At 50.7% G+C, this 125,038-nt stretch overlaps 9 protein-coding genes and 2 pseudogenes across 23 annotated transcripts; 6 read left to right on the top strand and 5 right to left on the bottom strand.

The window, feature by feature from the left end:
- Positions 1 to 9,744: 9,744 nt before the first annotated feature.
- CLDN9 (claudin 9) lies at positions 9,745 to 11,293 on the top strand. The gene has a single exon (XM_080679195.1). It carries the CDS (start codon positions 10,146 to 10,148, stop codon positions 10,797 to 10,799), a length of 654 nt encoding a protein of 217 aa, XP_080535321.1. The 5' UTR covers positions 9,745 to 10,145; the 3' UTR covers positions 10,800 to 11,293.
- An 866-nt stretch (positions 11,294 to 12,159) lies between these two features.
- CLDN6 (claudin 6) lies at positions 12,160 to 14,800 on the bottom strand (the record flags this gene model as incomplete). 2 transcript variants are annotated; one of them, XM_080680362.1, is made up of 2 exons in its annotated part: positions 14,474 to 14,800; positions 12,160 to 12,853 (listed from the first exon to the last, which is right to left on the bottom strand). In XM_080680362.1, the coding sequence occupies exon 2, from the start codon at positions 12,823 to 12,825 to the stop codon at positions 12,160 to 12,162; it is 666 nt and encodes a 221-aa protein (XP_080536488.1). In that variant the 5' UTR covers positions 12,826 to 12,853; positions 14,474 to 14,800. The 2 variants fall into 2 exon arrangements, with proteins under 2 accessions (XP_080536488.1, XP_080536489.1); XM_080680363.1 differs by lacking the exon at positions 14,474 to 14,800 and adding an exon at positions 14,091 to 14,179.
- A 625-nt stretch (positions 14,801 to 15,425) lies between these two features.
- On the top strand, positions 15,426 to 17,438 carry TNFRSF12A (TNF receptor superfamily member 12A). The gene is made up of 4 exons (XM_080680364.1): positions 15,426 to 15,572; positions 16,279 to 16,383; positions 16,609 to 16,743; positions 16,825 to 17,438. Exons 1-4 carry the CDS (start codon positions 15,479 to 15,481, stop codon positions 16,878 to 16,880), a joined length of 390 nt encoding a protein of 129 aa, XP_080536490.1. The 5' UTR covers positions 15,426 to 15,478; the 3' UTR covers positions 16,881 to 17,438.
- Positions 17,439 to 17,666: 228 nt separating this feature from the next.
- HCFC1R1 (host cell factor C1 regulator 1) lies at positions 17,667 to 19,232 on the bottom strand. Of its 2 annotated transcripts, XM_080680370.1 has the most exons (4): positions 18,766 to 19,229; positions 18,432 to 18,488; positions 18,190 to 18,318; positions 17,667 to 17,956 (listed from the first exon to the last, which is right to left on the bottom strand). In XM_080680370.1, exons 1-4 carry the CDS (start codon positions 18,846 to 18,848, stop codon positions 17,821 to 17,823), a joined length of 405 nt encoding a protein of 134 aa, XP_080536496.1. In that variant the 5' UTR covers positions 18,849 to 19,229; the 3' UTR covers positions 17,667 to 17,820. The 2 variants fall into 2 exon arrangements, with proteins under 2 accessions (XP_080536496.1, XP_080536497.1); XM_080680371.1 differs by lacking the exon at positions 18,432 to 18,488 and having other exon boundaries at positions 17,671 to 17,956; positions 18,766 to 19,232.
- THOC6 (THO complex subunit 6) lies at positions 18,914 to 22,673 on the top strand. Of its 3 annotated transcripts, none has more exons than XM_080680368.1 (13): positions 18,918 to 19,304; positions 20,543 to 20,658; positions 20,764 to 20,828; positions 20,911 to 21,014; positions 21,105 to 21,142; positions 21,226 to 21,274; positions 21,396 to 21,467; positions 21,547 to 21,649; positions 21,734 to 21,783; positions 21,874 to 21,936; positions 22,035 to 22,145; positions 22,234 to 22,368; positions 22,447 to 22,673. In XM_080680368.1, the coding sequence occupies exons 1-13, from the start codon at positions 19,266 to 19,268 to the stop codon at positions 22,525 to 22,527; spliced, it is 1,026 nt and encodes a 341-aa protein (XP_080536494.1). In that variant the 5' UTR covers positions 18,918 to 19,265; the 3' UTR covers positions 22,528 to 22,673. The 3 variants fall into 3 exon arrangements, with proteins under 3 accessions (XP_080536493.1, XP_080536494.1, XP_080536495.1); XM_080680369.1 differs by lacking the exon at positions 18,918 to 19,304 and adding an exon at positions 19,355 to 19,653; XM_080680367.1 differs by having other exon boundaries at positions 18,914 to 19,304; positions 22,234 to 22,673.
- Position 22,674: 1 nt separating this feature from the next.
- On the bottom strand, positions 22,675 to 30,392 carry BICDL2 (BICD family like cargo adaptor 2). 2 transcript variants are annotated; one of them, XM_080680365.1, is made up of 10 exons: positions 30,339 to 30,392; positions 28,799 to 29,094; positions 26,282 to 26,497; positions 26,036 to 26,152; positions 25,783 to 25,929; positions 24,727 to 24,918; positions 24,473 to 24,622; positions 23,653 to 23,780; positions 23,300 to 23,420; positions 22,675 to 23,210 (listed from the first exon to the last, which is right to left on the bottom strand). In XM_080680365.1, the coding sequence occupies exons 2-10, from the start codon at positions 29,078 to 29,080 to the stop codon at positions 23,049 to 23,051; spliced, it is 1,515 nt and encodes a 504-aa protein (XP_080536491.1). In that variant the 5' UTR covers positions 29,081 to 29,094; positions 30,339 to 30,392; the 3' UTR covers positions 22,675 to 23,048. The 2 variants fall into 2 exon arrangements, with proteins under 2 accessions (XP_080536491.1, XP_080536492.1); XM_080680366.1 differs by lacking the exons at positions 28,799 to 29,094; positions 30,339 to 30,392 and adding an exon at positions 26,753 to 26,873.
- A 4,202-nt stretch (positions 30,393 to 34,594) lies between these two features.
- On the bottom strand, positions 34,595 to 34,954 carry LOC308252682 (small ribosomal subunit protein uS10-like; annotated as a pseudogene). Its single transcript has one exon. The product of its transcript is annotated as a small ribosomal subunit protein uS10-like (transcript).
- Positions 34,955 to 44,143: 9,189 nt separating this feature from the next.
- On the bottom strand, positions 44,144 to 44,596 carry LOC308252683 (migration and invasion enhancer 1-like; annotated as a pseudogene). Its single transcript has 2 exons — positions 44,242 to 44,596; positions 44,144 to 44,151 (listed from the first exon to the last, which is right to left on the bottom strand). The product of its transcript is annotated as a migration and invasion enhancer 1-like (transcript).
- A 4,711-nt stretch (positions 44,597 to 49,307) lies between these two features.
- MMP25 (matrix metallopeptidase 25) lies at positions 49,308 to 61,090 on the top strand. The gene is made up of 11 exons (XM_080681313.1): positions 49,308 to 49,634; positions 50,014 to 50,146; positions 51,646 to 51,784; positions 51,868 to 52,160; positions 57,264 to 57,440; positions 57,529 to 57,613; positions 57,779 to 57,861; positions 58,408 to 58,560; positions 58,635 to 58,892; positions 59,035 to 59,401; positions 60,150 to 61,090. The coding sequence occupies exons 1-10, from the start codon at positions 49,533 to 49,535 to the stop codon at positions 59,319 to 59,321; spliced, it is 1,710 nt and encodes a 569-aa protein (XP_080537439.1). The 5' UTR covers positions 49,308 to 49,532; the 3' UTR covers positions 59,322 to 59,401; positions 60,150 to 61,090.
- A 1,580-nt stretch (positions 61,091 to 62,670) lies between these two features.
- On the top strand, positions 62,671 to 69,396 carry IL32 (interleukin 32; the record flags this gene model as incomplete). The annotated part of the gene is made up of 5 exons (XM_080677444.1): positions 62,671 to 62,685; positions 64,065 to 64,118; positions 64,675 to 64,701; positions 64,857 to 64,916; positions 68,706 to 69,396. 5 exons carry the CDS (start codon positions 62,671 to 62,673, stop codon positions 69,036 to 69,038), a joined length of 489 nt encoding a protein of 162 aa, XP_080533570.1. The 3' UTR covers positions 69,039 to 69,396.
- A 19,381-nt stretch (positions 69,397 to 88,777) lies between these two features.
- ZNF205 (zinc finger protein 205) lies at positions 88,778 to 119,325 on the top strand. 8 transcript variants are annotated; one of them, XM_080681302.1, is made up of 8 exons: positions 88,828 to 89,172; positions 107,174 to 107,277; positions 110,639 to 110,773; positions 114,246 to 114,459; positions 114,765 to 114,856; positions 115,223 to 115,343; positions 117,744 to 117,842; positions 118,097 to 119,325. In XM_080681302.1, the coding sequence occupies exons 3-8, from the start codon at positions 110,717 to 110,719 to the stop codon at positions 119,134 to 119,136; spliced, it is 1,623 nt and encodes a 540-aa protein (XP_080537428.1). In that variant the 5' UTR covers positions 88,828 to 89,172; positions 107,174 to 107,277; positions 110,639 to 110,716; the 3' UTR covers positions 119,137 to 119,325. The 8 variants fall into 8 exon arrangements, with proteins under 8 accessions (XP_080537429.1, XP_080537428.1, XP_080537425.1 ...); XM_080681301.1 differs by lacking the exon at positions 88,828 to 89,172 and adding an exon at positions 106,634 to 106,737 and having other exon boundaries at positions 107,151 to 107,277; XM_080681303.1 differs by lacking the exon at positions 107,174 to 107,277 and having other exon boundaries at positions 88,778 to 89,172.
- Positions 119,326 to 125,038: the final 5,713 nt, after the last annotated feature.

Raw genomic sequence — 125,038 nt, forward strand, 5'->3', positions numbered from 1 at the left:
AGGGCGTGTGGGTAGACGTCCCTCCCTGGACACAGGGCTGTGCTCCTCGCCGCCTTCCCCACGGGCAGATTCAGAATGCGTGGGTCAGCGCCCTGGCTGGAGAAGAGGGGAGTGCCAGGGGAGAAGCCCAGGTTTGGGGGGAGAAACCAGCATGTCTGAAAATAAAGTCATTTTTTCCATTTTCTCTTCCTACTCCATAGCAAGCCTCTTGCCTGGTTATTTGAGAATGTAACTCATTCCCTGTGCTGATAAGCTGGCTGGGAATCAGGGCGAGTGGGGCTCGGGGCCCACAGCACATGGTTTGAGGAATGAAACAAAAGTTTAAAATGCTTTAGTAAGGTACCCAAAATGTCTCCTTTTCTTTTCTTTCTTTTTAAGCTGCAAAAAACTTTTTTGTTTCCATTTGGTCCAATGCATGGGAGAGGGCTCCAGGGTGGTTAAAAGGATGCTTGGTGGTTTCAGGGAGTGGCTCAGGCAAAAGACACCAGGGGAATGCAGTGGGGCCCCTCAAAGGCTTCAGCTTGAAAAGCTCCTAGTGATGCTTGAGGGTGAGCCTTTTGAAGAGCTACTTCCCCAGCCTAGCCTGGGGGCCAGCCAGCCTGTGGAGTTAGTGAGGTGGTCACCCATCTTCTTGGTGAATTTCACCTCCTCATCCAGGAGGTGGTTCTCCAGGAAGTCACAGAGATGAGGGTCTGTGCAGGTAAAATGCAGGACATGCAGATCCAAAGAGCTTGGTTTGGGTTTGCTTCCATGGCATCCTGAGTTTTGCCCATCATCTTGGGAAGGCTTCAGCACCTCCTAGAAGATAACTCAGCAACTGTACTGGTTTTGCATCTTCTAAGAGACCCTCGCACCCTAGCAGGTTTGGCTCAGTGGCTAGAGCATAGGCTGGAGGACTGAAGGGAACCCGGTTTGATTCCAGTCAAGAGCATGTACCTTGGTTGCAGGCTCAATCCCTGGCCTTGGTTGGGGTGTGTGCCAGAGGCAACTAATCCGTGTGTCTCTCTCACATCAATGTTTCTGTCTCTCCTCCTCCCTTCCATTCTGACAATCAACGGAAAAATATCCTTGGGTGAGGATTAACAAACAAACAAAAAAAGAAAGGTGCCAGGTTTGATCCTGGTCAAGGCCATGTACCTGAGTTGTTCATTCCGTGTAGGAGGCCAACCATCGTTGTGTCTCTCACATTGATGTTTCTCTCTCTCTCTCTGCTTCTCTCCCTCTATTCTTCTCTCTCTAAAAAAAAAAAAAAAATCAATGAAAAAATATCCTCGGGTGAGGATGAACAACAACAAAAAATTAGTTATTTTTTAAAAGGTGCGCTTGAGCTTCTCCTTGGCCAACCCACAACTCAGGGAAGAAGTGGCCCACCCCTTCCAAAGCCACACAGTCATGGTAGAAATAGAGCCCAGAGAGACGTAGGTGTGGGAGGCCCACAGACGCAGGTTGGCCAGGCAGTTGATGGCAGCCTTTACCTCGGTAGAATAATTTTGACCATGGGAACTCATGGCAGTTCAGCAATAAGGCAAAAAATGGTATTGGCTGGTCTGGGACGCTGAGGAAGTCTGAGGTGGTTCTGAAGGTGGTGACTAGAAAAGAGGTTGGAGGGTGGTCGGAGGCTGGAAGAGGCATCCCTGGGTCTGTTCCGTCCAAACTGTTAAAGCAAGAGACAGATCAGAGGACTACTAAGGGCACTGCCTCATTTTCTTTTATAAAATAGAGGGTTTGGATGCTACTATTAAGGCCTTCCTCTACTTCGGTGTGTATGGCTTCTTGGAAACTCAGATCTTGCCTTCCAAATATTAAGTCATACTTTCAACTGAAATAGATCCATGGGTCCCAAGGGCCTGGGTACGCCAGGAAAACAGCGGTGTTGACGGACAATTGATACTGGACCCTGGACCAAGGGCTGTAAAGTCATCCCCACTGGGACAGGAAAGCTCCCAGGATGAATCATGAGAGGAAGCCCCCATTCTTTCCCCTTCTTCACCTGCTTTCCACTGCCACCCTGCCAGTTTCTGCCCAGCATGCTACAACTCAGAATAAAGTTCTCTTTGTTACTCAGGTAGCTCGGGCTCAGGTAACCAGGCAGACATCCTATCTCAATGGGCTCTTCTGTAGCAACTCAGGAGCAGTATCAGGAAGCCAACTTGACCTTGGGGGACCTCTGAGGTCCTGGGACCTACCAGCAAGAAAGGCAGCGTATGAGTTTCCTGTGACTGCTGTAGCAAATCACCACAAGCTGGGTGCCTTAAAACAACAGAAATTTATTCTTTCCTAGCTCTGGAAGCCAGAAGTACAAAATCAGGGCTGTGCTCCCTATCACGGCTCTAGGAGAGGATCCTTCCTTGCCCCGTTCAGATTCTGGTGGCTCCTGGCCTTCCTTGGCTTGTGGCTAAATCACTCTAGTCTCTGCCTCCATTTTCACATGGCCTTTTCCCCTGTGTCTGTGTCTCAAATCTCCCTCTTTTTTTTTTTTTTTAAATATATTTTATTGTTTTCCACAGAGAGGAAGGGAGAGGGATAGAGAGTTAGAAACCTCAGTGAGACAGAAACATCGATCAGCTGCCTCCTGCACACTCCCCACTGGGGATGTGCCCAAAACCAAGGTACATGCCCTTGACTAGAATCGAACCCAGGACCCTTCAGTCCTCAGGCCAACGCTCTATCCACTGAGCCAAACCAGTTAGGCTTTTTTTTTTTTTTTTCTAATGACACCTTTTATGGGATATGGGGCCCACCCTAAGTCCAGAATGATCTCATCTTTCAAGTCTTAACCTAATTACACATGCAAAGGCCCTTTTTTAAAGTAAGGTGATACTCAGGTTCCAGGGTCTAGGTCAGGGGTGGGCAAACTTTTTGACTCGAGGGCCACAATGGGTTCTTAAACTGGACCGGAGGGCCGGAACAAAAGCATGGATGGAGTGTTTGTGTGAACTAATATAAATTCAAAGTAAAGGAGCGGAGGGGAGAGCAAGAGAACCGGATAGAACAGCCGGATCCAGCCCGCGGGCCGTAGTTTGCCCACGGCTGGCTAGGGCCACCCAATCCATATAGGTAGTGTCCTTTTCCCTTTGGGGCTGGCCCATCTCCTGAGCTGTCTTCCCAACTTCCCTTACTGTGTTTTAGGCTCTACCCCTCACTGACCTGGAGCCTTGGGTGCCCTTCGAGTTCCCAGGCAAGAGCCTAAGGTACTAGTAGCTCTTGTACCATGTCCTTGATGAAGCTCTTACTGGGACAGGAAGAAAATAGAGTGACGGTCTTTCCCCTTTGTCGGATTATGGCTGAGTTCTCACTCCTGCTGGCCTGCTGCTTCCTCCACCCTCTATAGGTCTTGTCCTCTTCCTCTCCTCTCAGCTAAGGATCAGGCAGTAAACAGGAAGGACAAGACCCTGTGTATCTTTCAAGAAGGCAACCCCACCCTCAAAACTCCAGCTGGATAACTGCTGCTGGTTGGAAGCTGACAATTACAACTGATAATGAAGTCAATTGCTGCCCAGTCAATGGAGTCTGCCCAGGTTTACAAGTGGAACCCCCATACGCTCTTGACAAAATATGCTTGTAGTGATCCCCAAGGCATATGCAGAGCTGGCAGCCTGGGCAAATGTCTTTGGTGACTCTGGAGGTGAGCAGGGCAGACTTCTCCCTCATTTTACAGCCAGGAGGCACCTGAGATTAGGGTAGCTGTGTCTTGTCCAGTGAATCCCTAGGATGGGGTTGACACCAGGTCCCACCCAGAGTCCAGTAAGCTGCCTGCTGCAGGTGGTGAGCAAACACAGGTGCTCTCTGCAACAGGTACACAGACGTGGAGAAAGTGAGCCAGGTGGAGGGTGGTTTCAGATCCAGGTGTGAACTCTGCAGAGACTTCCGGGCACAGGAAGTGGGGGGAAGGAGAGGATAGCTGACTCTGGCTGTGAGGTTCAGCCATGGGGCTGTCCTGCTGTGCTGCCCTCAGAGAAAAGCACCAGGAGGCCCAGCTAACCCAGCATTCCCCTCTGTGCTGGGCAAGAAGCCTGCTTTGAAGTCAGTTCAGGGTCTGGGGTTGCATCAGTGAGAATTCTTTAATATATATATATTCCTCACCAGAGGATTTTTTCCCCATTGATTTTTAGAGAGAGTGGAAGGGAGGGAGAGGGAGAGAGAAAAACATCGGATGTAAGAGAAACACATCGATTGCCTCCTCCCCACCCCAGGCCTGATGGAACTTGCAACCCAGGTACGTGCCCTTAAGTGGGAATTGAACCCAAGATCCTTCAGTGCGCAGGCCAACGCTCCAATCACCGAGCCACACTGGCCAGGGCTGGTGAGAATTCTTATGGGACCTCAAAGTTTGATCCACACCTTTTGGTTCAGGAACCTGGACCTGCTTTTCTACCTATAATACCAGGGCCTCAGGCTCCTCCCCAAAGCAGTATGTGATGCCTTTGTGGTTGTGCAGCCTCTAAGCCCACCCCCAGATCACTCCCAGCACCATGGTGTCTATGGTAACCACTAGTTCTCCATTATCATTGGCCCACAGGTCCCCTATAAGAGAGAGATAGATGACCTGACCTGGCCGGGTGTGGCTCAGTTGCTTGGAGTGTCACCCCGTACACTGAAAGGTGGCAGGTTCGATTCCCAATCAGGACATGTAACTGGGTTTCAGGTTCGATCCCCCAGGTCGGTTGGGGCACATATGGGAGGCAATCGAAGAAGTTTCTCTCTCACATGGATATTTCCCCTTTTTAAAATCAATAAACAGCATATTTTCAGGTGAGGAAAAATAAAATAAACTTTAAAAAGAGTGAGATAGAAGATGGGGCTTTGTATTCTTCTGCCCACCAGAGCCTTCCCAACCCTGTGCCCTCCCAAAGAGAATAAAGACTGGGTCCAGTTCTGTCCCTCCCTGAAGGGGCCGGTGGAGGGCAAGGCCACCTCCTGAGTTTCCTCCCTCTGTAGGGGAAAGTTCTATCCCACCGCTTTCCAGGGCAAAGGCAGATGGGGTAGGGATTCAAGAGGAAGTGTTAAAGTGCCATTGAAATGCTAGGCCTTGGTGGGTGGGAGTTGCCATATCACTGGCATTCTGGCCCCATCACAGTCCCTGCTTCAGGCTCCAACTTTAACCCTTCAGTTTCCAGATTCAACCAAATCCTGGTGGATCAGGGGACCTAAGAGAGGGGTTGGGGCCTCCTGGCCTCTATCCAAGGAGGCCTAAGTGTGGGAAATGCATTCTTGTCTAGGTGCCCTAGGAATCTGTCCTCTGCCACACCCACCCCCTGCCGGTCTCTCCAGTTCTGCGACAAATTTTCCCACTTTTACTCTCCCTCTAGGCAAGCGCCTTATCAAAGAGGGGAAGAATGGGCGTGGAGGGAGGAAGTGTCGAGGGAGGAAGCTGAAGAGGCCAGGCCAGGCTGGAGGTACCTCCGGCAGGGACTGGTCTCTGGAGGTGGGGGTATCTTTATCTTCTGTGTATCCATCTCCCATGTGGCTGGCCAGTCCTTAGCAGTGTGGGGTCTCCCCTGCTTGAGTGTAGAGATTTGGGGCCAAATAACTAAGATCTAAAAACAATCAGGGTCCTCTTATTGCCTTCTTGGGGCACTACCATTACCTGGAGTGTGCAGCACCACACACAGCCCCGTGACAACGTTAAGAGTTTGTTAGTTAGTTAGTTAGTTAGTTAACTAATTAATTTTTAATATATTTTTATTGATTTCAGAGAGGAAGGGAGAGGGAGTGATAGAAACATCAGTGACGAGAGAGAACCATTGATTGGCTGCCTCCTACATGCCCCCTACTGGGGACCAAGCCTGCAACCAGTGCACGTGCTCTTGACTGGAAAGAACCTGGGACCCTTCAGTCTGCAGGCCGATGCTCTATCCATTGAGCCAAACCAGCCCGGGGAACGTTAAGGATTTAGAGCTGCCTGTGGAACTGGTGGGCCCTGGAAGCAAGGCTGACCAACTGTCCCTGTTTCCCCAGGACGCAGGACTCAGTGCTCAAACTGGAATGTCCCAGGCAAATCAGGATGAGTTGGTCACCTTATGGCCAAGGCAGGAGGCAGACTTGCTCTGGGTGTGGGGACCACAAAGGCCCTGTGCTGGCTGCCCAGGATAGGAGGCCTTGTGGGCAGGTCAGTGAGCCCTTCCAGAGACCCCTGCTTGCTGAGTCCACCTGACACCTGCCCAAACCTGTGGGGCTGGATTCCTGGCAGCCCTGCAGACACCCTAGAGGGAGCCTACTCAAAACTTGCTTCTATTTGCCTTTCTTCTCAGATACCCCCTCTCCCCATGCAATGTGAGGCCTAGGATGCTGGAGGAGCTGGACAAACCCACACAAGATTCCCTGTGTCCATCACAGCCTGCTGTCATCAGCACTCCCCTCCCAGTTCTCAGGCATCCAGAGTCAGCCCCACTTACTGGACAGCACTTCCCCATGGCCCTATGGGGTGGCACCAGGCCCTGAGGGGAGGCACCAGGCAGGTACCAGGGGTAGAGAAGCCCCAACCACAGTAGCTCACTTGTAGACCCACCGATTAGTTCTAGCCTCAGTCTCCCCATTTTAGGGGTTCTTAAGCTTTTTTGGGTCAACCATCCCTTTGCAAATCTGATGAAAGTATAAACCTCTCTTAAAATATCCTAAAGAGCAAAGCACCAATCTGAAATTATAATCATTTAGAGCCCCAGTGGGTGGCTCCGTTGGTTGGAGCACAGTCCAGATGGGCCAGGGTTTTGGGTTTGATATCTAGTCAGAGCACATACAGGGGTCACCAATGAGGCATGAATGGGTGGAACAGTGGTAGATGTTTCTCTCTTCCTGTCTCTAAAATGAACTTTAAAAATTATTTATAAATAGAGCCCCATTGAGTAGACAAGGAAGCACCTAGCGCCCTCCCCTCCCCCAGGGTTGTAGAGTGGTGCAGTGACCAGGTGTAGGGGGTACTCCCAGCCCTCCTGGGCACCTGTTGAAGGGTACTTCCTCCCAGGGTAGTCAGGCCTCCGGTCTTCCTCGGGAGGCATGGAAGTGAGAGGCTCCCCCAGGGGAGGGCTGCCTTTGAGAGTCCTCACAGCCATCTTGGAAACTTGGAATTTTCATCAGCCCCCCCACCCCCCTTTCACACAATAATTCTCAATTCTTAGCACCCAGGGAGGGGCTTAAGAGAGTTCACGACCCCTCCCCCCAAATGAGGGGCTCATGTTTGTGGATCTCAGGAGGTTTCTCAAAGGGGTCTTTGACCCAAGGAGGTTAAGGACCTTGACTTTCCAAGATCTGTCCCAGGTGGGGTGGGGCAGGGTTTGAGCCATGGTCTGTGTGACTCCAGGCTGCCTTCCACAAGGGGAGTGCCAGGGCTCCAAGGGGTTTTGAGGGAGAGGGTCTTTCTTTTTATTTTTTTTGGAGTAAAATCTACACATCCATTGCCAAATTTGAATTCATAAAGATTTATCCCCATGTTTTCTTCTGAAAGTTTTAATTTTATACCTTACATTTAGGTTGTTGGTCCATTCTGAGTTCATTTTTGTATATGGAGTTAGATAGGGTTCCAACTTCATTCTTTTGCATGTGGTTCTCCAATTTTCTCAGCACCATTTGTTGAAGAGACTTTCTTTTTCTATTGAAAGATATTGGCATGCTTGTCAAAAATCAATTGTACATCAATATTTTGGTTTATTTGTGGACATATAATGGTACCCTTTGTGCTACAGAGCTGGACTCATGACTTCCATAAAATCTAGAAAGACAATATATCACAGCTTTTGTACTGGTTAGTTCTTTGTGTCATCAATCTAGATAACACATTATGAGAGATACTAATATAAACATCATTTGACCGTGCTTAAAGAAATATAGCCCTAGCCGGTTTGGCTCAGTGGATAGAGCGTCGGCCTGCGGACTGAAGGGTCCTGGGTTTGATTCTGGTCAAGGGAACATGCCTATGTTGTGGGCTCAATCCCCATAGTCAGCCAATCAATGATTCTCTTTCATCATTGATGCTTCTCTCTCTCCCTCTCTGAAATCAATAAAAAAAAATATTTAGCCCTAACCAGTTTGGCTCAGTGGATAGAGCGTCGGCCTGCGGACTCAAGGGTCCCAGGTTCAATTCCGGTCAAGGGCATGTACCTTGGTTGCGGGCACATACCCAGTAGGTAGTGTGCAGGAGGCAGCTGAATGATGTTTCTCTCTCATCGATGTTTCTAGCTCTCTATCCCTCTCCCTTCCTCTCTGTAAAAAATCAATAAAATATATTTAAAAAATATTTTAAAAAATACTAACATATGGTATTTGTAGGTAAAGAGCTATAATTTTTTTCTTTTGTCTTTCCTTTGCCAGCAGAAATAGCAGGTTGAGCTATTGTGTATTTTGTGTGTGTGTGTGTGTGTGTGTGTGTGTGTTTTAATTTACCTCCAGCCTGGCTGGTGTGGCTCAGTGGTTGAGTGTCGACCCATGAACCAGGAGGTTACGGTTTGATTCCCCGTCAGGGCACAGGCCTGGGTTGTGGGCTGGATCCCCCGTAGGGGGCATGCAGGAGGCAGCCAGTCAATGATTCTCATCATTGATGTTTCTATCAAGAGCATCTTTCTTGAGGATGATGAGGCAGGGTTCAAAGAAAGCTGAGTCACCTGGGCCTAACCCCTGTTGCCTTTCTTTGTGGTATCTCATCCAGAGTAATCACTCACTTCCCCTGGGCATGAGAGGGGTCCTGAGCTTCAACTCCACCCGGTGCTCCTGTCCCTGCTACTCGCCTTTCACTCCAGGCCCTGAGTGCTCCTCCCCCACTCCCACAACGGGCTCTTTATCCCCTGGCCTCTAGAGACTACAGCTGGGCCCCCAGTTTCAGTGGAGGGGGTGGAGAGGGCATACCTGGGCTGAGGTAGAAGTGAGGGGGGTGGTTTTCTAGGCCGTTGCCTGGACGATGCCACCTGAGCTAGGCGCCAGGCACCTGTCGCCTAGGAAACGGTGCGGGCGGGGCCCCTCCCTCGGGAGCCTCCAGAGCCGATGGGCTGAGACAGGAGGCAGATCGAATTCCGAAGAGTCCTAGTGCTGGGTAGGGGCGGGTGGGGGTTCTCCATACTGGAAAAGCTGGGGTGCCCTTGCATCATCATGAAATGAACCAGCCCAGAAAAGCAAAGACGGCGAGGGAGGGGTGGCTGGGGGTGGAGGAGGCTCAGGAAGGCGGGCTGAGCCCCCCAGCTCTCCCACTTCTGAGCCAACTGTTACATTTTGAGCTCCATATCTTCTCCCTGAGACTCACCATTCCTCCCTCCCTCCCTCCCTCCCTCCCTCCCTTCCTTCCTTCCTTCCTTCCTTCCTTCCTTCCTTCCTTCCTTCCTCCCTCTCTCCCTCCCTCCCTTTCTCCCTTTCCTCCCTCCCTCCCTTCCTTCGTCTAGAGAGAGGATGGGAGAGAGAGATCTGTCATTCCACTTATTTATGCATTCATTGGTTGATTCTTGTTTATACTCTGACTGGGGATGGAACTCCAAGCCTTGGCATATGTAGAGGACACTCTAACCAAGTGAGCTACCAGGCCAGTGCTCACCATTGCTTTGTCACTGGGTTCCCACGGGCATGGATGTTCTTCTTTCCTCCCCTGTTTCTTCCCGGTCATGGTATGCTCTTTCCCCGATCCCCAACACCTCCCCCCAGCCCCCGCCTCCTCCCACAGCACCAGCCTCCCAGTCTTGGTCAGGTTGCTCCTCCCCTGCCTCTGCCTTAAAACCCCATGTCTGTGGCCAGGAGCTGCAGTCCTCAGGTGCCCTGGGCAAGGCTGCATTGCTCCTCGTGATCCTGCGCCAGCCAGAGGGATGAGGCTCTACCCAGCCTGAAGGTGCGTCGGAGGGTAGGTTCTGCGTAGCTGGTTAGACAGGCAGTGGTAGGAACGTGTCTGCCGAGTGGCAGGAGAAGAAGCAGCCACTAGGCACCTCAAGGGGACACCAGCCATTCAACTGAGCAGGACTGTGAGATTTTGTTTGTTGGGGACCAGGGACACACCTGCGAAGGGCACAGAGCGAGGAGGTGCCTTGCAAGAGGCTCACAAATGTGAGGACTGTCTTGGCCTGAGGACACTGACTGCCCATTCCTGGCAGGCACCAAGACCCCTGCTTGGCAGCGTCTGACGCACTCCTCAGTTAACCAGGCCACCGAGTACTGAGAAGACCTAACTGAGGAGGCAGATGGCTTCAGCTGGCCTAGAACTCCTAGGCATGACCCTGGCTGTGCTGGGCTGGCTGGGGACCCTGGTGTCCTGTGCCCTGCCCCTGTGGAAGGTGACCGCCTTCATCGGCAACAGCATTGTTGTGGCCCAAGTGATGTGGGAGGGGCTGTGGATGTCCTGCGTGGTGCAGAGCACAGGCCAGTTGCAGTGCAAGGTCTACGACTCGATGCTGGCGCTGCCCCAGGACCTGCAGGCTGCCCGAGCCCTCTGTGTCGTCGCCCTCCTGCTCTCCCTGCTCGGTCTGCTGGTGGCCATTACGGGAGCCCAGTGCACCACCTGTGTGGAGGACGAAGGTGCAAAAGCCCGAATTGTGCTCACCGCGGGGGTCATCCTCCTCCTCTCAGGCATCCTGGTTCTCATCCCCATCTGCTGGACGGCCCACGCCATCATCCAGGACTTCTACAACCCCCTGGTGGCTGAGGCCCTCAAGCGGGAGCTGGGGGCCTCCCTCTACCTGGGCTGGGCAGCAGCTGCCCTGCTCATGCTGGGCGGGGGCCTTCTCTGCTGCACATGCCCCCCGCCCCAGATCGACCGGCCCCGAGGACCCAGGCTGGGCTACTCCATCCCCTCCCGCTCCGGCACCTCTGGAATGGATAAGAGGGACTATGTGTGAGGTGTCTCCAGAAGCCCACTGCTCAGAGCCTTGACTTTGTGCTGGATGCCGTCTCCAACCCCTGCCTTCTACCCTCAACCCCTTCCCCAGATGAAACCTACTTTCTAGGAGTTCCAGCCAGGTTTGGCTGCTGGGCTAGTCTCAGATGGCTTGGCTGAGCCCAGACCCTCCTCCATGGGGTCCCCACCTCATGGCCACCCAACTCCCCCAACCAGTTGCTTTCTTCTGCTTCCTGGACCTAGGTTGGCTCTCCTCCCCTTCCTGAGGCCTCCCCTGCCCCTGGAACCTGGGCTTCACCCAAAGGGCAGTACTCCTTGGCTCAAACAAGGAGAGGATTATGCTCTGCAGGCCCTGGAGCCGGTCCCCTCCAGTCTGGCCACAACCTTCATTCAGAGACCCAGGCCAGGCCCTCTGGGAGAAGCCAATCTCCTCCAAGCCAGAAGGGCCCAGCCCACTCCCTGCCCCCACTGGATCCCAGAATAAAGAGTATTTGTACCTCTGCTGCCTTGACCTGTGATTGGGCAGGGAAGACCAGGTGGCCCGGGCTGTCAGGCCAAGGTCTGCTCCAGGTCCTGCTGAGCGGGTAACCTCACACAGGCTGTGCTAGGCAGGTGAGCAACAAAGGAGGTGAGTCACTCATGTTCACCTTACTCCAGGCTGGAACTCAACAGCCTCCCAGCAATTCCAATGGCAAGTAACAAAACAAAACACTCTTTATTTAGTAAAAACTAGTGTGTGGGTGTGCCATGGCAGAAGTGTGCAGGGCCTGGAGATGAGAGGGTCAGGGGTCTACAGCGTGGTTGGGAAGCAACTCTGAGACAAGGATGGAAGAGCCAGAGGTCAGAATCCTTGGAGGTAGATGGTTTTGGGTAACTTATCACCTGGTCTTCTCAAGGGTACCCGAGGCTCAAGAGCTCCGGGTCACAGAGGCCTGACCAACAAGGTGGAGCTTATCCCTGCAAGCCCTCCTCCCCCACAGCAGGAACTCTTGGGAACAGACTGTCAAAGCACCTTGTTGTCACAAAGTACCTGGCCAGCAAACAGCCTTCACCCAGGGGTCACAGCTCCAGGCTGGCCTCCAAGATGGGAATGTCCAAGGTGGAGAAAGATCGAGAAACTCTGAAGTGTTGCCTCCTTGGTCTCATCATCCAAAGGTGAGAAATGCCAGCAGCAGAGCCCAGGTGAGAGACTGAATTTCTTCTTGGTTTGGTGCTTAACAAATGGCTTAAAAGAAAAATACCCCCTTGCCCAATAAAAAGGAAAAACAAGATAAAAGCAACCCAGAAACTGTCATGCATTCTGATGACTCCAGCTCAGGGGTTAAGCTCCATGGTCAAGGGAGCCCCCATCCTCCTACCCATCAGACGTAATTCTTGGTGGGGTATTCAGAGGGCCCTTGAGAGATGGCTCGTGGAGCAGATGCTGAATATCGGGCCAGGTAATGGCTGGAGCCCCGGGACCCCCCAGAGGGGCAGGTGTAGCACAGAAGCCCCCCACCCAGCAACAAAAGACCAGAAGCCGCCCATCCCAGGTAGAGGGAGGCCCCCAGCTCTCGCTTTTGGGGCTCTGCCACGAGGGGGTTGTAGAAGTCCTGGATGATGGCGTGGGCCGTCCAGCAGATGGGGATTAGGGTCAGGACCCCTGAGATGACAAAGATGATCCCAGAGGTGAGCACCAGACGGGCCTTGGAGTCCTTGTCCTCCACACAGGTGGTGCACTTGGCCCCACCGAGGTAGATCAGCAGACCCACCAGGGTGATGAGGAGGGTGATGATGCAGAGGGCTCGGGCAGCCTGCAGGTCCTGGGGCAGTGCCAGCATCGAGTCGTAGACCTTGCACTGCATCTGGCCTGTGCTCTGCACCACGCAGGACATCCACAGCCCCTCCCATATCACCTGGGCCACCACAATGCTGTTGCCGATGAAGGCGGTCACCTTCCACAGGGGCAGGGCGCAGGACACTAGAGTATTCACCCAGCCAAGCAATGTCAGGACGATCCCCAGGATTTGCAGACCAGCGGAGGCCATGATGAGGTTGAGGTTGAAAGGAGCTTCCCTGGGGACAGAAGAGAGTAATGTTAAGACCAGCTGGCCAGGATCCCTCATTTCCAACAAGTGCTAATCCCCATGCCATGTGCCATGGCCACACAGAACACCAAGAGTATAAACCTTGGGAGTTGGGGTGCCATGTCTTGTCCCGAGCCTCATTTTCTCATGGCCAAAATGAGCATTAATGCCTTAGCATATATTTCTTTTCCCCTAGTTATGTGATAGTCTGTTTTGAGTACAAAGGAAAGATAATATAAAGCCTAAGCCAGTGCTAGTCCCTGGCCTCAGCCACTATGGGTACATTTGATCAAACAGCAAAGTGACAAAAGGGGATGAAGTGACAGCAAAGTTTGCAGGTGTTTCCACAGAGAGCACAGATGGAAGGTTGGCTCTAGCTATTGGGTTTCACTCTTAAAGCCATCAAGATTAGCGATCCAACCTTCTTCCCACCACCCAGCAGAAGAGTCCAAACCCCTCACCCCAACATGGTTCGATACCTCAGGCAGGTGGTTACCAGTTTGATCTTAAAGATCTTCTGTACTGTGTGGCCCACCAGTCCCCACCTGGCCTGCCCCAGCAGAGCCTCATCCAATCCCTGGAGGGGTAGGAGAGATTGGGGGGGCGGGGCGGGGGACTCCCACCCAAAAGCACTTCCATCCCTAAGGCCACTGGCTGTCTCCCTGGGTCCCACTCTTCTGCCCTCCCTTTGGGGCCATAGCGCATACTGCCAAGGTCGGGGACATTTTTTCTTGTGTATTCTTTCCCATAATGCAATCCTCTCAAGAAAGAACTTTTCTAAAAGGACCTAAAATCCTTGGGGGTCTATCGAGTGAACCAGCTCCTCTACAGCAGCCGCTCCGTCTGTCTCCCCTCACATTTCATTTCATGTTGGAGGTCTCCATCCAGATCAGTTCTGTGCAGGTTTTTGTTATGGCTCTCCATTGCCCAGAGGTTCCGGCCACGGCATGGACTTAAACCTAGCACCAGCCCAGCAGTGTGACTAGAGAGCAGACCCTCCACTCATTTTATTTGCACCCGCTAGGTCCGAGCTGAAGAGCTGGGGGGAGACCGGATCGGGTGGGCCAGCACTCTTTCATCCCAGTCCCCGGTCTACACCTCCAGGCGTCTGGCCGAGTTAAAGCCGCGGCCACTCCAGCCCAGGCACCTTGCGCTTCTCCCCTACCCTCCACTCTGTTCCGTTTCCACATACTATCGGCTCGATTTTGTCCGAGGACGCTCCTTACCGCTCCCGATCCCCGCTTCGGAGTCAGGCTCAAAAGTGGGTGTCCTCAGTCCCCATCTTCCTGGGAGCAACGCGCGCGCGGGATAGTTTAAAGGCGGCGCCAGCCTAGGGTCTGCTCCCGCAGGTGAGGGGGAGGGGCGACCGACCCAGCGAGCAGTGCAGGTGGGGGAAGGGCGCCCGGGTTTCGGTGCCTTTGTCCCAGGGGAAGAGAGGAGGGGCGTTTAGCCATTTTCGAGCCGCCAAAGGACCAGATCTGCCCCCCACCGGGGACTCGCCAGAAGATCAGTCCAGGTTCTCCATGCTGCCCGCACCCTGCACCCGGTTCCTCGAGGCATCCATCTCCTCCTCCCCAGCACACACACTGCCCCTAGGGCCTAGGCTCACCTGAGAAGGTAGGGCTCTGCAGAGTTCCGTAAGAGCCGCGAGTGTGGGGATGGGGCGGAGGCGGGGGTCTTAAAGAGGTAGTGACGTCACTGGACCACCGCCCCGGGGAGGGGCAGAGACCCCAGTCCAGACTCCCGCGGTCCCGCGAATTCAAACTTCGTCAGTCTTGGGCGCTTCAGAGTGGGGCTGCTGCGCCCGCATCTGGCTCGGGTGAGGGGACATCAGCGACTGACGTGGAGTCCCGCAGTGAGTCAGGGCGCAGGGCATGGAGCCAAACAGAACTTGGGCCTCGGCTCCTCCACCTTCCCGAGCCTCAGTTTCACACTCTGCAAAATGGAGACAACAAGTCCACATTTGACTAGGTAACTACACTGAGTGGCCAGATTATTATGATCTCTGAACGCATAATAATCTGGCCACCCAATATATATATATTAGAGGCCCCGTGCATGAATTCGTGCATGGGTGGGGGTCCGGCCAGCCTGGCCAGGGGGAGGGGACATGGGCGGTTGGCCTGCCTGCCTGCTGGGTGAGGGGACAATTTGCATATTAGCCTTTTATTATATAGGATATACACTGAGTGGCCAGATTATTATGTGTTCAGAGATCATAATAATCTGGCCACTCAGTGTATGTCCTAAGGTAAAAATTAAAGGACACGTTATCATGATTTTTATGCTGTCCTTAAATCTGGGATGGATGGTTCCATGTCTGATTCTCCGTTCCCCTTCCCCCAACACACACACACACACACCTCCCACACCTGAGCACCGAGAGGGCAACCTAGTCTGTCACTGCGAGGTCCCGCAGCCCGAGCATGCTGGCGGTGTTAGTGCTACTGACTGAATTTAGCCGGCCGGGCGGGGCGGGGCCTCCGGGGGCGGGCCGCTGGGCCGGCGGAGGCGTGGGATCCGCCCCGGAAGGCGGGGGCGGGAACCCGGCTGAGGTTGTCTGTCCCCGCGACTAGCGGCGGTCTCAGACCGTAGCGGTCGCGGGACGCGCACTATGACTCTTGCCCTGCTGCGCCCTCTGCCGCGGCTGCTCGTGCTGGGGCTCGGGCTGGCGCTGCTGTGCGCGGCGGCCGGGGAGCCGGTGTCAGGTACGCCGGGCGCCACGCTGGGGCTGGGCGGGAGGGCGTGAGGACCTGGGAACCCCGGACGGGGGATGCGGGAGCTGGTTTGTGGGGAACTAGAGGAGGGGGCAGAACTGGGAGGTGCATGGGATCGGGGGTCAGGTAGTTTCCAGACACCGCGCTCCCTGGCCAGGGGAGGTCCCATCTCGCTCCGAGCTTCATTCCCAGTCCCGGCCTCAGTTTCCTGCCTGTCCAACTCGGACTCGGAAGTGGAGAAAGTTTGAAGGCGGGATGTCTCATCCGGTGAGGGGGCAGGCCCCCAGCCTGGTCAATACCGGGCCTGCCCAGCCCCAGTAACCGGAGTCTGGGTGGGGTGTCGAGAGATTCGGGGGTCTGTGTCCCCCATACCATGTGGGGTGCCCCCTTCCATCCGGTGACTTCAGTGCCCAGCTATGCGGGGGGGAGGGACCGGGGTCGGGCCCAGTGCCCAAGAATGAGTCACTCGCCGGCGGCGGCAGGGGGGGGGGTAGGAGGGACCTGACCCCCCCCCCCCAGCCTCCTGCCCGACGGCTCCCCCCACCCCGCGCTGCCGTATCCCGGTCGGGCGGTGCGGTCACCTGTGAGGAATGCGGGAAGAGGGCGCCGGTGACTCACGTTATACGAGCCGGCCGACCCAGACCTCAGCCCCCAGAATAGCCGCGCCCCTCCCCCAGCCTCTGATCCCCTTCCCCAGGCACCACTCCCTGCTCTCGCGGCAGCTCCTGGAGCGAGGACCTCGACAAGTGCATGAACTGCGAGTCATGTCCAGCTCTACCGCATAGCGACTTCTGCCGGGGATGTGAGTGGGGGGCGGGGCCAGAGGCGAGCGGACCCCAGAATAGGGGAGAGTTGCTGGGGTAGAGAGAGGAGCAGGTGGCTTTAGATCTGGGGAATTAACGTGGGAGGTGAATGGGGAAGGGGCTCCAATCCGGGTAGGGGAAAGACTTGAGGCTCAGATCTAGGGGGTGGGGCTGGTCTGGAGAGGGGTGAGGTCTGAGGTCTGACTTTTGAGTCCTGCCTGCAGGTGCTGGGGCTCCTTCAGCCTCCTTTGGGCTGTTGTGGCCCATCTTGGGGGGCGCCCTGAGCCTGGCCCTTGTGCTGGGGCTGCTTTCTGGCTTCCTGGTCTGGAGACGGTGCCGCAGGAGAGAGAAGTTTACCAGTAAGTGTGCCCTGTCCTCCTTGCCCCCGCATCACTCCTCAACATTCCCCCAGCTTGATGACCCCTCTTCTTATCTTTCAGCCCCCATTGAGGAGACCGGCGGGGAGGCCTGTCCTGGCGCAGCGCTGATCCAGTGACAATGAGGTTTCCTGGTCATCAGGAGACTGTGCCCACTCGTCATTCATTCATTGTGGAGCCAGCCGCTGCCTCCCAGACAACTAGAGCCATGCTACTCCCATCACAGGGGTGTGCAGGAATGGGGGACAGGTGAATCACTTATCTGAGGCCTGGATCCAGGCTTCAGAGGGACCCTCCAAGGTATCTGACTGCCCTGTCTCTGGCTCCAGGACAGGAAAGGAGACCCAGGCTGGCTCACACCAGATGGCTGACACTAGGAACTGCAACATTTGCACAAAGGTCCCCTATCCCCATGGCCTGGAGGTCAGGCTGAAGTGAGGCACAGACAGAACACCAGGTCCCACCTACTCATATGTGCTGAAATTCTAGCACTGGGATCTTAAAGCCTGGGGGGGTTAGGGACCTGTTCCTAACACTAGGGGGCTGGCCCTCTAGGGGGGCTGGCCTTGAGACACTGCCCCCACCAACCCTCAAAGGAGGGGAGATATTTATTTTGGGTAGAAAGTTTGGAGGGGCGGGAAGAATTTATTAATAAAAGAATCTTTAACTTTAAATGGATTGGAGAGTGGCATGATTCCCCAGCCTGAGCTGGAGGGAGGAGTGAGTCAGCCTCGGGGGCGGGGGTGAGGCTCTGACTCACACATTCTCAATGCCTGAGCCCAGCCTGCCAGGACCTGGCCAGACCATGACCGTTTTCCAGGGAAGATCTTGAGGAGAAATTGAAGCATCTTGTGCCCCAGTCTTGCCCTCTCTTCCCAAAGGCCCCAGGTTCCAGACTGAAGCCATCATCTGCTCAGCAATCTTTATTCATTTCTTCTGGGGGATGGGGGAGAATGCCTCCCTTTTCATGCTGCTATCCCTCCTACCCCAGGCTCTGTCTTTCTCTGTTGGGGGAAGGTCTTGATGCTCAAAGGCGTGGGCAGCACTGTCTGCCAGCACTCAGGGCTCCATTATTTCCCCAGCTGGGGTTGCAGGGTAGTGGGAGGCAGGGGTGTCCCCCAGCCTCAGCAGCCTCAGAGCCTCAGGGATCAGGTTTCCAGGGTAGCGCCAGAGAAGCAGTTCAGAGCAAGGGCTCCTGGAAGAGGAAATGACAGTTAGGGCAGAGGATGGCGTGGTAGAGCCTCCTCCTACCAGGTTCAGGTCCCCCAGGGCTCCTGGGCTGCCTCTACCTTCTAAGGAGCCAAGAGGAGCAACAACAGAGGTTGGCTAGAAGTTAAAAATAGCAGGATGAGGCAAGGCCTGGAGGTTGGCTCCCAGGAGGTGTGATCCTCCAGAAGGCCCAGTCAGTAGCTAGTGGATGGTACTTACCTGAGTTGGGGCAGAGCAGGGGAGAATGCCAGCGGGGGCGTGCAGTAAGGGTGGTCATTATGTAGGCTGAGCTGAGAGAAGTGGGTGGCCATATTCTCCTCAGACAGGAACTGTTTGCACAGGGGCTCCCTGGGGAGAGACCAGGAGGCAGGTAGGCTGGGATATTCAGAGGGGAGGCAGGATGATGGGGACCTGAGTTGACAGAGGTCTTGCTGGGAGTCCCTCCCTGTCCCCAGACTCACTGCTCCTCCTTCAGGCGCCGTTTGGTGCTCATGGGCACAGCTCCTCGGAGAGGGGAGCTAGGGAGAAAAGAGAGCTAGGTGCACCCCACCCTCTTGGCCCCATTCCCAAGATCTGCCAGCCTGAGACTGGAACATCAGCCAGGAATCCCCCAGCCCATATCTCAGCTGACGCCTAAGTCACCTCCACTCTCTGGAAGTCTCCAAACCTGACTCAGCTCATGCCCAAGACCTGCTGATTTGCCCCACTGTGTGTCATCTTGCAGACAAGCCCTGAGCCCCCAGCCAAAGCTCTTACGCCCCTGGGCTAGGCCCACCTAGGGGCCCCCATACACACCTCGCGTCTAGGCTTCGAGGCACCCCCGAGTCGCGCTGGGCCCGACTCGGGGAGCCACGCTCCAGGGGCTGCTGAAGAATCATTGGGGTTCGGGGTCCTGGGGGCAGAGGGTGGGAAGCGGGCGACAGAGGCGGAGCTCCGAGGGCGTGGCCACACACGAGAGGTGTGGCTTTAGGCGCGCGCAGCAGCGAGATTCTGCGCTGCGCGGAAGACGGGTGGCGCGCCGCTGGAAGGCGGATCTGCTCGGCTCGTCGGGGTGGGGGAGGCAATCCGGCGTAGCGGGGCTGCGGTGGGCGCCTTTTAGTGTCGGGGGGCCCGGGAGGTCTTCGCGGCGTTCACCTCAGCTCCTGGGGCTCTGGTGGTACGTGGCGAACGCCTTCCGGCCGAGCCTGCCGGCGGTATTGGACCAGTGGGACGCCGGGAAGGTAAGCTGCTCCAGAACACGTCCGGACCCGTGAGCCTGTGTCGCGCGGAGCACCCTGGGATTTGTAGTTCTCGAGATGGAGCGAGCTGTGCCGCCCACGGTGCCTCTGGGTCAGGTGAGGCGGGCATGGTGCGCGGTGCCTTCTGGGCTTTGTAGTCTATGCCCAGTTCAGAAGGGGAGGGCAAGGAGTTCTTCCCTGAACCCTGTTTTCCTTTTTTTAAAAAATATTTTACTTAAAGTACTTTCATGAGGAATATAGAAAGGACTCTTAGAACTCAACAAGACAACCCAATTTTGTTGTTGTTAATCCTCACCCGAGGATATTTTTCCCATAGATTCCTTAGAGAGAGTGAAGGGGGGAAAGGGGGGCGGGGAAGAAACAAACATCCATGCGAGAGAGACACATCAATTGGTTGCCTCCCGCAGGCGCCCCAACCCGGCAGGGGATGGAACCTGTAACCAAGGTACGTGCCCTTGATCAGGAATTGAACCCCGGACCCTTTAGTCCGCAGGCCGACGTTCTAACCACCGAACACACCGGCCAGGGCAAATTTTAAAAATTTATCTTTATTATTGAAAGTATTCCAGATGTTCCCTTTTTCTCCCCATTGACCTCCTCCACTCTGCACCTGCTCACCTCCCCCAGGCCTTCACTGCACTATTGTCCTGAACCCTGTTTTGTGCGGGCTGTGGGTAGGACTTGGACTCTGACCCCTGGGCAGAAGAGTAACCCAGAAATACCTCGTGGGCCTAACATGAAAGGTAGAGGGTAGGGCTTAGAAAGTAGTACGTTATTCTTTATTGGGGTAATAGAGCCACATTTTGTGCACTTTCAACGAGGCAGCCCAGTGTGAAGCTCTTTATATACAGTAGCTCATACAATCTTGACAGAATCTCCCCTGAGCTCCATTTAACAGTTAAGGAAACTTGGAAGAGAGCCTAGGTCAGCCTTGGGCAAACTACGGCCCGAGGGCCGGAATCCGTTCTCTTGCTCTCCCCTCCACTCCTTAACTTTGAATTTTTATTAGTTCACACAAACACTCCATCCATGCTTTTGTTCCGGCCCTCCGGTCCAGTTTAAGAACCCATTGTGGCCCTTGAGTCAAAAAGTTTGCCCACCCCTGGCTAGGTGCTTGCTCAAGGTCCTTCTAGGCACCTCGAATCAACTCTCCCCTTCCTTCCTCACCCTCTTCTTGGAGCCACCTCTGGGACTTTATGGGCAGATGCCTGCTTAGGGGGGCCTCAGTGGAGGTCTGAGAAGTATGGGCAGTAGCTGAACTGGAGGTAGGGGAACCAGGAAGGAGTCTGTGGATTGGAATTCCCAGACAGCTTTCATCCATCCTCTCCCCACAGATGGAAGTGTTTCAGGCCCTGCAGCGATTGCACATGACCATTTTCTCCCAGAGTTTTTCACCCTGCGGGAAGTTCCTGGCGGCTGGTAACAATTATGGACAGATAGCCATCTTCAGGTACCCTTGCCTTGCTCACCAACACCCATTGGCTCTGGTATTTGGCCTTCCTAGGACTGATGCCCCGTGCTTCTGACTCAGACACTCTCTACCCTTTTCCTGCAGCTTGTCTGCTGCTTTGAGCTCTGAGGCCAAAGAGGAAAGTAAGAAGCCCATAGTGACCTTCCAAGGTGGGTTGAGTTTGACTTAGGGGACCCCAAGGTGAAGGAGGAGAGCAGGATAGAGTCATTCAGATTCTGCATTTCCATTTAGCCCATGATGGGCCTGTCTACAGCATGGTCTCCACTGATCGACATCTGTTCAGCGCTGGGGACGGGGAGGTGAAGGCCTGGCTTTGGGCAGAGATCCTCAAGAAGGTAAGGAGTGTGGAGCTGAGGGTCAGGGGCACTCGGGCACCCAGCCCCAGAGAGAACCTTTGAGGTCACCCAGTGTTTCTCTCCATGAAGGGCTGTAAGGAGCTATGGTGTCGTCAGCCCCCATACAGGTAAGCCAGGGCCACATGGGCAGAGGGCACGTGAGGGTGCAGATGCTGCCTCACCAGAGCTGACCCTGCTTTCCCTCCTCCAGGACCAGCCTGGAAGTGCCTGAGATCAATGCTTTGCTTCTCGTCCCCAAGGTCTGAGCCCTTTGTGACTAGGGCTCTACCCTACCCTGTTTCTGGCCCAAACTAATACTTCCCCGATCCCTGTCCTTATTTGACATTGATTGCTGACCCCACCCCTTCTTCCACCCTGCAGGAGAATTCCCTCATCTTGGCAGGGGGAGACTGCCAGTTGCATACGATGGACCTAGAGACGGGGACCTTCACGGTGAGAGGGCCCTGGAGCTGGGCAGTAGGGGGAGGCATTCTTTCTGGATCTCATTCTGACACTGCCCCTCTCCCTGCAGCGGGCCCTCCGGGGCCACACAGACTACATCCATTGCCTGGCCCTGAGGGAGCGGAACCCTGAGGTGCTGTCTGGTGGCGAGGATGGAACTGTGCGGCTTTGGGGTAAGGGAGTGACTAGTTGGAGAGGAAGGTGGTGATGAGGAAGGCTGGTGTGAGTAGGGTACCTCTCATGGTTTTCCCCCACAGATCTTCGCATGGCCAAGGAGGTCCAGACAATTGAGGTCTACAAGCATGAGGTGAGGGCATGCCCCCCACACACCCTGTTTTCCCTTCTCCCTGGGCATCTCCTGTGTCTTGACCTCCTCCTCTCTTCCCCTCCTTCCCAGGAGTGCTCCAGGCCCCACAATGGGCGCTGGATCGGATGTTTGGCAACTGACTCAGACTGGATGGTGAGCCAGGCAAAGTGCAAGATGGGTGGCAGCTCCGGGCCCTACCAGCTGAGAGCCCGTGGCTTATGGTGGCTGGGGACCCTCACCTTTCTGCCCAGGTTTGTGGAGGAGGCCCAGCACTCACCCTCTGGCACCTCCGATCCTCCACACCCACCACCATCTTCCCCATGTGGGCACCACAGAAGCATGTCACCTTCTACCAGGACCTGGTGAGGCTTGCTGCCTTGATTTTGTGACTCCTGCCTGGTTCCTGTCTCTTGGTTCCTGACCCCTAAATCCTCTCCCTGCTCTCCACAGATTCTGTCAGCTGGCCAGGGCCCCTGCGTCAACCAGTGGCAACTGAGTGGGGAACTTAAGGCCCAGGTGCCTGGTTCCTCCCCAGGGCTGCTCAGCCTCAGTCTCAACCAGCAGCCAGCAGCACCTGAGTGCAAGGTGGGTCCTGCACGGAGCTGTGGGGGTCCTGGGAGGCCAGGCGTGTGGGTAGCTCAGTCACCCCCCTCTTGCCTCCAGGTTCTGACAGCTGCAGGCAACAGTTGCCGGGTGGATGTTTTCACCAATCTGGGCTATCGGGCCTTCTCCCTGTCCTTCTGACCTCCGGCAGCTGGTAGGGTCGGGAGCAGGAGGACCTGGAAGAGGCCCTAAGCTCACCGTCTCAGACAGGGAGAGGGCCCTGGGGCCTCCGCGAGCAGGGATCTGAACTGTTTTTTCTTTTTACAAAATAAAATTTCAGGCTTTTCTTCCCTGTGCTTTCTTTTCAAGAATGAAGACTAAGTCGGTGTAATGAATTATATATTACTATCTGATCTGATACATAAATAACCACCCCCACCCTTTCCCCGGAGCTTGCCAGGGCCAGGGGGCCTAGTGCCCTAGTGCTTAGAAAAGACCTATATAGATTCAAAAAATAGATAGCTCTGTCCCACCTGCCCCCCACCACCGACCTGGAGTCCCTTACCCTCAAAGCTGGGGCCTGCTCCCAATGAGCCCCTGCCCAGCTTTCCTGAGTTGGGAGGGTACCAGCCCCCTTTGGAAGACAATCTGGGCCCTGTTGCTCCATTGGCCAGAAGAGGAAAGTGAGCCAGAGATGGCAGGGCAGGCCCCTTCGGCGGCCCTTAGGTCCTTCGGAAGAGGTTGCTGAAGAAGCCGCCGGCATAACCAGGACCCCCGCGCAGTGAGAAGCGGGGTACTGGACGACTTGGAGCGGATCCAGCCGCGCTCAGCTCCTTCTGGCGTTGGGAGCGCAGCTGCTGCCCAATCACCACTTGCATGTCGTCCTGATACGGGAGGTCAGCAGAGCGGAAGGAGCGCGTCAGCGCACGGGCCCCGCCCCCTAAAGCCCCGCCCCTCAGGCCCCGCCCTTTACCTGCCAGGCCTCCAGCTCTTGCGTCAGCGCCACCTTCTGGCGGATGGTGCGAAGCAGCTCCCGGGAGAGGGAGTCCCGCTCCAGAGAGACGCGGCTGAGCTCCAGGGACAGTTCCAGGGTCCTGCCAGCGGCAGGGGCAGAGAGCTAGTTAGAAGGCGAGCAGGTGGGTGGGGGCTCCTGGACCTGGGTGGAACTGGGACCCGTAACACCGAAACTAAGGAGGTTGGAGGGCCCCTGGGTCTGAGTGGGGGAAATTGGAACCCACGTCACCAGTGAGGCCTCGAAGGACCAGAGTGCCCTGGGGACTTGAGCCCTAATGGGGAGCTAGTGAGTGGTAGCAGAGGCAGGCTCACTTGTTCACAGCCTTTTCCCTGTCTGAGAGGGCGCAGCTTAGGGCCTCCTCGGGGTCCTGTTCCCGCAGCTCCTTCTGCCTTTGCAGCTCCTCCCGCAGGGTCTGGAGCTCTGCCCGCTGAAGCTCGATCTGCAGGCAGGGAAGGAGGCAGAGAGGCAAGTAGGCCTCTGGATTTCCAAGCCCTTGCTCTCCTTGGCAGCCTGGGCTTCAGCTCTCCCACCATCCTCCCTTTGCCTGCTCCACAAACACCCCAGGCAGCTGTGGCCCTGTGCTGGAAATGAATCTTCTGAGCCCCCAGGCTGGTGTGGGGCTACTTGGATGGTATAAATCTGCAGGAAGGGTGCATGGAGAAACATTGGGAGATGGGACTAAGGGGTCAATGCAGTCCAGGAAGTCATCCCGGAGCAGGTGGCAACAGGCTGACCTTTTTTTTTTAATACTCACCGAGTATATTCCCTCCCCCCCTTTTTTAAGGAGGGAGGGAGAGGGGGAGAGAGAGAGAAACTTCAGTGTGAGCGAGATACATTGATTGGTTGCCTCCCACACGCATCCTGATAGGGGCCAGGGATCGAACCTGCAACCCAGGTATATGCCTTTGACCTGGAATCGAACCCACGACCTTTAGGTGTACAGGCCGACGCTGTAATCATTGAGCAAAACCGGCCAGGGCCAGGCAGGCTCTTGGAGCATGACTGCAAGTTTGTTGGGATGAAGGATTATCCAGGTAGAGGGGCATTAGTGGAAAAAGGCTCAATTATAGATGGAAAAGAGAAATACATTGAGAAGGGCTCTACATCCAGCACTATGTCCCCCCTCCCCACCTCATCCTGCAGCTGGGCCACTTCCATCTCTTTCTCCTCCAGTATCTCTCTTGGGCTCAGGGATGCTCTCTTTATGGGAGGCTCCAAGCTCTCCTCCTGGGATGAAGGCTGTTGACTCAATGCCTCCTGGGTCTCCGGGGACAGAGTGGTCTGTTCAGCAAAGGAATTAGTCAGTGAGGTGTTGAACCTCGTGGGAAAAGGAAGAGGGGTGGAGTCTGCAGCCCTCCTGGATGGCTGGTGGGCTTCGAACTCACCGGGGCGTCTCTGTATCCATCTGCGCTCTGGTTCTGGTCGCTCTCCAGGCTATGGGCAAGCTCTGACTGCAGCGAGGCCCCCGATGTGTCAGCGCCCTGCAGGCGTGACTCCTCCTCCAGCTCCGAAACTTGCCGCTGCAGCCTCCGCAGGGTACTCAGTGCCTCCCTGGCCTCGGAGCGCGCGCATTCCAACTGTGTACGCACCGATAGACAAGCGTGGGCGGTCCAGCCAGGTGCACCCGCAAGGCATTCCGCGGCAGGCCCATAGAGGGCGCTGGCGTGCCGCGGAGGACCAGGCAGCCCCACGCGTCTGGGCACCCCAGCTATAGGTGCCTGATCCCCCACTCCTGGGTCACCAGGCGGCCTTGGGTTATGCACTTCCCCTTAGCCAACACCAATTTCCTCGCCTATAAAGCAGGGTGCGGATAGGCGCCTGGGTTTTAGTTTTCCATCACCTTCCCTCCAGCCACACCCCATAAGGTAACTTCTCAGCGAACCCTGCCCTGTCTTTGACCGGTCAATCTTCTAACTGCTATCATCCAGCATTTAGTGAGCCTTCCTTCTAAGCCAGCAGTGCTGGGCTCAATGCCTCACACCCCCAACAAAGCTCTATACCATTACTATCCCAGCCCACAGATTGAGAAACAGGCTGGATATTCCACAATATAAGAAGAGATCCTGGGATAAGAACCCAGAAAATTTGGCCCTGAAGCACTGCCTCTTTTCATTCCCTTTTCTCCATCTCTACTGCCTCAGACCTGGTCCATGTCCCCATCATCTCTGGCCTGACCTCTAGCCTCAACCTCTTCCTGACCTCCCAGCTGCTTAGTTCTGATGTATTCTAACAGTGTACCACCCTGGCTTTCTAAGAGTGTACCACGCCTGCTTAATTCCCTTCCATGGCCCCCACTTGTCCTTGGGCTAATGCTTATGCTCTTGTGGCCCAGCTGCTGGGGCTCCCATTGACCCAGCTCTGGCCTCATCTCCCAGGAAGACCTGAGACAGTGGCCAAGGCCCCAGCTGGATGCACCCACACACCCCAACCCCACTGGTCACCTCCAAGCTGTGTTCCCGCCTCTCTCGCCGCAGTAGCAACAGCTCCTCATGGGTTGCCTGTAGCCTGCCCTGGCCCTTCTCCACCTCCTCACGCAGTCCTCGGATCTGTGCCTCCAGGTCCTGCCGGCGACTCTGCAGCATCTGGTTCTAGGGAAAGGCCTCAGAGCTGGAGGGGAGGTTCTGGGCTAGCTCCAGATTGCCCCCAGCCCAGCTTTCCTGACTCAACAGGCCCCCAGCCCTAGCCGGCACTCACCTCCCCCTGCAGACTTTCCAGTTGTGATCTCAGCTCTGCCCTGGCCAGGGCCTGGGCCTGGCACTGCCCCCGAAGGCCATCTAGTTCCTTCTGAAGCTCCTGCTCAGTCTGGGAGGCCTGGTGGTGGTGGTTGGGGGTGAGAGGGGAACAGTGGGGCCCTCAGGTGGCCAAAGCCTCAACACCAATCCCAGGGCACCCACCCCCCAACTGGGACCCAGGAATCTGGATGGGTTAGGGCTGTCCCACCTGGGCCAATTGCCGGCTGAGCCGTAGGTTCTGCTCACTGAGTTCACTGAGGGCCTGGGCTCGTTCTCGTCCACTGTCCTGCTGCTCTGAGCGTTGTTCTCCAAGCTGGGCCCGCAGGGCCTCCACATCCCCCTCCAGCTCCACAGCCCTGGCCTCCCACTCAGCTCCCCGTGCTGCCAGGCCCCGGCGGAGCTCATGATTCTCCTGCTGCAGCCGCTGTGGGGCCAGGATAGAAGGTCAGAGAGAGGGAGAGATGAGATGAACAGACACAGAGAGTCCCAGATGGAGAAACAACCTAAAGAGTTTGAGGGAGTCTGAGACAGGGAGGAAGCAGGCAGAGAGCAAAATGCAGATTCAGAGAAAAGGAGAGCAGGGTGGGGCACAGTAGAGAGAAGTTTCCAGGCCCAGCAGGAGGGGCTGACCCCCACCCCCACCCCGGCCATGGGGTGGGGCTCCCTGATGCCCACTCACCTCTGGCTGCTGCCTGGGCTTCTGGACCCGATGTCGCAGGCGCCGTTTCTGGCGCCTGAGTCTGGCAGAATTTAAGCCCCGACCCATAGTCTCACACAACTAGGGGCTCTGGAGGTTGAGCTTCTGCACAGCCTCTGCTTAGCCCCTCTCCTCCAGCTCCTCCCAGCCAGCTCCCTCTAATTAACCCTGGCCAGCCCCTCCTGGGCCCCACGCCTCTGTCCGCCCTCTCCCAAACCTGTCCAACGAGTGGGCGGGCAAGCCTGGCACACCCAGATACCCAGCTTGGGGAGGCAGGCAAGTCAGCCCCCACTCTCTAATTATCAAAGTGGGAAAGTGATGCTAGCCATAGCTGCCACAGTTGTTAGCAGTAGTCCTGTCAGGCCCTTTGCTTACCTGTGCTACTTCATTTAATCCACTAGAGTTAGAATCATTAATGTCCTCATTTTACAAATGAGAAAACAGGCTCAGAGGCAATGCCTTGCCAAGGACATACAGTGAATTAGTGGAGCAGGAATCCCAACCCAGGCAGCCAGGTTTTTAACCAAATACTGTGGGGGCAGCACATCTCTAGGATTAAGCCCCCAGGATTGGGGTCCAATTGTCTTGGCTGGTGCCCAGCTCTGCTGCTGCTTTGTGGTCAGGCAAGTCCCTTAATATCACCATGTCCCATCCATCCATCCATCCATCCATCCATCCATCCATCCATCCATCTATCCATCCATCCATCCAATATTGCCTGAGCTCCTCCTGTTCTGGGGTCTGGCTGTCAGCAGTAAGCGAGAGCACAACGCTCCCTGCCTCAAACAGCTTGAGTCCAGAGGTCTTAGGCAAATAGACAAGTGCTTGAACTAGGTTATTTTGGAGGGACAGTAAGGGCTGTAAGGAAAACCTGGAAAGTAATGAAGAGCAGGGTAGGGTGGAGGCTCCCTAGGTAGGAAGTGATGTTTGAATGGACTCCTGCAGGGCAAGAAGGAAGAGGGCTAAATGCAAGGAACAGTAAGTGCAAAGGCCCTGAGGGAACCAACTTGGGCAACTCAAGGAACTGAAAAAGCGCCCCCCCCCCCCCAGTAGGAGGGGTGGTAAGCTGAGCTCAGGTTGGGGAAGCCACCCACGGGCACTTTTAGGCTCTGGTGAGGAGTTTCAATTTCAGTCTAAATGTGACGAAGAACCATTAGGAGAATCTGAGCAAGGGCTGGAATGATCTGATCTGTAATTTTTGAAGACCCCTCTGGCTGCCCCATAGGCAGTGGGCTCCAGGGAGCAAGAGTAGAAGCTGGGGACCAGTGAAGAGGTGGCTGCAGTGTCTGGGGCAGAGACATGTGACCAGATGGGAGACTGCAGAAATGGTAAGGGGGCCGCCTCAGGATTTTGTTTAGAAGAAGAATCAATAGGGCTTGCAGGCGTGGTAGAGGAGGTCATGGAGATGCTCAGGGTCTGGTCCTGAGGTGGGAAGCTGGGTGGGGACAGTGGGTGATGGGTCATAATGAAGAATGCCACTTCTGTGGAGATGCCCATTATGTGGTCTGTTGGAGAGGTGCAGGGAGGTAAGCTACTCAGGTTGGGCTCAGGGCAGCAGTTGGGGCTGATGACATGGGTCCTGGAGTTGGGGGTGCCCAGGGTGTTTAGGGGCCAGATGTGACCCTAGGTGACAGTGTGGCTGACAACAGACGCTGGGCAGAGGAAGGAGTTGTTCCTACCTCAAAGGTTGAGCGAGAATTGAGATGATGCATGGAAAGTGCTTAGCTCAAAGCCAGGCAGGGAGGGGGTTCCCAGTAACTTGGCTGGGGTTGCACTATACTAATGAGGAGGTGGACCCAAGATTCAGAGAGGGCCAGCAGCTTGCCCAGGGTCACACAGTCAGGCCGGGGGTCTGAATCCAGGTGTTGACTTGTCCTCAGAGCCCATGTTCAAACAACACAGCCAGGAGGACTGGGCCCAGGCCCAAATTATTCCAGAAGCACCCCTCTGTCTGGCTCTCCACCCCTGCTCACTTGCCCTCCATCTGCCCACCCTGGCCCCTGCCTGCCACCCCTGCTGCCAGCTCACTTCCTCACGCTCAGAGTGCTGGGCGCTGAGCGTCTCCAGCTGCTGCTGCAGCTCCTCATTGCGCTCCAGAAGCATCTTGCCGAGTTCTGCAGCCAATAGCAAGTCTTTCTCCTTCTGCTGCAGCTGCAGGGCCAGGTCCTTGGGCTCCTGGGGCCCTGGGCCCCCTCCCAGGAATGAGTCCCGCCGCTCCAGCACGAAGGGGAAGAAGCCCTCGTCACAGCTTGGGGAGGCGCCGCCAGAGAGCAGCCCCAGCGGGAAGCTTGGCCCTTCTGGGGAGTTCATGGTGCCTGCAGTGTCTGGGGGGACAGGTAAGTCTGTGGGACAGGTAGCTGCAGGACACGCTACTCTGCAGCCTGGGGTTTGACAGCCCCCCACCCCCCACCAAGACCTGGCCCTCCCTTAATTCTTCACCTGTCCACTGGCCCTCCCAGTCTTTTGGCCAGGGCCTCCCTGTACCATGAAGGGTTAATGATCCGTGTCTTGGCCACTCAGCTCAGTTAATGTCCCCAGGATAAACTGAGGCAGAGAGAAGCAGGAAATAAATGGGTGCCTTCGCCGCTAGCAGACATTCTCTGCCCCCAGACTTGTCCCAGTGTTGACACTCCCTGCCTCCCTCTTTCTAGAACCCAGATGGATTCTGGTTCCAAGCCCTTCACCGTCTGGGGAACTTCCCAGAACCCAGGTTCTGAGGGCCTAAGGACTCAGGGACAAGTCCAGACCCTTTTCCCTCCAAGAATACAGGGCCTTGGAAACTGAGGTGTCCTGACCCTCAGCCCCCAGCAATTCAGCCCCTCCTCTTCCAGCTCCTTGGCACTCAGATGGCCTCCCAGGTATCCTGGCCCTGTCCTATTTTCTCAGGAGTCAGGTGTTTTGTTCCTCACCCCTCAGGACTCAGGTGCCCAGACGCTCAGCCGTCCTCTCTGGAGTGTAGGCACCAGCCCTCTAGTTTCCCAGGCAGGGCGAGGTAACAGGTTGTGCCAGCCACTGCTGCCCTGCCAATCCAGGTTCCTGTTTACTCCCCAGCCTGCCGCTGGGGACAGGAGCCTGGCGGCACTCCCCTAGGACCTCCCAGGGCCTAGCAGTTCAGGGACTCCAGAGGTAGGGGACACAGGGGGCTTCCCTGGGGTATCCCCCAACACACACACACCTGTCCCTCCCTTTACTCCCCTCACCTGGCGTCCAAGCCCAGGGATCCCAGCAGTCCCAGCCCAGCTGCCCTCAGGCTGGACCCAGGGTCTCCCTGGCATGGCCCCGGCAGCCCGGCCTGCTCTGGAGATGCCAGTGCGTCCCTTCTTCCCATCCCCGAACTGAGCTGCCATTTAGTACCTCCACCCAGGCGTCAGGGCCCATAGTCCCTCGAACCCCCAGCCCAGGTGTTGGAAGCCCAGCCACCACCTTCCTTCCAGCTTGCGTCCTATGCTTCCTGGCCCCAGGGGTCCAGCCGGTGCCTCCAGCCCGAGCCAACCACACCAACCCGCCCCGGCTCTGTCCAGCCTGAAGCTTGGAGGGCCCCTGTCCTCAGCGCCCCCTAGGCTCTCACCCGACGACGATGCCGGGATCCTGCCGAGATCCCTGCCGTCCGATCCCTTCTTCCGGAGGCGGCGCCAGGTGCACAGGTGTGGGGCGGTGCCCTGGGCGGGGCTGGGGCGCCCCCTGGTGATCAGAATGGCCAGGCGGGGCTAAAGGAAAGTCACCTCAACCCAGGTCAGAGGCACTGACCATCTTGCTACTGTCAGAAACAAAAGGGCCCATTAATTGAGCACCTACTGTGTGCAGACTCTGTGCTGAGCATCGATGTCAGCTCCTTTCCCCTCACAACTGCCCTATGAGATAGAAAATCATTTGTTTATATATTTTTTCTTTATTTTTCAATTACAGTTGACATACACTATTATATTAGTTTCAAATGTACAACATAGTGATTTAGATACCTTACAAAGTGTTCACTCCAGTAATTCTATTACCCACCTGGCAACATTCATAGTAGTTACAATATTATTGACTATGCTCCCTATGCTATACTTTATTTACATCCCCATGACTATTTTTATTTTATTATTTTATTTATTTATTTATTTATTTATTTATTATTTTTAAACAAGGCCACCAAAAATTTGGTTGCCTCCCATATATATATATGGATATATATATGGGAGGCAACCAAATATATATTGATTGATTTCAGAGAGGAAGGGAGAAAGAGAGAGATAGAAACATCAATGATGAGAGAGAATCATTGATCGGCTGCCTCCTGCATGCCCCCTACTGGGGACTGAGCCCACAACCTTTGTATATGCCCTTGACTGGAATTGAACCCAAGACCCTTCAGTCCACACGCTCTATCTACTGAGCCAAACTGGCAAGGGCCCCCATGACTATTTTTAAAACATAAATTTTTTTTTGCCAAGCCAGTGTGGCTCAGTGGTTGAGTGTTGATCTATGAGCCAGGAGGTCACGGTTCGATTTCCAGTCAGGGCATATGCCCGGGTTTTAGGCTCGATCCCCCAGGGTGGGGCATGCAGGAGGTGGCCCATCAATGATTCTCTCTCATCATTAATGTTTCTTTCTCTTCCTCCCCCTCCCTTCTCTGAAATCAATAAAAATATTTTCTTAAATAAATGTTTTTATTGATTTTAGAGAGAGAGGAAGGGAAAGGGAGAGAGAAACATTAATGTTGATTGACTGGTTGCCTCCTGCACACCTCCTGCCAGGGATCAAGTCCAAAACCCCGACATGTGCCTTGACCAGGAATTGAACCTGTGACCTCTCGGTGCATGGGTTAACACTCACCCACTGAGCCACATGCTGGGCATATTTTTTTAAATTATTAAAAGTATGTTTTTATTGATTTAGAGAGAGAAGAAAAGAGAGAGAAAGAGAGATAGAAACATCAATCAGTTGCCTCCTGTACACCTCCCATTGAGAATCAATCCTGCAACCCAGACATGTGCCCTGACAGGGAATTGAATCAGTGACCTCCTGGGACAATGCTCAACCAACTGAGCCACACCTGCCAGGGCTCTCTGATTTATTGATGATAGCCATTCTGACAAGTGTGAGTCGATATCTCATTGTGGTTTGAGATGGGAAATTATTAACAATTATAATAACAAATCTAACACATATTAAGCACTCTGCTAAGACAGCTCTTTTATAGGCACAAATGCACAACTTATTTACTTTTATGACATCCTAATGAAACAGGAACTACTATTATGTCCATCTTATTGATAAGGATGTTGAGGCTCAGGGAGGGTCTGACTTGCTTGGGGGTCACATGGACAGACCTTGAATGTGCCCTGCAGAAGTGTGACTTTAGGGTGGGTGCTTTTACACTGATTCCCGTGCCGCAGGGGAGGACAGCTAAAGTGACTTGCCTGTGCGGTTCCAGGCTTGGTGTTCTCAGTTCCCAGCTGCATAGAGCTGGGTGCGGTGCTCTCTAGTCAGGGACAGAGGCCTTCGAATGGAGACCAGAGGATCCAGGGCTGGGTTCCACGGTCCAGCCCAATGCAGCCTGGGCAAGTAGGTGATGTCCTAGCTGTGGCCTGGTGGCTTGTCTCGTCTCCTCAAACTTCCAGGGCTCCCTGGGTTTCTGTAACGGGGATTCCTGGCCTGCTGAGCAGTGACAAATGGAGGGCTGGGAGCAGTGGTGTGCTAGTACCTATTTAACAACAGGCTCTCTGCAGGGGAAGGAAGCCTGGATTTGTTGCATTTGCCAGATTCTGTGGTGTAAATACGCCCTCCCCGATTTCAGGCTAGGCTACCAACATGACACCGTTGGAGGTGAAGATGGGTGGAGGTGTGCCTATCCAGCTTTGCCTGACAGTACCAGTGGGTCCTATGTCCCTCTGGCTGGGGGTAAGGATGCCCGAGTCATGAGGAACAGAGATCTATCTGGCTGGATCCTAGAAAAATAAGAAGATGGGAGCTGGGACTACTGATTTGTGGGAAAATGGGTGCAGACTCCTTGGAGGGGTGTTTCAGGGGCTGGAACTCCTGGGCCCTGGGGTTGGGACAGGTTTCCTGCCACTATGGAGTAGAAGAGCCAATTCTTTGCAAAAGGGTCTGGGAGCTCTATTGCCTAGCAAAGCTGCCCTGTACTCCCCTGGCATCTGTGGTAACAACCCGGTGGACTTTGCAGGGCTAACCCCCTCTAAATGCCAGGTCACCACAGGCCCAACCCATACTCACCCACACCCACATTTCCCCGGGTCCTCCTCCTGTCCGGCAGGGGGCTGGGCTCATCTGGAGATGAAATGGTCAAGGCCTGGCTCCCCAGAGATTCACAGTCCACCTTGGAGCTAGAACAGGTGTCAACCCATAAACCAAAAATGAGCCAATAACCTCAGTCCAGATCCCAGTTTGGCCACTTCTCAGCTGTGCATGCCTGTGTCATTCAGCTGATTAACCTCTGCAACCCTCAGTTTCACCATCTGTAAAATGGGTGTGACAACTTCCAGCTCGTAGAGCTGTGAGGATTAAATGAGGTTGAAGTACAAGCACGTAGGCCATGCTAGTGATCCTCTGCCTAGCCACAAAGGTGACTCACCACACACATTAGGATGTGTTTTATCCTTATAACACTTTGATGTGTTCATACCCTTCAAACAGGAAACCAGCTCAGGGAGGTGAAGTGGTTGGCCTGTGCCTACATGGTAGACCCTTACCTGGCTCCTTATGCATTTAACCTGATGTTTCTGAGTGTGGTTTGTTGTTTTTTTCCCCAACTTAAAAAAAAAAATCAGCTTCATTAAGGTAGGTATTTGTTTTCTAGAGCTGCTGTAACAAATTACTAAACAACAAAAATTTTCTGTCTCTTAGTTCCGGAGGCCAAACCAAAATTAAGGTGTGGGCAGGGTGGTTCCTTATCGATGCTCCTAAGATGAAATCTATTCTATGCCTCTCTCCCAGTTTCTGGTACTGCCAGCAACCCCTGACATTTCTTGGCTTGAAGACACATCACTACAATCTCTGCCTCCATTTTCACTCCCCCTTGGTCTTCTCTGTGTCCCTGGGTCTTGTATGGCTCCCTACTTTCTCTCATAAGGGCACAGTGATTAGATTTAGGGCCCATCCTAAATCCAGGATGATGTCATCTGGAGACTTAACTTACATCTGCAAAGACCCCCCCTTTTTTTTTTTTAAGTATTTTTTATTGATTTTTTTTTTTTTCTTTTTAGAGAGAGGAATGGGAAGGGAGAAAGAGAAACATCAATATGAGAGTGAGACTTCAATCAGCTGCCTCTTACATGCCCCTACTGGGGATCGAGCTTGCAACCCCGGCATGTGCCCTGACCCTGAGTCAAACTGGCGACCTTTCAGTGCAGGGGATGACACCAAGGCAAAGACCCTCTTTTTAAATAACGTCACATTCTCGGGGACTGGAGGTTAGGACTGGGACTTGTATTTTTTGGAGACACATTCAACCTACTCCAAGGAATAATTTTTATATAATAAAGTTAAGCAATTTTAAGTGTTTCATTTGATGAGCTTTTGAGAAGTATATGCAGTAACTAACTGCCACAATCATGATATGGAACACATTTTTAAAAAACAACACAGCTGATAGCCCTGCCGGTTTGGTTCAGGGGATAGAGCGTCGGCCTGCAGACTAAAGGGTCCCGGGTTCAATTCTGGTCAAGGGCACATGCCCAGGTTGTGGGCTTGATCCTCAGTAGGGAGGAGGCAGCCGATCGGTGATGCTCTCTCATCATTGATGTTTCTATCTCTCCCTCTCCCTTCCTCTCTGAAATCAATAAAAATATATATTTTTTAAAAAAACAGCTGATAGTCAATTTATTTAAAAGGTTGATTTGAACATCTGCAATGGTGACTTTAACCTTGACTCCTGGCTCTATGCTGGTGGAACTAACGTGATAACAATCTCAGAGGGACTGTGTAAGTCAATGACCCACTTGTGGATCCTCCTCTGAAAACGATCCCAAGTGTTAGAACCTTCCCCACAAGGAGTTTTTCTTGTAGTGATTCCCAGAGTCTTGGTAGACATCCGAACTGGTCCTTAGAGTTTGAGATTCTTTTCCTTTTCGCCTCTGATCAAGTCAAAGATTTAACACTGTGGCTGGTTAGAGTAATTCTAACTCGGTGAATCACCACCTCTGGTTCCATGGGTGTCTTTCCAGTCTCTTTAAAAGCCATGGCTGTGGTGCAGCTTCCTGGCCCACTTGTTCTGTGAGAGCAAACAGCGGTGAGTCAGGAACAGGAGTGGGCGGGACGAACGGAGCTCGCTGTAGTGGCCACTGCGTCTTCCTCAAAGAGAAGCAGAGCACTTTCGTCACCACAAAAGTTCCTCATCACCCTCTGCAGTCAATCGCTCTCCCACCCCAGCCTCTGGTGATCACTGATCTGCTTTCTGTCACTATTGTTTTGTCTTTCCCAGAATGCTCTCTAAATAGAATCATATACACTGATTGGCCAGATTATTATGATCTCTGAAAGCATAATAATCTGGCCACTCAGTGTGTGTGTGTGTGTGTGTGTGTGTGTGTATGAGGCCCAGTGCATGAATTCATGCATGGGTGGGGTCCGGCCAGCCTGGCCAGGAGGAGGGGACATGGGCAGTTGGCCAGCCTGCCTGCTGGTCGAACTCCTGGTTGAGGGGACAATTTGCATATTAGCCTTTTATTATATAGGATATACACTGAGTGGCCAGATTATTTTGCATTCAGAGATCATAATAATCTGGCCACTCAGGGTATAGTATGTGGTCTTTTGTGCCTGTACTATAAACTTCTTTGATAAGCTAAGCATAATGCTTCTGAAATACATCTATGTTGTGTGAATCAGTGGAATCAATAGGTTTGAGAAGCTTCAGACCTAAAGAAAGGTTGCAGGAATAATGTAATGAATAGCTTCCCCGAAGGCTCACAATTGTGAACATTTTGCCACATTTCCTTCCTCTCTCTCTTACGCTGCACACACAGGCACACATTTTGCTAAACCACTGGCTACTGCAGCTTCTTACTCAGCATCTCCTGAGGACCCATATATTCTCCTACGCAAGGACATACTATTATCACATGTGATAAATTGGACACTGATAAAATACTGTAGATGCAATAATCTTTTTTACTGTTTATTACAGGAATGCCCTTTTCATTTATTATTTTTATTTTTAGATTTTTTTTTATTATTTCAGAGAGGAAGGGAGAGAGAGATAGAAACATCAATGATAAGAGTCATTGATTGGCTGCCTCCTGCACACCCCCTCACTTTTCTCATACCAATGGCAAAGAGAAACCATCACTCCCATGGCATTCCACTGGGGACTGTGCTCACAATGGGGCATGTGCCCTGACCAGGAATCCAACCAGTGACTTCCTGGTTCATAGGCTGATGCTCAATCACTAAGCAACACTGGCCAGACAGGATGCCCTTTTTAAATGATTTTTTTTTTTAAATTCAGGAGAAGTTCAAAGATCACATATTGCATCTAGCTGTCATTTCTCTTTAGTCTCTTTTTTTTTTTTTAATATATTTTATTGATTTTTTACAGAGAGGAAGAGAGAGGAGAGGGATAGAGAGTTAGAAACATCAATGAGAGAGAAACATCGATCAACTGCCTCCTGCACACCCCCCACTGGGGATGTGCCCGCAACCAAGGTACATGCCCTTGTCCGGAATCGAACCTGGGACCCTTCAGTCCGCAGGCTGACGCTCTATCCACTGAGCCAAACCGGTTTTGGCTCTTTAGTCTCTTTTAATCTAAAGTAGTCCCTGTGTCTTCTTATGTGTCTTTTATGATACTGACTTTATTTTTTTTATTTTTTTAAATATATTTTATTGATTTTTTTACATAGAGGAAGAGAGAGGGATAGAGAATTAGAAACATCGATGAGAGAGAAACATCGATCAGCTGCTTCCTGCACACCTCCTACTGGGGATGTGCCCGCAACCAAGGTACATGCCCTTGACCGGAATCGAACCTGGGACCCTTCAGTCCGCAGGCCAACGCTCTATCCACTGAGCCACACTGGTCAGGGCTATGATACTGACTTTAAAAAAAAAAAATTTTTTTTAAGAATCCAGGCAGCTGTTTTCCAGGAGGTTTCTGAGATTTTTCCAGGATGATGCATTTGGATTTTGTTTGTCCCTAATAACTGTATGGCATTTCATCCCATGTTTATCCTTATTTTATTCCTCCACTCTCCTATCAATGAACACTGTTGGCACGTTTCCAACATTCTAATGCACATCCTTTGTACACATATTTCCATGGGCACATTGGTGGGCGTTCCATGCCACTATCCATCTAGAAGTGGAGTCAGTGGGGAGAGATGATCCCATGATCTCTTGCTGCGTAATAACCATCCCACAACTTAGAGGCTTAAAACAACAATTATGTTCTGAGGCTTGGCTGGTTCTGCTGGGGGTCTTGCTGCTGGGACCTCGTGTAGTTGCAGGTAAATGGTGGCCAGGGCTGGAGTCATCGTAGGTTCCTCTGCTCTCACGTCTGAAGCCTGGGCTGATGGCTGTGTGAGCTGGGGCCAGACAGTGTTTCTCTCTCCACGCAGCCCCTGCCTGTGGCCTGCGTGGATTTCCTCACAGTTTGACCATCCCAGACTTCTGACATGGCAACTGACTTCCCCCAAAGAGAGGTTCCAAGAAGCTGCAAGTCTTCAGATGCAGCCTTGAGGTCCCAGAACCATCACTCCCATGACATTCCACTGGGCAAGCAAGTCACTGAGCCCACCTGGGGCTCAAGAGGAGGATAGATTTCATCTCTGAATGGAAGGAGTAGCGAAGAATTTGCAGCCATCTTTTATCTACCACAGAGGTTACGCTCTTCAGCTTTATTAAATATTGCCAAACTGGTTTCCAAAGTGTAGGTACTAATTTACACTCTGTAATAAACAGTTTGACTCCATTTTTGATGTTTGATTGCTGACAGACTTAAAGCCCCATGTGTCCTTCCTCGCCTTGTGCTGCAAAGCTAGGCAGGTTGAAAAGAACGCCTTGATGCTGAGGAAACTGAAACCAGGAAAACCCTGGCAGTGTATAGGGGCCCTCAGCCAGCCTCACTGCCTTACCACCAGAAAAGCGTCTCATCAGTCTCCACATCTGAACCAAATTTTGTGGGGAGGCTTGATTCCATTGTGGAGCAACAAAATACACTCCTGTCAGCAAAGTATGAATTTCTTCTGGCCTACACCTGCCCAATACTTGGCATCATCAGGCTTTGCAATTTTTGTCAATCTGATGACAAACATGGTGTGAGATATTAGAGAAAAAATACGTATATATTGGTCTCTGACCCCATTTCCTGGCACAGGACTCTGAAAACACCTGTACTACAAGAAATGCGGTTCTCATTGCCATTGGTATGAGAAAAGTGGGATTTGCTAGTTCGGCTCTGACTCGTAGAAACATATGGTTGGGAAAGAGCAAGGATGAAGATAAGGAGCCTTTGGTTCCTAGTGGCCACAGGTTACCCATGGATGAGCCGCAGCTGTGTTGTGCTCAGTTGCCAAAGGCAAACTTACCAATGGAATTCAGAAATGAGTCTTCTCCTGAGGAGCTGGTTCAGGGGATGTATAAGGACATGCAAACTAATAAAAAAGAGGTAAACCCTGGCTGGTGTGGCTCATCCCATGCACCAAAAAGTCGTTGGTTCGATTCCCGGTCAGGGCACATACCCAGGTTGTGGGCTCAGTCCCCAGTCGGGATGCATATGGGGGGCAACTATGCAGTCTCTCTCTCTCTCTCTCTCTCTCTCTCTCTCTCTCTTCCTCTCTCTCTAAAATAAATAAAAACATATATATTTTTAAAAAAGTAAAATATTCCTTCTCTTGGTTATTGTTAGCTATAATAACTGAAGCAAAATTTAAAAAGAGTTTGGGGTTGGACCTTGATGCTAGGACAAGCTCCGACTTCAGTGAGGCTGAGATTCAGCCACTGGCCTCACAGCTGCTGCTCAAGGGGAAAATTGTGCAGGAAGCACAGAAAGAACCTCTAAGATCTGTGGTTGCCAAGAAGGTAGTCGACATCAGGGAAGGGCAAAACCAAGAAACTACAGAAACCAGAGGGTAGATCAGTATCACCAGCTTCCTGAAGAACCTTTACTGAAAAGGATTGTGAGAGTAACCAAGTTGGAGGCCGTGTTTCTGGTTTTGATGCTGCAAAGTGAGTGGAAAAGCATGTTTGTTAGTACAGGACCCAAAGCTCCTATGGAGCTATCACAGATGGCTCTCCTGATCCGGACGCACAAGAAGTTATTCCCAAGGGAGCAGCCAGCTTGGTGGATTGGATAAAATCCCCTGTAAGGTCTGTTTACCCTGTTCATTTCCCATCAATGCCAAGTGGAGCGCCACAGCTGAAATGCTCTGTATGCCAGCCATGTGGGACTGGCTTCCCCCAGTGAACATGTTCAGTACCCAGGTCATGGTAAATGCTGTGGTTAAGGGGGCCCCGCTGCATCGGCAACCCATGTTATCTTACTGTTACAAACCTGAAGGACAGTTGAGGAAGATATAGAATTTGCTCTCTCTGCTTTCCTTCATGGGTCTTACTACTAAGACAAATATTAGGTTAATTAACAAGAAAATGGAGGGAAGGCAGAGGAGTGACTCAACAGATTGTTCTTAGCAGAGTGGAAATTTTAAAAGTTATTAAGAAATAGGACAAATTAAGCAAATATTGATGGGAGTGAAACAAAGAGGAAGCACTAATGATTAATGATGTTGAGCACATTTTCATGTGCTTATTGGCCATTTGTGTATCTTCCTTGGACTAATATCCATTCAAGTCCCATTTTTTAATTGGGTTGTTTTCTTGTTGTTGAGTTTTAGGAATTTTCTATATATTTGGATATTAATCCCTTATCAGAGATATGATTTGAAAATACTTTTCCCATCCTGTGGGTTGCCTTTTTACCCCATGGATAGTATCAATGTACAAAATTTTAAATTTTTTGTGAAGTCAAATTTGTCTAATTTTTGTTTTGTACCTGTGCCTTTGGTATCATATCCAAGAAATCATTGCCAAATCCAATGTTGTGAGTGTTTGCCTGTTTTCTTCAAAGAGTTTATTTGTTTTAGGTCTTACATTAGGTCCTTGACCTATTTTGAGTTAATTTTTGTATAAGGTGTTAGGTAAGGATCAAATTTCATTCTTTTTCATGTGTCATCCAATTTTCCCAGAACCATTTATTTATTTTTTAAAAGAATAGCTTATTGATTTTTAGAGAGAAAGGGGGAGGGGAGAGAGAGAAACATCAATGTTAGAGTGCAACATCAGTCGGCTGCCTCCTGCACGCTCCCTACTGGGGACTTGACAGGGAATCAAACTGACAACCTCCTGGTGCACAGGACCATGCTCAACGAACTGAACCACACTGACCAAGGCTCCCAGAACCATTTATTGAAAAGACTATCTTTTCTCCATTTAATGGTCTAGCATCCTTATCAAAATTATTTAACTGTATATGTGAGGGTGTATTTCTGGCCTCTCTATTCTATACCATTGGTCTGTATGTCTATCTTTATGCCAGTACCACACTGTTTTGATTACTGTAGCTTTGTAGTAAGTTTTAAAATTAGGAAGTGTGAGTGTTCCAGTTTTGTTTCTTTTTTTTTTTTTCAAGATCGTTTTGGCTATTTGGGGTCCCTTGAGATTCCATATGAATTTTAGAATGGGTTTTTCTATTCTGCAAAAACATCATTGGGATTTTAATAGGAATTACATCAAATCTGTAGATTGTTCTGGGTAGTACGGACATTTTGAGAAGTTCTTAAAAGCTGTGTGCTAGCTGCTCCGGTAAACATGCACAGCTGCCTGCCATATGCCTGGGTGTGTGCTCTGAGTAGCTGCTACTCTGCTAAGACATAACATTTATCACAATTTACTGTCCAACCCTTCCCCCAGAAGTTGTAAGTGTTCAGAGTTCCATAACAGTTCCATCGACAGATTCTGTCCAGGTCGGAAGACAGATTCCTGGTGCTTCCTACTCCACCATCTTCCCAGAATTCTCTCTAACCCAAGGCCTTTTGCATAGGAGTGGGTTAATTGGTCAGGGAGTGAAGAAGCAAAGTTCCCAGGGCTGCTTGATACAGGAGCCCCAAACACTGTGGTACCAAACCCATTGGTGAAGCCCTGACTGGGGCTGTAATTGATTGAGATTAAAAATATAAGAGTCCAGCCAAAACCGGTTTGGCTCAGTGGATAGAGCAGGTTCGATTCCGGTCAAGGGCATGTACCTTGGTTGCGGGCACATCCCCAGTAGGAGGTGTGCAAGAGGCAACTGATCGATGTTTCTTTCTCATCGATGTTTCTGACTATCTATCCCTCTTCCTTCCTCTCTGTAAAAAATCAATAAAATATATTAAAAAAATATAAGAGTATATAAGATTATGAAAGTTGGACTATTTAAACAGGCTTTGTGTAAAGAAGTTGTATCTGCTTTTATTAATGTTTTATGGGGGTGGATATTATGCCCTACTGGGGCACACTGCCCCTACCTTGTATTGTAAAACCAAGACCAGTTGATAAGTCCCAATAGGGCCTACAGTTAGAAATGTGAGGGTTGATGGAATTCAAGTAAAAGTTAGCAGGAGAATTGGTACGTTTGAGCAGGCTTTATGTGAAGTCATGTCTCTTTTACCTGATTGTGTATGGGATGGACATTGTATCTAACTGGGGAACGGTTCCCTACATAGTCTTGTAAAACAAGTATGTAAATGCGTCCTTCAAGCCACATTAATTGGACATGCTGAATGGGCAGCTGTGCAATTGCCTGAGCCCACAAAGTGTGGAATAGAAGCTGGAATAGCTTCTCTGTGCAATAGCCCAAGTGGAGTGTGGGTTGGGGCTATTACAACACCCCATGAGCCCCTCCTATTGACAACTACGAGTAAGTTGGACAAGAGAATTTTCATTTTGGGGTATTTCCTACCTTGCTATCAGACATAAATCGAAGCTACTCATAAGACTGAAGGACATAAAATGATCTTGAAACCTGAACTACCCACAGTGTATTGGGTGATGTCAGAGAAATGCTCTAATGGGTACTGCAGGGCCCAGAAGCGTTTGATAATGACATGGAAATGGTTTATATAGGCTCATGCTGCTGGGAACACAAAGACATACTCCCAAGCAGGGAACCTTTCCCCCTACAGCCAACTTTGGAATGGTGTGAGGAGCTCTTAGCTTCTGTTGTCACTGGACAGTGCCCTATAAATAGCCCTTAACTGACCAACAAAGAGCTGCTTGGTTTGTGGACGCCAGTTCCATGGTGAATGAATAACATCCTGGTTGGGAAGCCACTACTCTGATCAAAGAAGGTAAGAACAGATCAGTTCAGTGGACTGAATTGCATGCTGTTTTCCCAGCAGTGATGGAAGAATTGAACAGCAAAATTCCCTATGTTTTTGTTTCTACCAACTCATCGGTAGTGACCAATGGCCTGGCCATCTGAGCAGGCAGGAGGGCGATGGAAACTTGGTCCTTGTGGAAATCCCTATGGGAACTTTAGGACTGAATAAAGTAGGACACGCAATGTCCATCTGAAGAAACCCCTTCCAGACTTGGAAGATAATTAAAATCAACCAGCAGATATCTCTGTGTGCTCACTTGAGGTGGCCACCTGGGCCCATAAACTAAGTGTACACGAAGACTGCAGTGGCTCTGTGGCAGATTCCCTGGGGCAAAGACTTTGATCATAGCTGGCAAGTCAGACTGATGCTGGTGGCCCTAATAGGCTAAAAATGGGTCCTGATCAGAACAGACACTGAATCTGGACTGGGCTTTGCTTACTCAGTGATAGATGCAAATGCTCAGATGCTATTAAAAAAACACACGCACCAGAACAGCCCTAGCTGGTTTGGCTTAGTGGATAGAGCGTCAGCTGTGGACTGAAGAGTCCGGGATTCGATTCTGGTCAAGGGCACATACCTCTGTTGCAGGCTCAATTCCTAGCCCTGGTGGGGCATGTATGGGAGGTAACCAATTGATGTGTCTTTCTGACATCGATGTTTTTCTCTCTGTCTCTCCCTCTCCCTTCCATCTCTCTGAAAATCAATGGAAAAATATCCTTGGGTGAGGATTAACAACAACAATAACAACAACAACAACAACAACAAAAACAGAACAGAAGATAGTGCACCAATTATTATGGCCAATTGTCATTTCTTCAGGCCAAGGACCACACTTTATAGCCCATGATGTCCAACACTGGGCAGAGAGATGTCCTTCTCAGAGTTTTATTTGATAGAGAATTGGAATGGGCAATAGAAACATTTATCGTCTAAAATGAAAGGAGATAAAGGCTTACACACCTTCATGAGTGTGTGCTCACACTCAACAGGAACATGAGTGGGGCTAAAGGAGTTTCCCCACTGGATCTGGAGGAAGGGGGTGGAGAATTATGCTGGTAAGACACTGCAATTCTTCCCAAGAGGAGAAGATGGTGACATAATGACTCAATAATCTTTTTCTTTCTTCTTTCTCACATCACCTCAATTGTTTTTTCATACCTGATTCAGTGGTCGTATAACCAGGGCTGCAAATGCAAGTGCCTGAAACAGCAGTGATTCCTAAACAAAAGAGTTTGCAACTACATTTTATTTTATTTTATTACTTTTTTTTTTGTAGTGCCAGTTTATTGCCAATAGCTGACAATGCCCGGGGCTAGTAAAAAATAAATTAGAACTACAGTGGCCTCTTACAGGTATAGCTAGGCTGGAGAGGGGAGCAAGCTTTTGTGGACACTGATCCCCAGAAGGGGTACAAGGTGGTAATGCCGGGGTTCTTTCCCAGCATCTGGAAGGGTTCAGGAATCTGGAGAAGGCACTGCGTGTAAATTAATAAAGAGACTAGAAATATAATATAAATTTGTAATCCATGGGGGAGCCAGAGGAAGCTTAGCTATAGGAACCAAGTTCTCCCTGTCTCCAGACCCAGGGCTCTTTTTATTCCCACATTTTGCCCTATAGCAAAGTAGATATACATATCAAAGGTAAGTTTGGTATACAGTAGGCATTGTCAGTTTGGGGGAACTGCCTTCGGCTGTCAAGGTGTTTGGCCAGCAGGAGGCAATAACATGTAGATTAAAATACCCTCAGCTGTCTGGTAGCAGGTAATAATATATGCAAATCTTTAGGTGTGGGGAAATGCCCTTAGCTATTACAGCAGCAGGTAATATGTATTCAGCCCTGCTGAATCCCCAAGTTCCATCAACCTTTTGATGAAACTTCTTGCATTTATGACATGCTGGAATTAGCTTCTAGCAAGGTGGCTGTGATAATATCAGTGGAGAGGCTCTCCCACCCTCCAGACCAATAGAAGTTTCTATTCCCTCCTGGTACCCAAAGGGGCAAAGTGGAGGCCAGGGTCTCAGCTACCTGGAGCGAAGTGAGGGGAAAGAGGCAGTGGGGAACCCTCAGCAGGACCAAAGGGGAGACCAAGGCTTGTATCCCAGAACACACAGGAACCTGGAATCCCATGTAGGCACAGGATGACGCAGGGAGGATGGCTGTTGGTGATCTTTTCTAGGGGTTCTCCATTACTGGGTCTTCGAATGGCCTCAATGAGATCTTTCTCATAAAGGAAGCCCCCATTCTCCAGTTTGGAGAACACAGCTGTCCATTGATCTCCATCTCAAAGGCCCCTGTTCCCCGCAGGTGAGACTCGATCTCGATGCCAGGGTACTGCTCCTTCACGGCGCTCGCCAGCTCCAGGTAGGAGCTGTACTCCTCAAAGTACTCCACCACGATGCGGACCCCACTGCCCAGTTCCATCTCCCCGGGATGGGATGCTGCAGACATCGGCCCTACTGTCCCCGCTCATTGCTGCCGGCTCCTGCAACTACATTTTAAACCTTATGTCAGAATTCCTAAGGGCCTGATGGAGCAAAATGTGCCTTCATCTGCTCCATCTGCCAAAATTGGTGTTAACAGTGAATGCAGCTGTGTACCTGGTGATAAGAACAGCTCACAAGGTCTGCACCTGTGTAACCTCACCCTATGTGAACAGGAGTGAATTGAAGGGGAGGCACTTGATAGACTAGTGTTGCTGCCTGCAATCTAGACCAGCACAATGGCCAAACCTAATGTCTCTTCCAACAGTGTAAGAGTCTGGGTATAAATAAAAAGGAGAAACAGTAGCTAAGGGAAAAATTATGAACAAATGGGTTATGTAATGAGAGATCAATATTACATTAACACCTCAAAAGAGGCTTAGAGCAAGAGATGATATCGTCTCTTAGCACAATTATATCAGACTAGAGGCCCGGTGCACGAAATTTGTGCACTGTGGGGGGGTGGTCCCTTGCCAAGCCTGCCCCCTCTCACAGTCTGGGAGCCCTCAGGGGATGTCCTACTGATTGGGAGTGGGCCTAAGCTGCAGTCTGGCCTCCCTCTGCAGGAGGTGACTGGGCTGATCAGGGGAAGGTGCCAGCCCCATCACCCTGCTGCTGCTGCCGCTGTCGCAGCCACCAAGGTGTTTTCATCAACACAGACTCCAGTCCCTTCACCATGAAAAAATGACAACTTTCTTTAGCCATTTTCAAGATGTGTCTTGCATAGGATATGACATTTCTTTCTTTCTTTTTTTTTTTAAAATATATTTTATTGATTTTTTACAGAGAGAAAGGGAGTGGGATAGAGAGTTAGAAACATCGATGAGATAGAAACATTGATCAGCTGCCTCCTGCACACCCCCTACTGGGAATGTACCCGCAACCAAGGTACATGCCCTTGACCGGAATTGAACCTGGGACCTTTCAGTCCGCAGGCCGACGCTCTGTCCACTGAGCCAAACCGGTTAGGGCTCTTTCTTTCTTTTTTATTCTCACCTGAGGATATGTTTCCATTGATTTTTAGAGAGCTTGGAAGAGAGATGGAAAGACAGAGAGAAACATCAATGTGAGAGGGACACTTTGATTGGTTGCCTCCTGCATGAGCCCTGACCTGGGCCCCTGTCAGGGAGGAGCCTGCAACCTAGGTACATGCCCTTGATCAGAATCAAACCTAGACCCTGCAGTTGGCAGGCCAAGGCTCTATGAGCCAAACTGGCTAGGGCAGGATATGACATTTCTTAGCCCCTCCAGCAGTAGACCTTAGTTTTTTCCTCCAGGAGTGTGGTGGAAAAACCCTAGATCACCTTCTTGGATTCTTATTACCCAAGTTACCAAGAACACTGTGAGTGGCAGCTTACAGGGAGCTTAGCCAATGAGCCATCAGAAAACGTGTTTCCTCTGCAGCTCATGCACAGAGGACCCCCTGCATTGTGTCTACTGGGCTTCTGTCAGCTTGGCTGGGGGCGTGTCCCGAGCCACATGGCGGCGGCCGCCTGGGGCACACCCTCAGTTCAGAGGCCCCGTGTTCTGTCCCCTGGGCTTCTGTCCGCTGGGCTGGGGGTGTGTCCCAAGCCACGCGGCGGCAGCTCAGAGCATGCCCCCAGCCCAGCAGTCCAGCATTTTGTCCGTAGCCCTCCCTCCCTCCGCGGCCTGGGCGTGGGACGCTAGCGTCCTGCCCTGGCGCTATGGGCGCCACCATCTTTGTTGCGTGGAGCAACAGTTAATTTGCATATTGCCCTTTTATTATATAGGATAATTGAAAGGGTGTACCCATGTTTGCTGAGACCACTTCTGCTTTTGGAACCTCTGCTTTTGCAAGATTGAATGGAAGCCTGCAAACCTGAGTGGCCTCATTCTGGGGGACATTTTCATATGATATGATGATTGACTGAAATGAATACTAATGACTGTGTGGGGTTCTAGTAACGTGCCAATATCTTTTGAGTCGTATATCATTTTGCTGTGTTTTGTGGCCAGAGGCTAGAGGGTGGGCTGTGAAATAATAGAATATATATGTATTGGTCTCTGCTCCTAGTTCCTGGAACAGAGTTCCTAAAATCCTTTTAATTTCCTAAGTGATAAGAGCACTAAGGGCATCTTTGGCTCTATTTTTGGTCTCTCTCCCCCCCCCCCCCCCCCCAGTTCCTGACACAGGGCTCTAAATCCCTTGGGATTTCTTGAGTCATAGAAGAGTGTCTTTTGTTCTAACGAGGTGACTTTGAGTGAGCTCCTGTACCTCCTGGATGGAGGCTGGTCACCCAGAAGACCATGATTAGTATCTTGGAACTTTGAGCCCCACAGCGCATGTTTCAGGAAGGAGAGAGGGACTGGAGATTGAGTTAGTAAATGGTCATGCCAGTGTGATGAGCCACCATAAAAATCCCAAAAGTATGGGGTTCAGAGAGCTTCAGGGTTGGTGAACATTGACATCTCGGGAGGGTGGCGCCCCAACTCTACATGGATAGGAGCTCTTGTGCTTGGTTGGGACCCTTCCAGATTTCACCCGATGTGTCTGGCTGTTTATCTGTATCCTTTGTTATATTTCCCTGAGTTCTGTGAGCTGTTCTAGCAAATCATGTGTGGTGGTCATAGGAACCTACGTTTTGTAGTCAAGTCTATAGAAATTGTGGGTAAACTTGGTCCACTGTCTGCAATTGGCATCTGAAAATGGGGAAGTCTCCTGGGACTGAGCCCTTAGCTTGTGGGGTATGTGCTAAGTCTGGTTAGTGTTGGAAGTGAATTTTAGGACACTGAGCTGGTGTTAGAGAATTACTTGGCGTGGGAAGGAACCCACAGCTGCTGTCAGAAGTGTTGTGAGTGTAGTAGTAGTCAGAGAGTGAGGGGGAAACACCCAGGAGGTGTGTGGGATCTGTAGCAGACTGAATTGTGCCCTCCCAGCCCCCATCCCAGGACCTCAGAATGTGACTGCATTTGAAGGAAGGGCTTTTACAGAGGTGATTAGGCAAAATGAGGCCATTAGGGTGGATCCTTATCTGACTGGTGTCATTTTTTTTTTTTTTAACCTTTAGGTGTCTTTTTTGTTGTTGTTGTTAATCCTCACCCAAGGATATTTTTTCCATTGATTTTCAGATAGAGTGGAAGGGAGGGAGGGAGAGAAACATTGATGTGAGAAAGACACATTAATTGGTTGCCACCTGAATGCACAGCCCCCCCCCCCCCCCCTGCAATTGAACCCATGACCTAAGCACTGAGCCACATCCTCAGGGCTTGACTGGTGTCTTTTTTATTTTTTATTTTTATTGACTTCAGAGAGAGAAAGGGAGAGGGAGAGAGAGAGATAGAAACATCAATGATGAGAGAGAATCATTGATTGGTTGCCTCCTGCACGCCTTACTAGGGATAGAGCCCACAACCTGGGCATGTGCCCCGACAGGGAATCAAACCACTGAGCTATCGCGGCTGGGCTTGACAGGTGTTTTTTTTTTTTTAAGGAAGAGGACATGTGGACACACACAGAGGCATCTGGGCTACAGAGGAAAGCATGTGAGGACACAGGGAAGAAGCAGCCACTTTCAAGCTAAGCAGAGAGGCCTTGAAATAGTAGGAGAAACCAACCTTGCCTGCTCCTTCATCTTGGACTTCCAGCTTTCAGAACTGTGAGAAAATAATTTCTGCTGCTTATGTCACCCAGTCTGCAATAGTTAGTTATGGCAGCGCAGAGGACTAACGCAGGATTCCTCTCAGGTGTTTTAGTTTGTACCTCTGGCTCGCTATCCTGCTTGCTCTTTGTCTAAAACACACCTGGGTCCTATGGCTGCCCTGCCCCAGAGACAGAGCTGTATCGCTCACACCAGTCCCTCACCAGCAAGGTGCCCATGGTTCCTCTTAATTCTTCTCTAGCTGCCTGGCCTCCTAGCCGTGGGCTCCCCGGGCGGCTTGGCGAGGGCGAGGCGGGGTCCCCAAACCTCTGCCTCTGGGATCTGCTTCCCTTGCGCTCCTGGCACGCTGCAGGCGCTCCAGCCCTTCCGTGGATGTTACTAGATTATGCTGTCTCCTATCTGCGGAGAAAGCGCACGGTCCCGGGTAGCTCCAGGTCTGGGATTCGGAGATGCCTGGACCCCGCGTGCGGAGGCTGAGACCCGTGCAGCCCAGGCAGTTGGAGGAATGAACCCGGGACCACAGGCGCCGCCCGGGCACACAGTGAGCACTGGCTGCAACATGCCTGGGGCGCGCCGGACCCGCGGAGGTGAGAAGCATCCTCCCCTCTCGTGCCCGGAACTACCCCGGCGCTCCGCCCGCCTCCGGGCCTAGGGTCTCGGGAACGATGGCTGGGGGAGGGGAGGGGACTGGGAGCCGCTCCTTCCCTTGCAGCTAGCTGCTGGCCTGAGAAAGCAGAAGTGAGCCGCGCTCCCGGAGTCCCACCAGCGCCGGGACCTGGGAAGAGAAACTTGCGGCCGGGGCTCCTTGCCACCCCCCCGCCCCGCCCCGCCCCGCCCCCGGGCCCGCCCAGAGCTCCAAGGAGGTTCACTAGGTCCGGGCCCGGAACGGGGCCACCACCTGGCCCGCCCCGTCTCGCTGGATGTCCGAAAATTGGGCCATTTCTCGGCCGCGCTTTCACCGCTAATCTGGGTGTGCCCGCCCCGCCCCGCCCCGCCCCGCCCCGCTCTCCCCCCTCCGCCCCGGGAGGGGCCGCCAGTGCTGTGCGGCGCCGGCACAGGACCGGCCGGGACCCCTCGAAGACGTCGCAGCAGACCCAGCGCCCCTGGACCCTCCGCTGGACGCCACATACCCCTGCTCCGTGCTGCCCAGGGCCCCTGACCCCTGTGCGGCCCCCAATCCTCCTGCCCTGCCCTTCTACCGAGCACCAGGTGCCTCACCCTAGCTTCTCCGGTCTCCTTCCCAAGGCCCCCAGGCGGCTCGGGTCAGGCCCCCTGGAGCACCACGTTGCCCCGGCTGGAGCGCGCCATGCTCCGGCTCTTGGTGCTGCTGCTCCTAGTGCTGCTCCAGCCGCTGCTGCTGCCCGCGCTCGCCCCGGAGCCCGCGGCGCAGGACGTGAGCCTGGGCTTGGTGAGTGGGGGTCTCCCGGCTTCTGGGATTTGCAGGGGCGTGGGGAAAAGGAAGCTGGTGCCGGACACCTAGGTCAGGCTGAGGGCTGATTCAAATGTCCACAGAGTGACTGAATGGGGATGGGGTCTGGGAACCCGGATTCTAGGAAACGTCGGGTTTGGGATCAAGATTTAAAGATTGGAATGGGACTGGTGGGGGGAGGTGGGGACCAGGACTCGGGTCTAGATGAAAACTGCAAACCCAGGGCTGTAGGGCAGGACCTTGAGAGGGGAGCCCTGGGTTCCTAACTGGTGAGAGGTGAGACTTTCAGAAGGAGGTGGGAAGGCAGAGTCCCATTGCTCCCGCCCTTCCGCTTCACCTGCTCACTTTTACCGTCCAGGACTGGCTGACCCGCTATGGCTACCTGCCACCTCCCCACCCAGCCCAGGCCCAGCTGCAGAGCCCTGAAAAGCTTCGCGATGCCATCAAGGTGATGCAGAGGTTTGCTGGGCTGCCTGAGACTGGCCTCCTGGGTAGGTTCCCCCAGCCCTGCCTCCGCACCCAGCCTGACCATTATCCAGCTGTTCTTAAACCTCAGCATGCACCTGAATCATGGAGGTTATGACAGTGCTGATCTCAGGCCCTAGCCCAAGAAATTCTCAAGCATTCCTCTTCCAATAAGTATGTATTGAGAATCTCTTACGTGAGAGGCGATGTCAGGCCTGGACCCCGAGTGAACAAAGTAGATAAGTCCCTGCTCTCGTAGAGCTAAACTTCTGGAGACAGATACATTCTAGAGATCAGAAACAGAAATAGGCAAGATAATTTCAGATAGTGGTGTTTCGAAGAAAATAAAATGCTAATGTATTGAGGGGCTGGGCTGGTCAGGTCAGGGTCCTCTGATAGGTGTCATATGATTCGAGAGGAATTCCCATAACACAGAGAACTCATAGGACACCAAGAGGAGGAGCCAGCCATGGGAAGATGCTGGAGAAGAGTGTACCAGGCCAGTGCAAAGGCCCTGTGGCAGGCACAGGCTGTGCATCTGTGAGGAGAGAGGGCTAAGGAGCTAAGCAAAGGCCTGGTGGGAGGAGGCTTGAAAGGTGTTTGGGTTTGATTACAAAGCACGGTAAGAAACCATGGAAGGGTTTGAAGGAGGAAGGCAACTTGGTCTGTTTTGCAGTTTTACATTTCCTTTGGTTGCTGATGGAGAATGGTGGGTGGGGAACATGGAGGCCAGCAAGGAGTCATGCAGTGTGCAGGCAAGGGCTGATGGTGGAACGTGTGATGAGACGTGGTTGAATCCAGAGTTCCCATTTTGGAGGTAGAGCTGAGAAGCTCATCTGTTGGGTTAAATGGAGAAGAAGAGAGAAGTGGTGGGTTCCTGGCTAGCTGTGAGGGAAGGCAGGGTGTTTCCCTGCCCTGGCCACTGCCCAGCAGTGCTTGGCATCTACATGTGCTCAGTTACACATCGTGGCCTCAACCAACGAGGTGAGGTTTGACCTTCCAAGGTGAGGTTTGACCTTCCAAGGTGAGGTTTGACCTTCTGTTGAGGAAGAGACTTCTGGGAATTGAGCTTAGCTGGAAAAGGGGATTCCAGGCAGCTCTCACCCAGGAGGGGGTGGTTAGTCACAGGAAACCAGAGACCCAACCGGCATGGGGACTCTGGACTTTAGACACGATAGGGTCTTGGAACTTATGGTGTGGGGTGTGGGCACCCTCCTAGGAGTTTCCAGCCTCAGAGAGAGGAGTTTGCACTGCACCCCCAGGGCTCCTTTCTTGAGTCCAATTGCCAGGGCTTAGGGAAGCTCCCTGCCTGAGGCTCTGAGCACCACCTGGAGGCAGCCGGTCCCTCCAGGGCCAGGTGCTCGTTTGTATGAGCTGGCTTACAGAATCAGACTGCCTGGGTTCAAATCCAAGTGGGGGCAAGTTTCTTAATCTCCCTGAACCTGTTTCCCATGTAGAAAGTTAGCTGGTACCATGATTAGGGCAGGTTGTCTTGCTGATCCCGCTCCCCCAACCTATCCCACAGACGCAGTGACGTTGGCCACTATGCATAAGCCCCGCTGCTCCCTGCCCGACGTGCTGGGGGTGGCAGAGCTGGTTAGGCGGCGCCGCCGTCGCTATGCTCTGAGCGGCAGTATTTGGAAGAAGCGAGCCCTGACATGGAGGTAGGTCCTGGTGCCTACCCCTCCCTGGGCTGGCCTGTCTCTGTCTCCCAGGCTATCCTTATGCCCCACTCCTCTTTCCCCAGGATACACTCCTTCCCCCGGAGCTCTGCATTGAGCCAGGAGACTGTGCGGATTCTCATGCACCATGCCTTTACCACCTGGGGTATTGAGTCAGGCCTCAAATTCCAGGAGGTGGGTTCTCAGGGCCCACCAGAGCCTGACATCCTCATCGACTTTGTCCGGGCCTACCACCAGGACAGTTACCCTTTCGACGGGCAGGGGGGGACCCTAGCCCACGCCTTCTTTCCCGGGGAACATTCCATCTCTGGGGACACTCACTTCGACGATGAGGAAATCTGGACTTTTGGGTCAAAAGGTACAATGTCCCTTCTTCTGAGAAGTCCTCTCCCCAGGTCTGTCTGTCCTTAAGAATTAGGTTTAAATTACATTTATTGATGGAGGCTGTATCCATTGGGCTTCTCCAGGAAAATAGAACCAATAAGATGTGTGTATGTGCACATGGGTATGCTTTATTTTAAGAAATTGGTACACAGAATTGTGGGACTGGCAAGTCCAAAACCTGTAAGGCAGGTCCATAGGCTGGAAGTTCAGGTGAGAATTGATGTTGCAATTTTGGGTCCAAAATCTGTAGGGCCAGCCAGCTGGCTGGAAACCCCAGCATGCTTTCTATGTTGCAGTCCGAAGGCAGAATTCTTTTTCTGGGAAAGCTCAGTTTTTTTGCTCTTAAGCCCTTCAGCTAATTAGGTGAGGCCCACCCACAGTATGGAGAGTAATCTACTTTACTTAAAATTACACCTACAAAATAACCTCCATAGCAACATCTAGGCTAGCATTTGACCAAGCAACTGGGCGCCGTAGTCTGGTTACTCTGACATAGAAAATGACCCATCAAAGAGGCCTGTCAGATGCCCAGCTCCGAGAACTTAAAAAGGCAAAAACACAGTTCTGTGCAGCAGCTGAGTCAGAAGAGTAAGTGGCAGTTGCTACACATCATGACACAACTACAGGGAGTTACAACAGGGAAGTCCTCAAGCCTGCGGTGTTCAGAGAGAGGACTGATCTGAGGCTTTTGGCTACAGGGGACTTCCCGGAAGCAGTGACTCTGATCTCTCTCTCTCTCTTTCTCTCTCTCTCTCTTTCTCACACACACACACTGAGTGCCAACTAGCACACAAGGTCCTGCTGTCCTAGAGTATACAGGGAGGGGGTGAGGTACAATATGGAAGCGCAAGCCAGTGAGCTGGCTGAGTGCAGGATAGTCATGGTGGTCAGGATGAGAGCACTGGGGTAAGAAATGGCCTAGGACATTGGGGGCTGGAAGGCAAAAAATACAGTGTCAGGAGGGAGACCATGGAGGATGGATGGAAGGTTTCCTATCACACAAGGGGCCTTAGAGAGCATGGGGAGGAATCTGAATTGTAGGATTCTGAAGGAATAGATGTGGAAGGTTTTGCATTCTAGAAATGCCACTGGCTGCGGTGCAGGGCAAGATAGGGCAGGAAGGCAGAAAGTTGCTACAGAGTTAATGTGAGGATGGTGGTGGGAGATGGGGGTTGGTGAATGGAGAGCAGTGGGTGGCTCTGAGGGAAGTTTAATCAGGATGGGTAAAGGTTGGGGTCTGACTGGATCCTGGGAGCAAAGGGTATAGGAGGTTGGCGTGCTGGCCCCTGGAGTACAGGTGGGAAGTGTGGGAGCAGGAGAAGCAGGCTGTGGGGAGGTAGGGGTGAGTTTACGTGGGTGTGTGTCTGTAGTGCTTATGGGCAGTCAGTGCAACTAGTGCATGCATTGGTGGTTCAGTATATTGCTCTAGACCAGTGGTCGGCAAACTCATTAGTCAACAGAGCCAAATATCAACAGTACAACGACTGAAATTTCTTTTGAGAGCCGAAAACCGACTTCTGCGCATGGGCCATGAAGTTTCAATCGCACTGTACATGCACACCCACACGTGGTATTTTGTGGAAGAGCCACACTCAAGGGGCCAAAGAGCCGCATGTGGCTCACGAGCCGCAGTTTGCTGACCACTGCTCTAGAGCTTGGACTCCTCTGACTTAGGTCAGGTTCCCCAGAATGGGAGCTCACGATGTAAATTCTTACGCAAGCAGTTTCTCGGGGGTACGTTCTCAGGGGAAAGGGAAGCAGGAGAAGACTGGGAAAAGAAGCTGAGCAAGGATGTGGTCTCAGCCAGAGGAGCCTGACCCCACTAGGAGCTCTGGAGCACAAATGGTGCCACAGGGTTGGTCCTCCCTGGAGGCAAAGTGCCCAGCTCTCCTAGTCCTGCATCAATCAGCCATTGTGACCTGCTGGGCAGAGGTGGCCTGGGAGGGAGAGAGAGCCATTTTCTGAGGAAGGGGGCAGCCAGGGAATAGGCACACAGGCTCAGAGAGGTTTGGGGCAAGGTACAGCTAGCAGCCACAATAGTGAGACTGTGTAACACAGCATTTAAGAACACAAGCTCTTGCTGGCTTGTGTGGTTCAGTGGGTTGGGTGTCATCCCCTGCACTGAAAGGTTGTAGGTTTGATTCCCAAGGCACATGCCTGGGTTTCAGGCTCAATCCCCAGTAGGGGGCATGCAGGAGGCAGCCTATCAATGTCTCTCTCTCTCTCTTCCTCTCAAAAACAAAACACAACAAAAGATTGCAAGCTTGAAGCAGAACTCAAGGGTGGGATCCTCTGTTTGCTATGTGTATAAGTTACTTGACCTCAGTGTGCTTAGTTTTTGCACTGAGAAATGGGAATAATATTACCTGTTGGTAGTGTGGACTTAAGGATTAAGTGAGTAATTCACCTCCAGCTCTCTGCACAAGGCCTGACACGGAGTAGTGCTCTGTTCATTGCCAGCTGCTATCTGATCTGGGCCTCATGGCAGATTTAAGAGTCAAAGGTACTGGGGGGTTGGTTAAGGAGGAGAGTGTGGCACGTGAAGGTCGAATATAGAGCTGTGGAGAGCCCCATAGTAAAGGGGAAGGCATCAGGGGAGGAGGAATCAAAGAAATAAAGAACAGGCCAAAAGGTGATCAAGAACAAGAGTGAAAGAGGAAGTGGCCAGCATGGCAAACCAATCCCGTGAGTGACATGGGCTTGGATTTGGCCATCTGGGAATGAAGTGACCTTAGTGCCTGTAGGCTTGGTGGATGGGGGAAGAATCCAGACCACAGTAGGGGTAGGCGTGAGAGGAACTGAGGAAGTGGACTGACAAGTCTAGGGACTGTCTTAGGATGCGGGGGTCTTGAGTGCACTCAGGATGCCGAATGAGTTAATAGAAAGGGTTGATGGATGGATGGATAGACAGACAGATGGATGGATGGAAGCATGGGAGGGTGCAGGCATGGACGAATGGGTGGGGCATTGTTCTTGTCCTAGAGGAGTTGAGCAAGGCAGGGTCCTTGAACAGGGCAGGGCAGCAGGTGAGCACGGGGGAGATGAAGCTATCTGTTCTGGGTACACAGGAAATTACATAGGATGGCCTGTCTTGAAATAGGAAATGCATTTGTCAGCATTTGTCATCTAAGAGTTGCGGGCTGGACCTGGGTGGTAACTTGAGGGGCTGTGGGCTTGGAATTGAGGCTGAGTGCCTGAGAGCAAGCAGCTTCCAGCCGAGGCCCAGGGCAAGTTTAAGAGGAGGTGTTGAGGACCCCCCATAGACTAACCTCCTGGGGCTGATCTGCAGTTAGGTAATTTCCCCCAGCTGCATAGCATGAGAAGAGTGCAAGGAAGGGGTGTGGCCAAAGGAGAGGCAAGACAGAGGAGGGGGTGGGCGGTGAAAAATAAAAGAGTTCTATCTGATTAAGATACCTCACTTGCCCTGGCCAGTGTTGATAGGTGGTTAGAGTGTTGGCCCAAGCATGGATTCCCAGTCAAGGGGACATATCTAGGTTTCGGGGTTTGCCCAGTAGGACGAGTCGGGGAGGCAACCAGCCGATGGACATCGATGTTTCTCTCTCTCTCTCTCTCTCTCTCTCTCTCTCTCTCTCTCTCTCTCCCTCCCTCCCTCCCTCCCTCCCTCCCTCCCTCCCTCCCTCCTTTCTATTCTCTCTGAAAAGCAATGGAAAAAATATCCTCATGTGAGGACAACAACAACAACAAAAACCCACCAAACTTCCTCATTTCTCAGAAAAAGGACTCAGAGCAATGGGAAACCCACAGGCAACATAGGAGCTCATCAGTACATATGAGTGTGAACAAGACCCTCTGAAGTCATTGCTGAGAGCAGGACAGCGGAGCCAGAGTCCTCAGCCGGAGTTTCAGCCGTCATTAACCTGACCTCTCAGTGCCTCTGTGTTCTGAACTGTAAAATGTGGTTGGAGGTCGAGGTTTTGTGAGAAGTAAATGAGGACAAGTGTTTGTTACTCCTCTTATGACTTACACATTTCACTCTTAGACTCTCACTTAGTAGCTGAGAGAAAATTGCTTCTCAGTTCCTAGGCCATGTCCAATTAACCCATGTTCAACACTGCTGATGCCAGTTAGAGATTTCCATGAAGTAAATCAACATCGGTGGAAATCTATGCCTCCTGGGGGCTGCTCACTCCTCTTTACTGTCTCTGTCTCTGTCGGCCTCTCACCTGCTAAGCAGGAGCCAGCAGGAAGCTTGTGGATGGATGAGGAGCTGAGGTTTGGCCAGCAACTGGGAACGTAAAGAGGCTTGCTTCTGGCGCCTGGGCTGGGTCCCCAAGGAAGAGGCCTCCGTGTTCAGAGAGAGGCTGGGAGTGAGGCTGAGCACCCAGGCCAGCAGACTGTGGTCAGAGAGTGCATGCTGAGGCTGCAGGTTCTGAGGAGATGGATGAAGGCTGCAGTGGTGGGGAGGAGAGGCCAGGACCCCAGGGAGGTGGGGAGTGGTGGAGGCTGTGGGAGGGAGAGATGGGGAAGGGCCATAGAGATGGGAGGAGGGGAGGTAGAAGGTAGTGGTGGGGAGGAGAGGCCAGGACCCATGGAGGTGGGAGTGGGATTCTGAAGGTCTCAGGAGCAAAGGCCAAGGTGATTGAGCAGCATTCCTCATGGGTGGGAGTGGGGAGGGTGTTGAGGGTTGGGGACCTCTGACCACTGGTTGGAGCTGGGAGAGGGAAACTCGAAGGGCTAGGACTTCCTTGAGAGAATTATGTGCACCCCAGGCTCCTGCTTCCCCTCCCCCATGTTTCTTTGGGCAGGCCTATGTCAGTGAGGCTAGTCTTCCTTGGGCCAGACTGCCTCCTCCTGTCCTTTCCCTAACCTGTTCTACAGATCATTTAAGCCCAGTATCCCAGGGTCTAGCACTGCCAAGCAAAAATATTTGCTGAAAAAGTAAACTCATACAGGAAGGATGAAGTGGCTCAGGGAGGCTTTTGGGCAGAGGACACTGTGACCACCTCTGAGGGTCTTCTGGCTGTTCCTGGCTGCCAGCAGGCCCCGCTCCCAGGGGCTTCCTCGCTGCCCCTTTCCTGGCTGCTACAGCTCCAGCCCAGTCTCCCTTCCTCCCCAGATGGTGAGGGGACAGACCTGTTTGCTGTGGCAGTTCATGAGTTTGGCCACGCACTGGGCCTGGGCCACTCCTCTGCCCCTGACTCCATCATGAGGCCCTTTTACCAGGGTCCTGTCGGGGATCCCACCAAGTACCGCCTGTCCCAAGATGACCGTGAAGGCCTGCAGCAGCTCTACGGTACAGGGAGTTGTGTGTGGGGGGGTGCTCCCTATGTGGCCTGTGCAGCAGGGTCGGGGAACACATGTCTCTCTGACTCTCTCTACAGGGAAAGCACCCCAAACCCCATATGATGAGCCCACAAGGAAACCCCTGGCTCCTCCTCCCCCGCCCCCTGCCCTCCCCCCAGGCAGGTGAGTTCTCCTCCAGCTTTACAATCTGGTGAGCTTCCTACCCGTGGTGTCCTCTTTGGTGAGAGGGCTTGGTAAGAGTCCCTGCCCCCTAGGGCTGTCCTCAAGGTGAAGTACAGAGAGGAGGAGCCCTGACCCCTTTCTCCTCACCTCTCCTTTCCTCCTCAGCCCCTCCCTTCCTGTCCCTGATCGATGTGATGGCAATTTTGATGCTATCGCCAACATCCGTGGGGAAACCTTCTTCTTTAAAGGTGAGTCACTTGGGATCTTCCCCGGCCCCATAGAGTTGGTTTCCTACCCACTTAGGGTGACCCACCAGGCCTGTGGGGTTTCCACATACGGACTTTCAAGTTGGGTGGGAGTGGCTCTCTGTGGAGCACACCAGTGACTGCCCTTCCCCAATCCCTTTCTTTACCCAGTGCACACTCTTTGAAGCTCACCTGAGCCTTTCTGCCCCTACCTCCCCCAGGCTATATCCTTGCTTTTTCTCCTAAGCCCTACTTTTGCCCCTAACTTGCTTCCTGAGCCCATCCAGCTCAGCTGGCATGCTTATCCCAGGGCTCACTTCTTCTACCTGTGTGACTTTCTATATAAACTTTTCCTTGTATTTGAAAAACAAACAAACAAATTGGGGGTGGAGGTAGGAAAGTCCTGGGCCAGCTGGTCACCCTAGGCAGGGCCACTGGACCCTTTGATTTCCAGATGGACCTCCCACCTAGCACTAAGTCCCAGCCACACACTCTGGAGGACAAGACCATTTGCCATCTCATGCTCCATGCCCATTCCTTCTCCCACAGGCCCCTGGTTCTGGCGCCTCCAACCCTCAGGACAGCTGGTGTCCCCCCGGCCTGCCAGGCTCCACCGCTTCTGGGAGGGGCTGCCCCCCAAGGTGAATGTCATCCAGGCTGCCTACACCCGTCACCGAGATGGCCGAATCCTACTCTTCAGTGGTGAGTGGGGTGCCCCACTGGGACGCGCCGGGCCGGGCGTGGGAGCAGTTGCCCACCAAGCTACCTCCCTGCAGGCCCGCAGTTCTGGGTGTTCCGGGACCGGCAGCTAGAGGGCGACGCGCGGCCGCTGGCCGAGCTGGGGCTGCCCTCAGGGGAGGAGGTGGACGCCGTGTTCTCTTGGCCACTGAACGGGAAGACCTACCTGGTCCGGGGCCACCGCTACTGGCGGTACGACGAGGCGGCAGCGCGCCCGGACCCTGGCTACCCGCGCGACCTGAGTCTCTGGGAGGGGGCGCCTCACAACCCCGACGATGTCGCCGTCAGCAACGACGGTAGGAGAGCCCGCGCCCCGGCTTGCCTACTGGCCCTGGGGTTGGGACTAGAGGTCATCCTGGGGGGTTCCGAGGAGCCCTCGGGTGGGCGGGGCTCGGGGCAGCCTGCACCAGCCCTGCAGCGTTTCCGCCTGCCTTGCAGGTGACACCTATTTCTTCAAGGGTGCCCACTACTGGCGCTTTCCCAAGGGCAGCGTCAAGGCCGAGCCGGACTCTCCCCAACCCATGGGCCCCCAGTGGCTGGACTGCCCGGCCCCCAGCGCTGGCCCTCGCTCCCCCAGGCCCCCCAGAGCGACTCTCAAGCCCGAACCCTGCAATTGTCATTGCGAGATCAACCAGGCCGCTGGGCGGTTGTCCTCATCTTCGTTGTCGGTGTCCCTCCTGCTGCTCCTTCTGCCCCTGCTGGTGGGGGACAGCACCTATCGCTGAGGGGGGACAGGCCACTCGCTACACGGGGGTGGTGATCGCTGCCCGGCCCCATCCTCTGTTCCCAGGGCGGGCCCAGCAAGGTGGGTAGAGCTAAGCCCTGGGGATAGGGGGTGGGGTGGGTGGGAGACAAAGCTGGCCCTGGAACCCAGCACAGGAAGTGCTCAGCCTCCCTTCCCCCCGAAACCCGCCTTGACCCTGCTTTGGCCCGCCCCCCCCCCCCCCCCCCCCTCCAGGACTGTGCTTTTCCCGGAATGGCTGGCTTTTCTCAGAACACAGCCTGCTGACTGACTCCTTGCAGTGCAAGCCCTGCCTGGCAACAGCGGCTCAGGTGCCAGGGTCTTTAGAGGACAGGCCTGATTGGGAGACTGAATCCCAGCACGCCCCCCCCCCCCCCCAGCTCACTTTTTCAGAAGTTTCTCACCCTCTATCGCTTCCACCAGGTCCCAGTCAACACCACATGGGTGGGGAACTGGGACCCAGTCCTGAGACCACCCCGGGGCACGAGTGCTGCACGTTCTGGATGACACCAATGACCACAAGGGTGACCTTCCGCAATCTGGCCCCTGGACCTCCTTGCTGGTCACCACCCTGAATCCAGAATTGTTCCATTCAATAGGATGCCCTCCTTATCTTTAAAAACCTCTTTTTGCCTCCACACCGCGTGTCTGCAGTTCCCTCAAGGAGAACTCCTTGGCTCCTGTCCCCTCAATGCTGACCGAAAGACAGTAGATTGAGTACTCTCTTAACCTGGGTCACTGCTTCCTCAGCACTCCTGGGTGATGAGTGGGTGAAACCTGAGCCATCTCGTTCATTTTCCACTCTCCACAGAATTCAGGATCTAAATCAGTGCTCCGGAACTGTGCTTCTGGAACATTCCACATCAGAATCACCCAGGGAACTTGAAAATGCAAATCCCATGCCCTTACCCCGAATCTTCACTTGGGATGGGGCCAGAAGTCTGCATTTGAGAAAGCTGGGGTGGGGGTGGGATGGCTTGATGGGCAAGGGCTTGTGGCTTTTCTGTGTCTCTGCCATGTTCTCCCAGGAGCCAACCTTTTCATGTCTTCTACAGAGCCAAGCTGATGGCCACAGTTGATAGGGGTCACCCCCATGGTTGGAGTCACTTAGTGGCCTTTTCTTTGGTTGCTATCCAGCCTCATGCTCCACAGTGCTACCTGGAGCTGAGGCTGTGGGCTGCAGTCCCAGTGAGCACAGACAGTGCCTGCTGTTAATCAAGGCAAGCAGACCAGTATGAAGACAACAGCCAGGCACATCTTTGACCAGTGCATGACCTGAGAACTCTAAACCATCTGAGGCTCTGTCAGGATCCTTTTTAAGTACAAGGAGGGGGAAATTTGTATTTTAAAAGCTTATCAGGTTGGTTTGGCTCAGTGGATAGAGCATCAGCCTGCGAACTGAAGAGTTCTGGGTTTGAATCTGGTCAAGGACACCTGCCCGGGTTGTGGGCTTGATCCCAGTTAGGGGGCATGCAGGAGGCAGCCGATCAATGATTCTCTCTCATTACTGATGTTTCTATCTCTCCCTCTCCCTTCCTCTCTGAAATCAATAAAAATGTATTTAAAAAAAAAAAAAAAAAGAGGTAGCTTTTCGGTCAGGGCACATGCCCCGGTTGCAGGCTCAATCTCTGGTGGGGGGTGTGCAGGAGGCATCCAATCTGACTCTTTCTACAGGGAAAGCACCCCGAACCCTGTATAATGAGCCCTGATGTATTTCTCTCATCAATGTTTCTATCTCTTTCCCTCTTCCTCTTTCTCAAAAAAAACCCAAAACAACCCAATAAAAACATTTTTAAAAAAGTGGTACAGTGCACAATGAAACACAAAATGTCTTCAGATGGTGGCTTTTGTGAGATAGTCATGGAGGAGTGGAGTGTTATGGGGGGTCAGGGAGCCAGGCTTCTGCAGACAAAGCGCAGAAGTAACACTTGTTCCTGAAGCAGGAGCAGCTCCCTTCTCTCCCACCCTGGAATTCAAAGACAGCTCAAGGAAGGATCTGGACTTCCTAGTGTGGAAAGGGGGTTTCAGACAATTGAATGGGGGTTTTAAGGGACAGGGAGATGTCAGCTGAGGTCCAGTTAACCCAAGTGAGACTTTCACTAAGGAAGTGTGATGTATAGGTCTGTCCTTATGGGGCTCATGAGTGGCCTCTCAGGGGTCAGGTTCTCTTTGAGGATCTTAGGGGTTGAATTGCGTTCCACAAATTTGTATGCTGAAACCCTAATCCCCAGTACTTCAGAATATCACCTTACTAGGAGACAGGGTCTTTATGAAGGGAATCAGGTTAAATGAGGTCACTAGGGTAGCCCCTTATCCAGGAGAACCAGTGTCCTCATAAAAGTGGGAAGTTAGCCGACAGGCATGGATACAGGGAGAATGCCATGTGAACATGAAGACGGCATCTACAAACCTAGGAGCCTTCCCTTGCAGCTTCAGAAGGAACCAACTCTGCCAACGGCTTGATTCAGACTGCTAGCCCCCAGAACTGTGAGAAAATCCGATTGTGTGGTTCAGCCACCCAGTCTGGTGCGTTGTTCTGGCGGCCCTGGGACACTAATACAGAGGGCAAGACAGTGGCCGTGCTGAGCTGTGTGGGGCTTTGGCCCAGAGCTGGGTATCAGGGAAGAGCTGAGAGGGGAGCAAGGCTATGTGTGACAAAGCCGCCTCGGGGGTCTGGCAGGTCTTGCCATGCCCTGAGCCTGTGGCTGCTATAGAACCTCTGGACTCTGAAGCTGGGGTGCACTCTGTTCCAGGGACCTGGTGGACATTCCAGACATTCCCTTGCACCTAGACTCCCCAGCCGGAAGCTCTTTATTCTGGAAGCTCTGAGAAATGCTCCAACCTGCTTTTGAAATCTGCACTTTCCCTCTGCCCCTCCTCTGTCTCAGGCTGATGAGGGGATGAGGAAGAGGCCCATTTCTGGTCTTGGCGATTCCCTGGTTCAGAGAGTGGAGGAGCCATGGTCAGAGTTTAGGGATGTGCCCACCCCTCCCAGAGCCCTTCAATCTCCTTCCTGTCTTTCCTCCTCTCTCTATTTTTGTCTCATCCCCTCCCCCCACTCCCACACTGTCAGTTAGCCCTACTTTATTCCCTAGGGCAGGTCACACTCCCCCTCCTCTGCTGCTCTGAAATCAGCTGACCTTCTGGTGCAGAAACCTGGGGAACTCTGCTAGCTCTGTACTGGGAGGTTGTGGGAGAGAAGGTGTTTGGCTCAGTGGGGGCCCCAAAAGGAGCTGCAGCCAAAGGGATTCTTAGAAGAGGCTGCTCCTCTGAAACACTTCTCATACCTGTTCCTCACCATCAGGCCACAGCCTTCTCAACCCTGAGCAGCCATGGCCTACTCCAAGGTAAGTGAGAGCAAATGATGAGGAGACAGTAGGCCCTGGAGTCCCATTTCCCACTGTGTGTTTGTTCCCCTCTCCCACCAGTGCAGCCCTACCCTAGCTGATCTCTACATGCACCCGGCCCTGTTCCATCCTCCTGGGCATGGGAGACCCCTGGAAGCAGGGTGTCATGAGAATGTGACCTGTATGGTCATAGCGATGGCCCTGAGCCTGGTTGGGTGAATGTTATCCTGGCACCAAACTAAAATTCTGAATAATTCTTGACAAAGGCCCCACAGTTTCATTTTGTGCTCAGCCTTTCACTTCATATAGCAGGTTCTGATTGTGGGGCCAAAACTCATGTCTGGGAGAGAAATCATGGGGGCAACTCTGTGTGTATGAGAAGAGGGGTGTGTGTGTGTGTGACTGAGAAACAATGAGTCTTACGGAACAAAGTGTTACTTTAGCAATTAGACCTGAGGCATTTGTGGGAAGAGCTGGAGAATGGAGAGTCTATTGGTGAGAAGAAACACCAATCCCAGTAGACCCTTTATATCCTAATACCCTGAAGGCAGGAGGTGGGCAGTACTTTCCTGGGAACTTAAAAATCCTCTCAGGTGCCTGGACCAGCAGCCCAGTACTGGCATTGGCCTCAGTGTCTATTCCTCCTTTTCGTGGTGCCTTCCAACCTCCCCACATCCTACCACCGCCCTCAGCCCCACCCCACACCCTAACCATGAGGTTGAGCTGATGCTCCAGGATGCTTTGGGATCGTGACCAAGGGATCGTGGAATCATCGTTGAGGAATAAAGTGATCCAGGGCTCAGTGACCAGATTGGGGCCATAAGGTGGAGACTCATGTGGAAGTCTATGGGGTACACCCTGCCTCGTTGGTTGAGCCAAAGGTTTAGGGTTGAAAAAGGGCCTGGGGTGCTGTGGGCCTGCAAGGTCAGCAGTCAGGAAGAACAGCTGGATGTAGGCACCGCTGTGTCTGTCCCCTCCTCAGAGAGCAGTGGTCACTGCCAATTCCTCCCTCAGCCAACTCTTACCGGTACCATAGAGGGTTGGATATCTGGGAACCAGGTTGCCCTGCACACTCCAGAACAATGTTCATACTTGCATGCTTGTGTGTCATGGTGAGTGTGAGTGTGTGAGCGTGTGTACAACAGGTCTGGGGGTTGGTAAGTCATATAAGATCAATGTCACTGTTACCTCCACAGACATTCAAAGAAGATGCTGAGAAAATGAAGAGTGAAATGGTAAGAAGCTCTTGCCCATGTATACATAGGGTGTGAGTGAGGGCCTGGGTTTTACTGTGGGAGGGTATGAATGTTCTGGCCCTCCTGGGGTCCAGGAGGAAGAAGGATCACATCTCTTTGTCCCAACTCTCTCTCTTTTCCCAGCACAAGGCTGTAGACACATTGTGTGATAAACTGAGATCCAAAGAAGAGGTCCAGGTGGGTCAGGGTTCCCACTCCTGTGCTCTGCACAATTTGGGTGGGGTGGTTTCACGATGATGATGATGATGGCAATGATGATGATGATAATGAAGGTGCCACCTCAGGTTGGCTCATTCCTTACACTGGACAAAATTCACACCTGTGTGGAGGGTGAGTACACAGGTGGGGGATAGGAAGGTCCAGGGAGCCTGAGAGGTGTCCAAGTCATAGGTATACTGATGACAGAGCAGTTATGGGGAGACGGTGAGCTGGGAACAGGGGATAAGACTGAAAGTGAGGCCCTAACCAGTTTGGCTCAGTGGATAGAGCGTCGGCCTGCAGACTGAAAGGTCCCAGGTTCAATTCCAGTCAAGGGCATGTACCTTGGTTGCAGGCACATCCCCAGTAGGAGGTGTGCAGGAGGCAGCTGATCGATGTTTCTCTCTCATCGATGTTTCTAGCTCTATCCCTCTCCCTTCCTCTCTGTAGAAAATCAATAAAATATATTTTAAAAAAAAGACTGAAAGTGAGGGAGGCCGGGAGAATTTAAACCAAGTCATTTTTTTCCCAGTAGGTCCACATATGCCTAAAAGAGCTGGAGGTGAGTTTTGGCCTCGCCCCTCCCCCAAAGCTTAGTCCCCAGGAGTTTGGCTGGGTCAGGTTATTGGGGTGAGCTTTGGCTCCCTTGGAGGTCACAGTGGGGACTACACACCACAGCAGGCAGGAGCAGGTCTGTAGCCTCCCCACCCTCCTCAGATCAGCATCAATAAGGCCTCACTTGATACCATATTTGCTCACTGGGAGAACAACAACCAGGTGACTCTGAGGCACCTGTCACAGCCCTCTGTGCTTCCCTTCACCCTAATCTCTTTTGATGTTGGTGCTGCCATGTGCATACACAGCCACTAAGTGGGGTGGGGTGGGGTGGAGGGGTGGCTGGCACCAGCTCCTGACCTCCCCACCCAGCACACAATGGCCAAAGCCCGGCCCTCAACTTCATGCATTAATGAGGAACCCCCTGGGCCTGGTGTTGGCTCAGAGGCCAGTCAGCCAACAAGCAGGTACGACCATCGTGGTTTAGCTGCAAAGGGGAATTGCGGCCTGAACCTCCGCAAGAAGTCTTTGTCTGTGGACTGCTGACAGGAAAGCAGGCAGCTCCATGTGTGAGTTTCTGTCAGGACCTGGTCAGACCCTACACATGCCCCATCCCCACAGGAATCTACTCTGGAACAGCAGCAGGAACTACGTAACAGAGTCCATAGTAAAGTCCTCCCTGGACGTGAGGGTGCAGATTTTCCTGGACAGAAACCAGGCCCGGAGCGGGACTCTGAGCTGGAATGATTGCACAACCAGTCTAGGTGATTTTAAGAGGGTGTTTATTAACGCTGGGGACAGTGAAACGAGGAGGGCTTAGGATAGAAGCAGCACCAGCAGAGAGCCTAGGCGGGGCTGCTTAGGCTCACTGGAAATTTAGAGAAAAAGGGGGCCTTGGAGACAGGTTTGCAGGTGGTGGGGGGGTCAGTCCAGATGAGCTGCTGCTGCCCATTGCTCCTCTGGTTGCAAGTCTCCCAGGGACCCAGAGTTTAGGCGACGCATGTCTGGAAGGGAAGAAAGGTGTGGGCTTGCTCCTGGGTCCTTTGTCTTGAGGGGTTTAAAGGCTGGGAGTTTAGAGGAGGTCTTCAGGAAGGCTCTCAATGGAATATTCATTAGCTTTATGCTGATGTGCCAAAATGAGATGTGTTCCTTTAACTTCAGCTGTGCTTGGGTGTGGTTGGCACTAACTGGATTCTGCTATCTATCTCCCTAGTGGGGTGATTTAAGCTATTTACTCCCTGTTTTGGGAGGGGAAGTATGAGCCACTTAGTCTTTTTTTTCTAATCCTCACCTGAGGATATGTTTGTTGATTTTAGAGAGAGGAAGGGGGAGAGAGAGAAAGAGAGAGGAGAGAAACATCTATGTGAGAGAGAAACATTAATTGGTTGCCTCTTGTATTTGCTTTGAACAGGGATTGAACCTGCAAGCTAGGTATGTGCCCTGATTGGGAATCAAACCCACAACCTGTGATGGTGTAAGGGGTGATGCTCTAAACCAGCGGTTCTCAGACTGTGGGTCACAACCTTTTTGGGGGTCGAACAATCCTTTCACAGGGGTTGCCTAAGACATCCTGCATATCAGATATTTATATTACGATTCATAACAGTAGCAAAATTACAGTTACGAAGTAGCAACGAAAATAATTTTATGGTTGGGGGTCACCACAACATGAGGAACTGTTTTAAAGGGTCATGGTATTAGGAAGGTTGAGAACCACTTACTCTTGTGTCCCTGGATAGGGAAGACAGGATTTTGCAGTGAACTAGATGGCTGTAAAGGCTTGGTCGTTTAACCATCTGTCTCAGCTTCCCTATTCCACTTGCCCTGGCTTACTAACTACCCTGTTTCCCCGAAAATAATACAGTGTCTTATATTAATTTTTGCTCCCAAAGACGTGCTAGGTCTTATTTTCAGGGGATGTCTTATTTTTCCATGAAGAAGAATACGGTACACATTTATTGTTAAATGAAAATAAAGGAAATTTATTACCTGTATACGGTACGGTAGTACGGTAGTTGTCAACACAAACCAGACAAACTGTGAATCCCACAGTATCAAGAATTTACTCATTTATTCAATGACAATCATGTCATCATCTTCTGGAACATCATCATAACAATCCAATTCCTGAATTTCCTGGTGAATTTCTTGTGACTCCATTTCTTTCAGAATCAGTGGACCAAATCTCTCATGTTTAACAATAGCACTGTCTTTAAATGAGTACTTCTTGTCAAGGTAGCCTGCTCGCAGTGCATTTGCAATGCAACTGTCAGTGATTTTCTCCCATGAATTCTTCACCCAAGTCACAACTTCTTGCAGTTTAGGTTTCACAAAGTTTCCACGCTGATTTCTCTCCATTCTATTTTCAATGTAGTCATTAATTTCCATGCGCAAATTGTCTTTGAATGGCTTGTTTATTGCAATATCAAGAGTCTGGAGATAGGCCGTCATTCCTTCGGGAATCATTATCTGATCTATTTTTCTTTCGTGAAGAAATGTCTTCATGTCTTTAGCGCGGTGAGTGCTGGCTGCATCCCAGACTAGCAGACCTCTTTGGCTCCCTCGCATAACAAGCGGCAGCATTAAATCGTCCCACTTCCTTATAACTGCTTGTGTGGCCCAGGCTTTTTCAGTTTCAAGAACAAAAACGCCCAAAACACGTTCAATCTTTTCCTTCTTGCCCTTAGAAATGATTAAAGGTGGGATTTTAGTGCCATCCAGACGAATTGCCAAAATACAGGAAACACGTGCACTTTCGTAAGCAGTGGAGGGAATGTACGCTAAGGAGGCACCCCGCTGTTCAATTGTTGTTTGAGATGATTGGCCCATAAACACTGCAGTTTCATCCATAGCAATCATGTTGGAAAGATTGTATTTAGAGAAGTCAGCATCATCAATAAAGGACTTGAATGCAAGTGCTCGCTTAATAACTTGAGTATCTTCCAACCTAAACAATGTTGGTAGATCTTCTTAAAGACAGTTCACTTCGCTGAAGGAAATTATCCAGCCAGTGTTGTGATGCTTTGAAGTCTTTGGGGGCTATGTCAAACTGTGGTGCCATTGCAAGGGCAAATTCTTGAATCTGAGCCCTATTCACAACCAAAGCCTTTGCTCTCCTGTCAACAACCCATTCACAGATCAGGTCTTCCAGCTCGGAAAATAATGGTTGCCGACCTGATCCACACTTGTGCTTTTTAGCATTTCCCTTGTCCACTTGTTCAATGAGGTTACCATACTCTGCTCGCCATTTTCAGACCAATCGGATACTCAACATCTTCTCTTTGCAGAAAGCAGTAAGATTTTGGCCCCAAGAGTCTTCCACGATTCCTTTCTTGTACTCCACGGAGTAGCTTTTTCTTTTTGCGCTCATTTCTAGGGGTAAAAAAAAAGGAATTGGGGTATCAAGGTGGGGGGAGGGGAATCACTCAAAATGACACAGGGGGATCAGAGGGGGGAATCAAAATGGCACAGGAGAATCAGAGGGGGGATTACCATTTTAGTAACCCCTTTTGATCCTCCTGTGTCATTTTGATTGTCCCCTCTGATCCTCCTGTGTCATTTTAAGTGATCCCCCTCCCCCCACCCCCGTGCCACTGAACACCTTCACCAGACATCCCCCTTACCCCTTTATCAGACATTTACCCCCTGGGGCCTGCCTGGGGACTGTCACTGGGCTTGCTGGGGCCTGGATCTGGGCTGGGGCAGGGTCTGCCACTGACTGAGAACCTTCAGTCATCATGAAGGCGGCCGCGAGCTTTAGGTAGTGTCACCAGAGACAGACCAGCACTCACCACCTTCGCCGCATCCCGTCCGCTCTAATCCTCCTGTTCTTCTACACGCATCTGCAAAAGTCTCCTCCTCTCTCCCGCCCCGCGCTCACTGCTCACTCCAACCTCTGCTCCGCCTCCACACAGCAGTGACGTCAGGACTCGGCGTAACGTCACTGGTTGCTAGACACCAGTCGGGGCGGCCCTAGCGACCAGTTTACGGTAAATTAATTTTCATTCTGAGACAAAGCCTGGGGGCCTTATTTTCGGGGGGATGCCTTATATTTCACTCAGAAGGAAACCTGTAAGTAGGTCTTATTTTTGGAGGATGTTTTATTTTCGGGGAAACACGGTAGTCTCTCTCACAGGGGCCCAGAAGTCTGGGGAGAGCTTTGGTGAACAGGTACTGAGGTCGTTCCAAGAGATGCTAAGTCGACTGCAGAAGATATGGCAGGACGTGCTGGCCTGTGTGCAGCACTCTGACTACCTTGTCAACAAGGTGAAGTTCATCAGAAGTGAGATTGAGAATTTCTGCTCCAGTGTGGCACAGTCCTTCTCAAGTTTATTCCAGGTCTAAGGAGTTCCATGAGGTCCTGGAGGAGCTCAGTCACACCTCCCAGCCCTTTGATTTCCCCCTTCTCAGAAAGAATCTTCTGAAGTAACAGTTGCTTTCCTGCTCACCCTTGACCCATCCTTGACAACCTCCCTCACTTCCACCCTGTTCACAGCCTCTCCACCTAGCTTGCCTGGGTTTCCTTCTCTTGCTACGGCATTTTAATAAAAGTTGGTTGGCCTGGCCGAAACCGGTTTGGCTCGGTGGATAGGGCGTCGGCCTGCGGACTGAAGGGTCCCGGGTTCGATTCCGGTCAAGGGCATGTGCCTTGGTTGCGGGCACGTCCCCGGTGGGAGGTGTGCAGGAGGCAGCTGATCGATGTTTCTCTCTCATTGATGTTTCTAACTCTGTCCCGCTCCCTTTCTCTCTGTAAAATATCAATAAAATATATTAAAAAAAAAAAAAAAGTTGGTTGGCCTGGGGAGGGGGCATGAGTGGGGTGGAGGAGGTCAATGGGGAAAAAGGGAGATCTGTAATACTTTCAACAATAAAGGTAATTTGCTTCAAAAGTTGATTGAACCAAATTGAGTGCCTGTCTGGATGGGTGGCAGGGTGCTCAGTAGTTACAGGGAGAGGCTGTGCAATAATCAGATGGACCTAGGCCTGGATCTTGGCTATGGTGAAAAAGGAGAAGCCACCTGACCTCTCTAATCTATAAATAGGGCACTGGTCACACTGGCCATGGACTGATAATGAGCACCTGGATTTCAGCCTGTGCACGGCCTCTGGCAGTGCCTGGCACACAATAAGTGCTCAATAGCTGCCCATGCCTCAACACAAGGAGCTCAGGCCTGAGGGACTTTGGCCTCTTTTCTTTTCCTGACCACCCTTTTTGGGACTTCATTCCTGGGGCTGGGCTGGGCCTCTGAAACTCCTTCATCTTTCTTCCAAGATCAGAGGCCCAGGGACTGGGCAGTGGTGGTGGTAGGGAGTGGGCAGAGTACACTTCTACGTGAGCAGGGAAGAAAGGCAGAGTAGGGAGGGGGCAGCCATCTGATCTCTGGGCTGGCCACCTCACCTGGGACTGCAAATGCAGAGACAGAGACGGAGGAGAGCCTGGAGCAAGGCCTGAGGCCTGAGAGGGCCAGCAGCTGCTCACCATCTGTGAGGCCAAATGCCTCCCACCCTCAGCCCTGACTCCCTGCTCCAGGCAGATGTATAAAGACCAACTTTGCATTCAGGGGTGATTGGCAGCAAATAGCAGCTGCTGAGATGAGATGAAGGTGGGGCTTTGACCTGAAGCAGGAATAAAAGGGAGAGAGTGGGCCTGATGAAGAGCAAACACACCAGCAGTGGATACGGGGAGGCGTTTGGGAGCCAGGAGACCTGAAGGATGGGGACATTTCTGTGGGTCAGTATCCTGCACCCTCTTCTGCCAGCTTCAGATCCTTTGGATGGTAGGAACGAAATCTTGATTCCTAGAAGGAGCTCCCCATAAGGGCCAGCTGTCAGTCCTGCAAGAGGAGCAATGGCTGGACCCGGATCCTTTCAGTAACTTCTCGGTGGTCCCGATAATCCTGAGGGACCCTGCCCCAGCAGGGGAGGGCACTAGTGGCAAGGATCTTCCTTACCTTTGGCCTGGCCCCTACCTTCCTAAGGAAGAAGGCAGCCCCATTTGAGAGTTCTTTTAGCAGAGCCCCACTGGTGCTCACAGCCTATCCTCCTTCACTTCCAGGGGACCCCTCTGGCATGCCTTCACACTATAAGACCCATCTCTGACCTGAATTCCCCAGCTCCAAGGGCTTCCCACTGCAGGTCCTGACCAGCCTTCACTTACCCTTGGCCATATTCTCCCCTCAAGTCCCAGGCACCATTTTTTTCTTTTCTTTTCTCTATGTTTCTATGGATTAAAAAATATATATATATGTTTTTATTGATTTCAGAGAGGAAGGGAGAGGGAGACAGAGGTAGAAACATCCATGATGAGAGAGAATTATTGATCAGCTGCCTCCTGCACGCCCACTACTGGGGATGGAGTCCACAACCCAGGCATGTGCCCTGACCAGGAATCGAACTGTGACCTCCTGCTTCATAGGTCGATGCTCAACCACTGAGTCACGCCATGCCAGCTGGGCTCTTTTAGAGATTTATGGATTTTTTAGAGAGAGAGGAAGGGAGAGATAGAAACATTGATGAGAAGGAAACATTGATCAGCTGCCTCCTGCACACCCCCTACTGGGGACGGATCCTGCAACCTGGGCATGTGATTGACTGGGAATTGAAGAGGTGACCTCTTGGTTCATGAGTCAACTTCTGAGCCACACCGGCCGGGCATCAGCCACCATTCTTATTCTTTCAAACCCTGTCCCTGAATTTCCCAAGTGACCCTGTATCAAACTTCCACTGACCTCTCCTCATGCCCTCCCACTTAATTCTTCTAACAGAAAAAACTGTCCCCCTGTGCTAAAGCCACCAGGAGCTTTGTGGCCCACCAATCCCTTGAGGTCACCTCCTAGCTCATCTCCCAGTCTTGCCTCTTTTAAACTATTTCAGTCCAGTAGCCAAGCTCTAGATGATTTCATTGTTAAAAATTAAATAATCCCGGCCTAAAAATCTCCTGTGTTTCCAATGTGAATGAAGCCCAACCCTGGCCTGTAAGGCTCTGCCTGCATCATAGGTCTCTGCATAGCCCCCTCCTGGACAACATTTTTTAGCTGCCTGCCAAGCCTCTCCCATCTCAGGGCCTTTGCCCATGATGTTCCCTCTGTCTGGGAGGCCCTTTCCACTCTCCTGAGGCTGCCTCCCTCCCTCTATTGTAGTCCTTGTTCCCCTCAATAGCCCACACAGTCCCTGGCACACAGTAGGTGCTCAATAAATAATAAGCTTTCAATGCTGTGGGTTCTCCCAGCTCCTCTCAGTCTCTTAGTTGACTAATCCTTCCTCTTTGAAATTTTTTCCCCCGGGGTTTTCCATGAGTTGAATTTGTTGTGTGACATCTGGTGGCTCTCTATACCCCAATCTTCCCACCCAACCCCCAAAGTGCTGACCTCTGCTAGACTCAGAGCCTTCCCACCTCCCTTAGTCCCTTGAGCCCTGGTGAATAAGTTCTCTAACTTTCTACAAAAAGTTGTTAAAGAGCAGTTATGTGTCAAGTCGGGTGGAGGGGCCATAGAAACTCAGACACAGCATTTTTATGGGTGAAAAGCCACAGACAACAACAGGAAGTTCTGATATGCTCTGGAGCTGGGGTGGGCTGCCTTCCTCTCCTGTATTTCATTTTCACAATTTGTGTATTTTAATGTTTTTTAAAAGTGATTTCAGAGAGAGAAAGGGAGAGAAAGAGAGAGATAGAAACATTAGTCAGCTGCCTCCTACAGCCCCCTATTGAGGATTAAGCCTGCAACCTAGGGAATTGAACTGGTGACCTCCTGGTGCATGGACCAACACTCAACCATTGACCCACACCAACCATTGGCCAGGCTCTCCTGTATTTTTATTAGAAATCGCATGATTTAGCTTGGCCGGCATAGCTCAGTGGTTGAGCATCAACCTATGAACCAGGAGGTCACTGTTTGGTTCCCGGTCAAGGCACATGCCCAAGTTATGGGCTCGATCCCCAGTAGGGGACGTGAAGGAGGCAGCCAATCAGTAATTCTCTCATCATTGATGTTCCTATCTCTTTCTCCCTCGCTCTTCCTCTCTGAAATCAATAAAAGTGTTTTTTAAAAGGTAAGACATTTCCAAATAAAACAATTCAAAATTATATTAATTGACTATTGCTGTTATATGAATATAGAACTTTATCCCTGGAAGGCATGCAATGTAATATCAAAACTGAGATGAGAGAGAGAAAAAAGGAAAAACCAAACTGAGAAGAGCAAATTGGTTCCAATTTGAGCAACAAAGGATTTGATGGGTAGTGGCCGCCTCACTGTGTAGAGAAGGGTCACCAGGCTCAATTTGGTCTCATCAAGGAAATCCCTTGAGCTGTTGCTTGCCATGGGTGCTGGAGAGGAAGGCCAGAGGAAGATTTGCATTTGATATCCCTAATCTAATTCAGAGCTTTCCCTTGGAAGATAAGGAATGTGATGCCCACAAAAGTCATCTTCTTTTCCATGTTACTTTAGTCTCAAGTCAGCATTTAAGGCAAATATAAAGACATTTTAATATTTTGGATGATTTTTTTTAAATTGTTTCTTTCAACCCCTGTTATCAATACAGAGCTGACTTCATTTTGCTTTCCTCTCTGACATTATCATCAAGTTAGTGAATTTAATTCCTTTTTTCATCCTCAGCTCTTTCTGCACCATGCCTTTAATTTTTTTCTTTAGACCAGCGATTTTTCATCTTCTTTATCTGATGGTGCACATAAATTACTAAAATCCTGTGGCACACCAAAATTATATTTTTTGCCCATCTGACAAAAAAATAGGTATAATTTTGATTCATTCATATTGGATGGCTATTGTGTTGGATGCTGTCACTTTTTTATTTGACAATCTAAGGGAAAAGAGGTCAGTGCCCATGACTACATAGTCAGGTATTACATGTTTTAAAAATTCTTGCAGGAGAGCCAAAACCGGTTTGGCTCAGTGGATAGAGCGTCGGCCTGCGGACTGAAAGGTCCCGGGTTTGATTCCGGTCAAGGGCATGTGCCTTGGTTGCGGGCACATCCTCAGTGGGAGGTGTGCAGGAGGCAGCTGATCGATGTTTCTCTCTCATCGATGTTTCTAGCTCTCTATCCCTCTCCCTTCCTCTCTGTGAAATATCAATAAAATATAAAAAAAAAAAAAAATTCTTGCAGGAGAAACCAAGATGGCGGCATAGGTAAGCACCTAAACTGCTGCCTCGCACAACAATTTCAAAACTACAACTAAAAGACAGAACGGACACCATCCAGAACCACAGGAAAGCTGGCTGAGTGGAAATTCTACAACTAGAAGGAAAGAGAAAAGCTCACAGAGAATTGGAGGTACGGCAAAGGGTCTTTGTGCACGCAGAGAGGAAGGGCGGCTGAGAGCCTGGCTGACTTTCTCTGGCAGAAGGGGGAAGGAAGCCCCCAACCGCACTGAACCCCAGTTCTGACTGCACTGAACCCCAGTTCCAGGCGAGCCCCTGGGGACCCACGCTCTTACGGGGGGAATCTGGACTCTTGGGCGGAGACTCAGGAGCCGGGGAAGGCAGAGGTCTGAAGGCGCGCGCGTGCGCGCAAGGGCAATGCTGACAGGAAGCCAAGACTGTCTGCTCCACCCTGAGACTCCACCCCATCCAAGCTGAGCACAGAGGCTATTGCAATTTGGCAAGTCTAATCCTATAAGGCTGTCTCCAGCACCGAACTTCTCCCAGCGTAGACACAGCTGAGTCTCACAGCCAACTGGCCTGGAGGTCAATTCCTCCCAGTGATACCAACAACAATCAAGACTTAATTACAACAAGGCTGTACACACAGTCCACAAAGGGGTGCACCAAGAGTGTCCACCTCAGGTTAACTGGGGAGGCCGACCCACTGGGACATATAGGAAACCTAGCACACAAATCTACCCTACCAACTCAGGGAAGCAGTGAAAATGCGGCGTCAAAGAAACAGATCACAAACGAAAGAAATGGAGGAAAACAAATGACTGGATATAGAATTCAAAACCACGGTTATAAGGCTTTTCAAGAATATCCTAGAAAAGGCCAATAAATATAACAAGACCCTCGAAGATATGAAAAAGGACCAACTAGAAATTAAACATACACTGACGGAAATAAAAAATATTATACAGAGACCCAACAATAGACTAGAGGAACACAAGAATCAAGTCAAAGAATTGAAATACAAAGAAGCAAAAAACACTCAACTGAAAAAGCAAAAAGCAAAAAAAAAATCCAAAAAGTTGAAGATAGTGTAAGAAGACTCTGGGACAACTTCAAGTGTACCAACATCAGAATTATGGGGATGCCAGAAGAAGAGAGAGAGCAAGATACTGAAAACCTATTTGAAGAAATAATGACCAAAATCTTCCCCCACCTGGTGAAAGAAATAGACTAATAAGTCCAGGAAGCGCACAGAACCCCAAACAAAAGGAACCCAAAGAGGACCACACCAAGACACATCATAATTAAAATGCCAAGAGCAAAAGACAAAGAGAGAATATTAAAAGCAGCAAGAGAAAAACAGTTAATTACCTACAAGGGAGCACCCATACGACTGTCAGCTGAGTTCTCAACAGAAACTATGCAGGCCAGACGGGAATGGCAAGAAATTTTCAATGTGATGAATAGCAAGAACCTACAACCAAGATTACTCTACCCAGCAAAGCTATCATTCAGAATTGAAGGGCAGATAAAGAGCTTCACAGATAAGAAAAAGCTAAAGGAGTTCATCACCACCAAACCAGTATAATATGAAATGCTGAAAGGTATTCTTAAAGAAGAGGAAGAAGAAAAAAGTAAAGAGAAAAATTATGAACAACAAATACATATCTATCAACAAGTGAACCTAAAAATCAACTGAATTAAAAACCTGAGGAACAGAATAATCTGGTGAATATAATAGAATCAGGGGCATAGAAAGGGAGTGGACTGATAATTCTCAGGGGGAAAAGGGTATGGGGGGTTCAGGAAGAGACTGGACAAAAATCATACACCTATGGATGAGGACAGTGAGGGGGAGGTAAGGGCAGAAGGTGGGCTGGGAACCGGGTGGAGGGGAGCTATGGGGGAAAAAGGAGAAACAATTGTAATAATCTGAATAAAGATTTATTTAAAAAAAAATAAATAATAAAAATAAAAAAATTCTTGCAGCACACCAGTTGAAGATCACTGGCCTAGAAACTTCCGGTCACAAGTAGACATTTATCCAATTGTCTCTCTTTTGATCAAATATTTTTCTCTTCTGTTTTTTGTTTTATTCCTGATTAAGAGAAAACTACCAGTATTGTAACAGATACTAAGTTCTAATAGCTAGTTAATGTATCATGAACTTTAACACTAATTAATACAAGCATCAGCTTTACTAAAAAACAACAACCCAACCAACACACACAAAGAAAACTGTCCAGCCCTAGCTGGTTTTGCTCAGTGGATAGAGCATTGGCCTGCGGACCAAAGAGTCACATGCCCGAGTTGCGGGCTTGATCCCCAGTATGGGGCGTGCAGGAGGCAGCCGATCAATGATTTTCTCTCATTAATGTTTCTATCTCTCTCTCCCTCTGAAATCAATAAAAATATATTTAAAAAAGAAAACTGTCCAGCCCAGCCGGGTAGTTCAGTTGGTTAGCATGTCAGCCCAATATGTCAAGGTTGCTGGTTCAATCCCCGGTCAGGGCACATACAAGAATAAACCAATGAATGCCTAAATAAGTGGAACAACAAATCCATGTTTCTCTCTCCCTTTGTCTCTCAAATAAAAAAAGAAAAAAGTCCTGGCTCAGTTAGTTGGAACATCGTCACTGTCAAGGTCACCGAAGGATGAACGCACAACGCCCAAAGGGGTAAAGAATTATGAATTTATTAGGTCATCTGGGAAACCAGATGGGCTGAACCCCAAAATGGCACCAGCACTCAGGGACTGGGAGTCAGCGATTCTAAAGGACTCTAGGCGGGCATTTTCTGGACGGGTCCTGAGGGGAAAGATAATGGTCTTAGCAAGTGGAATGTGGTCTTAGCAAGTGCTAAGCAAAAGGGAATGTCTGGCCCTAACCAGTTTGGCTCAGTGGATAAAGCATCGTCCCAGGTTTGATTCCGATCAAGGGCATGTTCCTTGGTTGCAGGCACATACCCAGTAGGGAGTTTGCAGGAGGCAGCTGATCGATGTTTCTCTCTCATTGATGTTTCTGACTCTCTATCCCTTTCCCTTCCTCTCTGTAAAAAATAAAATATATATATATGGAATGTCTGTTGTGATCTAAAGGTCAGTTCCCAGGAGAGAGGGGTCTTCATTCAATTATTCCATCAGATCTAACAGGCACGTACACCTAATCAAGGCATAAACCTGGGTTGTGGGTTCAATCCCTAGTCAGGGTGCGGGTGGAAGGCAACCAATCAATGGTTCTCTCTCATATCCATGTTTTTCTCTCTCTCCCTTCCTCTCTCTAAAAAATTCAAGTAAAAAAACTTCCCATGGGAGGGGGAGACAGGCCAAGAATGCCTGATGGGTAGGAAAAAGAAGTTGGGGGACACACTGACAATCCAGCTTTGGGTTTAGAGGATTGTAAGTGGTTAGGGGCCCCCAGCTGATAACCTGACTTAGCTACTGGCAGATTTCGTTTCACCTGCTAGCATTTCCCATTTGAATTAGTTACCAACATTCCAAAAGTTTTCCATAATCATCCAGAAGCTGGGACTTTAAATGTTATTCAATCTTTATTAATTTCAAGAGCCACATATGGCTAGAGGATACTATATTGGACAGCACAGATTAGGGTCCACTCCAGAGCAGAAGAAATTCCTGGGTGAGGTTCCTTGGCTCTACCCATGGCTGGCTGTGACAGAGCCACCTCCTCTCACACCCACACCACTCCTGGCCTTTCTGGGGTGGGGAGACTCTCCCCAGGCCTGTTTCCATCCATCTAGCCTGCCTTTGAAAGTGCTGGGGTGGGGGGAGGGAGAAAGCCACCAGTGTGACAGTCAGGAGCGTAATAGATGTCTTTAAGGTAAATGTAAAAAAGAAAGAAAGAGGAGCCCTAGCCAGTTTGGCTCAGTGAGGAGAGCTTTGGCCCACAGACTGAAGGATCCTGGCTTTGATTCTGGTCAAGGGCATGTACCATGCTTGAAGCTCCTCCCTGGCCTGGGCCCTGGTCGAGGCATGTGCAGGAGGCAACCAATCGATGTGTTTCTCTATGTTTCCCTCTCTCTAAAAATCAGTAAAAAAATATTCTTGGGTGAGGATTTAAAAAAAAGAAGAAAGAAAGAAGAAGGCTGTTTTAGGGCAGGCCTCTGTGGTGGCCATGGGGCAGCACAGACGCTGGGGGCAATGCTGTGCCTGCTGGTGGCACTGTGGGGTTGAAGTCCCAGCCCTGTAGCCCTGTCAGCAGAGGCACACTGGTTGACAGCAGAGGAGAGGAACCAAGTTATACTTGACCTTACAGCAGCAGGACGGTCAGAATTAAATGAGAGATGCCATCTACAAAGAGTTCTTCAAAAATTTCAATCAGGCATTTGGCTTCCTGTCTCGAGTTGCCCTACAAGCAGAAAAAAAATCAATCACTGGGAATGGTTCAATGTATACAAAAAAGTCCAAGTCACTCTCACCTCACATGGCGGTGGTGGACTGACCAAAAGAGGCGTGAAACTGGCCAAGTTTATTGAAAAAGCAGCTGCTTCGGTGTGATTTCTCCCAAAATGCATATAAAATCTTATAAACCTCTTAGGTGTAATATATTTTGAAGACAATTTATATGAACAATTTAAGCTGTAAATTTAGTTCACCTTTATGCCACATTTTGTAAAATTAATGCTTAAGTACAAAATGATTTTTTAAAAAAGGCTTTTACTTGGGGCATTTTGAAATACATTCCTGAGGCCAGGAAGAAATACTTCTGGGGAAGGGAAGAACTAATGCAGGGTTAACCTGCGCCAGAGGGAGGTGGTGTGGGCCGGGGCAAGGGTGGGTGAGGCCAGGACCTCCCCTGCAAGCCCGGCCTGCCAGGAGGCCAGGGAGAGGCCTGCAAGACAAGCCTGCTAGTACAGGGTCTCCCGGGAGTGGGTTCTCAGGTGGCGTATCAGGTGGGAGTTGCGGCTAAAGCTGCGGCCACACTGTGTGCAGGAGTAGGGCCTGGCCCCTGTGTGCACCAGCATGTGACGCAGCAGGTTGCAGCTGCGGCTGAAGCTCTTGCCGCACTCCAGGCACTCTTGGGGGGGCTCGGCCTGCCCGGATGCCAGGTCCCCTGTCCCTGCATGGGTAGCCAGGTGCCGCTGCAGGTGGGCATTGCGCCGGAAGCTCCGGCCGCACGTCTTGCAGCTGTAGGGCCGTTCACCCGTGTGGCTGCGGCGGTGGCGTGCCAAGTTGGAGCTATTGCGGAAGCGGTGGCCACAGGTGTCACAGGCATGGGGTTTCTCCCCGGTATGGATGCGCTGGTGGCGCGCCAGATGGGCGCTCTGGCTGAAGCCCTCCCCACACTCGCTACAGCGGCAGGGCTTCTCGCCAGTGTGGCTGCGCCTGTGGCGGGCGAGGTCCTGCGTCTGGCTGAAGGTCTTGCCACACTGCGCACAACGGTAGGGCCTCTGGCCGCCGTGGGTGAGGAGGTGGCGGGCGAGGCTAGCTCTGCGCACAAAGCGCTTTCCACACTGTGGGCAGCCGTAGGGCTTCTCGCCCGTGTGCACTCGCTGGTGGCAGACTAGCTGGGTGCTCTGGCTGAACCTGCGGCCGCACACCTGGCAAGAGAACGGCCGCTCGCCCGTGTGCACTCGCAGGTGGGCCGCCAGGTGCTCACTGCGCCGGAAAGCCTTGCCGCACTCGCTGCACACATAGGGCCTGCGCTCAGGGGCTGGGCGCTGGCTGGCTGAGCCCTCGGAGCACTGGTGGCTCTTGTCTTTGGCATGAATCCGCAGGTGACGCTTGAGGCTGGAGCGACGCTTGAAGGTTTGGCCGCAATGTGAGCACAGCACAATGGTCAGCTCTGCCTCTTTGGTCTTGGTCTCCGGGGCACAGGGGCCCTTTTGGTCCTGGGCGTGCGCCAGCAGGTGCTGCAGAAGGCTGGTCCGGCTCTGGAAGCCCTGGCCGCATTCGGCGCACAAGAAGGCGGGCTCTGAGTGTGTCTGCAGATGCTTGTTCAGATGTGAGCTCTGGCGGAAGCGGTGGCTGCAGAGATGGCAGGCATGCGGCCGCTCATCGGTGTGCGTGCGCATGTGCAGCTTGAGGATGGAGTTGCGGCCGAAGGTCTTCCCGCAGCAAAGGCACTGGAAGGACCGCCTGCCCGGGTGAGACCGCAGCAGGTGCCCTTCCAGGCGGGCCAGCTTCGTGAAACTCACCCCACATTCTGTGCAGATGAACTTTGTCTCTGGCTCTGATTGGGGGGCCGCTTCAGCCACTTTGCCCTCAGCAAGAACGTCACTCTTGCTGTCGGAGGACTCTCCTCTGCGGGAGCTGCTCACCGCAGGGCCCTGCCCGAGTGACTGCTCATGGGCCTCTCCTGCCGTCCCTGGACTATCTTGAGACTCTGCTGCGATAACAGCAGACCAGGCAACCCCTTTGGGATCTTCTTTAAACTCCTCGTCTGGGATTCTGTTTCTAAATCCTGTAAAAGGAGCAAAAAACAGGAGTGATCAGGCCTATTCCAAGGGGCTCCTAGGAATCGCCAGAACCTCATTGCCTGGGAACAGAAAGAAACCCAGGATCCTGTAAAGCTGATGGGTGGGCAGAGGGTGTGGGGTAAATACAAGTAACAAACCATTTACTACTGTAACTGTTTGATAGTGTGCAATTCTACTCCATTAGATATACTGGTATTCACAATGTTGTGCAACTGTCACCACTATCCAGTGTCAGAACTTGGTCATTCCCCCAAATGGAAACTCCATACCTATTAGCAAACACTCCCATGACTACCTAATATACACATATATATTTCAGAGAGAGGAAGGGAGAGGGAGACAGATAGAAACATCAGTGATGAGAAAGAATCATTGATCCGTTGCCTCCTGCACTCCCCCTACTGGGGATCGAGCTCCCAACCTGGGCATGTGCCCTTAACCGGAATCAAACCCGGGACCCTTCAGTCCACAGGTGGATGCTCTATCCACTGAACCAAACTACCTATTTTTAAAACTCAGAGTTAGCCCTAACCGGTTTGGCTCAGTGGATAGAGTGTCGGCCTGCGGACTGAAGGGTCCCAGGTTCGATTCTGGTCAAGGGCATGTATCTTGGTTGCGGGCACATCCCCAGTAGGAGGTGTGCAAGAGGCAGCTGAATCAATGTTTCTCTCATCGATGTTTCTAACTCTCTATACCTCTCCTTTCCTCTCTGTAAAAAATCAATAAAATATATATTTTTTAAAAAATTCAGAGTTAGCCCTGGTAGTGTGACTCAATTGGTCATCCCTTGCTCCGCAAGGTTGCCGGTTCAATTCCCAGTCAGGGCACACGCGGGGTTGCAGGCTGGATCCCAGGTAGGAGGTGTGCAGGAGGCAGCCCATCGATGTCACGTTGATGTTTTCCCCTCTCTCTCCCTCTTCCCCTCTAAAAACATCAATAAAAATATTTATGAAGAATAAATAAAGCCCAGAGTTAAAGAGGTTGATGATTAGACCAGACACAATGAGCCTTTGAATATATACAGGGTGGGGGCACAAGTAGGTTTACAGTTGTTTGTATGGAAAACAATAATTAATAAATGATAACATAAGAATAAACTCTGTTTCATGTACTCACTTTTTAAAAGAGTAAACCTACTTTAAAAAATATTTTTTATTGATTTCAGAGAGGAAGGGAAAGGGAGAGAGAGATAGAAACATCAATGATGATAGAGAATCATTGATTGGCTGGCTGCCTCCTGCACGCCCCAAACTGGAGATGGAGCCTGCAACCCACCCGGGCGTGTGCCCTGACCAGGAATCAAACCAGTAACCTCCTGGTTCAACCACTGGGCCTCCCTGGCAGGACTGTAACCCTACTTTTGCTCCACCATATATATGATCTCTTCATCAAAATAGCCCATGTTTAGCCAAAAAGGTTCAAGTATCAGGTAGGGCGTCTGGAGCTTCAGGAATCACATCCCAACAAAAAGAAAGAGGCTTCAGGGTTTGTAAGCCCTGGAAGGGGCTCTTACCCAGAGGGTACACAGGCCACGCCTTCTTCACGGGGACATCTTCAAAGGTCAAGGACTCCTGTAACAAAAGGAGGGGCAGAAACCCTCAGTGAGTAAGGAACAGGGCCCTAGGGCCTGAGGGGATTGAAAAGCTTACTAGGCTTAAATTCAAAGACATGGACTTGCTAAAACTGCAGAGGCAATGAACATTTGGGACAGAAGAACATCCTGGAGTGAGGGGACCAGTCCAACTCACCAGAACAGCTGCCAGCTCCTGATCACGGGAGTTCTCTTCAGACCACAGCTCAGGGCCCTGGGGGGCTGACAGCATCGGGGGAGAAAGAGCTGTGAGAAGCCAGCCTTATCCACCATGAGGCTGAGGACATGCACCTGTTGCTAAGTCTCTGAGACTTCTTGGCTCTCACCCACTCATGCCAATTAGGGGCTGCCCACCCCTGTCCCCACCTGGCCTCCCAGCTACCACCTTCCTTGGGCATCAGCTCCTCACCACTATCTTGCAGGGCCTGGAATGTCCTCTTGGGACCTGGGCTCAGTGGCTGCTTTGAACTTGGGGGATGTCTCCAGGCCTCCTGCTCAGCAGGCTTGGAGGGCCCTGGCTGGGATGGCAGGAGTTCCGTTGATGATTCCAGGGCTGGAGGCTTTTCTGAGGGCACTTCCTTTTTGGGGCTATGGATAGAGACCTGGGAAGGATCCCCGTGTTCTTCCACGGCAATGTCTGCACGGGGACAATTCTTGCCAGCATTAAAACTAAAATCCTGTTCAAAACAAATCCATGTTAGGCAACAGACAGGGTGGTAACCCATGTCCTACTAACTCCTAAGACACGAAACCAAAGAAAGAAGCGAGTCAGATGGGGGAGAAATGAGGAGGTTAAGGAGGAATTGGCACAGGGAGGAAAGTGGGGTGCTCAGTGATTTCTTAATGGGGCCATGAAGTCCCTCTTTCCCACCAGCTGTCCAGCCCATCGAGCTGCCACCCACTTACCAGTGGCCCCACATCAATGGACTCCCTCTGGACACCCTCCAGCAGCAGCACCACCTCCTCGCCATCCCTGAGCTGCTGGCCCTTGAGCCGGGCCAGGATGTGTGGGGGCAGCACACTCAGGAACTGCTCCAGCACCAGCAGCTCCAGGATCTGCTTCTTGGTGTGCAGTGCTGGCCGCAGCCAGTGGCTGCAGAGCTCCCGGAGCCGGCTCAACGATGCCCTGGGCCCCATGTCCTCCTGATACTGGAAGCATCTGAAGAGCTGGTGAGCCACTTCGGGCCGGAGCCTGAGCTCTGGCCGCCTGGGATCCTCCTGGCCAGCGGCCTCCTCCTCCTCCAGTTTTACTGCACTGAGCTGCTCTGGCTCCCTCTCAGCCGGGACAGTTTCCACAAGCATCCTTCACCTTCGGGGACACCTCACCACAGTCACTCCCACTCTTGAGTCTCTCTCCCTTTCTGCTCCCACACCTGTGGTAAGAGATGAAAAAGAAAAAAGAGAGCGGGAGAGAGAGCGAGAGAGATGCCTAAAGATGTGGCTTCCAGAGGAATCGTCTCTTGCACTGGTCATGGGAATGGCTCAGCCAGACCAATGCACCAAAAGGCAGAGAAAACGGACAGTTCTGTATTACCATCCTCTCTGCAGCAGTTAGAACTCCGCCTCACTTTACCCCAGTGGTCAAAGTTGGCGGCTTTCCCTGCCTCTTGATGTAATGCCCAGGGGAGTACCTGGCAGTACTGAGGATGGGTCCTTACCAACTATGTTCCATCGCAATCCAATCCGTTCTTCAGACCCAACTCTCAGTATAAAGGGCATTGTAGGGCATAAGAAGTCAAATGATCCCTCAAGGAAAAATTGAATAAAGCCTAAAGACAGGATATTCCCGGAAACAGATGGCCCAGGTTCTTTAGTCTGTTATAAAAAGTAAGTACCTGCCGAAACCGGTTTGGCTTAGTGGATAGAGCGTCGGCCTGCGGACTCAAGGGTCCCAGGTTCGATTCCGGTCAAGGGCATGTACTGTGGTTGCGGGCACATCCCCAGTGGGGGGTGTGCAGGAGGCAGCTGATCGATGTTTCTCTCTCATCGATGTTTCTAGCTCTCTATCCCTCTCCCTTCCTCTCTGTAAAATATCAATAAAATATATTAAAAAAAAAAAAAGTAAGTACCTGTAGGGGCAAATTGCTCGAGACTAACACCCCTTGCAACCAAATCATGAAACTTGATTGGATTCTGATTTTTTAAAAATATATTTTTTATTGATTTCAGAGAGGAAGGGAGAGGTAGAGAGAGATAAAACATCAATGATGAGAGATAATCATTGATCAGCTGCCTTCTGCATGCCCCCTACTGGGGATTGAGCCCACAACCTGGGCACGTGCCCTTGACTGGAATGGAACCCAGGACCCTCCAATCTGCAGGCCTCGCTCTATCCACTTAGCCAAACCAGCTAGGGCTGGATTCTGATTTTTTAAATATTCTTTTTCTAATTGGTTTTAGAGAGAGAGAAAGGGATAGGGAGAGAAAGAAACATCGACACATCAACATCAATAAGTTGCCTCCTGCATGCCCCCTGCTGGGGATCAAGCCCTGGAACCCAGGGGAAACTCAGGCATGTGCCCTGACTGGGAATCGAACCTGCAACCTCTTGGTGCATGGGTTGACTCTCAACCACTGAGTGACACTGGACAGGCCGGACTGGGGCCAGGGATGGAGCCTGCAACCAAGATACATGCCCTTGACTGGAATCAAACCCAAGACCCTTCAGTCCTCAGGCCGACGCCCTAACCACTGAACAAACTGGCCAGGGCTGGATTCTAATGTTTTTAGAAAGGCTCGCAAAGATACTTCAGGAAACTTGAACATGGATGGGGCACTAGATGATACGGAAGATGAATTTCTGAGATGGAATTTCAGTTTTGTGGCATGCAGGAAATGCCTTTATTCTCAGCTGTTGAAGGGTTTGGAAGTGAAGGGGGCATGAGGGTTCAACCAAATTTATGGGCCAACAAAGAGCTGGGATGGGTCTCCAGGTGAGAGATCAGCTTACAGCTTACAGGAGCTTGTGACAGACGGGTCCCCAAGGCAGGCCAAAACTGCCTTGCCTGTTTCAGAGGCCTGTAGTGGGTGTGTCCTTGGGAGCTGGGTTATGGGCAGGAGAGGCAGTTTTCTTCCCTTTCTTTTTTTTACATTTTGGATTCTTCCTTGGTCTATCCCTCTGGGAGGAATCCATCCTGAGTCGGCCGGCAATAAAGTGTTTCTAACTGGCCACCAGGGGGTACTGGATCCATGCGACTGACTGACAATGCGCCCCCTCTCCTGGCAAGCCCCAAAGGGTTCTGTGGGGCTACTCAATCTTTTTTGTGGGGGTAGCCCAGCTACCAAAGTGGGAGCTGCCCCACGTTCAGCCCTGCTCACAGAGGGGACTCAATTTAGTCCTTCAGCACAACCCAGTACATACCTGTACTTTTGTTAGAGCTTTGGGGCACTTCTATATTTTAACTTGGGCAGAAATTATTCTATGGATATTAAAACCCAAGTCCAAATCTCTTTCTGCCATCCATGCTGTCCAGCCTCAGGGTTAAAAATGAGCTTCTCCCAAACCTGTCTCCCCACCCCCACCCCATGGACATCCAGGCAGGGGGATCAGAAGAAAGACATCAGCACCACTTTCCACCACCTAAAGGGAGTAGATGGTAGGTGTGCATATTCTCATCCCATTATTACTGGGTAATAATACAAATGAGCACAGATAACAGTTGGTCCCATGTTATGGCTGAGGACACCAATGCCCAGAGGTACAGACCAAGAAGGTAACTCAACCCTGGCCATGGAGCCAGGGAGAAGTCAGTTTGGTGCAGAGCTTTGAACAATATGTTGAGCCCTCTTGATATGGGACTCAGGGGCCAAGGGGCTGAGGGTTCTGTAAACCTCCTTTTCAGGTGGGGTGAGTGGGGTGTGAACTGGTAGAACAGAAAGAATCTGGGTTTTTAAAAGCCTGGTCCTACACTTCCTGCCTCAGAGAAGAGGAGAAAGGAGAGGGGAGAGGCCTACATCCTGACCACCTGACCAGGCCTGCCCCTCTCTCCGGCCTCCCCCACCCTCCGTCCTACATCTCTCCAGCTTCCCTCCCCTTCCCCCACTCTCCTGCTTCTCTTCAGTCTTTCCCCTTCCCTCCATAATCTCCCCTTCTTCCCCCTCCTCCCTCCAGCACTTCCCCAGACTCTCCAGCATCTCAGTTTCCCCTCAGCCTCTCCAACTTCCATTCTTCCCTGCACTATGTCATCTGGGGCTTTTCCTTTTATTGCTGGCTCCTCTACCCATTGTCCCCTCGCTTGTGGAACTCCACAGCACAGCAGCCACGTGTCTCTCCCCCTCCAGTGTCACTCTGTGCCACAATTTTGTTTGAGTGTATTTCTTCCCTTGGCCTGAGAGTAGGAACTGTTTCTTTTTGTGTTTTGTTTTGTTTAATTGATTTTAGAGAGAGGAAGGGAGGAGAGAGAAAAGTACCAATGTGAGAGAGAAAGCAGCCCCTACCAGGGATTTTATCCACAACCTGGGTATGTGCCCTGACCAGGAATCAAACCTGCTACCCTTCCGTGCACAGGACAACACTCCGGACCAACTGAGCCACAAACTGGCTCTTGTTCAGTAACTGTTCACCAGCACTTGCAGTGACTTCAATGCTTGTTAATAGAAATAACAAAATGAGATTATAATGGCTACCTTGCAGTTGTAATTTTTGAGGAATGCATGCAAAATGATACAGAAAAGGTCTTTGATAAATATTCAAAAAAATGGGGTTTTGTTCCAGTGTGTTTTGGTAGCAAGAGCAAAATAATTAGAGAAACAATCACGTGCAATCAGGAACCCTGTATTAACAGGGTGCCTAGCTATAAGGGTTGCTGAATCCCACTCCGGCCCCTGGGGTAAATTTGACAAATGCAAAGACTGTGTCCAAACAGGATAGGTAAACTGGTCAAGGTCACCCCAGGCGGAGACAAGATTTGCTGAAATTGACCGCCAAGCAAAAGCCCAGAAACAGAAAAGGACCCGGGTTCCCTCCTGCCCTCAATTTAGCAGAACATCATAATGTGAATCAGAAAAAATAAAGGTATTCCGAATTCCAGCCTTCAGGCCTACATACCCAGGGTGCCGGAACCTCCAGGTGAGGTCTCACCAAAAGGTTTGAAAGAAGTGGAATTCAAGGGAAATTGGCCTTTGAGTCCCTCCGTGCCTCGCCCCCTCCCCTAGCCAGAGCACACAAAAGCTTTGCTAATATGCACATCATCTGTGGGGGTTGGGCTGGGTGAGGGGGAAGACTCGGCAGCCATCCTCTAGTATTTGACCATCTTAATTTGGAGCCCAGAGTCAGGGAGGCAAGAGCTGGACCAGCCCAGAGCGGAGTTGGCCATGAAAGCCTCCCAGACAACAGGAGAACACAGAGCAGGAGTCCTTGGCCAGGAACTCGACCTTTCTCCCTGGACACAGTTGGCAGGAGTGGCTTGTCTTTGTTGGCTGGGCTCCCTTCCTAGTGCTAAACTGAGTTGGTAAGACCGCTCGGTCCTCCTGGGGGCAGCGAGTACAGCAAGCCCATGTCATAGCAAGTCTTGTAACCTCCCTGATGCCCCATCAACACAGGTCCACTGATCTGGTTGGCACTGGGCCCTTCCCCAGCATGGACCACCCACACCCTCTCAAGACTTTCTTCCAGCCACCTAATCCCCCATCAAGGCCTGGAACACCCACCCTCCCAACTCCCGGTCGCCCCACCCTCCACCAGTTTTCTCTCCAAGCTGCTATGATCTCTTACATTTGTCCTGGCAGCCTGCACCCCAGGCATCCCTGCAACTTACCACTCGGTCCCCACTCCAGAGACAGAGGTGCTGGGGTTCTCTGAGGACTGTAGAACCAGTCAGGCTCGGCCAGCCTGGGGAAGGACTCAAGGAAAATGGAACAGGAAGTTCCCAGCCCTAGCCCCAGCCCCAGCCAGGTGATGAGGGGGCATCCTAGAGTTAACCCTTAACCTCCCAGTTTGGGAGCTGGGTGGAGAGAAGGCAGGGCAGGGCCAGAGAAATAAAGACAAAGAGGCTAATCCAGATTCCAACCCCAAACTGCTTATGAGTCTAACTACCCCTCCAAGTAAGAACTACCCCCCTCCTAGTCAAGACTGGTCCTGTGCCCCTTGGGGTCTGTCAGCCTGTACTTTGGGATGAGGGGGACACAAGAGGTGCCATTTAAAAATGCCTGCTGTGGCCCAAGCCAGTTTGACTCAGTGGATAGAGCATTGGCCTGCCCTGACCGGTTTGGTTCAGTGGATAGAGCGTCGGCCTGCGGACTGAAGGGTCCCAGGTTCGATTCCAGTCAAGGGCATGTATGTGCCTTGGTTGCCAGCACATCCCCAGTAGGAGGTGTGCAGGAGGTAGCTGATTGATGTTTCTCTCTCATCGATGTTTCTAACTCTCTGTCCCTCTCTCTTCCTCTCTGTAAAAAATCAATAATATATATATATTTTTTAAAAAAAGTAGAGCGTTGGCCTGCATACCAAAGGGTCCCAGGTTCGATTCCCGTCAAGGGTACGTACATTGGTTGCAGGCTCCTCCCCGGCCTGGGCCCAGGAGACAACCAATCGATGTGTTTCTCTGTCTTTCCCTCTCTCTAAAAATCATTGGAAAAAATATCCTTGGGTGAGGATTAAATAAATAATAAATTAATTGATAAATAAAAATGCCTGCTGTGTGCTGGGCTTTTTGCTAGGCATTTTCATTCATGCAGCAAATCTTTGCCAAGAGCAGGCACAGCTGTAGGTGCTACTGGTCACAGAGGTAAGCAGGACCTGAGCGCAGGGGCTTACACACCAGGGTGCAGGAACAAACAGTGATGGGTGCTAGAAAGAAAATAGAATAGGACTATGTAATGGGGGAGGGGAGGGCGCCAGCAACACTGCCACCTAAAATCCTCCCAAGAATCCTGCCAGGTGGCTTTTGACCCCAGCCTTACCAATGACAGAGCAGGGGCTCCCGGGAGGGGAAGTGACCTCACCTCTGACTCAAACTTCTTTGTTCTAAGCGGCCTTTTGGTTGTGCTTTTGGAAGGTGCACCCCCATGGCACCACCTGTCCTGGAGACCCGGGGCCACCTCCATGGTGGCTGGAGGCTGGAGATTGGCAGCCCCTGGGTCCAGGGCCGTGGGGGCCAGACCCTGCGCTCGCTCTGGCTTCCTTGCAGGCTCGTTGTCTTCCTGTACTGAGCACTAGGCTGCTCTGGTTCCTTTATTTGTCTGGCGTGGGCTTCACGGGACCACAAGCCCCCTGCCCACAGGGCTGTTTCCCTTGTCTGCTCGGCATCCTCCTCTCCTAGCCCAGCGCCTGGCACGTTTCAGACGGACGAGATGGCTGAGAAGCAGCCCGCGGGCCCACAGTACTCCGAGGTTTGCTGCGCCCCCCCACCCCGGGCTCCCCACCGTGCGACTCCTCCCCGGGTTCACAATCCCTCCACCCCCACCCCGCTGCTGCGGCCCGCCCCGGGCAGGAGTGGTTTGTCTTTATTGGCTGGGCCCTCCTCTTAGTGCTGAGCCGAGTGGATGAGGCCGGTCAGTCCTGGGGGCAGTGGGTGCAGCAAGGCCACGTCCTATAAGTCCTGCAACCTCTCTGCGGGGGCGGGGCGGAGGCTTCTCCCGCAGACCCAGACCCGGGCTCCTCTACCGATCCCCAGGGCTGCTGCCCCTGCTCCTAGACCCCATGGCTGTTGCCTTGAGGACGTGGCCTTGTACCTGACCCCTGGGAGTGGGTGTGGCTGGACCCGAACTGCAGGAACATGGCCTGTCTGGTTAAGGATCCGACCTGGCTGTCTCCGGGCGCTGGACCGAGAGTGAGCGCCTGGGGGAGCTGGCTGGGAATGCAGCAGGAAGATTCGGGGTTCCGATTCAGGCGCACACCTTTCCTGGAAATACGTTAGAAAAGCAGAGACCTGCTTGACCCAACTACCAGAAATGGCCAGACAGAAAGGCCTGGAGTGAGACAAGACCGACACTAGCTTTTGGCCTTCGTCCCTAAACCTCCACCAGCTTATGGGCTTTGCCTAATATCCCAGCTCCTGGCTCAGCACGTACTTGAACCATTCATTCATTCGGAAAATACTTGCTTCCCTAATGTGTGTCGGGCAAGGTCCCCACCCCAGGGATGAGGGCTCAGTGGACAGACAAGTGCTGCCTCCATGAGGCTTTAGGTCCCTAAAGCAGGATTCCTTTTTATTTATCTTATTAACAGAAGTTACTTTGCAGGGAAGAAGTGTTTAATGAACATTTAGTTCTCTTCAAATGCGTCCTGATCTTTGAAAATACATCCCCCTCTCCCAGAGTGTTATCCATGAACAAACAAAAATTCTTGTTAAGTTGCTGGATTACTTATCTTTAGTAAGTGATAAACACATCCCCAAAGGACTTTTAATATTCACCTACCTATTTGGGGTATATTTCAGTATCTCCTAAAATTATCTTGAAAATGCAAACCTCAACTATTCTACTTGTTACCTTAGAATTTTTGGAAGTAATTGGTATCTTAACACACACACACACACACACACACACACACACACACACACAACTTACCATTTATTTATTAAATGTGGAAAAAAATTAATTCTAATATCAGCCAGGTCAGCAGAAGTACCTAACAGGATGACTGACAGGGTCTTCATCTTTCCTCCCATCTCTTCAGAAATTTCAAAAGAAAAACAAATTTTCCTGTATTTTCAATTTATATAGAATTCCTCCATTTAGAATAATTCAGTGCAAAGGGAGAACTTCTCCAACACTGGGAAGAATTACTATTAAAAGCCCTATGATTGCGAAGCCCGTGTGGCTCAATGGTTGAATGTTGACCTATGATCCAGGAGATCATGGTTAGATTCCCCGTCAGGGCACAAGCCTGGGTTGCGGTTTCAGGCTCCATCCGCAGTAGGGGGCAGCCAATCAGCGATCCTCATCATTGATGTTTCCATCTCTCTCTCCCTCTTCCTTCCTCTTTGAAATCAATAATATATATTTTAAAGCCCTTTGATCCCTGAATAGCCTCTGGTTAATCCCGTGGCCTAAGTGTGTCCCTAAACTGCATTAAGCCTTGGCTGTGCTGCTAAGTGGTTAGAGTGTTGGCCCATGCACTGAAGGTTCTTGGATTCCCAGTCAAGGGCATGTACCTGGTTTGCAGGTTCCATCCCCAGCCCTGGTCAGGTGTGTGTGGAAGGCAACCAATTGATGTGTCTTTCTCACATCGATGTTCCTCTCTCTCTCTCTCTCTCTCTCTCTCTCTCTCTCTCTCCCTCCCCTCCATCCCTTCCTCCCTTCCACTCTCTCTAAAAATCAATGGAAAAAATAGCTTGGGTGAGGATTAACCAAAAAATATATATATATATTGTCGGTTCAATTCCAGGACAGGTCATATGCCTGGGTTGTGGGCTCAATCCCCAATAGGCGGTGTGCAGGACATGGCTGGTTGATGTATCAATGTTTCTCTCCCTTCCTCTCTCTCTAAAAATCAATAAAAGCTTAAAAAATAAACTTTATAACTTTATTAATAATTAATAATTATTTTTATAATATCTTTTCCTGAAGCTGTAACCCCAGCATTTTCCTCTGGGCAGTCACAATCTTGAAGGAGTAATTGCACGGTGTTTATGGCATAGCCAGACCCCTCACTGAGGGCCAGCCCTGGTACAGAAGTGTTGGGGATATTGACAGGAACACGAGATGAGCCTTGGCCTGTCCCAGTCTTTCTTTCTTTCTTTCTTTCTTTCTTTCTTTCTTTCTTTCTTTCTTTCTTTCTTTCTTCCTTCCTTCCTTCCTTCCTTCCTTCCTTCCTTCCTTCCTTTCTTTCTTTCTTTCTTTCTTTCTTTCTTTCCTTTTTAATATATTTTATTGATTTTTTACAGAGAGGGAGAGGAATAGAGTTGGAAACATCGATGAGAGAGAAACATCAATCAGCTGCCTCCTGCACACCCCCTACTAGGGATGTGCCTGCAACCAAGGTACATGCCCTTGACTGGAATCGAACCTGGGACCCTTCAGTCCCCAGGCCGATGCTCTATCCACTGAGTCAAACCGGTTAGGGCCCAGTCTTTCTTCAGTATGTGCAAATTATCTGTCCCTCAAGCTTTTCATTTCCTTGTCACACATTGGCAGGAAGTCTGGATCTAAAGGCCTGAGCTGAAGTCTCAGCTTTGCCATTTGCTGGCAAGCCATTTAATTGACTCCTTTTACTCTGCTGCTCCAAGCTCTTCCATGGCTTCCCATTGTACTTAGAACTACTAGTAGACCCAGACCACTCACCCTGGGGGCCCATCCAAGGCCGCTTCCTACCATGGATCTCATCTAACTCCCTCTTTTCTTTTGCCTGACACATTCCAGTCATCACCTTTCAATTCCTGAACAGGCCTATCGGATCCTTCCTCCCCGACCTGGCCTGGATGGATGCTTTCACCAACATCCCCACTTGGCCAGTTCCTCTTCATTCTTAAATTTCAGTCTCCTTGGGAAGACTGCTTCTGTTTGCTCTTTGAAAAGTATTCTCTCTCTGCACTTTCATTTCCTTCATAGCACTTGTTACAGTGTGGAAGTCACTTACGGCTTTTTTGTTTATTCGTCTGTCTTCCCCGCTGGACTGTAAGCCATAGACCATGTCTTTGCTTCCCAGCTTGACCTCTCAGTGGATTTGAACTTTCATCTTCCTTAGAACTTTATTGATTTCTATAATTCATACTCTTCTATTTTTTCTTTCTTTCTATACTTCTCCAGTGTCTCCTCTCAGTCTCCTTCACCAACTTTTCTCTCTTTACCTGACCACTACTGGCATCCTATAAGGCCACTGGCTTAGTCTTCTCACTTCATTTCCTCCCAGCCACCAGTGATTCCTGCCTGTTGTTATTCACACCCTAGTGGAATCCACTCCCCTTGAAGGTGGGCTGGACTTAGTTATTGCTTTTTAAAAAAATTATTATGTTTATTTATTTATTTATTTTACATGCACTAAACATTAATATTTTAAGAAAAATTATCTTAAATATAATAATACATGCAATTATTCAAGAAAAACTCGTAAATATAATAATACTAGAGGCCCAGTGCACAGAATTCGTGCACTCGGGATGGGGGGGGTGTTCCCTCAGCGCAGCCTGTGCCCTCTCTCAGTCCAGAAGCCCTCGGGAGATGTCCAACTGACAGCTTAGGCCCGCTCCCCAAAGCTATCAGTCGGACATCCTTAGTGCTGTCATGCCGACTTCTGGCAGCTCCTGCGTTGAGCATCTGACCCCTGGTGGTCAGTGCATGTCATAGTGACTGGTTGTTCCGCGACCAGGCCGAAACCAGCTTTCAGACATTCCCTGAGGGGTCCCAGATTGCGAGAGGGCGCAGACCAGGCTGAGGGATCCCACCGGTGCATGATCGGGCCGGGGAGGGACTCAGGAGGTTGGCCAGATGGGGAGGGGCCGCAGGAGGGCTCCAGGGTGTGTTCGGCCCCTCTTGCTCAGTCTGGATCAGCCGGACCCCAGCAGCAAGCTAACCTACTGGTTGGAGCATCTGCCCCCTGGTGGTCAGTGCACATCATAGCAAGCAGTTGAGGGAACTTAGCATATTATTAGCATACTAGAGGCCCGGTGCACAAAATTCGTGCATGGGGGGGGCGTGTCCCTCAGCCCAGCCTGCACCCTCTTCAATCTGGGACCCCTCGAGGGATGTCTGACTGCCCGTTTAGGCCCAATCCCGGTGGGATCGGGCCTAAACGGGCAGTCAGACATCCCTCTCACAATCCAGGACTGCTGGATCCCAACTGCTCACCTGCCTGCCCTCCTGATTGCCCCTAACCCAGCCGTGGGCAAACTACGGCCCGCGGGCTGGATCCGGCTGTTCTATCGGTTCTCTTGCTCTCCCCTCCGCTCCTTTACTTTGAATTTATATTTGTTCACACAAACACTCCATCCATGCTTTTGTTCCGGCCCTCCGGTCCAGTTTAAGAACCCATTGTGGCCCTCGAGTCAAAAAGTTTGCCCACCCCTGCCCTAACCGCTTCTGCCTGCCAGCCTGATCACCCCCTAACCACTCCCCTGCCAGCCTGATTGATGACTAACTGCTCCCCTGCCAGCTTGATTGCCCCTAACTGCCCTCCCCTACAGGCCTGGTCACCCTCAACTGCTCTCCCCTGCAGGCCTGGGTCCCCCCCAACTTCCCTCCCCTGCAGGCCTGGTCCCCCCAACTGCCCTCCCCTGCAGGCCTGGGTCCCTCCCAACTGCCTTTCCCTGCAGGCCTGGTCACCCCCAACTTCCCTCCTCTGCCAGCCTGGTCACCCCTAACTGCCCTCCCCTGCAGGCTTGATCGCCCCCAACTGCCCTCCCTTGCAGGTCTGGTCCCTCCCAACTGCCTTCCCTTGCTGGCCATCTTGTGTTGGCCATCTTGTGTCTCCATGGGGGCAGGATCTTTGACCACATGGGGGCAGCCATCTTGTATGTTGGAGTGATGGGTAATTTGCATATTACTCTTTTATTAGATAGGATTACGCTTTGAATGGTTGAACAGCCAACTGGACGATCAGACACTTATTATTAGGCTTTTATCATATAGGATTACATGCAATAAACATTAATATTTCAAGAATAAAAGGATTTAAGTGTAATAATATTACCAAAACTGTACTATCATAGTATGATATCACAAAAGTTGTATGAAATATTAAAAATCTGCAAATAACAGGGTTACTTCTATTATATTCTAAAATATTATTTTCCCCCCTCTGGCTCTATTTTTGTTCATCAGTTTATGTTGTTCATTATATTCCACAAATGAGCGAGATCGTGTGATAGTTCTCTTTCTCTGACTGGCTTATTTTATTTAGCATGATCCTCTCCAGGTCCATCCATGCTGTTGCAAATGGTAAGAGTTCCTTTTTTACAGCAGCATAGTATTCCATTGTATAGATCAGCCTTGGGCAAACTATGGCCCGCGGGCTGGATCCGGCTGTTCTATCCGGTTCTCTTGCTCTCCCCTCCGCTCCTTTACTTTGAATTTATATTAGTTCACACAAACACTCCATCCATGCTTTTGTTCCGGCCCTCCGGTCCAGTTTAAGAACCCATTGTGGCCCTCGAGTCAAAAAGTTTGCCCACCCCTGGTATAGATGTACCACAGTTTTCTAATCCACTTATCTGCTGATGGGCACTTAGGCTGTTTCCAAATCTTAGCTATTGTAAATTTGCTGCTATGAACATAGGGGTGCATATATCCTTTCTGATTGGTGTTTCTGATTTCTTTGGATATATTCCTAAAAGTGGGATTATTGGGTCAAATGGGAGTTCCATTTTTAATTTTTTGAGGAAACTCCATACTGTTTCCACAGTGGTTGCACCAGTCTGCATTCCCACCAGCAGTGCATGAGGGTTCCTTTTTCTTTGCATCCTCGCCAGCACTTATCATTGCTGATTTGTTGATGATAGCCATTCTTACAGGAGTGAGATGGCACCTCATTGTCGTTTTGATTTGCATCTCTTGTATGATTGGTGACTTTGAGCATGTTTCAGATATCTCTTGGCCTTCTTTACATCCTCTTTTGAAAAGTGTCTATTTAGGTCCTTTACCCATTTTTTGATTGGATTTGTTCATCTTCCTTTTGTTAAGTAGTATGAGTTCCCTGTAAATTTTGGAGATTAAACTCTTATTAGAGATAACGTTGGCAAATATGTTCTCCCATGCAGTGGGATTTCTTGTTTTGTTGGTGGTTTCTTTTGCTGTGCAGAAGCTTTTTATTTTGACGTGGTTCCATTTGTTTATTTTTCTTTGGTTTCCATTGCCCCAGGAGCTGTATCAGTAAAGATATTGCTACAACATATGTCTGTTATTTTGCTGCCTATGGATTCTTCTAAGATTTTTATGGTTTCCTGTCTTACATTTAAGTCCGTTATCCATTTTGAGTTTATTTTTGTGTATGGTGTAAGTTAGTGGTCTAGTTTCATTTTTTTTTTTTGCATTATCTGTCCAATTTCAACATCATTTATTGAAAAGACTGTCTTGACTCCATTGTGTGCTCTTGTGTCCTTTGTCAAATATTGAGCATAATGGCTTGGGTCTATTTCTGGGTTCTCTGTTTGGTTCCATTGGTCTATATGTCTGTTCTTGTGCCAATACCAGACAGTTTTGAGAACAGTGGCTTTATAATATAGCTTGATTTCTGGTATTGTGATCCCTCCAACTTTGTTCTTCTTTCTCAGAATTGCTGTAGCTATTCGGGGTCTTTTTTTATTCCAGATGAATTTTTGGACAGTTTTGTTCTAGGTCTGTGAAATATTCTGTTGGTATCTTAATGGGGATTGCATTGAAAATATAGATTGATTTGAGTAGTATGGACATTTTAGTGATGTTGATTCTACCAATCCATGAACACGATATATGCTTCCATTTGTTTATGTCTTCCTCTATCTCTTTTTTCAACGTCCTATAGTTTTCTGAGTACAGGTCTTTTACCTCCTTAGTTAAGTTTATTCTTAGGTATCTTATTTTTTATTTTTTATTTTTTATTTTTTGCAATGGTAAAGGGGCTTGTTTGTTTAGTTTCTCTTTCTGTGAGTTTATTATCTATTATATAAAAGGCCCATGCCATCACGCCATTATGACCAAACGAGCAGTGGCTCTTGCGGCAGGCGGGAAAGGGCATGAGCTATTAGCGGCAGAGAGCTATGAGCAGCAGAGGGTGGGGAAGCAAGCTACCAGCGGCGATGGGCAGGGCGGTCAGCTGAGGCAAGCGGAAGTGAGCTACTTGTGCACGATTTTGTGCATGCTGGGCCTCTAGTTGGTGTGTAAAAAAGCCATAGATTTCTGGGTGTTAATTTTGTATCCTGTTACATTGCCAAATTCATTTATTAAGTCTAGTAGTTTTTTGATGGAGTCCTTGGGGTTTTCTTTTATATATATATATATATATATATATATATATATATATATATATATGTATATATATATATATATATATATATGTATATATGTATATATGTATATATGTATATATATATATATAGTTGATTTTTTACAGAGAGGAATGGAGAGGGATAGAGAGTCAGAAACATCGATGGGAGAGAAATACAGATCAGCTGCCTCCTGCACACCTCCTACTGGGGATGTGCCCACAACCAAGGTACATGCCCTTGACTGGAATCGATCTTGGGACCTTTCAGTCTGCAGGCCGACGCTCTACCCACTGAGCAAAACCAGTTAGGGCGCCTTGGGGGTTTCTATGTACAATATCATGTCATCTGCAAATAAGGACAGTTTTACTTCTTCTTTTACAATTTGGATGCCTTTTATTTCTTCTTCTTGTCTGATTGCTATGGCTAGCATTTTCAGTACTATGTTGAACAGGCGTGGTGAAAGTGGGCATCCCTGTCTTGTTCCTGTTCTTAGGGGAAATGGTTTTAGTTTTTGCCCACTGAGTATGATGTTGGCTGTAGGTTGGTCAAATATGGCCTTTATCATGTTGAGATATGCTCCCTCTATTCCAACTTTGCTGAGAGTTTTTACCAGAAATGGCTGTTGGATTTTGTCAAATGCTTTTTCTGCATCTGTTGATATGATCAGGTGATTTTTGTCTTTCAATTTGTTTATGTGATTTATCACGTTTGTTGATTTGTGAATATTGTACCAGCCTTGCATCCCAGGAATAAGTTCCACTTGATCATGGTGTATGATCTTTTTAATATATTGCTGGATGCTATGTGCTAATATTTAGTTGAGGATTTTAGTATCTATGTTCATCAGGGATATTGGCCTGTAATTCTCTTTCTTTGTAGTGTATTTATCTGGTTTTGGAATTAGGATAAAGCTGTCCTCATAAAAAGAGTTTGGAAGTGTTCCTTCCTCTTGGATTTTCTGAAATAGTTTGAGGAATATAGGTGTTAGTTCTTCTTTGAATGTTTGGAGAAACTCCCCTGTAAAGCCATCCGGACCTGGGCTTTTGTTTGGTGGGAGTTTTTTTAAATTATTGCTCCTATTTCATCAGTGATTATTGGCCTTTTTAGGTTTTTTTATTCTTCCTGATTCAGTTTTGGGATATTTTTCTAGAAATTTGTCTAGTGCATCCACATTGTCCAGCTTGTTGGCATATAGTTGTTCAGAGTATTTTCTTACAACCCTTTTTATTTCTGTGGTGTCCATGGTTACTTCTTCATTTTCGTTTCTGATTTTATTTGGGTCCTCTCTCTTTGTTTCTTGATGAGTCTGGCTAATGGCTTATCAATTTTGTTTATCCTTTCAAAGAGCCAGCTCTTGGTTTCATTAATTTTTTGTATTTTTTTTTTAGTCGATGTTATTTATTTCTGCTGTAATCTTTATTATTTCCTTCCTTCTACTTACTCTGGGCTTTTCTTATTGTTTTCTTTATAGTTTTTTAAGTTGTAGGGTTAAATAGTTTATTGCTGATTTTTCTTTTTCTTTCTTCCTTCCTTTTTTTCTTCCTTTCTCTCTCTCTCTCTCTCTTTTTCTTTCTCTCTCTCTTTCTGAGCTATGCCTGTAATGCTTTGAACTTCCCTCTCAGGACTGCTTTTGTTGTGTCCCAGAGACTTTGGATTGTTGTGTGTTCATTTTCATTTGTTTCCAGGAAGTTTTTTATTTCTTTCTTGGTCTCATTGGTAACCCATTCATTGTTTAATAACATGCTATTTAGCCTCCATGTGTTTGAATGTTTTTGGGTGTTTTTACTGTAGTTGATTTCTAATTTCATTTCACTGTGATCTGAGAAGATGCTTGATATGATTTCAATCTTCTTGAACTAGTAGAGATTTGTTTTGTGTCCTAACATGTGATCTTTGTGAATGATCTATGTGCACTTGAGAAGAATGTATATTCTGCTGTGTTGGGATGAAATGTTCTATAAATGTCTATTAAACCCATCTGATCCAGTGTGTCCTTTATAGTCTCTGTTTCCTTGTTAAGTTTTTGTTTGGAAGATCTGTCCAGTGAAGTGAGAGGGGTGTTAAAGTTCCCTACTATGACTATATTGTTGTCAATCTCTCTGCTAAAGTACTCTAGAAGTTTTTAAAATATATTTAGTTGCACCTATATTGGGTGCATACGTTTACCAGGGTTATATCCTCTTGCTGGATTGATCCCTTTAGTATTATGTAGTGGTCTTTGTTGTCTCTTGTGATGGCCTTCATTTTATTTTATTTTATTTTTTGGGGGGGGAGTTATTTATTTTTATTTTTTAATAAATCTTTATTGTTCAGATTATTACAGGTGTTCCTCTTTTTCCCCCCCAATAGCTCCCCTCCACCTGATTCCTCACCCCACCCCATGCCCTTACCCCCGCCACTGTCTTCATCCATAGGTGTAAGATTTTTGTCCAATCTCTTCCCGCACCCCTCACATCCCCTTCCCCCTGAGAATTGTCAGTCCACTCCCTTTCTATGTCCCTGATTCTATTATATTCACCAGTCCATTCTGTTCTTCAGATTTTTTATTCACTTGATTTTTAGATTCACTTGTTGGTAGGTATGTATTTGATGTCATTTTGTTGTTCATAATTTTTATCTTTACCTTTTTCTTCTTCTTCCTCTTCTTAAAGAATACCCTTCAGCATTTCATGTAATCCTGGTTTGGTGGTGATGAACTCCTTTAGCTTTTTCTTGTCTGTGAAGCTCTTTATCTGACCTTCAACTCTGAATGATAGCTTTGCTGGGTAGAGTAATCTTGGTTGTAGGTTCTTGCTGTTCATCACTTTGAATATTTCTTGCCACTCCCTTCTGGCCTGCATAGTTTCTGCTGAGAAATCAGCTAACAGTTGTATGGGTACTCCCTTGTAGGTAACTAACCGTTTTTCTCTTGCTGCTTTCAAGATTCTCTCTTTGTCTTTTGCCCTTGGCATTTTAATTATGATGTGTCTTGGTGTGGTCCTCTTTGGATTCCTCTTGTATGGGGTTCTGTGCGCTTCCTGAACTTGTAAGTCTATTTCTTTCACCAGGTAGGGAAAGTTTTCTGTCATTATTTCTTCTAATAGGTTTTCAATATTTTGCTCTCTCTCTTCTTCTGGCACCCCAAAAATTCGGATGTTGGTACACTTAAAGTTGTCCCAGAGGCTCCTTACACCATCTTCATATTTTTGGATTCTTTTTTCTTTTTGTTTTTCTGGTTGGGTGTTTTTTGTTTCCTCATATTTCAGATCTTTGGTTTGATTCTTGGGTTACGTTGATCTACAGTTGAGTTTCTGTATATTCTTTATTTTAGACAGTGTATGCTTAATTTCTGACTGGTCCATTTTCATTTTTTTTGGCATTCTCATTAAGATCCTTAAAGGTCTCACTAAGTTCCTCAGCGGTTTTTAGAAGATTGTTGAGTAACCTTATAAATGTGGTTCTGAACTCTATGTCATCCAATAGTTTGCTTCCCTCCATTTCTTTCATTTGTAACATGTTTCTTTGTCTCCGCATTTTGCTGCTTTTCTGTGTTGATGGAGTGGCTTTGTGTGGTAGGTGACCTATAGGAGCCAGTAGCTCAGCCTCCCCAATCACCTGAGGTGGACGCTCTTTGTACACCCCTTTGTGGGCTGAGTGCAAAGTCTTGGTGTAGTTAAGCCTTGATTGCTGTTGGTACACTGGGAGGAATTGACCTCCAGGCCAATTGGCTGTGAGGACCCGCTGTGTCTATAATGGAAGAACTGCTGCGCTGGAGACATGCTTATGGTGCAGGACTTGTTTCAGTGGGGCTTTGGTGCTCACTGAGTCTGCCTCTTGAATGTGTCACTTATGGATGTGAGGAGTTGAAATCTGGTATCTCACACTGACCACTAGGTATACTGGCTTCTGGATCTCCAATGGGGTGCAGGTCAGCTACACCTGCACCCCACTGAGGCCACCCAGCAGGAGCTACAGTGAGAACTACAGTTTTCTCCTCTTTGCTTGGGGTTTGGAGGTTTTGGAGCTGTCTGACCCGGGCTGCAAGTTTGCTAGGTTAAGCTGCGATAGGGCAGGCCATGCATATGCTAAAGCCGCTGCTTGGAGCTTGGGTGGGTTTGTAGGTTGTGCGGGGCGGGGTCTCAGGGCGTGACTAGGCTAGGGCGTGGCAAACAGCGATGGCTGCCAGTAAGCCGGCTCTGCGTCTCCGACCGTGTCCTCCGACCGCTTCCCCGCGTCCCGCACCCCAGCGCAGTAAACAATTATTCCTGCGTGCAGCCCTGCAAGCAAGCCACCCTCACTTTCCGACCCGATGGCAGACAGTCCAGCTTCTCCCCATAGGAGTTTGGGTCCCCCGCGTCTCCCCAGAAACTGGAGTTTGGAGTAATCAGGAGCTTGTCTCCCTTTGGGTTGAAAAAAGCAGCGCTCCCAGTCGCCGTCACCAGCCCGATTCGCGTGCCTTCGTACCTCAGCTTTTCAGCGCTTGTGCACGTCTCAATGCTCTTTTCTCGTTCCTTCTAGTTGTAGAACTTCCACTCAGCCAGCTTTCCCATGGTTCTGGGTGATAGACGTTTTGTCTTTTAGTTGTAGTTTTGAAATTGTTGTGTGAGGCAGCAGTTTAGGTGTTTACCTATGCTGCCATCTTGGATCCTCCTCTGTGATGGCCTTAATTTTAAAGTCTATTTTGTCAGATATGAGTATTGCTACTCCAGCTTTTTTTTTCTTTTCCAGTTGCATGGAAAATTTCTTTCCATCCCTTCACTTTCATCCTGTGTGTGTCTTTTGTTTAGAAGTGGGTCTCTTGTAGACAATATATAGTTAGGTCATCTTTTTATATCCATTCAGCCACCCTATGCCTTTTGATTGGAGCATTCAATCCATTTACATTTAGGGTTATTATTGAGAGGTACTTTTATTATAGCCATTTTAATTCTGTATGACTAGGTTTCTCTCTCTGTTTCTTCTTCTCAGCAATCCCTTACAGCAGCAGTCGCCAACCAGTGGTCTGTGAGATCTGAAAGGTTGGCAACCACTAGTTTAAGGAACCCTTTGGAGTAGTGGTCGCCAACCAGTGGTCCGCAGACCACTGGTAGTCCGTGAGGTCCGAAAGGTTGGGGACTGCTACCTTACAGCAATCCCTTTAGCATTTCTTGTAATGCTGGCTTGGTGGTGATGAACTCCTTTAGCCTTTTTTTTTTTTTGGTCTGGGAAGCTCTTTATTTGACTGTCTATTTTGAATGACAGCCTTGATGAATATAGTAATCTTGGTCTCAGATCCTTGCTTTCCATTACCTTGAGTACTTCGTGACATTCCCTTCTGGCCTGTAGAGTTTCTGATGAGAAATCAGGTGTCAGCCTTATGGGAGGGGAACTCCTTTGTAGGTAACAGTTTGTTTTTTTTGTGTTTTTTTTCTATTGCTGCCTTTAAGATTCTCTCTTTGTCTTTAATTTTTGGCATTTTAATTATGATGTGTCTGGGCATGGGTCTGTTTGGGTTCTTCTTGTTTGGGGTTTTCTGTGCTTCCTGAACTTGTGTGGCATTTTCCTTTACAAGGTTAGGGAAGTTTTCTGCCATTATTTCTTCAAACACCTTCTCTATCCCTTTCTCCCTTTCTGCCTCTTCTGGCACACCTGCTATGCTAATATTGTTACAGTTCACATTGTCCCACAGCTCCCTTAAGCTGTCCTCCTGTTTTTTAATTGTTTTTCCTTTTTGGTTCTCTGATTGAGTGATATTTTCAACTCTGTCTTCTAATTCACTGATTCGATCCTCAGCTTCCCCTAATCTGCTGTGTATTCCTTCCAATGTGTTCTTTATTTGTGTTATGCCATTCTTTATCTCAGACTATTCTTTATTCATATTTACTATATCTTTTTTCATACTGTTGAGCATTTTTACCATCATTACTCTGAACTCTGTTTCAGATCAATTTCTTATCTCTGCTTCATTTATTTCTTCTTCTGGAGAATTTTCTAGTTCTTTCATTTGGGGGTTCTTTCTTTGTCTCCTCATTTTGGTTGTCTGTTTGGGTTTGTGACTATGTTTTAGGTAGATCCTCTACACCAGTGGTCGCCAATGGACCGCCGGTGGTCTGTGAGGTTTGAAAAGTTGGCAACCGCTGGTTTAAGAAAATCTTTGTAGGGGCGGTCACCAACCAGTGGTCCATGGGTGGTCCGTGAAGTCTGAAAGGTTGGCAATCATTGCTCTACACTTCTCAATCTTTGGTGCAGGACAGTGTTAGAGGCTGTTTCTGACAAATTGGATCAGGCAAAGACTCAAAGCCTCTAGAAACTGCCTCTGTCTACAGACTAATAGGATTCTGACTTGAATTGCCCCCAGGCAATGGCCCTCAGGTGGAGCAAGAGTTTTTCAACAGGGTGGGGCAATTGCTTCTGCCTGGAGGCTAATTGTTACTTTTAATCTCTTAAGTGGCCTTGTTTTCCAATAAGATGTGTTGACTGTCTTCCCCCCAGGCAAGGCAAGTGTCTATGTGGGAAAGATGTCCTCCACTGAGGGAATGACTCAGTCCAGGAAACTTGGGGTGTCTGTCTTCTGAGCTTTATCCCCCCAAGTCCCCAGTCCTGGGTTCTGCTCTCACAGCTCCAGTCCACTTCACTCTTCCTTTGCCAGAGCACAAGGTGCATGGCTCCACAGGGAATTTTTATGCATTAGCCCTTCAAGAAGGTGCCGGAACTTTCAGCTGCCACTCCCTGGCAGACAGCACGCTACTGCTTTTCACAGCTAGATGTTATGTGGGTACCCTCCTCCGATTTGGTGCTCCTTGCTGGGGAGCCTAGCTTGTTGGGATTAGATCCCAGAGTTCTCAGTGGCACCCTCTCACAGCTGAGATATCTCTCCAGGACTTCAGTTACTGTCTGTGGGCGCCTGGCCAGCCCTTTCGTGCCTCTGCCCCTCCTACCAGTCTCTATGCAGTCTCCACCTTTAGTCCTCAGGTATCAGGGTTCTCTCCCGTGAGTTTTCCGTTGATTACTCATGAAGACTTTCCATATTTTAGTTGTAATTCCAGCTTGTTCCTGGGAGCATGTCCGTGCAGCATCCACCTATGCTGCTGCCATTTTTAATCTCAGTTACTGCTTCTAATAAACAGAATCCAGTCTGGTTAGTGATGGAGTGTCACCTCTGAGATTAGGTTGTAAACAGAATGTGGTTTCTCTTGGGGACCTTCATGTGCACACTTTCACTCTCTTGCTTGCTATCCCTGGAAGAAGCAATGTCTGTGGAGAGGTCCATGTAGTGAGAGATCAATGCCAGCCAATGTGTTTTCTCCTCCCTTGAATCAAGCCTTAAAATGAGACCACACCCCCAGCTGACAACTTGAATATAACTCTTGACCTAGAGCTAAGGGACCCAGCTAAATCCAGTTGGGTGCAGAAACTTTAAAATAACACGTATCTGTTTTAAGCTGCAATGTTTGGGGATAATCTGTTTGCAGCAAGAGATAACTAACCTATCTTCATTGGTGGTTTCATAGCTCCTGTGGCCTCAGTTACCATTCTCAGTGGCAGTATCTCTGTATTGATATTTTGCCTCTCAATTCTCTTGACATTGCTACTTTGTTGTTTCATAAATTCCTCGAAGTTTTCATGTTCAAAACCAACTCACCCAGCCACATAAATAAATGCAAATTTCATGAGAGTGGCTTCATTGCTATTCACTGCTGTGTCCCCAGTGCCCAGCACATAGTAAATCCTCACTAAATGTAGGTTGGATTAATATTTCACATCAAACTTGTATCTTTTCTGATGTTCTCTATTTCAGTAAATATAGTACAATCCATTTAGTCACTCAAGCCAGAAATCTGGACTTATTCTTGACCCCCTCACTTTACTTCATTCTCACATCTTATCAATCTCTAAGTTCTGTAAGTCTAATATTGTAAATATTTTTCAAATCTGCCTGATTCTCTACCTCCATAGCCGTCACCCAAATCCAGGTCACCATTATGTCTTACTTAACCATAGCAATGGCTGAACTGGTTTCTCTTCATTCACTTTGTTGTTGCTTTTTAAAGTAAACTTTTAAATGTAACATACAGAAATGTATAAAAACCAACAATGAAGAGTGTGATGGGTTTCTACCAAGTGAAAACAGCCTTTTAGCCAGCATTGGGATCAAATCAGAGCTTATTGCCCTAGCCGGTTTGGGTCAGTGGATAAAGCATAAGCCTGTGGACTAAAGAGTCCCCGGACCCTCGCCTGAGTCAGGAGGTCAAGGGCACATGCCCGGGTTGTGGGCTCAATCCCCAGTAGGGACATGCAAGAGGCAGCCAATCAATGATTCTCTCTCATCATTGATGTTTCTATCGCTCTCTCCCTCTTTCTTCCTCTCTGAAATCAATACAAATATATTTTTGAAAAAAGAACTTATCAACACTCCTGGGGAACATAACCAGTTTACCCTATTAAATTTGGTGGCTTGCTTGGCTGAGGCTGAAACTGCTAGCCTTGACAATTGTACAAAGAAAGACAGTGTTGCTGCCTATGGAGGAGACTTCTGTCCTCCTGGAGCTTACCCAGGGCAGGAAAAAGCAACTGTAATGGGCAGACTGCCAAGCCAGCATCATGGCTGATATCCAGAGCCAGACTTGGGGTTGGCAGCCTCTCTGCCTCCCCTCTTTGCAAGATTAGATGTTAGTCTTGCTCACCCACTAGGAAGGAACAAAGCCTCCATGATCATAACTGCTGAGTAGCTCCTGTTGCTGCAAGACAAGGGCATCAAGAATTTGGTGGTGAGAGGGACCTGGTTAAAGAAACTGATATAGCCACACAATGAAATATGCCGTAGTTTAAAAAAACAGCAAGGCACTACTTGAGAACTGCAGAACTCTCAGCACACAACCTCTCCATCTAAACCTGCACTAAGAGACTTGACCAAATTGTGGCATGGCTTCTAACAGCATAAGGCTAGGATGACCCTAGCGCCCCAACCCCACCCCCACCCCTAAAATGCCTGCCTGAAAAGGCTCAACGCTGCAGCTGGGAAAATTTACTGTTTGTTCTAGCCAACACCTGATGATTGGCCCCTGACCTCTCTTTCTTAGAGCATTTACTAAAAAGGGCTTATAATTGTGAATATGTGTCTCTTACAACTCAGAAGCATCTGTCACCGACCTGAGAGTCATTCCTTTGAAATGTATTTGCCAGGAAGGACAGGACGTCTGTCTCCCTACTCCGTGGGAGGATAGACTACTGACACATCTAGCAGACACACCTGGCCTAATCACATCTACAGTGACCAGCTCTGTGACCTTTCACTTATGATTCTGCTGAGCCCCTTCTCTCCCTCCCTCATTCTCCCTTTTCCGAATGCCCTGTCAAATCGAATGGCATTCAGCTCTTTTCCCTGCTGTCAGTAGTTATCGAATAAAATCTTCCCACCGCTTTAACTAATGTCCGGCTGTGTCTGTCTTCGACACGCTGCATGGTGTTTTTTTTCTTCTCTGTATGTTTTTTATATTGAACAATCTCTAAGATGTGTCACACACAGAGTGGGGGCAAGTCAGCAGCATATGGTGGTATACTCCCATATCTGAAACAAAATTCAGACTAGGTGAGTGTGGGAGGAGACCTTGTCCCCGGAAGGCTGGGCCGGAATTTGCTCCGGATTGTTAGCTTGGTAGCCCCGCGCAGACCGCCTTAATTTCCCCAGCCGACTCGCGGGCTTGCAAGTGTCTGCCCCGGAGTTCTCGCTGCTTCGGGTGGCCCGGCGCCCAGGGCCCAAAGCTGGAGCCGCCAGAGCCGGGAGAACCGGAAGTTGGAGTGGGGCAGCCGGACGGGAAACGCCAGCACACTCGCCTGGGTCAGGAGGCACAAGGGTAACTTCACTCAGCAGAGCTGCCCCTCGGGGGCGCGGACGGGAGCGCGCAGGTGAGAGTGGCTGGACTGTGCCTTGGAGAGGCGGGTCATATGGACGTCAGCCAATCACCGGCGTATCCGCGGGGCGGGGCAACATCGTTGCCTAGGCAATACGCTCCCAGCATCGGTGCTCCGAAAGCTTCCTCTCCCACTGCCTCGCTTTAGGGGACCCAGCCGTGGAGTCACCTCTGTGCCTCTGGGGGTGAGCTCCCACGATCTGGACTCCAGCAGACTTGGGGTTTCTTATTTTTCTTCTTTATCCCTGGGACTCCTCCTATCTAACACTTTTACTGGTTTTCTTTTTTTGTCAGTGGTTAACATTTGCTCTGCTATTTATTCGATTATTCCTGTTTTTCTCCCTCTCCCCCATTCCTTTATTTCCCCCTCTGGTCTCTTATTCCTAAGACTAGATGTTTGCATTGCCCTGTCTCCAGCCTGAGCTGCCTTAATACAAGGTTGTTTTTTCCTTAGTTAAGATTATTGTGTGTGTTTTTTAGTTTTTATTATTCTGGGTGTTTTTTGTTTGTTTGTTTTTGTTTTTGTAAAGTCCTCTTTAAGACCTGAATTAGCTCTCAGGCCAATCTCTGAGTATAGGTCATGATTTATTTTCTAAAGGTAGGGTATTCTCCTTACTCAAGCTCATTGAAGCCACCTGATACCAGTTTGCATTTGTGTTTCCCGTGCCTGAAGCTCCGATAAGCGCCTTCATCCATGATAATTATCCTTGTGACAGGCTCCTGAGGTGAGTACATACCTAAATTGGTGGCCTGTGAACTGGACAGCCGGTGATTTGTGCTGGATTTATATGGAGTTATTTAAAAAATTTTTTTATCTTAGTCATCAACATTTAAAAGTCAGGACATTTCACATAGAAATCTAATTCTTTTTGAGTTCTCTTGAAAAATCCTCAAGCTTTGGCAATTCTGGGTCCCCAACTGCCCCCCTTTATTTTATTTTTTTAAAAATATTTTATTGATTTTTCACAGAGAGAAAGGGAGAGGGATACAGAGTTAGAAACATCGATGAGAGAGAAACATCAATCAGCTGCCTCCTGCACACCTCCCACTGGGGATGTGCCCGCAACCAAGGTACATGCCCTTGACCGGAATCGAACCTGGGACCCTTCAGTCCGCATGCGGACGCTCTATCCACTGAGCCAAACCGGTTAGGGCACAACTGCCCCCCTTTAAACAAAATATGGTTTATTGAGGCCTCTGAAGTCCCTCCCCACTCTGGTCTTACACCCAAGGAATCAGTCATTTGTGGTACTGCCTGGCTGCTGGATGCATTTAGGTTTTTTGTTTTTTAAACAGAACATGATTATATTTAATACACAAGTTTGATACAACCAATGCATTTAGGTTTTGATTTCTGCTTTACTTATTTACTCACCCTGCCTGGGTGCCTTTCTGAAATCTTTCAGGGAATTCCCACATAGCAAATGTGAGAGCCTTTCCTCCTAGACCTGCTCAGTCCTAGCGCCAGTCCTGGAAGGGTTTCCTTTTATTTCCAAGAAGGGGCTAATATCTGTCATATAGCAGGTGCTCAATATATATTTTTTGACCAGTTAAATAAATATTGTTACTTTATTCGGTCTAGTTTAGGCAATCCCCTGGTGGGACCCAAATCTCCGGGCTTTCCAGTATCCCTGACGTGTCCCTTACATCTGGTAGAGAGATGTTTGCCTGGGAAGCACTCTTTTTGGACTTGGTGCACTCCTGGGACTGCCATGGGCTAAAATGGTTCACCTGAGGAGCAAGGTCCCTCACTCTGGACACTGGCCATGCTCCTCCTTGATGGAGAAATGCTCACAGATTGAGCAGTTCATCTTCTCCAGGGCTCTCTGTGGCTTCTTCTCAGTTTGTAGCTCTCTCTGGCTTGAAAACAATATTTACTTTTGCTACACATTTGTACATCTCTATTTACCTTGAGGATTAAAATGCCTGGAAATACTGACCAGAGATAAACCCTATGGGTAATTTTTCCTTCATCAAAGTGACAACAGAATGGGTTAGAGTCCTAGGACTCCTAAAACATGTTGAACTCCAGAAGGAGAGTTGCAAACTCAAAATGCTGCAGGGGCCAAGTGGGGACCAAATGTGGCAATCTGAGAGCAGCCCCTGGATGTGAGGAATTTGGGTCCAGGGTTGCCAGATGTTCTAATTTTTCAAGAAAATAAAATTTATGAGAATTCTTCTAATTTTTAAATGTTAGAAACTAATCTATCTATAATAATAAAAGCATAATATGCTAATTAGACCAGACATCCTTCTGGACGACCTTCCGGATGAAGCCGGGCCTGCGAGGGAAACCCAGGTCCTGGGTGCCTGCCAGCAGCCGGAGGGAAGCCCAGGTCCCAGGTGCCAGAGGGAGGCCAGTGCCGGCAGCCAGCCAGGGGAAGGAAGGCCTACTCTTGCACAAATTTCGTGCATCAGGCCTCTGGTTTTCTAAAAAGTGAAATCCTTGTTAGCCTTTGTAGCATGCCTGTGGGCTAGTACAGGGGCCAGTCATGCTTGTCTTACTGGATGAAGTGGATACGTCTCACAGGACTGATGGGCTGAAGGCAATGGGCAGGGCAATGTTTCCTGGAGGAATGAATCTTCCTAGAATCTGACTTCAGGGCTAGTCCCCACCCCTTTTCTGACTGGGAGGTGGAATATGAAACTACCAGGGATGTCTGAGGGTCTGGGGCCCCATGGATAGTTTGGATAGTTGGGCCAGACCCCTTAACCTCCGCTAACCTCAGCCTTGAGAGGAAGTTGGGGGTAGGAGGCAACTAGAAAAATTAGATTGATCCCCCATCTTTCAGAGGTGTAGGGAAATGGGGGGGGGGAGAGGTAGAAGGGATATCCTGGGCCTCTGTTTCCTAAGTTCCCTCTCATGGAGAGGGAACTCTGTATCAGTCTTGGGGGGAACCTGGAGGACCTGTTGACCAGCCTGGGGGCCGTAAATAAAATCCGGGGGAAATCTTTATGGAGACACCACAGACCTTCAGAAGTCCTCAAGGGTGCTGAAAAGGACCATCTACCCCTCCACCCAGCAAAGTGCCCTCCCTCCTGTGAGGACAGCTGCAATGTTCTCTCTGAAATGCCAAATGTCAAACTCCTCCCATAAAATGCATTTTCCCATATTTGCACCCCTGCTTGGGAGGCATCACGAGTAGTACGTGCCCGGAAAAGTGATTGTGAGCTGCCAGTGCAGATTGGGAGTGACCTTTGGAGAAAGAGCAGGCACTGCTGGGCTTGGGACCCTAAGCCCGGAACCCTGGAAGCCAGGAACCCTCTAGGACTGCAGCTACGCGGGGAACGGGATCTGGGAGGGACTTCCTGTTGTCCTTAATCCCAGTCTCCACGGGGGCTCCCTTTCCCTGGTGCTGGCTGCCGCGACAACTTTCCTGGGGGAGGACCCCCCTTCCCACTGTGCAAGGTGCCCCATCCACCTCCACCTCAGTGAGGGTGGGGGGCTGGGGTGGGGCCTGAATCCAAAGACCGGTTTGGGCGCCAGCTGGCAGGAGGGGACGGGATCGAGGGTGGAAGGCTTGGAGAGAAGGCGTCCTGGACCCAGCTTGGGGAAGGGGAAGAATAGGAAAGACATCCTCTGTTCAGGACCGTGAGCCAGATGGACTCCCAAGGCCAGGCGGGTCATTGCAGCTGCAGGGCGGGCTGCTGAGAGTGGGCAGCTCACTTTCTGGATCCTAGGCAGGGCTGAGTCAGGCCGAGTTCAGGGTGTATGTGTGTCCTGGGCCAGAGAAACGCCAGAGCATGGATTCCTCAGCTGAGCTGGCTGTGGTGTTTGGGGCCCCACGCAGCACTTGCTTTGTAGGATCTCTGCAGACCTTTCAGCTTCTAATGACAGGAGATACAGATTCCTAGTCAGCCCTGCTTTGCCTGAGCTGATGGGCTCTTGTTTAGTGACAAACGGGACAATACAAAATAGCATGCTGTAGAAGCGAGGAGCCAAAAAACAGAGGGAGGCCATTGGATGGCGTCAAGGAGGCTTTATTTTTTATTGAAAAGGGGGGTGCATCTGGCCCTACATGGGATTTTGGGGGGCACTTCAGAGGTGTCCAGGAGACGTTGCCTGATTTCCTTCTGCTCCTCCAGGCTCCTGACCAGAAGCTGGAGGGGGCCTGGCCAACAGAGGAGAAACGACTCAGTTGTGCTTTCTTGCTGTGAGATAGAATGTCTGCAGATCATGGAGGCATCCAGGCTACCCAGGACAAAGAGAGAGCCCGAGAGGTATGGACGGGGTGCCAGGTGAGGGAGGTGTGCTCTGGAAGGAACTGGGGCTGGATGGCATCTTCACAGGAAGGTGTCTGGACCAATGGAAGAGTTAGACTCACTGGGGTGCAGAGCTGGTGGATGGGGGTGATGGAGGTATTAAAAAGAAGATGGTATGATGGGAAATACTTTCCACCTGGGAATTGACTTCTGTGGAACTGCATTGCTTTGCAATAGTTAGAGGACCAAAGGCCATGTTTTGAGGTAGCAGTTAGGCTGTGTAGGGACCCTACTGAGGAGGCTAGCTCTCTGAACAGAACCCAGAGCACACACAGAAGCCTCAGTTCCCCCCCGCCCACCACCACACACATACACTGTCCTTGGCCTGAGACCCCTTCTCTTCTCTCTGGGTATGAGCACCTAGGCCTTCCTATACCGTGTGTGTGTGTGTGTGTGTAATTACAACCTGTAGGGAGACCAGAGTCACCAGGCTTGGAATCAGAGGAATATGAGTCAGTCACAGCCAGGTGTGTGACCTTGGGCAAGTCCCCTGGCCTCTGGAAACCAGGTATATGTTCTGTAAAATGTGGGTCATGTGCCTGTTGTTCCCATCTGTCTCACCCAGGTGGTTAGGAGGCTCAGAGGGGATAATGGGCACAAGAGTCCTCTGTAAGCAGTTCATCAGCCTGTAGGAGGTCATTTTTGTAACACACAAAACAAGAACACCCACAGCGACTGGAACCTAGTCAGAGAGACCTATGTCCCCTCACCTAGTAGTACAAATACAAATCACGCACTAGTTCTGTTTTCCCTACCATAGAAGCACAAAGAATTGTTACCCATGTTCGGTTTCCATTTCACAATGCCTTTGTAACACCAAAGGGCCTTCCACATCCATGACGTTCTCTGCTGATGTTGGGTTCTGTCAGCTCACACAGTTGAGTAATAATAATAATAGTAACTGTTTTATGTTTATCTAGAACTTTCTGGGCAGCTCTTGCTCACCCATTATCTGTGCAGGAGGCAGAGCAGCTGAGTCTTGGAGGCTATCTCACTCATGTGGTTCTCAGGCACCCTGACTCCTGGCCTGGGTTTTTTTCCTGTGAGACTAACACAGATGGAAATGGGGGGAGTAGGGAGGGTTTTGCATGAGTTCCCAGCAGAAAGCTGGCTAGCCCCTGTGCTGTGGAGGACAGTGAGGCTTCACCAGGGGCCTCCAAGTGTAAGGGAAGTAACTTAACTGAGACTGGAGGTTTGGGTGGAGGCGGTGCCTGCTCGGGTGAATGGCTAGTGAGGAACGGCTCCGGATTTGAGCCCCAGTCACCTAACTAAAGCCTGCTCCTCCTTCTCTCAGAGGACTGGGGCTGAGGCTGGTGTGACATAGGGGGGACAAATTGGGAGGACCCTGAAGTCCCACTGTGCAGGGTGGTGCTGAAGGGGGTGAGCTGGAGAGGAGTTCTGTCAGACCAAGATGGGCATCAGGCCTCAGCACACTGAGTGGCACTCTTGGTTTTTTTTCTCCAAACCAACAAACGCCCAACTACTCTGACCAAATTGAGTCAGGCCAGAAACAGCCCAAGGCCACATGCCTCCCTGTCACCTTTAAGACATGGTGGCCCTAGGGTGACTTGGGAGTCAGATACACTTGAGTTCAAATCCTGGTTGAGTCACTCACCAGCTCCATGATCTTGAGCCATTGTCTGATCTCTGAGCCTGGGTATATTAGTTTCTTAGGGCTGCCATAACACAAGACCACAAACTTGGTGGCTTAAAACAAGCAGAATTTATTCCTCAGTTCTGGAGGCCAGAAACCCAAAATCAAAGTGTTGCCAGGGCTCCCTCCCAAGGCTCTAGGGGAGAATCCTCTCTGCCTCTTCCAGCTTCTGGGGGCTCCAGCTGTCCCTTGACTTGTGACAGCATCATTCCAACCTTTGCTTTTGTCTTCACATGGCCTCCTCCATATTTCTGTGTCCTCTCTTTTTTTTTTTTTTGTCCTCTCTTTTTATAAGGACACCAGTCATTAGATTTTCAACCTACTGTACTTGGTTTCCTCATATATTAAAAACTAGAGGCCCAGTGCACAAAATTCGTGCATGGGGGTGTGTGTCCCTCAGCCCAGCTTGCACCCTCTCCAATATGGGACCCCTCGAGGGATGTCCGACTGCCCATTTAGACCCAATCCCGGTAGGATTGGGCCTAAATGGGCAGTCGGACATCCCTCTCACAATCCAGGACTGCTGGCTCCCAACTGCTCACCTGCCTGCCTTCCTAATTGCCCCTAACTGCTTCTGCCTGCCAGCCTGATCACCCCCTAACTGCTCCCCTGCCAGCCTGATTGCCCCTAACTATCCTCCCCTACAGGCCTGGTCACCCCTAATTGCCCTCCCCTGCAGGCCTGGGTCCCCCCCAACTGCCCTTCCCTGCAGGCCCGATTGCCCCCAACTTCCCTCCTCTGCCGGCCTGGTCACCCCTAACGGCTCTCCCCTACAGGCTTGATTGCCCCCAACTGCCCTCCCTTGCGGGCCTGGTCCCTCCCAACTTCCCTCCCCTGCTGGCCATCTTGTGTCCACATGGGGGCAGCCATCTTGTGTGTTGGAGTGATGGTCAATTTGCATATTACTCTTTTATTCGATAGGATAGAGGCCTGGTGCATGGGTAGGGGCTGGCTGGTTTGCCCTGAAGGGTGTCCCGGATCAGGGTGGGGGTTCCCTTGGGGTGTGGGGCAGCCTGGGGGAGGGGCCTGTGGTGGTTTGCAGGCTGGCCATGCCCCCCTGGAGGCCCTGGGATCTGGGATTTATTTATCTTCTATAATTGAAACTTTGTAGCCTTGAGCGGAGGCCAGGGCAGGCCAGGGCTGCGGGAAGCTTGGCTTCCTCCATCGCCGGGGGCAACTCAAGCCTCCTGCTCTCTCCAGCTCCATGGCTGCTGCCATCTTTGTTGGGATTTATTTATCTTCTATAATTGAAACTTTGTAGTCTTGAGCGGAGGCCAGGGCTGGCCAGAGCGAGTGGGAAGTTTGGCTTCCTCTATTGCCGGGGAAACCTAAGCCTCCTGCTCGCTCTGTGGCTGTAGCCATCTTGGTTGGGTTAATTTGCATACTCACTCCTGATTGGCTGGTGGGCGTGGCTTGTGGGCATAACGGAGGTACAGTCAATTTGCATGTTTCTCTTTTATTAGTGTAGATAATAATTCACACTGCTGTTAGAGATGCAGGCTTGAATTAAACAGGCAGCCGTCCTGTGGGCACTTGGCCAGCTTGCACCTAGCAGGGCCTTGATAAGCCTGCCTTTCTTCCCTTGTGGTGGTGAGCAGGAGATGCACAGGTCCCTGGGATGGGAAAAGGAAGCAAGGCCAGTCCTTCAAGCTGTGTCTTGTGTTTAATTGTGCATTCGGCCACACTAGGTGTCTGCCCCCCTCGGTGTGGAGGACATCGTGCTTGGCCGTGTCTCCCCGTCTCCATCCCAGTGCTGATAGGGGCTGCCATTCCTAGGTTCCAGGTCCTGGGTATCCTTGTCAAGAAATGCTTTCTGAGTCAAAGGAGATGGTGCCTTTGGGAGCCGCTCAGGAATCACCCTACATTAAGACAGAGCTGCAAGAACCACACCCTGAGGAGGCGTTGCAGGAGGACAAGGCTCAAGGAGCTTGGAGCTGGGGGCACCTAAGCCAGGGCTCTAAGGAGAAAGCTCTTTTTTTGCCTGAAGGAGGTGAGGAGAGGGATGTGAAGAGAAGTGCTTTCCTGGGCAGCAGCTGTGAGGAGAGATGGAGGCTCACAGCCCAGGTGGGGAGGGGAAGAGGCCCCTGCCATGGTCAGGAGAGATGCCTGGGTGTCTGCTCACTTGCCTCTTGGAGGCCATCCTGGCACAGCCTCAGAACCTACTGACCTCTTCTTGGGTGGGGTCAGCGGTGGGGTTTGAGGCAGCTGTGGATATTCCAGGCATGAGCCCACTTGGGGAGCAGCAGGATGCAGCAAGATGAGGTGGCCTCTCTGAGGACCTCTCTCCTCTCTCAGCCTTCCCCTCCCCCCAGATCCCTGTACTTTCCCATGAGGGGAGGACCAGAGACCGGCAGATGGCTGCAGCGCTCCTCACTGCCTGGTCCCAGGTGAGTGCGCCTGTCCAAGGCTGGAGGGACAGCATCTCTGACTGAATCGTCCTCCAGATCTCAGCACTGGACCCGAGGGTGGGTGCTGAAGGGAAATGTGCTGAAGATCCAAGCTGTGGCTGTGGTGTTGGAAAGAAAGCCTCTCGTTTTTGTTCCTGTCGTCTGTTGTACACAACTGCCTTATTCTTGTCTCCCCCCCGCCTTCACCCCCCCCCCCAAAATTCTTGGGTGGCTCCTGCTTCACCCTCAGACCTGGGCAGTAGGTTGGGAGTTGGGAATCTCATCTTGGCCTCATCTTGGCACTATCAGGCCCCCTCCACCATGCCTTGTCATGTCCTGCAGAGAAGGCATTTTGTGTTGTTTCAGATGCCAGTAACCTTTGAGGACGTGGCGCTGTACCTCTCCCGGGAGGAGTGGGGGCAGCTGGACCACACACAGCAGAGTTTCTACCAGGATGTCCTGCAGAAGCGAAATGGGCTGGCCTTGGGTAAGGGCTGGCACTTGTGCTGGGGCGACCACTTCCTGAGGCCCTAGATGTCAGAGGTGGGGTCTGTCCCACTGTCACCTCCCAGCTTTCCAAGGCTTAAACCCTTCTCATAGTTCACGTAGACAGTGCTGTTATGTAGAACCTTCCTAGTGATGGGCATGCTCCACGTATGGGCTGAGATGGTAGCCATGAGCCAGATGTGGCTGGTTAGAGCAACTGAGTACTTAATTTATTTCATTTAATCAGTTCAGTTTTGAACTGAAATAGCTATATGTGGCTAGTTGGCTGCTGGACTAGACCTACAGATTCTGCTTCTCTTTGGTTCTTCTGTGTGCTTATTCCTGTAGTTTCACCCTCTTTCTTTCTTTTTAATATTTTTATTGATTTTAGAGAGGAAGGGAGAGGGGAGAAAGAGATAGAAATATTAATGATGAGAGAGAATCATTGATCTGCTGCCTCCTGCACGCCCCCTACTGAGGATTGAGTGCACAACCTGGGCATGTGTGCTGATCAGGAATGAAACGGTGACCTCCTGGTTCATAGGTTGACATCCACTGAGTCACACCAGCTGGGCACCCTCATCTTTCTTGAAGCCAGGCTTTAGAAGTATCTGAGCAGAAAACTTGGCTCTGGGGTCAGGGCTGCATGCCTGCAGTAGAGAGGACATGGTGCCAGTTAATCTCCAGACTTGTAGACTCATGCCCAAGAGCAGGGGTCCTCAAACTTTTTAAACAGGGGGCCAGTTCACTGTCCCTCAGACTGTTGTAGGGCCGGACTATAGTTTAAAAAAAAAAAAACTACGAACAAATTCCTATGCACACTGCGGGCCCGGGACTAGTCGGCTGCTAAGCAGGACAGGCAGTGGCACCCGGCCGGCAGGATAAATGTCCTCGGCGGGCCGCATGTGGCCCGTGGGCTGTAGCTTTTTTTGTTTTGTTTTGTTTTTAAAATATATTTTATTGATTTTTCACAGAGAGGAAGGGAGAGGGATAGAGAGTTAGAAACATCGATGAGAGAGATCAGCTGCCTCCTGCACACCCCCCACTGGGGATGTGCCTGCAACCAAGGTACATGCCCTTGACCGGAATCGAACCCGGGACCCCTCAGTCCCCAGGCCAACGCTCTAGACACTGAGTCAAACCGGTTAGGGCCCGTGGGCTGTAGTTTGAGGACGCCTGCCCAAGAGGCATGTCCTCTTCTCAGAGGGGCGTGGCTCTCTCTGTTTTTCTCACTGTAAGTAGTTAAGTCCCAGGGCTGTTCTCCTCACTTTCAGACTCTAGTTGTTTTTGGCAGAGTTTTATGAGATCTTATGGAAAACTCAGTGTGTTCATTTTTAAAATATATATATATTTTTTTATTTCAGAGAGGAAGGAAGAGAGAGAGAGAGAATTATTGGTCAGCTGCCTCCTGCACACCCCACACTGGGGATCGAGCCCACAACCTGGGCATATGCCCTGACCAGGAATCGAACCTTGACCTCCTGGTTCATAGGTCGACATTCAACCACTGAGCCATGCTGGCTGGGCTCTTCATTCATTCATTCAGTTAGTATGTCTATCAACACACATCTGTTGCACACCTGCTAGTCCAAGTGGAGCTGGGGGCTTGGTAATGGCCCCCTTTAACTTCATTGGTGAGCCGAGACCCCTACAGTCCCTGATGGACCCCAAAATCACAGCCACACTGCTCACTCCTTTAATTGTTAACATTCTCAGGGCTCAGATCAGCAGGTCTGGGCAAGTCCTGGGAGATCAGAGGGAACCTAGTGCCCATTTGTGGCCCCATGACAGGTCTCACGAATGACCTAAATTACCCAGTTTGTCCGATTCCAACACATTCCCTTCCTTACCGGGAGCTTGGATCAGGGTATGGAGTCCAGGCCCTCTGCTCTCTTACTGACTTAACCAGAATTCTCAGGCCTTTACCAAGGACTTACCAAATGGACCTCTGGTCCCTGACTTCTGGGTGGTCAGTGTCTCTGGCCTTCTTGTCCCCAGCCCTCCCCCAGGAGCCCTTTTTTGCTGATGGTCTTGGAAAGGTGTAGGTGCAGGAGTGGGAGACTGTGTTTGGTTTCCAACAATGCTGGGCCCACTGCTGTGGCAGTGTGAGGAAGCGGGTTGCTGGCAGCTGAACTGGCCCTTTACTTCTCTGGTGCTTGTTCAAGGAGACAAGGAGGAGCCCTAACTCAGCCCTGAAAAGACTGTGTCTAGGGGTGACCCTAGAACGTGCTTCCTAGAGAGGGTGGACATCTGACTCCAAACAGTCTTTGAGCTCATGTGGTATTAACCTGGTGTTTCCAGTTGCACCCATTCCCCTTTGCTCTGTCACTTCTCAGGGGGGTGTCTCCTGCTGGGCAGCCAGGGAGGTCTGTGACTGAGCACTGCATCTCTTTTTGGGCAGGGTTTCCCTTCAGCAGAACTTTCTGGGCCTCCCAGGTGCAGGGCAAGGGCGAGGCCTCAAGTTCATGCCTGCAGATGGGAGATGAAGAGGAGAAGAGAGGTGCGTCCAGAGGTGATGGGTGGGCAGTGGGTTGTCAGTGTCACTCCCAGGTGCCCTTTGTCAGTGCAGGCTCTGTTTCCTGTGGGGTGCAGACACATGGCCCTGCCTGGGACAGGGTGCCAGCCTCCCCTCCTCTGCTCAGGGTGGCCGTTGTTTCCCAGGCCCCCCCTCCGGTCCTTGCGCTTTTCTCCATCTCTGGAATTTCCTTGGGTCCCTCACAAAAGCCTCTCTCTGGTTGGAAACCGTTTCTCCAGGAGCGGTGGAGGTGAGAAAGGAGGATCTGACCTCATCCCCGGCAGTCCCTGGGGATGTGAAATCCTTTAGGACCAGGGCAGGGAGAGCCCAGGATGTCCTACAGTGTGGATGGCAGGCAGCCAGCAGCCAGAGAATGGGGCCCGCCAAAGATGAGGGGCAGCCGGGACCCCCGGAGGAGAGACAGCTGGAACCAGCCCTGTCCGACACTGACCTTTTAGAGAAACCCAGCGAGGGGGAGACAGGCGCCCCCGAAAGCAGCGAGGAGGGCTTGGCCCCTGATGGTGACACCAGCAAGAAGACCTACAAGTGCGAGCAGTGCGGCAAGGGCTTCAGCTGGCACTCCCACCTGGTGACGCATCGACGCACGCACACAGGCGAGAAACCCTACGCCTGCACGGACTGCGGCAAGCGCTTCGGCCGCAGCTCACACCTCATCCAGCACCAGATCATCCACACTGGCGAGAAGCCCTACACCTGCCCCTCCTGCTGGAAGAGCTTCAGCCACCACTCTACACTGATCCAGCACCAGCGCATCCACACGGGCGAAAAGCCCTACGTGTGCGACCGCTGTGCCAAGCGCTTCACCCGCCGTTCGGACCTGGTCACTCACCAGGGCACGCACACTGGTGCCAAGCCTCACAAGTGTCCCATCTGCAGTAAGTGCTTCACACAGAGCTCGGCCCTGGTCACCCACCAGCGCACCCACACAGGGGTCAAGCCCTACCCATGTCCCGAGTGCGGCAAGTGCTTCAGCCAGCGCTCCAACCTCATCGCGCACAACCGCACGCACACGGGGGAGAAGCCCTACCACTGCCTCGACTGCGGCAAGAGCTTCAGCCACAGTTCGCACCTCACTGCCCACCAGCGCACCCACCGCGGGGTCCGGCCCTACTCCTGCCCCCTCTGCGGCAAGAGCTTCAGCAGGCGCTCCAACCTGCACCGGCATGAAAAGATCCACACCACGGGCCCCAAGGCCCTGGCCATGTTGATGCTGGGGGCTGCGGGCGCTCTGGCGGCACCCCCACCTGCTCCCACCTAGGAGGCCTGGAGGGAGGGGCCAGGCCCCAGGGAGGAACAAGGGCAGCTGCAGTGGCAGTGAGAAGGTAGTGGGAAGGGAGTTGGGAGGTGCTGGCATGGGGATGGGGCATGGCAACACTGGGAGGATCTACACTGAACCTACACTGAAGAGCAGGCAGGCTAGTTGCAAATTAAAGGACTTGGAATTCAAGCCACAGCCTATTGCTCTGTCTTGTGGGGTGGTGGGGGTGGGAGGGTTGGGGCCATGGGGGATGCTGCTGGCTGGCCCCAGACTTGGGTTGGGGCCCTATCCAAATGGTCAGGACCATAAGTCTCCAGGCAAAGGAGGTTTTTTTTTGTTTGTTTGTTTGTTTTAAATATATTTTATTGATTTTTTACAGAGAGGAAGGGAGAGGGATAGAGAGTTAGAAACATCAATGAGAGAGAAACATTGATCAGCTGCCTCCTGCACACCCCCACTGGGGACGTGCCCGCAACCAAGGCACATGCCCCCGACCGGAATCGAACCTGGGACCCCTCAGTCCGCAGGCCGACGCTCTATCCACTGAGCCAAACCGGTTTCGGCAGCAAAGGAGGTTTTAAGACCTGAAGCCAACCAGCCACTGCTGGAATTGTGGACTCCTGGTGGACCCTCTGCTGCTGCCATCACTCCCATCCCATGGGCCTTGCCCACTGAGCCCTGAAACCTCCCTGGGCCTGCTGGGAGCCAGGAGCGGGCCAGGGCCAGCTTGTGAACTCATACTTATTGTCTCCTGTCTGCCCTGTCTCCCGTCGCAGGTACCAGCTCAGACATTTTCCATCTGCTTTCTCTGGGGTCTAGTAGTAATTCAGTATGAAATCCCCACTTACCAGGGACTACTGTCCCTCCTAGTTCCTTCTGGGGCTGCTGCCAGTTCCTGCTACTTCTCCCCTCGTTTGCCTCTTCACACATGTCCTTTATAATTTGCCCTACTCACCTATGCCTGGTTATTTTACTCCTGGCCTTCTAGTTTTTTGCTTCTGTTGTTTGTTTCCCATTCTCTACTATTTTTCCTGGGAGGGGTGGGCTCAGCCTGCTTATTATCCAGGATTTGCAGCCTGGCTTCCAAGATAATATGCAGTTCTGACCTTGATGTCTGCATCAGAGAGGCCATTGAGACCCCACCTGTCTCTGTGTATCATGGAGCCAGCAGGGTGGCTGCAGCCCTGGTTGGCTCCCAGCTCCTAAGGGATGGCAGACTGGGGATAGTAATAATAGCTGCCAGTTGTTGAGCAGCTGCTCTGCCAGGCATGGGACCAAGTACCATATATATGTCATCTCTACTCCACAACACTGAGGAGTGGGTTTTATCCCAGTTTTTTTTTTTTTTTTTTTTGGTGTTTTTTTTTTTACCTGTTTATTTTTTAAATTGATTTCAGAAAGGAAGAGAGAGGGAAAGAGAGAAACATCAATGATGAGAGAGAATCATCAATTGGCTGCCTCCTGCATGTCCCACACTGGGAATCGAGCCCACAACCCAGGCAGGTGCCCACCAACCGAAATTGAACCCGGGACCTTTCAGTCCGCAGGCTGATGCTCTATCCACTGAGCAAAACTGGCTAGGGCTTATCCCAGTTTTATAGATGAGGAAATGGAGGCTGGGAGAAAAGGCTAACTTTCCCAAAGCCATACAACTGGAGAGCTGAAAGCTGGGGTTCAGGGCCAGGGATTTTACCAGGTAAAGAATACCCCTATTTCCATGCACCCCAACAGCTATTGACTATCTCATTAATGCATGATATTATGAGGCAGGGCTGTCTAAAAAGAGTAAGAGAGTGGAGTTGACCTTCTGGGGTGCTGGATTCAGCTGGAGATGGGGGAGGGAGGAGCATATAATCATAGGGATGCCAGAAAGCTGCTGACTAGTGGGAGCCCAGGCAGGACTGGGAGGTCTCAGTGGGATCTAGGGTTAAGTTGCTGGCAGGACTGGTGAGAAAGAAAGCAGTTTCCTCCCTTCAGCTTGCTTTCATGGCTCCAGTCACAGCCAGAAATGGGATTTCTCTGCTTGGCTCCAGTGTGAGGGGCTGACGGGGCTCACACACATAAAGCAGGCTTTCTGTCCCTGGGAGCTTGTTTTCTAATGAAGGAGAGAGACAGAAGTGAGAAGGCGACTTAAAAGGACACTAGGAGCTGTCATCACTTGGCACAAGCTTAGCACAGAATATTCATTTGCACAGTGGCTATTTGCTTGCTTGGGCTGCACGGCCAGGGTGTCAGGACTTGAACCACTCGGAGATCTATTGAGTGAGTCAAGGAATCATTTAAAGGTTTCACTCTGGCCTATGAGAAGCTCAGAGACCACAGTATCCAGGAGAAACTGTCTTCCCTTTTCATAGCATGAGGCATAGAGATGTGATTCCAAGACCCGCCCCCCCCCCTCCTTTCCTTCCTAGATGTCCATCCACAGATCACCATTCTGGCACAGACCAGGCAAGAGCATTTTAAGAGTGGAACTTGGCAGTTTGGAAACTATTTGAAAAGAGCAGCTAAGAAGGAGGAGGTAGCTGGGGCATCGTAGAAGGGCCTGGAATGTCAGGGTGAAGGGTGTTGGTGGTGTGTTGAGTTAGGGAGTGCCATTGAGGTAGCAGGCTGGGGGTGAGGGGACATCAGGGTCTTGGTAGCTCTGGGTAGCGATTGAGGTGTGGCCTACTTCCTCCTTGCTTCTCACACCTGACATACCAGCTTCAGGGCACTGCAGAACCCAACCTGGTTAGGTTACTCACGATTGACCTACACCTGCGCCTTCAGGACTGCCAAAGCGAGGGGAGAGTATTTCCTCTGGGCTCTCCACCCTCTTCCTGGGCGGCCACAGGCTGAGCACAGGTCCTGGCTGGCCGCGCAGCCCTCCCAGTGCGTGGTCCACGGCCTCAGCACAACGTTGGGGTCTGGAAACCCGCCGGGGTCTCGGGGAGCTGACCACTAGGGTTCTCACCTCACGGAGGACTGGCCCTGGAAGGCCCGGCTCTGGAAGGCCCCGCCTCTCCTGCCTTTAGCCAATCAAGTGCGTAGCCGAGGAGAGAGGCGGGCACCAGGAAAACCGGCCAATCGCGGCTGACGTTCTCGGGAGCAGACCGTTTTTGTTGTTGTTTTCTCCACGCCCCCAAGCCACAGAGGGCTGCTTGGGCAGCTGACCACACGCTCTGGATTTCTTTTTTGTTTGTTGGTCCTCACCTAAGAATATTTTTTTCCATTGATTTTTAGAGAGAGTGGGAGGGAGGGAGGGGGGGAGGGAGGGAAAGAAGGAGAGAGAAAGAGAGAGAGGAACATCGATGTGTGAGAGACACATCGATTGGTTGCCTCCCGCACATGCCCCCACCAGGACAGGATGAACCTGCAACCCTTGACGGGGAATCAAACCCAGGATTCCTCGATGTGCGGACAGAGGCTCCAACCACTGAGCACACGGCTAGGGCCCGACGCTCTCGATTTTGAAACTTGCCCCTTTCCCTTTAGTCCGGCGTCGGTTGCAAAAGGAACCAACGACTGAGGGCTGGACTCCTGGTTTCGTCGCCAGCCCCAGAGCCTTCAGAGCCGGCCTTGGGCCTACCACAGAGATACCAAGCCTTCTGCCGTCCTAGACAGGATGCGGACGGTCAGGACCACTTCCGGCGTCGTGCTCGAGCCCCCATCACCTAGTTGCTACCCCGAGACCCGGGGGAGCCCGAGCCTGGCGGCCACATCCAACCTTGATGATGGCTGACTCTTCCGCGGCGCCAGGGAAATCCTGCCCACGCATCCGGCCTCAGCCCGGACACCTCCCGCTGACACTAGCACCCTCGAGCGGGGCAGGGCCTGATGGTGCTGCCAGTGAGAGCTGAGCGCTTGCGCGGCCACTGCCTGGAAGGAGACTGCGATCCAATTCGGGGGGAGCCTTCGGGGCGGGGGCGGGTAAACTGAGGACTCCGGTGCGTGGTGAGGGGGTGGTAAAAGGCGGGAAAACATTAAATAGGGTCTTTGCTGCATTCACTCATTCATTTTTCAAATATGAAATGAATGCATTCCGGGTTCTTTGCTAAATGTTGAGGAATAAGTGATGAAAAAGCCACACAAGATCCTTGCGCTCATGGGGTTGGCCCTGGTGGAGGAGACTGGCAAGCAGATAAATGATACATTAATTTCAAGTAGTGACAAATGCCAGAAAGAAAGGACAAGTGAAGCAATGGAGGATGCTAGCAACTGATAGAAAAGGCCTATGCAAGGAGGGAACGTTTAAGCTAAGACTTGAAGAATGACAAGAAGCCGTTTTATAAGAATTTGGGGGCAGACCCTTCCAAGCTAGGAAAACAAAATGAAGCCAACAAAATCAAGGCCCTGCCAAGGAGAGGCTGGCGTTTCATGAGGTGAAATGACAACCCTGGTGGGAGGGAGGGGAAGCTAGTGAGACTTGCGAAGGGCTGTGGCCTGAGGCTTCTCCCTGGTGTCGCCTGGATGGTGGAGAATGGGAGGTTATGAGGATGGTCCAGCCTTCCTCAGGCTCACGTCCTGGTCCAGCCTGTGACATGGGTCAGGCAGCCTTCCTGTCTGGGTTCCAAATGCAGCACTCTGTGACCTGAGACTCACTCACCTCCTAGAGCACTCCAGTTTTTCTGTTCTCAATGAATAAAGCTCAAGGCCAGCCATGAAGATTAAGACAATGGAACAGGCCACTGACCAGAGCAAGTTGGGCTGAAATCTTAAGGGGAAAGTGGAAAAGATGCCCAGGGGTTCTAACTTGTGCAGCTTCTCAGGTACTCTATGCTCCTGGCAAGTTCCTGGTGATGATAACTCCCAGAGACTAACCACTCTTTATTGAGCATTTACTGTGTGTTAAGAGTTAATACTGATCTACTTGTGTTCTCTCATTTATGTAATCCTTATAATGACCCTATAAGGTAGTCAGGATTCAGTTCAACTCCAAATAACAGAGACCCAAAATAACAGGGTCTTAAACGAGACTGAAGGCTATTTCTCAAGATAATGTCTGGAGGTGGGCCAGAGGTAGGCAGCCTATGGCAAGACTGGAATGGGAGCCTTAATCTACAAAGTCAAAAGAGAATCAGACTCCTAACCTGCTTGCTACTCCACCACCATTAAAAGTGCCATCTTGGGATCTCAAACCATGTATTTAAACATACATGTTGATTTTAAAATTTAAAAACACAGAGACAGGGGAAGAGGGAGAGAGAATCAATGTGAGGGTGAAACACTGATTGGCTGCCTCCTGCAGGCCCCCCACCAGGAATCAAGCCTGCAACCCAGGCATGTGCCCTGACCAGGAATCAAAACCCTGCAACCTTTTGATGCACACGATGACACCCAACCAACTAAGCCACACCGGCCAGGGCTATTTCTTTTTCTATCTTTTTACATATGTTTTTATTGATTTCAGAGAGAGGAAGGGAGAGGGAGAGCTAGAAACATCAATGATGAGAGAGAATCATTGATCAGCCGCCTGGAGATTGAGCCCGCAACTTCCTGATTTGTGGGTCAACACTCAACTATTGAGCCACATTGGCCAGGCTATTTCTTTTTAATGAAAGAACTCTTAGTAGGCAGTAGTGATAGATAAGGTATACATTCTGGTTGTAATAGAGATCCAAAATAACAGTGGCTTAAACATGCTATCTCTTTCTCTCTTACATTACCTTCCTGAGTATAAGTCCAGAGCTAGTTTGGTGGCTCCACAGTCATCAGGAATCCAGGCACCGTCCATCTTATTGCTTTGACACCTCTAGATGTTATTCTTATTTGCATGGTCCATGTCACTATGTCCAAATTCCTGCTAGCAGTTGGGGAAAAGAGACCAGGGACATGACCTATCCCTTTCCAGTAAGATGCATACATCATATCTGCTCACATCTCATTGGTTTCATTTTAATTACATGGCCATACTTAGCTACAGGAG

The sequence above is a fragment of the Plecotus auritus genome (assembly GCF_963455305.1).
Source record: "Plecotus auritus genome assembly, chromosome: 7".
NCBI classification, from domain to species: domain Eukaryota; kingdom Metazoa; phylum Chordata; class Mammalia; order Chiroptera; family Vespertilionidae; genus Plecotus; species Plecotus auritus.

Coding starts and splice junctions, on each gene's coding strand:
- CLDN9 (XM_080679195.1), top strand. CDS start 10,146: ATGGCTTCAGCTGGCCTAGAACTCCTAGGCATGACCCTGGCTGTGCTG.
- BICDL2 (XM_080680365.1), bottom strand. CDS start 29,080: ATGAACTCCCCAGAAGGGCCAAGCTTCCCGCTGGGGCTGCTCTCTGGC. Junction 25,930..26,035: donor TGGAAAGTCTGCAGGGGGAG/GTGAGTGCCGGC, acceptor GCCTTTCCCTAG/AACCAGATGCTGCAGAGTCG. Junction 23,421..23,652: donor AGGGAAAAGGCTGTGAACAA/GTGAGCCTGCCT, acceptor TGCCGCTGGCAG/GACCCTGGAACTGTCCCTGG.
- ZNF205 (XM_080681303.1), top strand. CDS start 110,717: ATGTCTGCAGATCATGGAGGCATCCAGGCTACCCAGGACAAAGAGAGA. Junction 114,857..115,222: donor TCCTCACTGCCTGGTCCCAG/GTGAGTGCGCCT, acceptor GTGTTGTTTCAG/ATGCCAGTAACCTTTGAGGA. Junction 115,344..117,743: donor GCGAAATGGGCTGGCCTTGG/GTAAGGGCTGGC, acceptor CTTTTTGGGCAG/GGTTTCCCTTCAGCAGAACT.
- HCFC1R1 (XM_080680370.1), bottom strand. CDS start 18,848: ATGATTCTTCAGCAGCCCCTGGAGCGTGGCTCCCCGAGTCGGGCCCAG. Junction 18,319..18,431: donor CGGCGCCTGAAGGAGGAGCA/GTGAGTCTGGGG, acceptor GTCTCTCCCCAG/GGAGCCCCTGTGCAAACAGT. Junction 17,957..18,189: donor CCTGCTCTGCCCCAACTCAG/GTAAGTACCATC, acceptor TTCCTCTTCCAG/GAGCCCTTGCTCTGAACTGC.
- TNFRSF12A (XM_080680364.1), top strand. CDS start 15,479: ATGACTCTTGCCCTGCTGCGCCCTCTGCCGCGGCTGCTCGTGCTGGGG. Junction 16,384..16,608: donor TAGCGACTTCTGCCGGGGAT/GTGAGTGGGGGG, acceptor TCCTGCCTGCAG/GTGCTGGGGCTCCTTCAGCC. Junction 16,744..16,824: donor CAGGAGAGAGAAGTTTACCA/GTAAGTGTGCCC, acceptor CTTATCTTTCAG/CCCCCATTGAGGAGACCGGC.
- MMP25 (XM_080681313.1), top strand. CDS start 49,533: ATGCTCCGGCTCTTGGTGCTGCTGCTCCTAGTGCTGCTCCAGCCGCTG. Junction 49,635..50,013: donor AGGACGTGAGCCTGGGCTTG/GTGAGTGGGGGT, acceptor TTTACCGTCCAG/GACTGGCTGACCCGCTATGG. Junction 52,161..57,263: donor CTGGACTTTTGGGTCAAAAG/GTACAATGTCCC, acceptor CTTCCTCCCCAG/ATGGTGAGGGGACAGACCTG.
- THOC6 (XM_080680367.1), top strand. CDS start 19,266: ATGGAGCGAGCTGTGCCGCCCACGGTGCCTCTGGGTCAG. Junction 19,305..20,542: donor CCACGGTGCCTCTGGGTCAG/GTGAGGCGGGCA, acceptor CTCTCCCCACAG/ATGGAAGTGTTTCAGGCCCT. Junction 21,650..21,733: donor TGGAACTGTGCGGCTTTGGG/GTAAGGGAGTGA, acceptor TTTCCCCCACAG/ATCTTCGCATGGCCAAGGAG.